The 137,197-nt window shown below is 52.9% G+C and overlaps 7 protein-coding genes and 1 pseudogene across 34 annotated transcripts in view; 4 read left to right on the plus strand and 4 right to left on the minus strand.

Annotated features, from left to right (window-relative positions):
• Nucleotides 1–18,125: 18,125 nt before the first annotated feature.
• On the plus strand, nt 18,126–38,100 carry SLC4A1 (solute carrier family 4 member 1 (Diego blood group)). The gene is made up of 20 exons (XM_008012430.3): nt 18,126–18,242; nt 23,620–23,702; nt 23,829–23,919; nt 24,907–24,968; nt 25,728–25,908; nt 26,004–26,139; nt 26,613–26,727; nt 26,983–27,067; nt 27,220–27,401; nt 27,949–28,159; nt 28,392–28,604; nt 28,783–28,931; nt 29,053–29,247; nt 30,676–30,849; nt 31,222–31,311; nt 31,861–32,027; nt 33,142–33,395; nt 34,921–35,090; nt 35,177–35,350; nt 35,973–38,100. Exons 2-20 carry the CDS (start codon nt 23,688–23,690, stop codon nt 36,051–36,053), a joined length of 2,745 nt encoding a protein of 914 aa, XP_008010621.1. The 5' UTR covers nt 18,126–18,242; nt 23,620–23,687; the 3' UTR covers nt 36,054–38,100.
• Nucleotides 38,101–51,217: 13,117 nt separating this feature from the next.
• On the plus strand, nt 51,218–52,762 carry LOC119622104 (SHC-transforming protein 1-like; annotated as a pseudogene).
• A 7,745-nt stretch (nt 52,763–60,507) lies between these two features.
• Nucleotides 60,508–75,190, plus strand: UBTF (upstream binding transcription factor). 5 transcript variants are annotated; one of them, XM_008012432.3, is made up of 21 exons: nt 60,508–60,611; nt 63,515–63,639; nt 65,105–65,280; nt 65,838–65,921; nt 66,023–66,178; nt 68,553–68,617; nt 68,896–69,016; nt 69,379–69,489; nt 69,825–69,958; nt 70,084–70,225; nt 70,500–70,541; nt 70,634–70,747; nt 70,838–70,993; nt 71,322–71,477; nt 71,559–71,669; nt 72,060–72,148; nt 72,242–72,431; nt 73,865–73,912; nt 74,008–74,079; nt 74,181–74,324; nt 74,413–75,190. In XM_008012432.3, exons 2-21 carry the CDS (start codon nt 63,582–63,584, stop codon nt 74,536–74,538), a joined length of 2,295 nt encoding a protein of 764 aa, XP_008010623.1. In that variant the 5' UTR covers nt 60,508–60,611; nt 63,515–63,581; the 3' UTR covers nt 74,539–75,190. The 5 variants fall into 5 exon arrangements, with proteins under 5 accessions (XP_008010623.1, XP_008010626.1, XP_072861339.1 ...); XM_073005238.1 differs by lacking the exon at nt 60,508–60,611 and adding an exon at nt 60,969–61,076; XM_008012431.3 differs by lacking the exon at nt 60,508–60,611 and adding an exon at nt 62,259–62,366.
• Nucleotides 75,191–82,094: 6,904 nt separating this feature from the next.
• Nucleotides 82,095–90,193, plus strand: ATXN7L3 (ataxin 7 like 3). 10 transcript variants are annotated; one of them, XM_037993262.2, is made up of 13 exons: nt 82,095–82,550; nt 83,920–84,030; nt 84,320–84,452; nt 84,653–84,824; nt 85,001–85,098; nt 85,602–85,624; nt 85,910–85,976; nt 86,125–86,210; nt 86,521–86,589; nt 86,868–86,911; nt 87,157–87,228; nt 87,322–87,479; nt 87,583–90,193. In XM_037993262.2, exons 2-13 carry the CDS (start codon nt 83,980–83,982, stop codon nt 87,729–87,731), a joined length of 1,122 nt encoding a protein of 373 aa, XP_037849190.1. In that variant the 5' UTR covers nt 82,095–82,550; nt 83,920–83,979; the 3' UTR covers nt 87,732–90,193. The 10 variants fall into 10 exon arrangements, with proteins under 10 accessions (XP_037849190.1, XP_037849192.1, XP_037849195.1 ...); XM_037993264.2 differs by having other exon boundaries at nt 82,096–82,550; nt 85,931–85,976; XM_037993267.2 differs by having other exon boundaries at nt 82,097–82,550; nt 86,182–86,210.
• A 71-nt stretch (nt 90,194–90,264) lies between these two features.
• LOC103243332 (uncharacterized) lies at nt 90,265–91,084 on the minus strand. Its single transcript, XM_037993279.2, is given in 4 exon segments — nt 90,265–90,529; nt 90,531–90,675; nt 90,678–90,882; nt 90,982–91,084. Coding segments are annotated over 4 exon segments (618 nt in total). The 5' UTR covers nt 91,015–91,084; the 3' UTR covers nt 90,265–90,294.
• On the minus strand, nt 90,265–95,350 carry TMUB2 (transmembrane and ubiquitin like domain containing 2). Of its 9 annotated transcripts, none has more exons than XM_037993273.2 (4): nt 95,212–95,350; nt 94,309–94,410; nt 92,726–93,292; nt 90,265–91,487 (listed from the first exon to the last, which is right to left on the minus strand). In XM_037993273.2, the coding sequence occupies exons 2-4, from the start codon at nt 94,314–94,316 to the stop codon at nt 91,124–91,126; spliced, it is 939 nt and encodes a 312-aa protein (XP_037849201.2). In that variant the 5' UTR covers nt 94,317–94,410; nt 95,212–95,350; the 3' UTR covers nt 90,265–91,123. The 9 variants fall into 9 exon arrangements, with proteins under 9 accessions (XP_037849201.2, XP_037849204.2, XP_037849199.2 ...); XM_037993276.2 differs by having other exon boundaries at nt 92,726–93,379; XM_037993271.2 differs by lacking the exon at nt 95,212–95,350 and adding an exon at nt 94,577–95,177.
• A 6,880-nt stretch (nt 95,351–102,230) lies between these two features.
• Nucleotides 102,231–116,757, minus strand: ASB16 (ankyrin repeat and SOCS box containing 16). Its single transcript, XM_008012446.3, has 5 exons — nt 113,297–116,757; nt 108,993–109,260; nt 103,564–104,056; nt 103,071–103,184; nt 102,231–102,586 (listed from the first exon to the last, which is right to left on the minus strand). Exons 1-5 carry the CDS (start codon nt 113,595–113,597, stop codon nt 102,401–102,403), a joined length of 1,362 nt encoding a protein of 453 aa, XP_008010637.1. The 5' UTR covers nt 113,598–116,757; the 3' UTR covers nt 102,231–102,400.
• Nucleotides 116,758–120,956: 4,199 nt separating this feature from the next.
• Nucleotides 120,957–137,197, minus strand: part of HROB (homologous recombination factor with OB-fold) — a 25,041-nt gene continuing 8,800 nt past the window's right edge. For 2 of the 7 annotated variants that reach the window (XM_073005240.1, XM_008012454.3), the window contains 7 exons: nt 136,321–136,404; nt 133,777–133,917; nt 131,522–131,630; nt 131,248–131,333; nt 130,775–130,900; nt 126,657–126,765; nt 120,957–121,558 (listed from right to left, as the gene is read on the minus strand). In XM_073005240.1, coding sequence (XP_072861341.1) covers nt 121,497–121,558; nt 126,657–126,765; nt 130,775–130,900; nt 131,248–131,333; nt 131,522–131,630; nt 133,777–133,917; nt 136,321–136,404 — 717 coding nt within the window. In that variant the 3' untranslated portion in view covers nt 120,957–121,496. The other 5 variants (XM_037993936.2, XM_037993937.2, XM_037993938.2 and 2 more) reach the window with 5 other exon arrangements.

The following is a 137,197-nucleotide window of genomic DNA, read 5'->3' on the forward strand; positions in this document are numbered from 1 at the left end:
AGGCACCCGCTACCACACCTACCTAATTTTTGTATTTTTAGTACAGATGGGGTTTCACCATGTTGGCCAGGTTGGTCTCGAACTCCTGACCTCAGGCGATTCACCCACGTCGGCCTCCCAAAGTGCTGGGATTACAGGTATGAGCCACTGCACCCGCCCAATAATTTTTTTTTTTTTTTTTTTTTTTGAGACAGGGCCTCACTCTGTCACCCAGGTGGGAGTGCAGTGGCACAATCACGGGTCACTACAGCCTCGACCTCCCCAGGCTCAAGCAATTCTCCCACCTCAGCTTCCCTGGTAGCTGGGACCACAGGTGCATGCCACCGTGCCCAGCTAATATATTGTATTTTTTGTAGAGATGGGGTTTCGCCATGTTGGCCAGGCTGGTCTCAAATTCCTGGGCTCAGGTGATCCTCCCATCTCGGCCTCCCAAAGTGTTGTGATTACAGGCATGAGCCACAGCACCTGGCCACCCTGAACAATTGACAAAGCATAAACCAATAAAATTATTTGAAACATACTAAATCTGGTTATCTCGAAAACTGAGGGCTTCTTTGTGATGGTAAACTTCCAAACTCTCTTTATTTTTAATTTAATTTAATTTAATTTAATTTAATTTTATTTTATTTTATTTTATCTTGAGACAGGATCTCCCTCTGTCGCCAGGCTGGAGTGCAGTGGTGCGATCTCGACTCACTGCAACCTCCGCCTCCTGGGTTCAAGCAATTCTCCTGCCTCAGCCTCCCGAATAGCTGGGACTATAGGTGCAAGCCACCGCGTCCAGCTAATTTTTGTATTTCTAGTAGATACAGGGTTTCACATGTTGGCCAGGATGGTCTCGATCTCTTGACCTCATGATCCACCGCCTCAGCCTCCCAAAGTGCTGGGATTATAGGCGTGAGCCACCACACCTGGCCACACCAGCTTATTTTTATGTTTTTCATAGAGATGGGTTTTCGCCGTGTTGGCCAGGCTGTTCTTGAACTCCTGGCCTCAAGTGATTCGCCCACCTTGGCCTCTCAAAATGCTGGAATTACAGGCGTGAGCCACTCTACCTGGCCCTAAACTCTCTTTAAAGTAGAGGTGTCTCTTCTGTCCTTGCTTGCTTTTTGCCTTCATCTCATGCCCCATCCCCCCAACTCCGCTGATCCCGCAGAGGCCTGTCCATGATTACAAGCATGTTTTGACCCTCGAGCCCTTCTGTCTGTCTGGCCCTGATGGTTTCCTGGTTTATTTCAGGTTAGCCTAATTCTCTTTGTCTTGCTGATGCTCAAACGATCTCTGCCCAGCAATGGACTTATCAACACTGCCTCTGACATCCTTGAAAGTTTTCTTGCTTCCTGGGATCAACCAGATTTTCAAGTCACATCCTGATTTTCTGGGGTTTTTTTTTTTGTTTTTTTGTCTTAAGACAGGGTCTCACTCTGTTGCCCAGGCTGGAGTGCACTGGTGCAATCATGGCTCACTGCAGCCTCAACTTCCCAGGCTCAATAGAGCCTCCGCTCTCTGCCTTCCAAGTAGCTGACACTACAGCCACACACCATCATGCCTAGCTAATTTTTTTTTTTTTTTTTTTTTGAGACAAAGTCTTGCTCTGTCCCCAGGCTGGAGTGCAGTGACATGATCTTGGCTCACTGCAACCTCCACCTCCCAGGTTCAAGTGATTCTCCTGCCTCAGCCTCCCGAGCAGCTGGGACTACAGGCGTGCACCACCACGCCCAGTTCGTTTTTGTATTTTTAGTAGAGATGGGGTTTCACCACATTGGCCAAGATGGTCTCGATCTCTTGACCTCGTGATTCCCCCCATCTCAGCCTCCCAGAGTGCTGGGATTACAGGCTTGAGCCACTGTGCCTATCCACGCCCAGCTGATTTTTAAATTTTTTGTAGAAACAGTGGCTCACTATGTTGGTCTGGCTGGTCTCAACCTCCTAGGCTCAAGCAATCCTCCCACCTCAGCCTCCCAAAGTGCTGGGATTACAGGCGTGAGCCACTGCACCAGGACCTGACTTTCTTTTTCACACCCCAAGACAGAGAATCCATTATCATCCTAAGAATCTTATTTCCTTTGAGTGGAAATGTATTAGAGATTAACATCTGGATGTGGGGCCACATTTAGTGTGGTCAGTGGCCCCCAGTGGTGAAGAGTCCTGGTGTGAGCAAACACCCCCACAGTGGGGTCCTGCAAATCCAGGGTCTGCTGGGCAGATGAGGCAGAAAGCAGAGGTGTTTATATATCACAGCTACTGTCACTCCTTCGTGGCATCTACCCTCCAGGCCTTCCTGTCTGAGATGAAGAAGGAATGGCAGTAGCCACCAAACTGCTGGCTCATTTCATCATTGACACACCTGTACCAGGCTTCCAGCACGTTTACCTCTCTGCTAAATCACGGGAGGAAATCCCTACTAATTCCTGGGATTTGCTGGCCAAAATGATGTGTAACTTGGTGCATGAGTGGCTCCTATAGGCTCTGGGATGCTGCTTCTCTCTGCACAGACCCAGGATTGGGTGTGTTTACTCTCCCCTAGGCTTGGAGGCTTCCAGTCCCTCAGCTTGGGTTTCAAATTTCTGTATTCCCAGGTGCCAATGCGGTGCCTGACACATGGGTGGTACAGAGTGAGTTCAAAATAAATGTTTGTAGATTGACTACCTGAATGAATAAATTAACCAACTTCCCCCATCTTCCTTAACTGGAGGCTAGGAAACTCCATTCTTCCTATTTCCAAAGGATAAACTGAGGCACAGACTGGAAACTGAGCCCCACCCCAAGGCTGACATCAGAACCAGTATGTTTCCTCCAAAGCAAGATGGGTTAATGTTGGCCCCTCCCGAGTCTCTCAGCTGACAGCACCAGGTTCTGAGATAGGAGCCTGGGCCCCATAGACACCAGTCTCTACTCCCCACCCAACCCCACCCAGGGCTCCTTCAACACCCTGGACCCAGAGCCAGTTGAAATTAACCAGTGCAGAGGCAGGCCTGCGGCTCTGGGTACTGATTGGCTGCTCCAAGGTCTATTCAGAAAGAAATAAGAGGTGGCAGGACACGGGGTTCACACCTGTAATCCCAGCACTTTGTGAGGCCTAGGCAGGTGGATCACTTGAGGTCAGGAGTTCGAGACCAGCAAAAACCCTTCTCTACCAAAAATAAAAAAAAAAAATAGCCAGGCATCATGGCACATGCCTGTAATCCAAGCTACTTGGGAGGTTGAGGCAGGAGAATTACTTGGACCTAGGAGGCAGAGGTTACAGTGAGTGAGATTGCACCACTGCACTCCAGCCTGGATGACAGAGTGAGACTCCGTCTCAAAAAAAAAAAAAACCCAAAAACCAAAAAAAAAAACAAGAGGAGCTTGGGAAAGGTGGCTCACTCTCCTAATCCCAGCACTTTGGTAGGCCAAAGTGAGAGGATCACTTGAGTCCATGAGTTCCAGACCAGCCTATGCTATATTGGGAGACCTGGTCTCAACAACAACAAGAACAATTAGCCCAGCATGGTGGTGTGTGGCTATGGTCCCAGCTACTTGGGAGACTGAGGTGGGAGGATCGCTTGAGCCCAGGAGTTCGAGGCTGCAGTGAGTGTGATCGCACCACTGCACTCCAGCCTGGATGACAGAGCCAGACCAAGTCACTAAAAACAAAAAGAAAGAAAGAAACAAGGAGCCAGAAGGATGGGGGAGCTTGGACTTGGGGGCTCCTTGTCCTTCTACAGGCTCTCGGAGGGACAGCTGAGTCTGAGTGGAGTCAGCTGGGGTTCACTTGACCTCCCACCACAAAGGGAGACTGAGGCACAGAGGAGGAAGAGACATTTCTGGGGTTTTCCCTATGAGGTCTCCCCAGAGCTCAACCTTCCTGCTGGGATTGGGGGTAGGCTTCTCAAGTCCCCTACTTGGGAAAGTCCACAAAGGAGGAGAAGCCAGGGCCAGGGGTTTGGGGCCCAGAGGGGTTTTTGCTCCATCAGCCAGGCCTTTGTGCATCTAACTCCCTGCCCAGAGCATCCTGAAGGTGGCAGAGGTCCCTGGTCTCAGGACCCAGAACAGGGATTGCTCCCACAGCAGCCCCCATGCTGCTTTTAGGAGAAAATGGGGTTTACTCCTAAAAGTGACAATAGCTACTATTTATCAAGCTTAACTGTGTGCATGGAGCTGTGCTAAGGGCTGCCTGTGCAACGTCATCCTACCAGCACATCCTCTCTAGGAGGCTGGGTGTTAAGGATGAAGAATTTTTTTTTTTTTTTTTTTTTTGAGATGGAGTCTCTCTCTGTCGCCTAGGCGGGAGTGCAGTTGTGCAATCTCGGCTCACTGCAACCTCCACCTCCCAGGTTCAAGCAATTCTCCTGCCTCAGTTTCTCAAGTAGCTGGCTTTACAGGCACCCGCCACCACACCCAGCTAATTTTTTGTATTTTTAGTAGAGATGGGGTTTCACCATGTTGGCCAGGCTGGTCTCGAACTCCTGACCTCAGGTGATCCACCCACCTTGGTCTCCCAAAGTGCTGGGATTACAGGCGTGAGCCACCATGCCTGGCCATAAGGATGAGGAACTTGACTTTAGAGACTTCTGGGAACTTATTCAAGGTCGAACAACTAGTAAGACACCAGACCCTCTCAAAGCCATTGGCTTAACTGCTCCCCTACCTGCCCTGCCAAACATACACACAGTGGGGGACACACCCATAGCCCTGGCCCTGTGACAGACCCTGCTATCAGCTGTCAGGTGGAGGCCCCAAACATCTGGCTTAGCAGATAGGAGAGACCAAGAAGGGTTTGAGCTGCTCCCCAAGGGAGGCTTGGCCCTTTTCTGGGGGAACCTTCTGTTCCCTCCTCCAGCACGGACATAGATAGAGTTTTTCCAACAAGGAAGGTGCCCTCATGGGCTCGGATGGGAGGCCAGGACTGACAAGAGGAGCTACCTGCCCTGAGGAAGGTTGGGTCAGCCACCGAGATGACCCAGGAACCATGGGATTCGTAGTGGAGACAAGACAGGAGCAAGCCAGAGGGAAGATGGGAGTTGATCACCTACAATGCCATCCTCACCCCCTTGGGTGCACCAGCCGCTGCCTTGTCATACAGACATGCCCTAGGAAACACAGGCACATTGGCACGAGACAGACTTTCCTTCCTTTTACCTCCACCCACCCCCTGCTCCCCCTTCCTGGCCCAGCCCAGGCCTAGCCAGGAGTGTGAGTGGTCCAGTCACTTGCTGCTGTTTTGGGTTGATGTGGATTCACAGCTGCAGTGATTCTTATTTTATTTATTTATTTGTTTATTTATTTATTTTCAGACGGAGTCTTGCTCTGTCACCCAGGCTGGAGTGCAGTGGTGCCATCTCGGCTCACTGTAATTTTCGCCTCCTGAGTTCAAGCAATTCTCCTGCCTCCACCTCCAGCGTAGCTAGGATTACAGGTGTGTGCCACCACGCCCAGCTAATTTTTTTGTATTTTTAGTAGAGACAGGGTTTCACCTTGTTGGCCAGTCTGGTTTCGAACTCCTGACCTCAAGTGACCCGCCCACCTCGGCTTCCCAAAGTTCCAAGATTACAGGCGTGAGCCACTGCACCTGGCCAGGGGTTCATATTTTAACAGTGTTTGGTTGGCTTTAAATCAAGTGCACAGCAGGGGTGGGGGAACCCCTCCTTAATGCTCAGGTTCCTTTCACACAGCCAATGTCGTCCATGGGAGTCCAAGTGCACCCTTCTAGACACAGCACCTCCCTACCCTGGCTCCAGGCATCAGGGGCCCTCTGATGGCCCCTGGGATGCTGCCTGGGGCTGACCCCTGACCTCTACCTTTACCCCACAGCAGAGGAGGTTGCTCTGTGGTTCTGGGTATTTCAAAGGGTCATGTCTTGCTGGGGGCTGGGGCGGGGCAGAGGCAGCTTCCCCAGCAGTGGCCTCAGGCAGTCAGCCCCCATCACACCTTGTTCTGAGCCACTGTGTGCCTGCTGCCCTGAAAGCAGAGGGTGACTGAGTCACGGGTGGGTCCTCAGGACTTAGAGGAAGGGGAGGCATGCATGGCAGAGGTCTGACGGGTTTCAGGAGAGAGGAGAGGAAAGCCAGTCCTCCACGCCACGTCCAAGTCGAAGAAGGAGTGGAGCTGGACTGCAGAGAGGCCTGAGCTCAATTTTAAAGTGAATGAAGCTAAGGGAGTGTGCAGAGACAGGACCAGTAGGGCAGGCTGGGGATGGAGAGCAAGTTCACAGCACAGGCCAGGTCAGGAGGAGGAATTTGGACTTTATCCTGAGGCCACAGGGAACAGCTGGAAGGGTCAGAAGTGGGAGGGAGCCAGGAGTGCAGGGTCAGGGGAAGGAAGAGGGGGCTGCCGGCCACAGGGCTCCCCAGCATAGATCCCCCCCGAGACATAGGATAGGTACTCTCCCCACGTGCGTCCCACGCCCTGCAGGTTCTCTGCACCTGCATGCAGGCCCTTCCAGGTGCCCCTCTATGTCAGGCCTGTGTCTCTGTCACCTAAACCTGAGTAGACAGAGCTGAGGGCTTCAACCACCGATTCCAATGACGTAGTGAATCAGGGCTGGGAACCAAGGCCGTCCCCGCCCTACCCAGCCAGCCCTACAGGCCAAGGTCAGTCTTAGTCGGCTGTGGTTTCCGGTCTGCTGCAGCCCCGCCAGAGCCTGGCTCCCTCCGGCCAGTTTGACCTCGAAATTTCACCGACTGAGAAGAGCCATTTCCTGGAGAGTTTCCCCTCCCTACCCCCATCCCAAGCTTCAGTGTACAAATCCCCAGTCCCAATCCAGCTCTGCTGCTTATGAGCTGTGTGACCTCAGGGAATTTACTTCACCTCTCTGTACCCTACTTCCTTCAAGTTTTAGGAAGATTGAGTACAAGCTGACAGTAAAGACAGCACCCCTTATTGAGAATGGTCTTTGTGATGAGCCTCTCATCCTGGGCTGGGGCTTTTTCCAAGACTAAACTATCCTTTTTTTTTTTTTTTTTTTTTTTTTTGAGATGGAGTTTCACTCTCGTCGCCCAGGCTGGAGTGCAATGGCGCAATCTTGGCTTACTGCAACCTCTGCCTCCCAGGTTTAAGTGACTCTCCTGCCTCAGTCTCCCGAGTAGCTAGAATTGCAGGTGTCTGCCACCGAGCCTAGCTAATTTTTGTATTTTAGTAGAGATAGGGTTTTGTCATGTTAGCCAGTCTGGTCTCAAACTCCTGACCTCAGGTGATCCACTTGCCTCAGCCTCTCAAAGTGCTGAGATTACAGGCGTGAGCCACAGCGCCCAGGCTCCATTATTTTTTATTTTAATTTTTGTGGGTACATAGTAGGTGTATATATTTATGGGGTACATATATGGGGTACATGAGATGCTTGGATTCAGGCATGCAATATGAAATAAACACATCATGGAGAATGGGATATCCATCCCCTCAAGCATCTAAATGCTCTTTGATGACCCTTGTGTGAGCTGGAGTTTTTGTTTCTGTTTTGAGACAAGGTCTTGCTCTGTCACCCAGGCCAGAGTGCAGTGGCGTGATCATGGCTCACTGCAGCCTCGACTTCCTGGGCCCAGGTGGTCCTCCTGCCTCAGCCTCCTTAGTAGCTGGGACTACAGGTGTGCACCACCACACCTGGCTAATTTTTTTTTTTTTTTTGTAGAAATGGGGTTTCACCATGTTGACCAAGCTGGTCTTAAACTCCTGGGCTCAAGCAATCCACCCGCCTGGGCCTCCCAAAGTGCTGGGCTGGGATTACAGGCATGAGCCACCACCCCTGACCATGTGAGCAGGTGTTGAACGAATAAAGGAATAGTAATTGCTGATTGACTTGCTCATTTTGAACCCCTGGGTCTCTGGAAACTTGTGAGCCATCTGAGGGCAGCTCTATCCACCCATGGGCTGATTTTCACCCATGGGGACAGAAGCTAGACAGTGGGATTAGTAATGGTTAGAGGGTACCTAAAAGGATGGGAAGATGCAGGCCAGAATGGGAATTAGAGGTGACCTGGGAGGTCAGCACTACAGGGTACAGGAATGACGCTGTCAAATTTTCTCCATCAGAGGGTTTCACCCATCCTTCGAGGTGTCTCTTCCTAGAAGCCTTTCCTGACCACCTCATTCTCTTGTTCAATAATTCCTGGGGCATGAGAAGCTACAGTTCAGCCCCTGTGAGCTGAGTGTACCCTGTGACCACATGTGACACGAGCTGACCATCTCTGCAGCATCAAATCATTTCTAAAGAGTTTGCCAATACATTAGCTCACGTAACCCTCTTAACAGCCCTGGGACGGAGGAGTTATGTGTTTATCATCTCGGTTCTAAGGTCCAGGGAAGTTTGAATGTCTCGCTCACAGGAGCATTGGCTTAGACTCAAGTTTAGGCTCCCTGGTTCCAAATCACATACATTCTGTTCATTATAGCACTTTACCTGAGGTTGGGGCTGCCTCTGGGTTCTGCATGCTTACTTAAAATTCTAAGTTTCCTAGCAGCCAAAGTAAAAAGGGAAACCTGATGACTTAGATGGCCCTGCCTTGTCTGAAACAAAGAAACCTATCAGTCATCTGGAGTTTCAGACTGTATCCGGTACTTACTTCCAGCATGATTGATTTTATGGATTCTATGTGACATCCTCACCCGTTGATTGGCAGGAAGGTTACAGAAACTCTTCCCAAACAACAAGGTATTATGTTGATCCCATTAGAGGCTATAGGCATGATATTAGTGAGAACTTGGGGTGGAATTTCCCAGGGAAATCGCACTAAGAGATTCCGGGTGATTGCCTCCTGCCTTCTTCTTTTCCTTTTTTTTTTTTTTTTTAAATAGAGATGGGGTCTCCCTCTATTGTCCAGGTTGGTCTCACACTCCTGAGCTCAAGGAATCCTGCTGCCTCAGCCTCCCAAAGTGCTGGGATTACCGGCATGAGCCACCGCACCGAGCCAAGTTTCCTGGCATCTAACTTGATCCAGGGTGGAGCTGAGACATCAGGGGAGTCAGCATGTGAAGTGGAAAGTGTTGAAGAGTGCTGGAGCCACAGAGAGCAAGGCTCAAATCTTGGCCCTACTGCCAACTGTCCTTAGGCAAGTTACTTAATTTCTTTGAGTCTCATTTTCCCCACGTGTAAGATGGGAACGAGAATGCATTCTCACGTCATTATTGTGGGGAGTCATTCAATCATTCATTCAGTAAAAATGTAGAGCCTGCCTTTGCCAGGCTCTGTGCCTAGGCACTGGCAACATGATGACAGACAAGGATGGCAAAGAACCTGCCCCCATTAAGCTTACGTTCTAGAGACAGCAATAGATCATAATAAACAAATAATTAAATAAGAAACTGTCAGCCGGGCACGGTGGCTCATGCCTGTAATCCCAGCACTTTGGGAGGCCGAGGCGGGTGGATCACAAGGTCAGGAGTTCGAGACCAGCCTGACCAATATGGTGAAACCCCATCTCTACTAAAAATACAAAAATTAGCCAGGCTTGGTGGGGTGTGCCTGTAGTCCCAGCTACTCAAGAGGCTGAGGCAGGAGAATCGCAAAAAAAAGAAAAGAAAAGAAAGGAAAGGAAACTGTCAGCTGATAGGGAAAAGATAATTTAGTAGGTGATATGATGATATCATTCTGGCTGAGATTACTAGGGGCCTTCTAATTTCCATTCTCCTCTTCTTCCAGTGGAATAGAACACAGGACTTCTCAGAATAAAGGCTACATTTCCTAGACCCCCTTGAAGCTAAATGTAGCCATGGAACTGAGTCTGGGCCAATGGGATGTAAGCAGAAGCAACCTCTGGGAAATACCCTTAAAGAAAGGGAACACAGGCTGGATGCAGTGACTCACACCTGTAATCCCAGCACTTTGGGAGGTCAAGGCGGGTGGAACACCTGAGGTCGGGAGTTCAAGACCAACCTGACCAACATGGAGAAACCCCATCTCTACTAAAAATACAAAATTAGGCTGGGCGCAGTGGCTCACGCCTGTAATCCCAGCATTTTGGGAGGTTGAGGCAGGTGGATCACAGGGTCAGGAGTTGGAGACCAGCCTGGCCAACATGGTGAAACCCTGTCTCTACTAAAAATACAAAAATTAGCCAGGTGTGGTGTCGTGTAGCCTGTGGTTCCAGCTACTAAGGAAGCTGAGGCAGGAGAATCGCTTGAACCTGGGAGGCAAAGGTTACAGTGAGCCGAGATCGTGCCACTGCACTCCAGCCTAGGCGACAGAGTGAGACTCCATCTCAAAAAAACAAAACAAACAAACAAAAAAAACTAAACTAAAAAACAAAATTAGCCGGGCATGGTGGCACATGGCTGTAGACGCAACTACTCAGGGGGCTGAGGCAGGAGAATCGCTTGAATCGGGAGGACGAGGTTGCGATGAGCCAAGATTGTGCCATTGCACTCCAGCCTAGGCAACAACAGCGAACTCCATCTCAAAAAATAATAAAATAAAGAAACGGGACACATTCCTATTTACCCCTTCCTGCTACCTGCAGAGCAAGACTCTGTCTCAAAAAAAATAGAGACAGGGTCTTACTATGTTGCCCAAGCTGGTCTCAAACTCCTGACTTCAAGTGATCCGCCTGCCTTGGCCTCCCAAAGTGCTGGGATTGCAGGTGTGAGCCACTGCGCCCAGTCAAGAAATAAACTTCTATCTTGCTTAAGCCACTAAAATTTTGAGTCTTCTCTCGCACACAGCCTGTCTTGATTTTCTTTGCCACAGCGAGAGTGGCTGGGGTTTATGTCCAATTGGGTGATGAAAGAAGGCCTTACAAGGCCTTTTGCAGGGGTAATATTTGACCTGAGACTTGCCTGGTGAGAAGGAGCCAGCCATGGGGAGATCAGGGAGCAGCATCCTGACAGTATGGCACTCATGCAAAGGAGGTGAACAGAGGGCAGGAGTTGCCCGGAGTAGGGAATAGGTGTGGGAAAGTCACAAAGGATTTTACACACAGGATGATATCGTCTGATTTATGTTTCCAAAAGGTCACTCTGGCTGCTGTGTGGTAACTGCATTTTAGGGGGCCTAAGTGAAGCCAGGAGGCCAGGTGGGAGACTCCTGGGGTGATGGAGGAGCATGATGAGGGGTCCGGGGATGGGCAGTGGAGATGGGGCAAAGAGGATGGAAGCATGAAGCTGGATCCAATAGAATGAGCTGTTATTGGATGTGGGGATTGGGAGTGAGGGAAAAATAAGAATCAAGGAAGCAACTGGGTTTGGGGATTTGAGGAAGCAAGTGGATGGAGAGGACTGGAGGAGGCTCAGGGTTTGTTTCTTTGCTTGCTTGTGTTTAGGGAAAAGATTCGAATTAAATAAGACTGTTAATGTATCACTTGTTTGACCTTTCTCAAATACTAGTTTTCTTTTCTTTTTGAGACATGGTCTCGCCCTGTCACCCAGGCTGGAGTGCACTGGCACTATGTCAGTTCATTGCAACCTCCACCTCTCAGGTTTAAGCAATTCTCGTGCCTCAGCCTCCTGAGTAGCTGGGATTACAGATGTGTGCCACCATGCCTGGTTAATTTTTGTATTTTTAGTGGAGATGGGGTTTCACCATATTGACCAGGCTGGTCTCGAACTCCTGACCTCAAGTGATCTGCCTGCCTTGGCCTCCCAAGGTGCTGGGATTATAGGCATGAGCCACTGTGTCCAACCCAAATATTAGTTTTCTCACCTATACTTTTGGCAGTGGGGTAAGGGACATAATTTTTTTTTTAATAGAGACAAGGTTTCACTGTATTGCCCAGGTTGGTCTCAAACTCCCAGTCGCAAGTGATCCTCCTGCCTCAGCCTCCCAAAATGCTGGAATTACAGGCATGTGCCACTGCACCCGGCCAAGGGATGGATTTTTGTAATGATTTCATTCAAGTCAACAAACCCATATAAACTATTAACTACCATCAGAGCCCTGGTCAGGTTTAAGGGCCTGAGTGAGGGTCCTTGTCCTTGGGAACATGATCCGTGGAGGAGACACACAGGACCATGGACCATCCCAGTAGGGAACAGAGAGGGAACAGGTAGGCGCTGAGCTGGGACCTGTCAATCTCCAGGGGGTGGAAGGTGGGTAGAAGAGAAGGAATTCACAGAGTTGGGAATGCAAACAATGAACCTTGAAGGTCAAAGCTTTGGTCCAGCAAGTTTGGAAAGGAAAGGCATCTCAGGACAAGGGAACAGTGCATGGAAAGACCCAGAAGCCAAGACAACAGAGAACATTCAGAGAAGGGCGAGTGTCAAGACTCAGAGAGCTCACAGCCTGCCTTGAGCCCCTCAAGCAGATCCTCCTCCCAGGACACCCCGCACATTGACCTCTCTGCAGAGCCAAACTGATCCCACAGCTCTCCAAACCTGCCCTTTGTTTTTGTTTTTAAAATGATTTTATTTATATATTATTATTTTTTGAGATAGAGTCTTCCTCTGTTCTACAGACTGGAGTGCAGTGGTACGATCTCAGCTCACTGCAACCTGGGCTCTGCCTCCTGGGCTCAAGTGACTGTCGTGCCTCAGCCCTCTGAGGAGCTGGGATTATAGGCATGCGCCACCATACCCAGCTAATTTTTGTATTTTTAGTAGAGACAGGCTTTCACCTTGTTGGCCAGATTGGTCTCGAACTCCTGACCTCAAGTGATCTGCTTGCCTCAGCCTCCTAAAGTTCTGGGATTACAGGTGTAAGCCACCAAAATAGTTATTTACTTTCTTTATTAGAAACAGGGTCTCAGTCACTCAGGCAGGAATGCAGTGGTGCCATCATGGCTCACTGCAGTCTTGAACTCCTCGACTCAAGCGATCTTCCCATCTCAGCCTCCCAGGTAGCTAAGGCCACAGGCCTGTGTCACCACACTTGGCTAAAAAAGTAAAATTTTTTTTTTTTTTTTTTTTTTTTTACTTTTTGTAGAGATGGTGTCTCGCTACGTTGCTCAGGCTGGTCTTGAATTCCTGGCCTCAAGGAATTCTCCCACCTTGGCCTCCCAAAGTGCCAATTACAGGCCTGAGCCGCCACACTGGCCCACACCTGCCCTTTGACCTCCCTCCTCCTCCCATTTGGAGAAACTGCCCCCATCCTTCAAAGTCCTGCTGGAACTCCTGCTTCCCCTCTTTCTCCTCCCTAGCTCTCAGGGGACCCTGCAGAACTCCCAGCGTGTATCTCTGGAAGGATGCTCAGGGTGAGTTATTTTTGCACAAATCTGGCCTGGCTGCCCCCAGACAGTAGAAACCGCCTTCCTCCCAGGACTCCCCAGGGCCCAGCTGAGGGTGCTGGTGATGAGGGTCACGGGGCACAGGGTTCTGAGGGTAGGGGGACTGGACTGGCTCAGCTCTGAGGGCCTTTCCAGTTCCAGCCCCATCCCCCAGCTCTCCCACCCGATTCCCCGCACCTCCCCACTCCCTCACCAGGTGATAAAGGTGACTGGTCCATTCCTAATGTGTGTGCACCCTGCCCCACTTCATCCACCCCCAGTATGCTCAGGGCTTCACCTCACACCTCTGGGCCCTCCACCAGCATGGTATCCCTGGGAACATCTCATACTTCCTGCATTACTTGTCCCTCTGGGCCCATCCTTTGTTTACATCCCTTATCCTCCCTCTGAGGTTTGTATATGCTCCCCACTGGACATGAACTCCTATTGCTGCGTGGCCCCTTCCCTCCTGCCTTGGCACAGGTTGCCTGATACATGAGCCCCATGGCTCCTTCTCCCGTTCACTACTTAGCCCCTTGCCTGGGTCTACAGAAGACTGTTTTCAAGCTGTTTCCCACCTGTCATCCCATGTGGTCACAACAGTCCAGAGAGGAAAAGGAAGTCCAGAGAGAGGATGTGGGGGTGTGGTCAGCTCAAGATCACACAGGGCTCCCAACCCGAGTAGGTCCTCTACAGCCCACATGTCCTGGCCGTGGGACACTTGCCTTTAATGCAAAATTCCAGAGGTCTGAGTCCCTAGTCTATGAGGGCACAGAAAGTATCTTCACCGAGCCATGTACATAGGTCCCTCTAGGCCACCTTGGCTAGACCACATCCCCTCCTCCAGCCTCCTGGCTTCAGCCACCACACCTCCCTTCAAGGGCTCCCCTGTGCCATCTGGATGTCTACTCACCTTAGCTACCACCACAAACCATGGCCTGCTGTACCCCAAACATGGTCTCAGACCGTCCCCTCCATCTGCATGGGGTAGCAGAGGCAGGTGATCCAGTCCAGCAAGCTTTGCTGAGGACTTCAGGATGGCAGTTGAGAATTACTGGCTGGGCGTGGAATTGCAGATGTGAGAGTCTGCTCACATGGAATGGGTCTGCCCTCAGCAGTCACAGGCCAAGCTGACACCTCATTGCCAAGCCCATTGCAAGAGACAGCTCCCTTAACCACTATCGAGCCCCCGTTCTACCTAGTCTCAGCTTCTACTCCTGAGAGTAAGATAGAGAAAGCAACTGGCCCTTCTAAGGCCACTACCAAGTCCTCACTTCTCACTTGAGGGCTGACTGCATCCAGGATGATTGAAAATGAGAAAGTAAGGCCAGGTGCAGTGGCTCACACCTGATATCCCAGCACTTTGAGAGGCCGAGGTGGATCACTTGAGGCCAGGAGTTTGAGAGCAGCCTGGGCAACAGAACAAGTCCCCATCTCTACAAAAAATACAAAACTCACCAGGTATAGTGGTGTGCACCTGTAGTCCCCGCTACTCAGGAACTCAGGAGGCTGAGGTAGGAGGATTACTTGAGCCGGGGAGGCGGAGGCTGCAGTGAGCTGAGATCGCACCACTGCACTCCAGCCTGGGCAACAGAGTGAGATTCTGTCTCAAAAGAAAGGAAAGAAGGAAGGAAGGAAGGAAGGAAGGAAGGAAGGAAGGAAGGAAGGAAGGAAGGAAGGAAGGAAGGAAGGGGAGGAAGGGAGGCAGGGGAGGGAGGGAGGGAGGGAAGGGGGAGGGAGGGAGGGAGGGAGGGGAAAAAAGAAAATGAGAAAATCTTGTCCTTTCAGAAGAACTCCACCCTCTGCCCACAGAGTCTCCCTCTGGGACAACCCATCCCAACCTGTGATACCTCAGCTGCGTGGTCTGAAATAACACTACGGGGTTCGCCCTCAGCTCACTTCGTTCCTGCTGACATCTGCCTGGGCTCCCAATTTTCTCCCAAGCGAGCATAAATTTGAACGAGGATACATATGGACCTTGGGGAGGGGAATCTGATTGCTCCTCCCTTAGTGCTCTAGGAAGTGGTAAAGCAGTAGTGACAAGAGGGACTCCAAGGAAAGAGGAGGATGGGCTGTGAGTGTGTGAAGGGCCACTCAGGGCACAGCTTAAGGCATCTTGGGACTCTGCTGAAGCCCTACAGGTGCCAATCTTTCTGACCATCTCTGTCCAGCCCAGGGCATAGCCAAAGGGAGGTAAGACTCCCTCCTGCCTTGCTTCCCCAGAGGCCAGCCTAGTATCAGGCGCATGGAGGCCTTCAGATGAATCAAACTGACCCAAGTCCAAATTGGAATAAAATGAGTGAGGGTTGGTTGCCCTCACCTCTTCCTGGAAAAGCATAAAGAGAGTAAACGTGGGCCAGGCAAGGTGGCTCACATCTGTAATCCCAGCACTTTGGGAGGCCGAGATAGGCAGATCACTTGAGGTTGGGAATTCAAGATCAGCCTGGCCAACATGGTAAAACTCTACTAAAAATACAAAATTTAGCTGGGCGTGGTGGTGGGCATCTGTAATCCCAGCTACTCAAGAGGCCGAGGCAGGAGAATCACTTGAACCTGGGAGGAGGAGGTTGCAGTGAGCTGAGATTGAGCCACTGCATTCCAGCCTTGGCGACAGAGTGAAACTCCATTTAAAAAAAAAAAAAAAAGAGGCCGGGCGCGGTGGCTCACGCCTGTAATCCCAGCACTATGGGAGGCAGACAAATCATCTGAGGTCAGGAGTTCGAGACCAGCCTGGCCAACATGATGAAACCCCATCTCTACTAAAAATACAAAAAGTAGCTGGGCATGGTGGTGGGCGCCTATAATCCCAGCTACTTTGGAGACTGAAGCAGGAGAATCACTTAAACCCAGGAAGCGGAGGTTGCAGTGAGCCGAGATTACGCCATTGCACTCCAGCCTGGGCAACAAGAGTGAAACACCGCCTCAAAAAAAAAAAAAAAAAAAAAAAGAATAAATGTGACATTGGGCAGAGTTAGAAAAGAAACATCTACATCCAGCCAGGGCAACAGGAATGATCTAGAACATGTGGTGTGAGTGGAAAGAACCAGTGTCCAAGCTGCTATGCCTCTGCCTGGGTGTCTAGTGGGGCTGCCGGGGGTGGTGCCTGCAGAACAGCCAAACAGCTGTCCAGATTCTCCTCCTAAGCCAGACGATGCCATCTGTTGTTCCATCCCCAGCCAGCTGCCAACCCTGCGGTCCCGGGCCCCAGGAGAGATGCGCCATTGCAGCCCCCTGCACTCAGCTGCCTCTGACTCCTACAGTAGACAGAGGGGCAAGGGGACTGGGCACACTGGCTGGGTCATGGAGTCAAGGCCTTCACTTGGCACTCACTGCCACAGGCCATAGGAAGCCAATCCAGTGTGGGCCCAGGGTTTGGGACAGATCCCACCAGCTGGAGCAGGAGAAGGCACCTCCAGCCCCCTTTGGCCAGGGCCAATCTCTGTTCCTGACTGGCACGAAGGCCTGGGTGGTGGGAGGGGCTCAGATCCGGTGGAACACCAGCTGTCCAGGCAGATGACCAGGTTGGAGTGCCCGCTCTGGCTTCACCAGCCCAGAGGCCTTGGGCAAGTCACTTCTCTCCTCTTGCTGCCCTTTCTCTGTGAGAGATGAAAAAACATTGTAAACAGTGTTGTCCTCAGATGGGCTTAGAGAGCTTGGCAAGATAGCGCATGTGAAGCCCCCGCATGGCGTGCTGCACAGGGCGGGTGCTGGTCCATTGGGCATTCCTTTTCCTGGGAAAGCCTCTCTGTGGCTTTGTTTCCGCCTCTGTGAAGTGGGAGGTTTGTAGGAATCCAGCGTGACCACAAGGTGAAGGCCTCAGCATAGTTCCTAGAACTGAGGTCCCCCATAAACAGGATTCTGCCTCAGGGTCTGAGTCCCTGCCCTTTTCTCTCTCCATAGGACTCAGCCCCTGGCAGGCTTGTGGTGGAGACAGTGAATGGTCTTGTAGTGGCGGGATTTGCCCACCTCCGTGTCCCTGTGTTTGAGTCTCTTCTGCTTGAGGCTAAACTTCAGGCTGGTGGCCACAGAACCCAACACTCTCACTTTACAGATGAGAAAATGGAAGCCTGGAGAGGGCCAGTCCATGCCGAAGCTGCGCTAGGACACCCTCCTCTCTGTGCCCAGCGGTGCCACGACACCCCTTTCTGTCTGCTTGAAAACTCTTCATTCTTGCCGATCTGTACTCATCTTTCAGTCTCTGCCTCTTTAGCAACCAGAGCCTATGAAGAGGTGACCAGGCCCTGGTCACTCCCTGGAGCAGAGAAACTGAAGGTGTAGGGGTGGGAACTGAAGGGGAGGGGCAGGGCAGGGGCCGAGAATGTGGCTGCTCTGGCCCGGGGGCCTCAGCCAGGCTGCCTACAGAGAAGTCAGTGTGCCCAGACATTAGGGCTTTGTGAACTGAAGAGTTCGGTGTGGGGATGGTTGTTTTGTTGAGCTGACATTGTTTCAGGTTGACTAAATGTCAGTGTCTTAGTGTCCGGGAGCCAGCTCTTTAGAGCCAGCCAGGGTCTTGGGGAGAATGTGGCTGGGGCATCCTAATCTGGATCAAGGAGGGGAGGGGGCTGCCCATGCCCCGTGAGCACTGAGCAGGTCCTTGAGGAGAAGACTGCAGAGGAGGAGTGAGTCCTAGCGTGGATACCAAGAGAGGCGAGAGGAACAGGCGCCCTTGCACCTTGGGGCCAAAGCAGAAGGGCCTGGCCAGAGTGGAGGATGGACAGAGGCAGGACAGGGACCTCTGGAGGCTGGTGCCTTCCTGCCAGGGCACTGGGAGCCCTGAGGACACAGCGATCAAACCTTCGTCCACAAAGGAAGAGCCAAGAGAACACTGGGGACCAGGAGGGCCCCAGGAGGCCTTGGGGACTGGCCAGGCGGGTGGGGTGGGCCAGACTCACAGCTGTCCAGATGTGGGTAAGAGATAACTCTGTTTACTGGGCACCCAGTGGGAGCAGGGTGGGGGGTGGGAAGGGGCACCCTAGGCCAGTGGGGCGGGCAGATTAGGAGGCGGGGGCATGAGTCAGGGGTTTGCAAGCTGCCCCCGGGGCGCTGGTGCTGTCAGAACGAGTGGGAACGTAGCTGGTTGCAGAGGGCACCAGCGGCTGCAGGACTTCACCGAGGGACCCTGAGGCTCGTGAGCAGGTGGGCAGGGCAGGGAGGGTCTGGGGATGGTCCTTTGGTGCCTGCCCTGAGGGTTTCTGCTGGTGCCCAGCCTGAATCTATGCCCAGGTGGGCAAGGCTCCTGACCTCCAAGGGGATGCAGGTGGGTAAGGTGAGAATGTTACCAGGCGCATGTTGCCCCTAAGGGAACCTGAAAAGAGGAGGGTGGCAGGTGGTCAATGGCAGCAGTGGTGTGTGTGACTCTGGAGTGTGTGTTGCAGGGGGTATCTGGTCCCCTCCAGGTATGGGCCCTTGTCAGCTTGTTGGCTCAGGTCTCATCCACCTCAGACTCCTTCCTTCCTAATAGGGGTCCTCAGGCCACCCCATCTCTCACCTAGAAGGCAGGATGTCAGATGACACAGTCTCCCCTTTGGGACACATCCAGGGGTCCACCTGGGGCACCTGGCTCCATGCCCAGTGTGGTCAGTATTGGAGGGAACTGCAGAGCCTCCTACCACGTGAGAATCTCAAAACGCTTAGCTCAGGCTAATTCCATGGGAACTGAGGGCAAATCAGAGGGGAAATGAAGATGGCAAGTCTGACTATAACCCCAGCAGCAGGGATAATGACAGCAAACATTTTCATAGAGCTCCTTATATGCTAGGCACTATTCTAATGCTTACAACAGGTCTATGAGGTGGGCATCATTATTATCACTCCCATTTTACTCATGAGAAAACTGAGGCACAGAGAGTTGAAGTCACTTGCAGTTAGTAAACGGCAGGGCTGGGCTTTGAACCCAGGCAGTCCGACTGCAGAGTCCGTGACCTTAACCACTAACTCTAAACCAGCTAACAGCTGTTTTGTTGGAAGCAACTCAGCATAGTGCTTAGGGATGTGACTGGAGTCAGGTAGTCCAGGCTGTAACCTGCCTCTGATACCTACCTGCTGGGTGGCTGAAGCAGGTAAATGTCTCTGAACCTCAGGTTTCACATCTGTAGAATGGACTAATGACATTACTCTTCTTCCTCTTAGAATCTCCAAACCACTTCACGAGTGCTTTGGGGATTCTAAGAGTTAAGGCATTAAGGTTCTTTGTGCAGTTCGGGCTGATTACACAAACGTGGTGCCACACCACTAGGAAGCTGTCCCTGTCATCTGGTCAACCCCTTCCCCACTGTGTCTTCCCAGCTGTGCTATACCTTCTAGGTTCAGATGTCCCGCTCACCCTTATCTGGCCTGGCCCTGGCCAGCTAGCTAGCTGGCCAGGTGTTTGGTACACTTCCAAACTTGGAGCAGCGATCTGGGTCCAGGCCCTTATCAGTGCTAGGCAGCACAAGGCCTGCAGCTGGGGGTTGGCCGGGCTGGCAGGTGGCAATCCGGGTCATGGGCGCGCCCTATAAGTCTCCAGCTGAGCTCAAGGCACCCCCTTTTCCCCCTCTTCTTTCTCACTGATGTCTCAAAACCCTGGCAGGAAGGCACTCCCATTGTACAGATGGGGTGACTGAGGCCTACAGGCTAGAAGCTGCCCAAGGCCCTTCAGTCAGTCAGTGGAAGAGAGGCAGCCTGGACCTCTGGATTCTCCAGCTCTGAGGGCCCCTCTGACCGTTCCACTCCTCAGATGGGCAACCAAGGCCACAGTCTCAGCCCCATGGGCGGGGCTTTTAGTACCTAAGGATTAGACACCCTGGAGACCACTCAGGATCTGAGGTCTAAGAAGGTACATGGGCAAGTCCAGAGAAGGAAGAAAGTGAATAAAGATGGAAGAGAAAGAGAGAGGAACTTTGGGAGAAGCAGAGAGGGAGGAGGAAAGAGAGAGAGAGAAGAGGTGGGTGATCAGGGTCCTCAGGAGCAAAGCCAAGCCCTGCAATAGGGACTACCCCATCCTCAGGTCCAGGACCCCTCCCCTGCACCCCGTCACTTGCCCCACCTGCTAAGGCAGGGGCCTCTCCCGTACTCCAGTCTGGTGAGACCCAGTAATCCCCTCCCTAGCCCCAGGACTGCAGGGTCACCCATTCCTCAGAAAGAAGGGTCTCTGCACATTCCTTTCCTTCTTTTCCCTTTTATTTCTTTGAGACGGAGTCACGATCTCAGCTCACTGCAACCTCTGCCTCCCTGGTTCGAGGGATTCTCCTGCCTCAGCCTCCCAAGTAGCTGGTATTACAGGCATGTGCCACTACACCTGGCTAATTTTTGTTTTCAGTAGAGACGGGGTTCACCATGTTGGCCAGGCTCCCTACCCCATGCCCTCACATGGCATTTTCCCACCTTGCTCAGCCCACCTGTGCAGCTCCATCCAGCCATGCCCCGCACCTGGGCTCCCAGACCTTCAAACCTCACTTGTGCTTTTAGGCCACACCGGTGACCCCTCCTCCAGTGACTCCAGCCACCGGGTGCCGCAAATGCATCCTGCTCTTCCTCCTGCCATACAGATCCTTGGCACTCAGCACATTCGGCCCCTGGGGTCCACATCACCTCAGAAGCACTGAGGCTGCCCTGTGTTCCCGTTTGCCTCCTTATCAGGGCTAGGAGCTTCCCCAGTGTAGAGATAGGCCTTGTTCAGCTCAGCACTCCCTCCCACCAGCCCCCAGTGCTCAGCACTCCCTCCCACCAGCCCCCAGTGCTCAGCACCTGCTCCCACCAGCCCCCAGTGCTCAGCACTCCCTCCCACCAGCCCCCAGTGCTCAGCACCCGCTCCCACCAGCCCCCAGTGCTCAGCACTCACTCCCACCAGCCCCCAGTGCTCAGCACCCGCTCCCACAGCCCCCAGTGCTCAGCACTCCCTCCCACCAGCCCCCAGTGCTCAGCACCCGCTCCCACAGCCCCCAGTGCTCAGCACCCGCTCCCACAGCCCCCAGTGCTCAGCACTCCCTCCCACCAGCCCCCAGTGCTCAGCACCCGCTCCCACAGCCCCCAGTGCTCAGCACTCCCTCCCACCAGCCCCCAGTGCTCAGCACTCCCTCCCACCAGCCCCCAGTGCTCAGCACCCGCTCCCACAGCCCCCAGTGCTCAGCACTCCCTCCCACCAGCCCCCAGTGCTCAGCACAATGCCAGGCACGGACTGGGAAACTTTGTTGAACCGACCCAATTCCCTGTCACCACAATGCCTTGTGCTGTAGTGGGTGAGGGGGGAAAGGAGTCCCCTCCACACCCAGTCTGGGGCCACCTTAGGTGCCCCCTTTCTTCCCCTTGGACCTGCCCTCACATTCCTGGGGAGGGCACACCTTTCTCTCTGCTAGGGACACAACTGAGAAAACTGAGACCCTGAGCTCGGAGGCCTCTTGCCTGGGACCTAGTCATCCTGGCTCCCCAGTCCGAGAGCCCCAACCCTGCAATAGGGAGCCATTCTTACAGGCATTCGATAAATGTTTATTGAGCACCTACTATGTGACAGCCACTCTGCTAGGAGCAGGGAATTTTGTAGTGATTGAGACATACAGGGTCTTTGCACTCAGGTGGCTTCCCTTCTAAAAGCATTGTCAGACACTATGAACACAAATCAATCAAGAAACCATGTATTGGTTTTTTTGTTTTGTTTTGTTTTGTTTTTCTTCTGAGAGACTCTCACTCTGTCATCTAGGCTGAAGTGCAGTAGTGCCATCTCGGCTCACTGCAACCTCTGCCTCCCAGGCTTAGGCAATCCTCCCACCTCAGCCTCTCAAGTAGCTGGGACTACAGGTATACATCACCACACTCAGCTAATTTTTGTATTTTTGTAGACACGTGGTTTCACTATGTTGCCCAATTGGTCTCAGACTCCTGAGCTCAAGCAATCTGCCCACCTCAGCCTCCCAAAATATTAGGATTACAGGTGTGAGCCACCACGCCCAACCAATAAACCATTTAAAAATTAGTCAGGATGGTGGTGTGTGCCTGTGGTCCCAGCTACTCTGGTGACTGAGGTGGGAGGATCACTTAAGTCCAGGAGTTTGAGGCTGCTGTGAGCTGTAATCGTGCCACTGAATTCCAGCCTGGGTAACAGGGGGAGACCCGCTCTCAAAAAAAGAAAAAAGAGGAAAGAAATCAGCAGCCCAGACTGAGATAGTGAGACCCTGTTTTACACACAATTTTTTTTTTTAATTAGCTGGGCACTGTGGCATGCCTATAATTCCAGTTACTCGGGAGGCTGAGTCAGGAGGATCCCCTGGGCCCAGGAGTTCAAGGTTGCAGTGAACTATGATCATAGCACTGCATTCTAAGCCTGGGTGACAGTGAGACTCTGCCTCAAAAAAGAAAAGAGAGAGAGACAGAGAGAAAGGAAGGAGGGAGGGAGGGAGGGAGGGAGGGAGGGAGGAAGGAAGGAAGGAAGGAAGGAAGGAAGGAAGGAAGGAAGGAAGGAAGGAAGGAAGGAAGGAAAAGAAACCAGAAGATGACAGATTGGGGGCCAGACGCCGTGGCTCACACCTGTAATCCCAGCACTTTGGGAGGCCGAGGCGGGCTGATCACGAGGTCAGGAGATCAAGACCATCCTGGCTAACATGGTGAAACCCCATCTCTACTAAAAATACAAAAAAATTAACCGGGCATGGTGGCGGGTGCCTGTAGCCCCAGCTACTTGGGAGGCTGAGGCAGGAGAAAGGCGTGAACCTGGGAGGTGGAGCTTGCAGTGAGCCAAGATCACGCCAGTGCATTCCAGCCTGAGCAACAGAGCGAGACTGTCTCAAAAAAAAAAAAAAAGGTGACAGAGTGACAGATTGGGTCAAGGTGGTGGTCAGGGAGGGCCTCTGAAGGGGAGACATTTGAGCTGAGATGTGAGAAGGGCTGAAGTGTTGTGGGGAGGATGTCCGGGATATGGACAGCTGGATGTGCAAAGGCCCTGGGACAGGAAAGGGCTTAGTGAGTTCTAGGAACCACAGGAGGCCAATAGGCTAGGTGGGGAGAGAGCAAGAGAGACGGAGTGCAAGATGGGGTCAGGGAAAGAAGCAGGACCACATCGTCCAGACCTGCGGACCACTCCCAAGGATGCTGCAGCCCATGCCCGGTGAGCAGCAGCTATTTCTGAGAGAAGAGCATGTGTTTAGAGCCCCTCAGGGGAGCTAAGCCCCCTGAAGAAGGGACTGGCATGTCCCCTGGCATTGGCTGAGTCCCAGGGATGAGTAAGAAAAGAAGCCACGTGAAGACTAGAGAATGAAGGAGGGAGATGGACCTGAGGGTCACCTGCCCATCTTCCCCAAACATCGTTCACTGGTGCCAGCCAGACTTACCTCTTCCCTGCACTGCCCCTCTCTCCTGGCCCCTGCTCACCTACCCTCACACCTGTAAATCCAGCTCTTTCACCTGTTCCCTCCACACTTCCTTCCTCTGACCCTACCACCTCCAACACATGGATCCCCTCCACCGACATGTGGCCTCCTCTGGAGGAGGACCAGGAGATCCTGGGATGCCCTGTGCCCCACTCAGCCTGTGCCCTCTGCTGCAGGGACCCGCGGTGCGGGTTATGCTGGGGGCTCGGATCACCGTGGACAACTGGACACTCAGGACCACGCCATGGAGGAGCTGCAGGTGGGTGTTCCCTGGCATCAGCAGCGCTCCCACCTGGAGGCTCTGGGGACCCCGGCCCTAGACTCCTATTTTCGTTGGGGGTGGAAGAGCCCCTCACAGCCCAGCCTCAATGGCCACTTCCCACAGGATGATTATGAAGACGTGTTGGAGGAGAATCTGGAGCTGGAGGAATATGAAGACCCAGGCGTCCTCAAGCCCCAGGTGGAGGAGCCAGCAGGTAAGCCCCTCTCCCTCCCTCTGCTGGGAGCCCTAGACAGGGACAGGAGGGGCACTTGTCCTCTCCCCTTCTCCACAGTCCTCCTTCCAAGCCCCATGGGCCATTCTCCCCTCAATTCTGGCTGATTGAAGGATAAACAGAGTTTTGTTTAAAATGATCACAGGAGGTGACTGGGAGAGCAGGGGCAGTCACCCATCCAGTGCTCCTGCAATGTGAGAAGGGCGGGCAGCCCGTTTAGGACAAGGGCGTGAGCCCACATGCCATCTGTGCCCATCCAATGCCAGATTCCAGGCAAGAAACTGGGCTTGTTCTTGGGGAAAGAGGTCCTGAGAAATGAGGGGTTTGTGGGGACCCTCCTAGGTGGAAAGACACCAGGAACCACCCTGCCTTCCCTGATCTGTCCAAGGTTTTAGGTGGGGAGACCCAAGCAGGGCCTGTTTACTATCAACAGGATTTAAGTGCTGGAGATTGGGATTAAAGTTAAGAGGCCCCTCTGGGAAATGAGGGCTGGGGGTGGGAGGGGCAGGAATATAAGGGGCTGACCCACCCTGGTGCCTGAGCTCAGTGAGACACTGCACTGATGCTGATGGGCTCACTGAGGCAGGTGGGAAAAGAGACTGGCCTCAGAGGTGGAAGGGGAGGGAGGAGGTCCTAGGAGGATCCTGAAAATTGCCACTCAGGGCTCTGCAGTCACCTTGGAAAGGTCCCTTCACTTCATCACTGCGGAGGGGCTAGGCCTTCCTGGCTGAGTCCCAGGGGTCCTCGACAAGGCTCAGATGGGGACCCCAAGGCTAGGCCCAGCACAGGTGTGGGGAGCCCCATTCTGCTAAGTGGCCAGTGTGGGATGGGGCACCAGAGGCCCAGCCCAGGGGCATTGGGAAGGAGGAGGCATCTGCCCATGCCTGGGTCTCTGAGGCTCACGGTGGATCATGAAGAGCCTCAGGTGGAGGACGGGCAGGTCAATACTAACCGACCTCCGGTTTTCAGCTCACGACACCGAGGCGACAGCCACAGACTACCACACCACATCGCACCCGGGTACCCATGAGGTGAGGACCCCAGCCTCCCCCGTTCTCTCCCATGCTGCCTTTGGGGTCCACCATTTGACCTGGGAAGAGAGGAGCAAGGGGATAGAGGCAGCTTCAGACTAGGGGAGACCCTGCAGCCGATAGAGGAGTGATGGTCCCAGGAAATAGGTGGGAGGGATGCCCCACTGAGAGGGAGGCCTGGGCCCCCTTCCAGGAGCACCCTGGGCAGGGATAACCTGATTGACAAGGGCTGAGTCCCCAGGCCCTCAGGCCCTGACTGGGCTGTCGGGCCTCACTGGGGAAGCACAGAATTAAAGACTTGCTCTCCTCTGCCCAGGCCCCTCAGGTCTCCACTGAGCACCGAACTGTCTAGCTGGTTAGGAATTTGGGCCGGCCCTCAGCTATGGCCCTTGGAGCAACCACCTGGCCCCAAGGACATGTTGAGGCACAACCACGAACAATCTTAGAGGCTGAAGACTGACTCAATGACTCCAAAGTCCCCTTTAGCCTCAGCCCGCCAGGCCTCAGCTTCCCACTCCTTTCCCTCCCCAGTGGCCTCTCCAGCATCCCTTTGGGTCAGAGTTCTCCAAATGCCTTTTGAAATGGGGTGAGGGCCTGGCCAGGAAGTTGGGAGATAGGGGAATGGTGTAAGCCATATCTACGGACCCTTGAGCACAGGGATCCAAGCCTCACAAGCACAAGCCTCTCTCGAGAGCGGCTGAGCACCCACTATGCCCTGGACTATGCCTGACGGACTAACTCAGACGCATGGGGCCACAGGTCTATGTGGAGCTACAGGAGCTGGTGATGGATGAAAAGAACCAGGAACTGAGATGGATGGAGGCGGCGCGCTGGGTGCGACTGGAGGAGAACCTGGGGGAGAACGGGGCCTGGGGCCGCCCGCACCTCTCTCACCTCACCTTCTGGAGCCTTCTACAGTTGCACAAAGTCTTCACCAAGGGTGAGCCTCCTGGGTCCTTCTGGGCCCCCTGCAGGTGAGACTTGTTGTGTGGGGCTATGGCCCAGCCTCCCAGCTCACTTCTCCACTGCCTGCAGGTACTGTCCTCCTGGACCTGCAAGAGACCTCCCTGGCTGGAGTGGCCAATCAACTGCTAGACAGGTTTATCTTTGAGGACCAGATCCGGCCTCAGGACCGAGAGGAGCTGCTCCGGGTCCTGCTGCTCAAACACAGGTGCCCCTGCCTGCCAGGGCCTAGATTCCATATTCAGCGGGCCCACTTCCCCAGCCCACTTGCCCCAAGTTCTCCCCAGGGATCCAGGTGGCCCTACCCTCACCAGGCAAGGGCTCACTTTCCTCCACTATGGCTCCCATCTCTGATACCTTGAAAGGGGTGGCCATGTCCTATGCTCAGAGTTGGGGACTGCTGGTCCCCAGGAGGGCAGACCTGCAAAGCCCTTTTCTCTAGCCACTCTTTTGATCCTGCCTCGTCATTCCAGAGGCCACCCACTTACATCTACAAGGTACTTGAAGAGGAGGCTCTGATTCTCCTTCCTTCCCAGGGTCTCTCTGGTCTGGTCTGGGAAGTCCCAGATGTCTACCCTTGATGTCTACCCCAGTTCCTTGATGTTGGCCCTTGATCCCTCCCACCACTGATAGCTCGACCTGAACAGCTTACTCAGCCCGTGTCCCCTGTACATCCTGCAGCCATGCCGGAGAGCTGGAGGCCCTGGGGGGTGTGAAGCCTGCGGTCCTGACGCGCTCTGGGGAGCCTCTGCTCTCTCAACACTCCTCACTGGAGACACAGCTCTTCTGTGAGCAGGTGCGTCAGTCACACGGTCAGGGCCAGGGTGGGGCACGGAGAGAGCTTCCTCAAACGCCAGCAGGGGTCCTGAAAAACCCACCACAAGCAGGGGACCAGAAGCACTCCTGCAACCGGGGTGTGCCAGGAGAGTTGGGAAGCCCCCAACCTGAACATGGTGGGAAGTGAGAATGGGAAGGGGAGGAAAGGGTGGATGCTCAGGTCTCTCCGGTCAGAGTGGCCCGAGGACTCCTGTCACCACCCTCCTTCCCACAGGGAGATGGGGGCACAGAAGGACACTCACCATCTGGAATTCTGGAAAAGATTCCCCCGGATTCAGAGGCCACGCTGGTGCTAGTAGGTAAGAACAGGCGTCTCTACCCTCAGCCCTCCACACCCCTTGTGTCCTGGTTCAGCCTGTCTTTCCCTCAGCCTGGACCCCCGCAGCCCCACCTCTTCAGCACACCCACCCTGGGCTCCTCAGCCTGGCCTGATCTTCTGGTCCCCTAACAGGCCGAGCCGCCTTCCTGGAGCAGCCAGTGCTGGGCTTCGTGAGGCTGCAGGAGGCAGCGGAGCTGGAGGCAGTGGAGCAGCCCGTGCCTGTGCGCTTCCTCTTTGTATTGCTGGGACCTGACGACCCCCACATGGACTGCACGCAGCTCGGCCGGGCCGCTGCCACCCTCATGTCAGAGAGGGTGAGGAAGGGCTGGAGAGGGCTGGGCTGGAGGAGTTTGGGAGCGGGGTGGTAGCTGAGGCCCACTCTCCATCCTGGCCTGGGTTACTTTAGGTTCACTTGTTTGACCCATTCAGCCTAATCCAGCTGCTGCTGTGCTACCTGATGGGGGCAGTCGGGTGTGTGCAGTCTGGCCCAGCTCTGCCTGCTCTGGCCTGGTCTCATCTGGTTGGCTTTGGCCTGGGTTAGTCTAGTCCAGCCCGCTCTGACCTGGTTCCACCTGGTCAGGTCTGGCTTGGTCGGGCTTAGTTAGCTCTAGTTTCGTCTAGTCTGCTTAACCCACCAGGTTAGCTTTAGTTCCTTCTCCTTTCCCCACCCGGGGCCCATGTCTGTCTCCCCAGAGCCCTTCCTTAGTAGAGAGAAGGGGTGGGAGTGGGCAGGAAAAGCAGTTCCTGGCAATGGGAGCTGCTGCCTGAGGGGGTTCTGGTCCCTGGAGGCCCTGACTTCAGACTCCTGGGTCCTTTCCCTCCGCAGGTCCAGACAGCCCTGACCCTGTCTCCTACCCCTAGGTGTTCCGTATACATGCCTACATGGCTCAGAGCCAAGAGGAGCTGCTGCACTCCCTGAAGGGCTTCCTGGACTGCAGCCTAGTGCTGCCTCCCACTGATGCCCCCTCTGAGCAGGCACTGCTCAGTCTGGTACCTGTGCAGAGGGAGCTGCTTCGAAGACGCTACCAGCCCAGCCCTGCCAAGCCAGACTCCAGCTTCTACAAGGGCCTAGGTACCTGCCCTTCCCAGCCAAGGCTTTTTGTGCCCCCACCGACTCCCAGACACCTCAGCGTAGCCTCTGTCTCCCATCACATGTCCCCCTCTCACTGCTCCCTATGCCCACATTTCCCAGCCTTCTTGGCCACCTCATTCCCATTACACAATCTCCCCTACACCCTCCAGTCCCCTTTCCCCTCGCCTCCTCCAGCTGCTCCTTCTGACCATGCTCTTATCCTCCACCACAGACTTAAATGGGGGCCTAGGGGGCCCCGGGGGCCCAGACGATCCTCTGCAGCAGACAGGCCAGCTTTTCGGGGGCCTGGTGCGTGACATCCGGCGCCGCTACCCCTATTACCTGAGTGACATCACAGATGCGTTCAGCCCCCAGGTCCTGGCTGCCGTCATCTTCATCTACTTTGCTGCCCTGTCACCCGCCATCACATTCGGTGGCCTCCTGGGTCAGTGCCAATACCTGTCTCCCTAACTCTTGCCTCTGATCCTCTGGCCTCTGTCTTAGCCCCAACTTCTGACTCTTTCTGACCCTCCAGACCCCTGCATCAGCCTGCCCATGACTTGCTCTATGGGCCCCTGGAAATGATCTTCTGACCTTGAGCCCACTGTGACCTCTACCCACAGGAGAAAAGACCGGGAACCAGATGGGAGTGTCGGAGCTGCTGATCTCCACAGCAGTGCAGGGCATTCTCTTCGCCCTGCTGGGGGCTCAGCCGCTGCTTGTGGTTGGCTTCTCAGGACCCCTGCTGGTGTTTGAAGAAGCCTTCTTCTCGGTAGCTCTGTCCTTGCCCCACTGACCTGACCCTGTCATGTCCCCCGCCCCACCTGCCTGATGCACAGTGCCTTGCCCCAAGACCCTCTTTGTCTGACCGAATTCTTCTGACCACTGTGCAGTTCTGTGAGAGCAACGGTCTAGAGTACATCGTGGGCCGTGTGTGGATCGGCTTCTGGCTCATCCTGCTGGTGGTGCTGGTGGTGGCCTTCGAGGGTAGCTTCCTGGTCCGCTTCATCTCCCGCTATACCCAGGAGATCTTCTCCTTCCTCATCTCCCTCATCTTCATCTATGAGACCTTCTCCAAGCTGATCAAGGTGGGGGCCTATGGGGATATTAATGCACACGGGAGGTTGTGTATAAGACCGAGACCCTGACCGGGCACGAGGGTTCACGCCTATAATCCCAGAACTTTGGGAGGCTGAGGTGGGTGGATCACCCGAGGGCAGGAGTTCGAGACCAGCCTGGCCAACATAGTGAAACCCCATCTCTATTAAAAATACAAAAATCAGCCAGGTGTGGTGGCATGCACCTGTAATCCCAGCTACTCGGGAGGCTGAGGCAGGAGAATCGCTTGAACCCGGGAGGTGGACGTTGCAGCGAGCCGAGATTGGGCCACTGCACTCCAGCCTGGGCAACAAAGCAAAACTCTGTCTCAAAAAAAAAAAAAAAAAAAAGACTGAGCTATTGTGTCCTCGCACATGTGTCTGTGCAGCATTTGTGTGGCTTTGCTTTCACCTGTGTACACAACCATGTGACTGTGCATATGACTGCGGCAACATATGTGTCTGTGCCTGTGTAGTCACACATCTGCGGACTGTGCAGCTGTGTTGACTGTGACCACGTATGTGTTGGCACCTGCTGCTGCCTGTGGCAAGCATTCTTGCTGAGGCATGAGAGGGTGCCTCTGTGTGCACATGTCCAGTTCATGACCACACATGATGTGAGCAATGGGTAAGTATGGGCGTGACACTGAGCATGTGAAAGTGCATGCACAGTGAGAACAGGGGGCACTCTGGAGCCTCTGAAGTCCCCCACTCCCTCCCCTGCACTTGTCCTCAAGAGCTGCAGGGCTTGTGGATAGAGTGCCCATCCACCTTGGCTTGCCTCCTGTCATCTTAAGCTCTGCTTGCATCTGCACCTGCATTTTATATGGAAGAAAGGTGGGCCCTATGTGTTGTCCCCTGATTCTGTCGGATGGAGGGTCTTTCTGTGTCCAGGTCTTTTAACCCCTTGTTGGAAACTTCCCTGACCCTTGTTTCCTGACCTCTAGCCTTCTCATGTCTCCCAGGTCCTGGGTGTGCATGTGTGCTCACACATACATGCATTGCCTTCCATGGCCCTCCCTGCCCAAACCTGGGCATCTTCATTCCTGAAAACCAAGCTGTAGAATCCCATTTATCCTCTGTTTCCATGTCAATTGAGGAAGAAGATAGATGGATGGATGGATGAATAGATGGATAATGGATGGATGCATGGATGAATGGATGGATAAATGGGTGGATGGATAGATGATAGGTAGGTGGATGGATGGGTAGATGGATAATGAATGGATGGATGAATAATCAATGGAAGATCAATGAATAATGGATGGATGAATGATGAATGGGTGGATAAATGGATGGATGATGAATTAATAGATGACTGGATGCATAGATGGTAGTGCCGGGTAGAGTTAGCTGGTGGTACTTTCCAGTCCAAGCCAAGGCTGGGAGGGAAAAGAATGCCTTTGTTTTCTGCTGCAGATCTTCCAGGACCACCCACTGCAGAAGACTTATGACCACAATGTGCCCATGGTGCCCAAACCTCAGGGCCCCCTGCCCAACACAGCCCTCCTCTCCCTTGTGCTCATGGCTGGTACTTTCTTCTTTGCCGTGATGCTGCGCAAGTTCAAGAACAGCTCCTACTTCCCTGGCAAGGTCAGCACACCCTCCTCACCTGTCCTTACCAACACTGCCCTATCCCAGCCCAAAGCCCCCCACTCCAAATTCCCCAGTGCCCTTAGCTTCCCTTCTTTTTCAGATTCCCATTCCCAATTCCAACCTCCCCTGACCCCATCCTTACCTAGGGTTTCGCTGAGGGCAAGCCCCTCCCACTTTTGTGGCATGCCCAGCCTGAGAACTGCTGAGGGAAAAAGAAAGGAGGCAGACATAGCTGAGGTGCAGGACAGGGCATTAGATGCTGATGGATCCCCTGGAAGAGTAGGCCCCCTGGGTGAATATAGGGCAGGAGGGTGGCAGGAGGTGGGGAGTGATTGGGCACTGACCACTGGTCCTTTCACCTGTCCCCAGCTTCGTCGGGTCATCGGGGACTTTGGGGTCCCCATCTCCATCCTGATCATGGTCCTGGTGGATTTCTTCATTGAGGAAACCTACACCCAGGTGACCCCTCCTCCCACCCCTCAGACCATGATACCCCCCAGGTCCTCATTTCCACCCCCTAGCATGCCCCTTCCCTAGAATAGCTTTCCCCAACCTGAAGCCAGCTGGGACTACCTCTATCCCATCCATGCCTCCTCTGGGAGTCCCTTGTGCTTCTCACAGCCCCAGAGGACCCCTGTGGCCAAAGCAAGGGGCTGGGCCAGGTTTCTACCTTCATTCCTTAACCCAGAGCAGTAGGAATAGGTATTCTTTGGAGTCAAGCAGATCTAGGCATGAATCCCAGCTCTGCCATCAAATAGCTGTGTGATGTGGGGCAAGCTACATAACCTCTCTGATTCTCTTTCCTCATGGATAAAGTGGGGAACGAGCAGATGGATGTAAAGGGATTAGTGTAATGATTAGGTACAGAACAAGTGCTCAATATAAGTAAGTTCCCGAGTGCTGCCAACCTAACTGCCCGACCCCCAGGACCCGACCCTGGCTCCTCCTGCTCCCACCCTTCCCCATCCTCCTGCCCTTGGCATTCCTACCTGCTACCCCCTCCCACAGAAACTCTCAGTGCCTGATGGCTTCAAGGTGTCCAACTCCTCAGCCCGGGGCTGGATCATCCACCCACTGGGCTTGTATTCCCGCTTTCCCATCTGGATGATGTTTGCCTCCGCCCTGCCTGCTCTGCTGGTCTTCATCCTCATATTCCTGGAGTCTCAGATCACCACGTGAGAGACAGGGTGGGGGATGGGCCTGGGAGGGTGGGGGGCAGGGACCTTTCCCTGGCATTCTCCCAGGCAGGCAAGAGACCCAGGACTGCAAGCTAGTCCCTGTGGGTGTGTGGCCCTCCCGACTAGCAGGAATAGTGAAAAGCCAGGGGCAGTTCCAGGTTTTGTGGGACCTGAGGTTGTATAATTTGGAGAGCTCCTTTTAAGAAAAAAAAAAAAAATGTGGCCGGGCACAGTGGCTCACGCCTGTAATCCCAGCACTTTGGGAGGTCGAGGTGGGCGGATCACCTGAGGTCAAGAGTTTGAGACCAGCTTGGCTAACACGGTGAAACCCTGTTTCTACTAAAAATACAAAAAAATTAGCCAGGCATAAGCCTATAATCCCAGCTACTCGGGAGGCTGAGGCAGGAGAATTGCTTGAACCCGGGAGGCAGAGGTTGCTGTGAGCCAAGATCTCACCATTGCACTCCAACTTGGGCAACGAGAGTGAAACTTCATCTCAAAAAAAAAACAAAAAACGCTAGGCGAAGTGGCTCACATCTATAATCGTAGCACTTTGGGAGGCCAAGACAGGGGGATCACGAAGTTAGTAGTTTGAGACCAGCCTGGCTAATGTGGTGAAACCCCATTTCTACTAAAAATACAAAAATTAGCTGGGTGTGGTGGTACGCGCCTGTAGTCCCAGCACCTCGGGAGGCTGAAACAGGAGAATCATTTGAACCCGGGAGGCGGAGGTTGCAGTGAGCCAAGATCGCACCACTGCACTCCAGCCTGGGTGACAGAGCAAGACTCTAGAAAAAGAAAGAAAAAGAAAAAAAATGCAAAATGACAACTATAAAGTTAGGTGCTGGATCTTGGAGAGGCGAGTACAAGCAAAGCTCCCTGAAGCTGAAGCTTCATTGCCTGCGAATCAGCCTTGAATGTTGTGAAGACATTTCTGCTCTTAAGAGTCTGGATTCTCAAGATGGGGCGGGAGGGAGGGGAGCAAGAAACTCAGAGAGGGAGGGGCACAGAAGACAAAACTGAGCTACAAGGACACCAAATATGGAGAAGGAAGGGTAGGTGGAGGAGGCAGGGGAGAACCGTGCTTACCCCTCGCCTTCCCCTACCGCAGGCTGATTGTCAGCAAACCCGAGCGCAAGATGGTCAAGGGCTCCGGCTTCCACCTGGACCTGCTGCTGGTAGTGGGCATGGGCGGGGTGGCTGCCCTCTTTGGGATGCCCTGGCTCAGTGCCACCACTGTGCGTTCTGTCACCCATGCCAACGCCCTCACTGTCATGGGCAAAGCCAGCACCCCAGGGGCTGCAGCCCAGATCCAGGAAGTCAAAGAGCAGCGGATCAGTGGACTCCTGGTCTCTGTGCTCGTGGGTGAGTGAAAGCTGGGTCGGGTCTCCACCATCCTGCCCCCACCCCTGGCCCCTTCCCCTACTCCTTCAGACCCAGCACCTCCTCCAGCCTCTCCCATCCTGCACCACTTCCCCACATCTCCCCAGCGTCCCCTACTCACACGAGGGGATCCTGGAGGAAAGGCCAAGGCACTGGGCTGGGCGTCTGAGCAGGGAGGAAGGGGGCTTCACTCCCGAGGCCTTCTCCAGACCAGACCCCAACTTCTGACTTATCCAACAGAAGTCCAGTGAACCATGGGTTCTAGCCCTGCCCTGCTGCTAACTCAGTGTTCCTCCTTGTCTCTGGGTCTCAGTTTCCCTGTCTGCACAGTTGGAGGGTTCATCAGATGTCCCCAAGTTCTCTTCCAGCTCAGCTGCTCCATGACTGATACAAGGGGCGGTGCTCCAGGCATAGTCTAGGGATGTAGGGGGGAAGAAAGAAGGGTCACTGGGGTTGATTTCAGTTCTGGAGCAGCCAAGAGTCGAGCTGGCTTCAGTGCGGGCAGTGCCATGGTTGCAGATGGAGAGGTCAGGGAAAATTCTTAAAGGAGGCAAAGTTGATGGTACTGTGGACTGGGGTGAGGAGAAAGGTGTGTGTCTTTGACCTCTGTGACCCTCGTTAGGTTAAGGGAGCGGGCTTAAGTCAGGCAGGCAGGACTTTGACTGCCTGCCAGCTGTGTGGCCTTAGGCAGGTTGTTTACCTCTCTGAGCCTGTTTCCTCATCTGTAAAATTGGGGTAATACTTACAAAAAGGACTGATAGAGGCTGGGGGTGGTGGCTCACGCCTGTAATCCCAGCACTTTCAGAGGCTGAGGCAGGTGGGTCACCTGAGGTCAGGAGTTGGAGACCACCCTGTCTAACATGGTGAAACCATGTCTCTACTAAAATTACAAAATTAGCTAGGTGTGGTGGTGCACGCTTGTAATCCCAGCTACTTGGGAGGCTGAGGCAGGAGAATTGCTTGAACCAGGGAGGCGGAGGTTGGAGTGAGCTGAGATTGCGCCACTGCACTCCAGCCTGGGCGACAGAACCAGACTCCGTCTAAAAAAAAAAGACTCATAGGAATGGTTCCAGGCCAGGCGTGGGATCCCAACACTTTGGGAGGCCAAGGCAGGACAATCACTTGAGCCCAGGAGTTCAAGACTAGCCTGGGCAACATAGTGAGACCTTGTCTCTACTAAAAATTTAAAAAAAAAAAAAAAAAAAAATGAGCCAGGTGTGGTAGTATGTGTCTGTAGTCCCAGCAACTAGGGAGACTGAGGTGGGAGGATCACTTGAGACCAAGTGAGGTCAAGTCTGTTGTGAGCCGAGATCACACCACTGTACTCCGACCTGGATGACAGAGCAAGACCCTGTCTCAAAAAAAAAAAAAAAAGAAAAGAAAAGAAAAGAAAAAAAACGGCTCCATATGGTGCCTGTGTTTTATTCCCAGCCCCAGATAGGGCCCTGACCCCCACTGGTGCCAGGCCTTGGGCAACCTGGGCTGAGAGTATGCGGCTCCCCCACAGGCCTGTCCATCCTCATGGAGCCCATCCTGTCCCGCATCCCCCTGGCTGTACTGTTTGGCATCTTCCTCTACATGGGGGTCACATCGCTCAGCGGCATCCAGCTTTTTGACCGCATCTTGCTTCTGCTCAAGCCACCCAAGTACCACCCAGATGTGCCCTACGTCAAGCGGGTACAAGACCCTTTTCTGGCTGCCCAGCCTGGGGTGGTGGAGGGTGCTGGGGCATGATAGGCACTGACCCCAGCCTCCCCCTGCAGGTGAAGACCTGGCGCATGCACTTGTTCACGGGCATCCAGATCATCTGCCTGGCAGCACTGTGGGTGGTGAAGTCCACGCCGGCCTCCCTGGCCCTGCCCTTCGTCCTCATCCTCACTGTGCCGCTGCGGCGCGTCCTGCTGCCGCTCATCTTCAGGAACCTGGAGCTTCAGTGTGTGAGTGGCTGCCTGGGCCTGGGGCACAAGAGCTGGGAGCATGCAAAGGTGCATCTCAGAACTAGGGCAGGCAGGACAGCATCATGGGTAAAGTCTGGGGCTAGGGCTGGTGTCCAGGTTCTGGCCTGCCATGTCCTAGTATATGATCTGAGGTACAAGGCCTCGTTTCTCTGTGCCTTCATTTTGCTCACCTGTAAAGCGCGGGGGAATGATGGTACGGCTGGGGAGAGTGTCAAGGGGCAGACAGGGTGTGCTGGGTGTGAGCTGGACCCCTGAGCAGCAAGTCCTGCTGTCTTCCAAGTCATTTGGGACAGAGCCACTCCTCTAATAGGATTTTTCCACAGTGTGACTCAGGTCACTGTGGGGCTGCCCTGGTGAAGGGGTCCCCTGCTCATCCTCTGCAGGCCCTCCCCTGCCAGGGTCCACATCCCCAGCGTTGCCTCCCACTTTGACAACTACTCATTTAGGCCAGTCCTAGTGGCTGGGGTGATAAAACAGGACTGGCCCAAGGTTCAAGACAGCCAGACACTCTCCTAACTCCAGAGATGCCTCTCGTGCCTGGGGAGGGCTCTTCTGGACCCAGAGTCTCTCACCCTGTCTCTGTCCTGTCCCTCCCCTCCAGCTGGATGCTGATGATGCCAAGGCAACCTTTGATGAGGAGGAAGGTCGGGATGTATACGATGAAGTGGCGATGCCTGTGTGAGGGGCGGGCCCAGGCCCTAGACCCTCCCCCACCATTCCACGTCCCCACTTTCCCAGGAAAAGCAGAAGTTCATGGGCACCTCATGGACTCCAGGCTCCTCCTGGAGCAGCAGCTGAGGTCCCAGGGCTGTGGGTGGGGAAGGAAGGGGTGTGCAGGAGACCTTCCACAAAGGGTAGCCTGGCTTTTCTGGCTGGAGACGGCCAACAGGGCCCACATTAGGGGGTTTGCTCCACAGTCCTTCTGTTGCCACACTTTCACTGGGGACCCTGTGCTGGAAGACTTAGATCTCAGCCCTCCCTCTTCCCAGCTCAGGCAGGGGTAGAAGCAAAGGCAGGAGGTGGGTAGGCGGGTGGAGTGCTTGCTGTGTGACCTTGGGCAAGTCCCTTGACCTTTCCGGCCTATACTTCCTTTTCTGTAAAATGGGTATATAGATGATAATACCCACATTACAGGATGGTTATTGAGGACTAAAGATACATGTAAAATAGGGCTTTGTAAACTCCACAAGGACTGTTCTACAGCAGTCATCATTTGTCTTTGAACATACCCAAGGTCCCATAGCTGGGATTTGAACTGGGCCGTGCAGCTGGAATTTGAACCAGGCCTTCTGACTTCGAGGTCTGAGCTCTGTCCTCTGTCAGTCATGTGTCCACCTTCCGTTCCCCTGTGACTCCTCCCTTCCCCACTCTGCTCCCAGCCCCTACCTTGAAACCCTCTTCTCTGGGCCCACAGAGAGGCATCCTGGCAAGGGCAAGGTACAGGTGAGGATGATCCAGGGATCGGGCCTGGGACTCAGGTCCCCTGTGTTTGGTTCCTCCCTCCAAACACTCATGAGTTCACTCATTCATTCATTCCACCACATTTACTGAGGGCCCCGGAGTCAGTGGACTCCAAGGGGACTGAGACAAGCCCTGCCCTGGGGTGGGGGTGGGAGGCATGGTACAGTCAATACTAGATTTGGATAGGGAGTTGGGGAGGGTGGGAAGGTAGAGGTGGGACAGGGAGGGGGTTTGTAATTTATTAATTGTGTATTTTCTAAGAGTTTTCATCCTACTTTGGCTTCACACACAGCTCCAGGCCCCTCATTTGAGACCCACTATCCCCAACCCCATCTAGATTGAATCTTGGGGAGAACCCAGATCTGACCAATTGGGGTAGGAGACAGCAGGCTCTCCAGAACATGGGCAAATTTATTTTTTTATAAAACAAAAAGATAAAAAGAGTTGAAACACGTGGAAGTGGTGAGAGGGGGGGAAACAGAATCACGGAGTGGTAGAAAAGAGAGGAGGTAGACTGGCGCAGTGGCTCATGTTTATAATCCCAGCACTTTGGGAGGCCAAGGTGGGTGGATCGTTTGAAGTCAGGAGTTCCAGACCAGCCTGGCCAACATGGTGAAACCCCATTTCTATTAAAAATACAAAAAATAGCCAGGTGTCATGACAGGCACCTGTAATCCCAGCTACTCGGGAGGCTGAGGCAAGAGAATCACCTGAACCCAGGAGGCAGAGGTTGCAGTGAGCCAAGATTGCACCACTGCACTCCAGCCTGGGCAACAGAGCAAGACCTTGTCTCAGAAAAAAAAAAACAGAAGGAAACATCAGCCTTCAGCCTTGGGGCCACAGACTCAACGTGTGTGTGGTGGGGCTCTAGCCCGACATAGGGGATCATTATTTATGCCTCCCAGGCTAGCTCAATCCATGGGGGGCTCTCCAGGTGTCCCTGAAAGCTGACACCCACCTTTCACCACTTCACCATGCTACAGTTCAGTTTTGTCATCTGTAAAGTGGGGATGATAATGGTGCCTACCTTGCAGGGTTGTTATAAGGATTAAAGGAGATAGTGCAAGAAAAGGCTTTGGTTGGTGAAGAGCCCAACCTCGGAGGGGAGCTGCTGGGATCTTTATCTTGATTGGGATGTCCCTGTCTCTCCCTCCCCTTGCTCCTTGAACATGACCAAGGAAAGTGAAAAACAGAAATTATTCACTCGGCTGCACCCTTCCCCTTGATGCCTGGGAGTAGGTTTTGCCAATAAATGTATCTGGGTTGGAGTGGCTGCCTTGCCTGAATTTCCCTTCCCAGAGGCGGGGGTTCCGGGGGTCTTGGCTGAACTCGGTGGGCATGGTGTGTGTGGCACAGGCCTGGCACAGGGCTGCATCTGTGTGGCAAGGGGAGCCAGGCTGAAGTGTGACCCTGAGCCCTAGGGTGGGAGGCCAGCCCCCATAGAGTGGCTAGGGATCAAGAGATGAGATTATGCTCTGAGACTCCTTCCTCTCTCAAATAAGCAAGACCTGTGGGGGTGGGAGGAGGGGCTGTAAGGGGACTTTGCCTCTGCCCATTGTACTTGTGAGCCCCCAATTCCCTTTAGAACAGTGGGCCCCTTACCAGGAAGCTGGACAACCCCTTTGACAGGGATGACCAGAGAAGGAAACGGGGCCCAGAGAGGGCACATGGCCACACAGGCACAGGGTCTCCTGGCCAGCTTTCTGCTTACCCTCACCCTGGTCCCCTACCCCCAATCACTTCCAGCAATTCTAGGGTGCTGTTGGGCTAGATGTCCCTCACTCTGGGAGAGGAGGGTGCCGGGACTGGATATCTGCCCTCCCCAGACTTCCAGTGAGAGGTCAGTGCAGGGCTGGGCCACCTGGCTTCCTGCCCTGGATCTATATTTACTGCCTATCCCCAGCTGACCCCTCCCAGGCTGGCCAGGGCAGCTGCCAAAGGGCCAGAGAGCTAACTCTGCCAGCGGAGAGCCGTCCCAGCGTCCACCTCCCACGCATAGCAGCTGCAGATCCCCACAGCACTGGCCCTGTCCCCAGGGCTCGCCAGACCCCCCATTCCCCACCTGCATGTACCCAGAAGTCAGGCTATGAGACAAGCTTGAGAGAGCTCAGGCCTCAGACATCCCCAGGCCTCTTCCACAGGCTGGCTGTGCAGCCTGGGACAAGCCAGTCCCCACTCTGGGCCTCCGTTTTCTGCTGGGCTAATTCATTCTGGCAGATCCTTTCCATCGCCTGGAGAAGGATCCTTTCCATCCTTTTCCAGTTCATCATATCTGGACTTTGGGAAATAAACGCTGCCTCAATTTGGAAGACCACTTCCTGCTCCTGCCAAGGGTTAAGCATGTTTTTAATTGCAATTCTGAAACAGTACCTGGGACCCTGGCCAGAATCCATAGGGCATTGCTACTCAGTGGGGCTCTGGGACCAGCAGCAGTGCCATTTCTAGGGAGCTTGCCAGTAATCCAGGAGCTCAGGCCCTGCCCCAGATTTGAGAAATAAGAATCTGCATTTTAACCAGATCCCCAGGTGATGTCCAGCACGGGAAGCTGGGCCTTAAGAACAGATAGCCAGGGAGCAGGGCGAGGGTGTGCAGACCTCATGCTTCTGCTTGTCCATCCCACTCCTCCGACCCTTAGAGAAGATTCGGAGGCCTTCTTGAGGGAGTAGAGGGGCCTGGGGTGGGGGCGGGGTATCAGGGCAAAGAGAGCGCGGCTGGATCACAGTCTGCCTAATCCCCCTTGTACTGCACCTCAGACCCCAAACAGCTTGGGCCAGGAAGGCGTTAGGGAAATGTGGGGGACACAGGAATCTCCCCAGACTGACTTCCTGCCTGGCTGGAGGCCTCACACTACCCCAATTTCCTGTACCTCACATGATCTCCCATCCCCCAACACACACACACACAGACATGCGCACACACACACACACACACACACACATACACACAGTCTCTGGGTTTTTAGGGGAGTTTTTTTTTGTTTTTGTTTTGTTTTGTTTTGTTTTGAGATGGAGTTTCGCTCTTGTGGCCCAGGCTGGAGTGCAGCGGCATGATCTCAGCTCACTGCAACCTCCACCTCCCGGGTTCAAGCAATTCTCCTGCCTCAGCCTCCCGAGTAGCTGGGATTACAGGCATGAGCCACCACCCTGGCTAACTTTTGTATTTTTACTAGAGACGGGGTTTCACCACGATAGCCAGGCTGGCCCCGAACTAACGTGATCCTAATGTCCTCACGTGATCCACCTACCTCGGCCTCCCAAAGTGCTGGGATTACAGGTGTGAGCCACTGCATCTTGCCCAACTCTGGGTTTTAACTCCTGCTTGCCCATTCAACTCTTTTGTGAAAACCATGTCAACGAGAATGAACTACTGTAATGAGGTCAACATTTGTGTGTGAACACAAAGGAACTCCACCCTGATAAGGAAGTAATTCAACAGGCTCAAAAAGCTCTGGACCCGAAGATAATTTATAGGACTATCTATGTGAGCAGAAAGCTAGAAAGAGCCCAAATACTGAGAAATAGGACAGCAGTTAGTAAATTACAGTAAATTACCCTCCATCGATACAATGGACCACTAGGCAGACCTTAATAAGAATAATTCTGAGGAAGCTATTGGATCAACTTAATGGCATCACATGACCCTGGGCCTTTGAGGCCAAGGTGTTTGGAATACCAGCTTTGTGATTTACTTTTTCATTTTGTTTTGTATAGATGGGGTCTCATTATGTTGCCTAGGCTGGTTTTTAATTCCTGGCCTCAAGCAATCATCCCACCTTGGCCTCCCAAAGTGCCAGCTTTGTAATTTATTAATAGTAGAAGTTGGATGAATAACCTGATCTCTGAGGTTAAATGCATCTGTAAAATAGAGCTAATGATACTCACCTTACAATGTTGTTAAGCAGATAAAATGATATCATATATCCAGAAGTTCTGGCCCAGTGCTAGCAGTTTCATAGGCAAAAATTCAGAGTGATGTGTTCCTCACGGTGACGGCCACATAGAAATATATAGTAGGGTGCACAGGAGTGAGGGTTCGAGGCTTAGACAGAAAAAGTTAAAATGCCACCATGACAGAGTTATAGGATATATCATTTTCTTTTTCTCCTTGTGGACTTTAGGTGCAGAGGGTTAAATTAGTCATCCTCCTGAGGTCAGGGCAGGTTATCATCAACTGTTCTTGTTTCCTTTCCTTCTTCCTTTTCTCATTCCATTTCTTCTTTTCTTCATCCATCTTTTTTTTTTTTTTTTTTTGAGACGGAGTCTTGCTCTGTTGCCCAGGCTGGAGTGCAGTGGCTCCATCTTGGCTCACTGCAAGCTCCACCTCCCGGGTTCACGCCATTCTCCTGCCTTAGCCTCCCGAGTAGCTGGGACTACAGGTGCCCGCCACCACGCCCAGCTAATTTTTTATATTTTTAGTAGAGACGGGGGTTTCACCGTGTTAGCCAGGATGGTCTCAATCTCCTGACCTCGTGATCTGCCCGCCTCGGCCTCCCAAAGTGCTGGGATTACAGGCGTGAGCCACCACGCCCAGACCTCTTTTTTTTTTTTTGAGACAGAGTCTTGCTCTGTCACCCAGGCTGGAGTTCAGTGGCACGATCTTGGCTCACTGCAATCTCTGCCTCCTGGGTTTAAGTGCTTCTCCTGCCTCAGCCTCCTGAGAAGCTGGGATTACAGGCGCCCACCACCATGCCTAGCTAAATTTTGTATTTTTTAGTACAGATGGGTTTTCACCATGTTGCCTAGGCTGGCCTCGAACTCCTGACTGACCTCAAGTGATCGTCCTGCCTCGGTCTCCCAAAGTGCCTGGATTACAGGCATGAGCCACCACACCTGGCCTGCTTCTCTTTTGTCCTCATTCCCTACTCCTATTTTATTCCCCCTCCACAGCAACCATTTTAACTTGCTTAATTTGTTTCTTTTTATACGAATGGGTTCTTGAAAACATGCGTCATTGTTGTTTTTTTAAATTTTATTACGAAAAATTTTTTTTTTTTTTTTTGAGACGGAGTCTCGCTCTGCCGCCCAGGCTGGAGTACAGTAGCCGGATCTCAGCTCACTGCAAGCTCTGCCTCCCGGGTTCACGCCATTCTCCTGCCTCAGCCTCCCGAGTAGCTGGGACTACAGGCGCCCGCCACCGCGCCCGGCTAATTTTTTGTATTTTTTTTTTTTTAGTAGAGACGGGGTTTCACCATGATAGCCAGGATGGTCTTGATCTCCTGACCTCGTGATCCGCCCGTCTCGGCCTCCCAAAGTGCTGGGATTACAGGCTTGAGCCACCGTGCCCGGCCACGAAAATTTTTATACACAAAAGTAGAGAATGAATCCTAATATACTCATCTGTCAAATTCAGAAATTATCATCTGGGTGTGGTGGCTAATGTCTGTAATCCCAGCACCATGGGAGGCTGAGGAGGGAGGATTGCTTGAGCCCAGGAGTTCAAGGCTGCAGTGAGCTAAGATCATGCCACTGCATGCCAGCCTGGACAACAGAGCCAAACTTATTCTCTTAAAAAAATAATAAAATAGGTCGGGCGCAGTGGCTCACACTGTAATCCCAGCACTTTAGGAGGCTGAGGCAGGAGGATCACTTGAGGTTAGGAATTCAAGACCAGCCTGGCCAAAATGGCAAAACCCCGTCACTACTAAAAAATACAAAAATTAGGCTTGGCGCGGTGGCTCACGCCTGTAATCCCAGCACTTTGGGAGGCCGAGGCAGGCGGATCACGAGGTCAAGAGATCGAGACCATCTGGCCAGCATGGTGAAACCCCTTCTCTACTAAAAATACAAAAATTAGCTCAGGTGGTGGTGCATGCCTGTAGTTCCAGCTACTCGGGAGGCTGAGGCAGGAGAATCACTTGAACCCAGAAGGCGGAGGTTGCAGTGAGCCGAGATTGCGCCACTGCACTCCAGCCTGGAGACAGAGCAAGACATCGTCTCAAAAACAAACAAAAAAAATTAGTTGGGCATGGTTGCATGTGCCTGTAATCCCAGCTACTCAGGATGCTGAGACAGGAGAATCGCTTGAACCCAGGAGGCAGAGGTTGCAGTGAACCTAGATGGCATCACTGCACTCCATCCTGGGTGACAGAGCAAGATTCTGTCAAAATAATAATAATAATGATGATGATAAAATAAAAACAAAAATTATCAAAATTGTGCCTTGAAATCTTGCTTAAATATTTGCCTAAAACACATTTGCTTTATCTTCCTCTTTTTTCCCTTTGCCGAAATACTTTAAATCCCAGACTTCATGCCATCTCACCCCTATATTCTTTAGCTATGCATGCCCCCATCATTGAACCTAACCACAATGCTATCACACCCAACAAAATTAGCAGTAATACCTTCATATCATCTCATATCTAATCCGTAACCAACATTTTTAAATTGTCTCAAAATGTACCTTTACACTTGGTTTGTTTTATGTGTATTTCTATACATAATCAGCATTAGATTCTAGATCTTGATCTGCTGTTTCCTCTTTTGTTTTTTCTTCGTTTCTTTTTTTTTTTTTTTTCTTTTGAGACAGGATCTCACTCTCACCCTGGCTGGAGTACACTGGCACAATCACAGCTCATTACAGCCCCCACCTCCCAGGCTCAAGGGATCCTCCCGCCTTAGCCTCCCGGGAAGCTGGGACCACAGGCACTTGCCACCATGCCCAACTAAATTTGTTTTGTAGAGACAGGGTCTTGCCACGTTGCCCAGGCTGGTCTCCAACTCCTTGGCTCAAGCGATCCTCCCACCTCGGCCTCCCAAAGTGTTGGAATTACAGACTTGAGCCACCACGCCTGGCCCTTCTTTTCTTACAAAGCCACCAGTTCCCCTCCCATGACAACTCACTAATCCATTAACCCATTAATTCATTAATCCATGAATGGATTAGTCCATTCATGAAGGCAGAGCCTTCATGACCCAATCATCTCTTAGAGTCTTACCTCTTGGCCGGCGCAGTGGCTCACACCTGTAATCCAGCACTTTGGGCGGCCGAGGTGGGCAAATCACCTGAGGTCGGGAGTTCAAGACCAGCCTGACCAACATGGAGAAACCCTATCTCTACTAAAAATACAAAATTAGCTGGGCATGGTGGCGCATGCCTGTAATCCCAGTTATTCAGGAGGCTGAGGCAGGAGAATCGCTTGAACCAGGGAGGTGGAGGTTGCAGTGAGCCGAGATTGCACCATTGCACTCCAGCCTGGGCAACAAGAGCAAAACTCCCGCCCCCACCAAAAAAAAAAAAAAAAAAAAAAAAGCACTACCTCTCTCGGGGTGCGGTGGCTCACACCTGTAATCCCAGCACTTTGGGAGGCCAAGACGGGCAGATCACAAGGTCAGGAACTCGAGACCAGCCTGGCCAATATAGTGAAACCCCGTCTCTACTAAAAATACATAAATTAGCTGGGTGTGGTGGCGGTCGCCTGTAATCCCAGCTACTCAGGAGGCTGAGTACGGAGAATCTATTCAGGAGGCTGAAGCAGGAGAATCGCTTGAACTCGGGAGGCAGAGATTGCAGTGAGCCAAGATCACACCACTGCACTCCAGCTTGGGCTACAAGAGCAAAACTCCGTCTAAAAAAAAAAAAAAGATCTCATATATAGGGTCCTGTCTCTGTCCTCTCCATTGTGTTTCTTCAGACTATTTCACGGCTCTTTTTTATTACCAAAGTTTTAGAGAAGTCCTTAATATCTGGACTTAATACAAGTCCTCCTTGTATTAAGATAGGGTAGATCATCTTGTGGTGATAACCTCAAATCTCAGTGGCTTAATCCATGAATGTTTATCTCCCACTTACACAAGATCCACTGCATTTGTCCATGGCACCTTCCTTCATATGGGGCCCGTGGATCCAAGCTGACTATATCTGTGGTGAAACTGAAATATATGACTTCCAGGTCACTTTGGCAGAAGAAGAAAGGGCTGGAGGATGCACACAAGCTCTTAAATGCCTGAGCTGGGCAATGATGAAGTCACTGTGCTTACAGCCCTTTGACCAGAACTAGTCATGTGGCCCTGCCTAACTTCAAAGAGGCCCCAAAACGGGAAGAGCCCAGCGATATTCAAAGCAGACTAAAATGTTTCCAACCAAACGCCTCTTCATTCTTTTTCATAAAGATAATTTAGCTATAATGAGGGCCTTTATTCTTACTCTTATTGTAGTCTTCCAAAACATTCAATTGGAAATCTGATTGAGATCGCATAAATGTTTTTAATGTTGTTGGCATATCTTTTTTTTTTTTTTTTAATTTGAAACGGAGTTTCGCTCTGTCGCCCAGGCTGGAGTGCAGTGGTGCGATCTCAGCTCATTGCAACCTCCACCTCCCGGGTTCAAGCAGTTCTCATGCCTCAGCCTCCCAAGTAGCTGTGAACCTGGCTAATTTTTGTATTTTTTTAGGAGAGACAGGTTTTCACCATGTTGGCCAGGCTGGTCATGAATGCCTGACCTCAAGTGATCCGCCCACCTTGGCCTCCCAAAGTGCTGGGATTACAGGCATGAGCCACCCTGCCTGGTCTTATTTTAATGAGAAAGACCATCTACCCTAACAAGTCCAAAGGCTGAGGCTGGAATGCTACCCTTTCCTTTATCCTTTATGTCCCCGAAGGCTCCCACTACTGGGCTTCCAAGCCCTAGGTTTATATTTATTTTTTTTTTATTTTTATTTTTTTTGAAAGGATCTCACTCTGTCGCTCTCTTGCCCAGGCCAGAATGCAATGGTGTCATCTTGGCTCACTGCAACCTCCACCTCCCAGGCTAAAGGGATCCTCCCACTTCAGCCTCCTGAGTAACTGGGACTATAGGCACACACCACCATACCTGGCTAAGTTTTGTTTGTTTGTTTGTTTGTTTGTTTGAGACGGAGTCTTGCTCTGCCTCCCAGGCTGGAGTGTAGTGGCTGGATCTCAGCTCACTGCAAGCTCCATCTCCTGGGTTCACGCCATTCTCCTGCCTCAGTCTCCCGAGTAGCTGGGACTACAGGCGCCCACCACCACACCCGGCTAGTTTTTTGTATTTTTTTTAGTAGAGACGGGGTTTCACCGTTTTAGACAGGATGGTCTCGATCTCCTGACCTCGTGATCCGCCTGTCTTGGCCTCCCAAAGTGCTGGGGTTACAGGCCACCATGCCCAGCCTAAGTTTTGTATTTTTTATAGAGATGGAGTCTCGCCATGTTGCCCAGGCTGATCTCAAACTCCTGAGCTCAAGCGATCCTCCCACCTCAGCCTCCCAAAGTTCTGGAACTACAGGAGTGAGCCACCATGCAGGCCTATATTTATTCTTACAGTTGTGCAGCACTCTCCATTTTGATTTTTGTTGCTTATGCATGTCCCAATTGAGTGGAAGATCCTAGAAGCGGGGACTTTAGGTTGAGCATTTCTTTCCTCCTCCCACCTACACCCCAACCCCTGTTCCTAGCACAGTTTATGGGAAGACTGCACCCTAAGTCCAGTGTTGAGGCCAGGGTGGGGTTGGAAACTTGGGAGAGGTCTTGAAGGCTAAGAACCAGGGATAGGAACCCCACTCCTCTTTGTTGGAGAGAGGCAGAGCCTGGAACTTGGAAACTCTCTCTGGTGCCCTGTGGCCATGCAGGGCATCACATCACATGGTCAGGGGGCTGAGCTTGCTGATATGCTAATTCAGGTTTCTCTTCTTATAAAGCTACCAGTTCCCCTCTAATTCATTCATTAATTATGAATGAATTAGTTCATTCATGAGGGCAGCCCTCAAGATCCCTATCATCTCTCGCTCTGTCACCCAGGCTGGAGTGCAGTGGTGCTATCTTGGCTCACTGCAACCTCCACCTCCCAGGTTCAAGCAATTCTCCTGCCTCAGCCTCCTGAGTAGCTGGGATTACAGGCGCCCGCCACCACGCCCAGCTAAATTTTGTATTTTTAGTAGAGATGGGGTTTCACCGTATTGGCCAGGCTGGTCTTGAACTCCTGACCTTGTGATCCGCCCACCTTGGCCTGCCAAAGTGCTGGGATTACAGACGTGAGCCACCGCACCTGGCTCCCATCATCTAAAGGTCTCATCTTTCTCATTTTTTGTTTTTTGTTTTTTGTTTTTTTGACGGAGTTTGGCTCTTGTCGACCAGGCTGGAGTGCAACAGCATGGTGGCATGGTCTCAGCTCACCACAACCTCCGCCTCCCAGGTTCAAGCGATTCTCTTGCCTCAGCCTCCCAAGAAACTGAAAATACAGGCACCCGCCACCATGCTGTACTAATTCTTGTATTTTTAGTAGAGATAGGGTTTCACCATGTTGGCCAGGCTGGCGAACTCCTGACCTCAGGTGATCTGCCAGCCTGGACCTCCCAAAGTGCTGGGATTACAGGCATGAGCCACCGCGCCTGGCCAGCCTCACCTTTCTCTTCTGCTCTCAATCTTCTAGGCCCCTTCCCTCTTTGGGCCCTATCAAGTTGTTGAGAGTTGTTGGGTGGGGGATGGTGTCACTCCCAGGCTGGGTAATAAACCCTTTTCTCTTCTGATCACTGCTAACAAGGTGTGTCATATTTGGGAGGTTTGTTTCTGTCTCTTTGTAAATGGGGGGTCTGGGTTCTCAGTTTTGCTGATCAAATGGAACAGTTCTAGGGCTGTGTGACAGGATGTGACCCAGGGTTGACAGGCTGCAGGATATGAGCTGTGGAAATTGAGAGGGCAGAGAGCAGAATGAGCTGAAGAAGTAGCTTTTAGTATTTATTGAGCACATACTATGTGCTAGGCACAGTTCCAGGTGCTTTCCGTGTTCTTGCTCTTTTCCTTCTCACAATAACTCTGTGAGGTCAGTTCTAGCCCCATTTTAGTGATAAAGAAACTGAAGCACAGAGAAGATAAGGAACTCACCATAGGTCATATGGCTTCTAAGAGGCAGGGTGGGATTCAGACGCACGGCTGTTTGACCAAGGGCCTGTTGTCCTTCTACACCTCTATGCCATCAAGCTCATGGAGTCCAGAGACAGAAGGCTTCTGGAGAAGAGGAACTAGACTTTGGACACTGGATAGAACTCAAGTTGGGGGCACGCACAGTGGCTCACACCTGTAATCCCAGCACTTTGGGAGGCTGAGGTGGGCGGATCACCTGAGGTCAGGAGTTCAAGACCAGCCTGACCAACATGGCAAAACTCTGTCTCTACTAAAAATACAAAAATAGCTGGGTGTGGGGGCATGCACCTGTAATCCCAGCTACTTGGGAGGCTGAGGCAGGACAATCGCTTGAACCTGGGAGGTGGAGGTTGCAGTGAGTGGAGATGAGATCGTGCCACTGCACTCCAGCCTGGGTGACAAGAGCAAAACTCCGTCTCAAAAAAAAAGAAAAGGGAATTCAAGTTGGTCTCTAAGGTCAGGGATAATGGAGGGTGGGGCACCTCCCAGGTAGGTAGGGGAGTGGTTTGACCAAGGGCAGGGAGGTAGGAATGGTGTGTGGACAGCACAGGGAAGGCTTGACTGCAGAGGTAGGTCCTTCCAGAACAGGTTCATATAAGATGGGGAAAGCAAGGTCAGGTTTGAAGAATCCTAACTGCCAAGAAGGGTTTGGGCTTGATTCAGGAGGCACTAGGGAGTCTTGCAGGTTCTTGGGCTGGGAAGTGACATGATTAAAGTGATTCGCCTGGAAGTGAATTCATACAGGAGGAATTCACTGCAAGGAAGCAAATTGGGAATCTGTGCATGTCAGTGAGTCAGTAGCAGAGGCAGGTGGACATAGCCCATGCTGTCATAGGGCCTGCAGTCAGTATGGGAGCCTGACATTCAGCAAGAGTGAGCACTGGCTGGTCATGGTGCTCACGCCTGTAAACCCAGCACCTTGGGAGGGGCTGAGGTGGGCAGATGCCTTGAGCCCAGGAGTTTGAGACCAGCCTGGGCAACTTGGCAAAACCCTGCCTCCAAAAAAAAAAAAAAATAGTCGGGCTTGGTGGCACGCACCTATAGTCAGTATTCGAGAGACTGCGGTGGGAGGATCACTTGAGTCCAGGAGGTCAAGGCTACAGTGAGCCGTGATCGCACCACTGCACCCCAGCCTGGGTGACAGAGTGAGACCTTGTCTCAAAAACAAAACAAAAGAAAACACTAGTATTGTGCAGGGAGTGGCAGCAGCAGAGGGAGCTGGAGTTAGGCAGGGCTTCTTAGAGGCAGAGACATTTGATCTGACTCCCGAAGGACAAGCAGTAACTGTCCCAGTGATGAGAGAGGTGGAATATCTTGAAGGAATAGAGTCTAGGAAATGGAATATATGTGAGAAGTAGCCTGAAGAGAAATGGGTGAAATTTGCTCAGCAAAGTGAAGTGACATCATGGAAAGCCTACTGGGTTGGCAGACCACATGGTGACCTCAGAAGGTTATTTCTTCCCCATGTACCTGGGCCCAAAGCCAGCTGACAGGAGGTGAGGAAGGAAGGGCCGGGTGAGGAAGCAGAAGCAGGAGGTGTGGGTTGTGGTCTGAGGGTCCAGCAGGAGTGCTCAGCTGACTTTTTCCCAAGATGGACCAGAAAATGCTTTGCAGGCTGGGGGGACACATTCACACTCGCACACATCAAATCGTCTCTCTCTTTCCTTTAAAACATATCTTTGTATTTTCAGATTTCAAAAATAATACATGTATAAAATACCTACAGAATGATCTAACATACAGAATAAAAATCTCTAGTAATTTGGCCAAGTGTGGTGGTTCATGCCTGTAATCCCAGTACTTTGGGAGGCCAAGGCAGGAGGATCACTTGAGGTCAGGAGTTCAAGACCAGCCTGGGCAACATGGTGAGACTTTGTGTCTACTAAAAATTTAAAAATTAGCCAGGTGTAGTGGTGCTCACTTGTAGTCCCAGCTACTCAAGAGGCTAAGGTGGGAGGATCACTTGAGCCCCGGACTCTGAGGCTGCAGTGAGCTATGATGGCACCGCTGCCCTCCAGCAGAGTAAGGCAGAGTGGGAGGCTGTCTCTAAAAAAACAAACAAAAAAAACCTCCAGTAACCACTGTTAATAATTTAGAGTATATTCCTCCAGATTTATTATATGTGAACACTAATTTACATACATATTTTTCTTTCTTTCTTCTTTTTTTTTTTTTTTTTTTTCGAGACAGGGTCTCGCTCTGTCTCCCAGGCTGGAGTGCAGTGGCACGATCTGGGCTCACTGCAACCTCCACCTCCTGGGCTCAAGTGATTTTCCCACCTCAGCCTCCCTAGTAGCTGGGACTACAAGTGTGTTCTACCACGCCCAGCTAATTTTTTTTATTTTTGGTAGAGGTGGGTTTTCATCATGTTGCCCAAGCTGGTCTTGAACTCTTGGACTCAAGTGATTTCACCCACCTCAGGCTTCCAAAGTGCTGGGATTAACAGGTGTGAGCCACCGCGCCCAGCCTACCTTACATATATTTTTAAATAGAGCATGTCTGTATGCGTGTGTGTATTTTTTTTCTTTAATTTTAGAGTGTCTCACTCTGTCACGTAGGCTGGAGTACAGTGGCTCAATCACGGCTCACTGCAGCCTCAACCCCCCAGGCTGAAGTAATCCTCCTACCTCAGTCTCTGGAGTAGCAAGGACAATAGGCACCCATCACCACACCCAGTCAATTAAAAAATAAAATTTGGTAGATACAAGGTCTTCCTATGTTGCGTAGGCTGGTCTCAAACTCCTGGGCCCAAGCGATCCCCTCAAACTCCCAAAGTGCTGGAATTATAGGCATGAGTCGTTCCACCTGGCCCTTATATAATTTTTTTATTTTTATTTTTATTTTTATTTTTGAGACGGAGTCTAACTCTGTCGCCCGGGCTGGAGTGCGGTGGCCGGATCTCAGCTCACTGCAAGCTCCGCCTCCCGGGTTCACGCCATTCTCCTGCCTCAGCCTCCCGAGTAGCTGGGACTACAGGCGCCTGCCACCTCGCCTGGCTAGTTTTTTGTATTTTTTAGTAGAGACGGGGTTTCACCGTGTTAGCCAGGATGGTCTCGATCTCCTGACCTCGTGATCCACCCGTCTCGGCCTCCCAAAGTGTCAGGATTACAGGCATGAGCCATGATGCCCAGCCTGAGAATCACAGTTTATGGGAGCAGAAACTCACAAGCAGCAACCTCCACAGGAACCAGTGCCACTGTAGGAAAACCTGAAGTGTAATTGACAAATTGCTGTAGGCTCAATGTGAGCAACTCTGAAAGTTAAAAACCCCAGGGGGCGAGGGCCAGGGGTTATTGAGGCCGGAAGTGAGTATAATAAAGTTTCTATAGGGAGGCAGGGCCAGAGGAGAAAGTTGGAGTGGTGACCTAAGCAGGCAGTGGTGGGATCTGGAACCAAATCGGCCCGCAGTGCAATGCGGAGACTCCATGAGGCCCTGCTTTGCTCTTCCTCTTGGCCCTGCTCTGCATCCACTGAGACCACTTCCTTCCCATCCTCATTTTGCTAGCTCCAATCCACAGCTGTTGTAGCAGAGGATGCTAATGGCCCAGGCTCACTTCCACAGGCTATATGGAGGTCCTGCAATCAATGCGTGCCCTCGACTTCAACACCCAACTCAGGTCACTCAGGGAGGCAGGCCATCAGTCTGGTGTGTGATGCTGTGCCCGGTGCTAAGAGGATGACAAGGAAGAGAAAGCCCTGTAGCTGCCTGCTCAGCTCTATCCTGGGAAGGAGTAACCTGAAATTTGCTAGAACGCCAATCACTCTCACGGTTTCCACCAGTAGCCTCAACTTCATGGCCGAAGACTGCCAACAGGACACAACTGAGGATGTTGCCTACATTGCCAAAGACCCTGTGAATCAGAGAGCCTGCCACATTCTGGAGTGTCCCAAAGGCCTTCCCAGGATGTCATCAGCACCATTGACCAGGCCTTTGAGTTGTGCTTCAAACAATACCTCAGGAACCCACCCCAATGGGTCACCCCCATGACAGGATGGCGGGCTTTGATGGATCAGCTTGGGATGAGGAGGAGGAGGAAGAGCCACCTGACCATTAGCACTACAATGACATCCCAGGGAAGGAACCTCCTCTTGGGGAGTTGGTAGACATGAGGCTTCGGGAAGGAGCTGCTTCAGAGGCTGCTTGACCCACTCCACCCAGTGTCTGGTCCCCCAGCCACTTGGGAGTTACACTGCCTGTGGGACAGCCTGCTGGGGGAGATCCAGAAGTCCACAAACAGATGCTACCTCCACCACCCTGTCCAGCAGGCAGAGAGATCTCCAGTGATCCCTCCTGTGTCAACATCCAGAACCTAGACAAGGCCCAGCAAGAAGAAGGTGGTACTGGGCCCCCCATCCTGCCGTCAGTGGCAGCGCACCCTGGGACCTCTTTGACATGAAGCCCTTTAAAGATGCTCTTTGGGTGCCTCCCCCTCCCCAGCAGTGTCTGTGGCTGAGCAACTCCAAGGGGAGCCCTGGTTCCATGGGAAGCTGAGCCAGCAAGAGGCTGAGGCATTGCCACAGCTCCATGGGGACTTCCTGGTGCAGGAGAGCACGACCAAGGCCAGTATGTGCTTACTGGCTTGCAGAGTGGGCAGCCCAAGCGTCTGCTACTGGTGGACCCTGAAGGACTGGTTTGGACAAAGGATCACTGCTTTGAAAGTGTCAGTCCTAGCACTTTGGGAGGCCAAGGCAGGTGGATCACGAGGTCAGGAGATCGAGACCATCCTGGCTAACACCGTGGAACCCTGTCTCTACTAAAAATACAAAAAAATTAGCTGGGCGTGGTGGCAGGCACCTGTAGTCCCAGCTACTCAGGAGGCTGAGGCAGGAGAATGGCGTAAACCCAGGAGGCGGAGCTTGCAGTGAACCGAGATAGTGCCATTGCACTCCAGCCTGGGCAAGAGAGAGAGACTCTGTCTCAAAAAAATAAAAATAAAAATAAATAAAAAGAGAGAGTGTCAGTCACCTCATCAGCTACCACATGGACAATCACTGGCCCATCATCTCTGCAGGCAGTGAACTGTATCTATAGCAACCTGTGGAGCCGAAACTGTGATCTGCCCCAGCAGTCTCTTCCAGAAGATTCCACCCTATTCCCTAACTCTGGGGACCCCATTTGGGAGTGTTTTGTGGGTTTGGCCTTATGTCAGAGCTGAGAGTAGTGTGGACACCGGGTTTAGTATCCAGCTAAGTGAGAGAGTTTGAGTCAGAAGCCTGGGAGAGAATCCTGCTTCTCCCCAAACATTAATCACCGAAGTATTAATGGACAGAGTGGCCCCTTACCTAGGCCTTCACTGTGCCAATCTGATGCCCCTTCCCCGTGCCAACCTGATGCCCCTTCCCCAAGAAGGTGAGTGCTTGTCATAGAAAATGTCCTGTGGTGATAGGCCCAGTGGAGCAGTCACCCTTCTGGGCGAGGGGGAACAAATCACACCCCTGAGCTCTGTGTTGTACCCCCCTCCACAACTCCCACCCCATGTTTAAACTTTGTGCCTTTGACCATCTCCTAGGTCTGAAGACATTTTATGCAAACAGTTCATGCCACATGTGGCGGCTCACGCTGTAATCTCAGCACTTTGGGAGGCCAAGGCGGGTGGATCACTTCAGGTCAGGAGTTCAAGGCCAGTCTGGCCAACATGGTGAAACCCCGCCTCTACTAAAAATACAAAATTAGCTGGGTATGGCGGTGTGCACCTATAATCCTAGTTACTAAGGAGGCTGAGGCAGGAGAATCCCTTGAACCCGAGAGGTGGAGGGTGCAGTGAGCCAATATTGTATCATTGCACTCCCGCCTGGGCGACAGAGCAAGATTCCATCTCAAAATAAAAAGAGTTCATGGGTCCCTGAGTTCAATGACAGGGATGCTGACACCTTCTTGGCTTCTGGGACCCTGTTTTCTCCTTGCTCAGCACCCTCTCTGGTTTGGGTTGGGAGAACAGAGGCAGGAGTGGCAGCTATCCCCTCTCCCTGGGGATATGCAACCCTTAGAGATTGCCCCAGAGCCCCGCTCCCAGCCAGGGGGAAGATGGATCCCTCCCTTGCTCAGTGCCTCCTGGCCGGGGCCCCTCAATCCAAGGAGTCTGTATACACATTTCATAAACCCCACCCTCCCATGATGCATGCCTATTGTACTCTGCAGCCAAAACGTAGCCCTTCCTCCTGGAGCCTCTGCCCTGCCTCCCTTTCTGAGAAAGGAGGGGTGGGGTGACTGAATTTGGGCTTCCTGTGCAGTAAACTCTCCCAGGTGGGTTTTGTGGAGGTGGGAAAAGGGGCATTGAGACTCTAAAGCAGTAGACCATGCCTGAATACCATCTGCAAGAACTGCATTCTTTTAAAATTCTATATGCATATATTTTAGGGATATGGACTTACTTTCCTAATTTTGTTTTCCATGGCTTATTCTTGAGCACAAAATGATAATCAATTATTACATTTATACATCACCTTTTTGAATTTTCCAAGACCTTTTACAGCTCTCAGCATTTTCGTTGCCAGGCCTGTGAGATAACAGGGATGAGCAGCATTATTATCTATATCAGAGACCTGAGGCAGATGAAATTGATTTCCAGCTAGGACTAGAAAAACTTGGGCCTCTTACAACGAGGCTGGGAGGCAGAAGTTTGCGGGAATGCACGTTCGTTTCACAAAGGGGAAATGCAAAACCTGCAGTTCCTGAGTACCTTCTACAGGTCCAGCCCTGCCTAGGCCTGGAGTGGCCGCACAACAGCAAGCCAGGCTTTCTCTTTAGCCCTTGTGGATAAAGGCCTCCTTTTATTGTTGTTGGGATGTTTCCATGGGTCTCACTTGTACCAAAGGGAAAACTCTTCATTAAAGTCCATATTTCTTCTAAAAACTAAAAATTAAAAAATTAAAAATTAAAATTGCAGGTGGACTAGGTCAGAGGGGGCCCTACATTTTTGTGAGTTTTACCTCCAAGAGCTCTACTCAGTTACCCTTTCCTTCATATCCTGCCATCCCCTCACACCATGTACCCCAAATCACCACACTCTATTCTTTCTTTCTTTTTTTTTTTTTTTTTTTGAGACAGAGTCTTGCTGTGTCGCCCAGGCTAGAGTACAGTGGTGGGATCTCAACTCACTGCAACCTCCGCCTCCCGGGTTCAAGTGATTCTCTTGCCTCAGCCTGCCGAGTAGCTGGGATTACAGGTGCTTGCCACCACGCCAGGCTAATTTTTGTATTTTCAGTAGAGACGGGGTTTCACCATGTTGGCCAGGCTGATCTCGAACTCCTGACCTCTGGTGATCCACCCGCCTCAGTCTCCCAAAGTACTGGGATTACAGGCGTGAACCACTGCACCCGGCCTAGAAAATGTTCTATATCTCTACTATCCAGTAAGATAGCCACTAGACACATACAGCCATGGAGCACTTGATATATGGCAAATGTGACTGAGGAACTGAATTTTCCATTTTATTTAATTTTAATTAATTTGAACTTATGGTCGGGTGCGGTGGCTTACGCCTGTAATCCTAGCAGTTTGGGAGGTGGAGGCAGGCGGATTGCCTGAGCTCAGGAGTTCAAGACCAGCCTGGGTAACATGATGAAATCCAGTCTCTACTAAAATACAAAACATTGGCCAGGCATGGTGGTGCAGGCGTGTAGTCCCAGCCACTTGGGAGGCTGAGGCATGAGAATGGCTTGAGCCTGGGAGGTGGAGGTTACAGTGAGCCGAGATCACACCACTGTACTACAGCCTGGGTGACAGAGCGAGACTCTGTCTCAAGAAAAAAACAAGTCCGGGCACAGTGGCTCACGCCCATAATCCCAGCACTTTGGGAGGCTGAGGCGGGCAGATCACCTGAGGTCAGGAGTTCAAGACCAGCCTGACCAACATGGAGAAACCCCGTCTCTACTCAAAATACAAAATTAGCCAAGTGCGGTGGCTCATGCCTGTAATCCCAGCTACTTGGGAGGCTGAGGCAGGAGAATCGCTTGAACCCGGGAGGCAGAGGTTGCAGTGAGCCAAGATCATGCCATTGCACTCCAGCTTGGACAACAAGAGGAAAACTTTGTCTCAAAAAAAAACACAAAAAACAAAAAACCAGGAGTTCAAGAGTTCAAGACCAGCCAGGGCAACATAGCAAGACTTCATCTTTAAAATAAACAAATAAATGTAGAATGGATAAATTGTGGTATATTTATACAATGGAAATACTACAAAAACAGGCAAAACTTATCTATGGTGATAATGGTGATAGAGCTCAGAACAGTGATGACATTTGGAGGGGAATACTGACTGAGTAAACTTGCTAAATGCACTAGGCGCGGTGGCTCACGCCTATAATCCCAGCACTTTGGGAGGCCGAGGTGGGCAGATCACGAGGTCAGGAGATCAAGACCATCCTGGCTATAACATGGTGAAACCCCATCTCTACTAAAAATACAAAAAAAAAAAAAAGAAAGAAAAAATTAACCAGTCATGGTGGCGGGCGCCTGTAGTCCCAGCTACTCGGGAGGCTAAGGTAGGAGAATGGTGTGATCTCGGGAGGTGGAGCTTGCAATGAGCTGAGATGGCACCACTGCACTCCTGCCTGAGTGACAGAGCGAGACTCCATCTCAAAAAAAAACTTGCGAAGTACTAGAAATATTTGATATTTTGACCTGGGTGCTGGTTACATGGTATGCATATATGTAATATGATACTAAATACACATACCTAAAAGTTCATCAAGCTGTATACTTAGGCTGGTTTGGGTGGCTCCTGCCTGTAATCCCAGCACTTTAGGAGGCTGATACAGGCAGATCACCTGAGGTGAGGGGTTCGAAATCAGTCTGGCCAACATGACGAAACTCGATCTTTACTAAAAATACAAAAATTAGCCAGGCATTGTGGTGGTCGCGTGTAGTCCCAGCTACTCAGGAGGCTGAGTCAGGAGAATCGCCTGAACCTGGAGGCAGAGGTTGCAGTGGTCTGAGATCGTGCCACTGCACTCCAGCCTGGGTAACAGAGTGAGACTCAATCTCAAAAAAATAAATAAAAATAGAATAAAATAAATAAAAATACAAAAAAAATTAGCTGGGTGTGGTGGTGCATGCCTCTAATCCCAGCTACTCAGGAGGCTGAGGCAGAATTGCTGCAACCAGGGAGGTAGAGGTTGCAGTGGGCCAAGATCGTGCCATTGCACTCCAGTCTGGGTGACAAGAGCAAAGCTCAATCTCAAAAAAGAAAAAAAAAAGTTGTATACTTAAAGTGTGTGTACTTTACTATCTCTAATTTACACAGCAATAAAAAAAATAACAAGGGGGCCGGGCGCGGTGGCTCACGCCTGTAATCCTAGCACTTTGGGAGGCCGAGGCGGGCGGATCACGAGGTCAGGAGATCGAGATCATCCTGGCTAACACAGTGAAACCCTGTCTCTACTAAAAATACAAAAAATTAGCCGGGTGTGGTGGCGGGCGCCTGTAGTCCCAGCTACTTGGGAGGCTGAGGCAGAATGGCGCGAACCCAGGAGGCGGAGCTTGTAGTGAGCCGAGATTGCGCCACTGCACTCCAGCCTGGGCAACAGAACGAGACTCAAAAAAAAAAAGGGACAGGCCGGGCACAGTCTTCTGTAATCCCAGCACATTGGGAGGCCAAGGCGGGCAGATCCCCTGAGGTCGGGAGTTCGAGACCAGCCTGACCAACATGGAGAAACCCCATCTCTACTAAAACTACAAAATTAGCCAGGTGTGGTGGTGCATGCCTGTAATTCCAGCTACTCGGGAGGCGGAGGCAGGAGAATCGCTTGAACCCAGGAGGCGGGAGTTGCGGTAAGTCAAATTCTATCTCAAAAAAAAAAAAAAAGGTAACAAGGGACAGTAACATTCTTGGCCCAAACACGTGTGTCTTTCTACCATCTTAAATAAATATTTAAAAACAGAACATTTCCAATACACATTAAAATATATAAATCTGAAAATATTGGTATACCATCTAAAATGACTCCCTGTAGACCAGGAATTTAAGTACCACACTTTGGTTAACGCATTCCAGGCACTCTGGGGGGTTTTATATAAGCTGGTGCTTGGATGCTGGCAACCTGGGGAAATGCTGAGGCCAAGTGGAAATTGTGTAGCTAGGATCCTGCTTTGTCACCAGCCTGGGCTGGGGTTATTGAATGCCAGCGCTCTGCTTCAAGGCACATGCCAGAAGGCTGGAGGGTGGGGAGGGAGATGAACTAGGAAAGGGGGCAAAGAAAAAGGGACAAGGGCAGATTCCCTCATACTCTGGCCCTTAGCCCAAGTCTTGGACTCCTGACCTCACCACAGACGAAATAGATGTAAAACAAGCCAATTGGTTTCCAAGTGGGAAGGGTGCCAGCCATAGTTTTTGCTGCCCAAGGAATCAATAAATACTCATTCTTATGATTCATGTTCAACCTGTTTTATTCCAAAGCATTTTACCAAAAAGCCCCTTGGTCCAGCCAAAAAGTTCAGGGCCAGGAGCCAGGACACCTGGACTCCAGATTTGCTTGTGGAAGATTTGGAACGTTGTCGGTGCGGGGGGGCGGTCTCAGGTTCTCTCACTGTAATGTGGCAAGTGCCATCTGTGGAGGACTTTTACATACATCATCTCATTTGACCTTCTGATCCCTGGTGAGAGAAGCAAAGTAAATAGGATTGCTATTCTAACTTTACAGATATGGAAACTGGGACCAGGGAAAGTTAATAAGACACTCAGATTCACACACTATTAAGAAGGTGGGGAAGCTGAAACTTTGGATTCCAAACCCTTTGCTCTTTCCTAGTCAACACAATAGTCAGTTCTATGCCTCACTTTTCCTTTTTTTTTTTTTTTTAACGTATTATAATAGGGTGTATGTGTGTTTGTAGAGGCAGGGTCTTGCTATGTTGTCTAAGCTGATCTCGAACTCCTGGGCTTAATCACTTAAGACCTCCTGTCTCCGTCTCCCAAAGTGCTGGGATTACAGGTGTGAGCCAGTACGCCTAGCCCACCATGCCTCACTTTTAGTGCAGTGTGATCCTACACAAATTGCCCTGTGTATATTCCAAGGGCCAATCTGGGTTTGTAAGGCCAGAAACATGTGCAATTGCGGGGTGAGGAGTAGGTGGTCGGTGGCTCTTTTGACAAAAAAAAAAAAAAAAAAAAAAAGATGATGAAAACAAAATTAAGTTCAGGGTCTTAGGCAGGTCCTGAAAGTTAGGGGCCTAGAAGCTGAAATTAATCTACGAGTGGTAAATCCGCCTCTCCTACATGCCAGTGCCCCCAAAAACAAACAAACAAAAACAGGACACACCAGATCTTGATAGGGCTTCCTCCCTGTTTGTGAAACGTGACAGAAGTGGGATCTGGAAGTCCTGGGAAAACAATCTCATTTCTCCCAGGAGACAAGAGGAATTACAGCAGCAAAGAGGCAGGCCGAGTGGAGGAGAAGGCTGCATGCCAGGGGGGAGTCAAAAGGGGCTGGGTGATCCAGCTGGCCGAGATGCGGGCAGTAGAGCCTCGGTGTGGGAGACTGGCAGCCTGAGAGCCAGGAGCAATGGCGCTGCCCCAGAAGCGGTGGCTGGAGGCTGGGCCTGCTGGAAGCAGGCTTCCTTCAGATGGTCTTCTGGCTCCCTGCGTCCTGTCCTGATAACCTTTCCTCTGAAAAGGGGAGGCAAAGACAGACAACCACAGCCATGGTAGTGGGAGGGTGGGTGGTGGACCCCGTCCAGGCCTTTCATCCCCGGCCTGCAGGATAGTGAACCGGGAGACGTCTCGTCGGAGGCTGCTCCGCTGCCGCCCGGAGCAGCGAGAACCGGGTGCTGGGCTCCCCTCGCGGCTGCCCGCCGCCGCCGGGGGGCAGCGCCTGCGGCCTGCTTTCCCAGGGCCGGCCGAGGCTTTTTGACAAGCTGATTGCGTGGCGGGGATTGGCTGGTCCGGGCGTGACGCCGGTAACAACAAAGGTGGAGTTGGAAGAAATTAGATTAAAGGAGAGAAAAAAAATTAAAGGGGGAGCTGGCAGAAGACAGGAGGTATAGACCGAGGGGGAGATGCGCCAAGTGGTGTCTCCGGGTTCCGACTCCCCTCCCACGCCCCGACCCCAGAAGATCCCTCGCGCAAACCCACTGGGATTTTGCTCTTTCCCCTACCCCCGCCCAGTGACCGACGCCGGGGTAGGAAGGATAGCTGCTGCTTCTTGAAAAATCCCCGCAACTCCCACCCTGACACCCCTCACTACGACCCAGGGGGAGAACTTTTTGCTCGGACTCCTCGGATCCTAAACCCAGCGAAGAGGGGGACATTGATAAGCTCGTCCTTTTAAAACCCGGAAGGCCCTCGCGGAGCGTGGAGATCGGATAAGGCGGGGTGCTCCCTCGGTTTTCCGATGTGTTGCAAATCTAAGAGCTTCTTTCTCGCTTTTTTTTTTTCCCTGTAACTACCCCCCCTCCCTTTTGCTTCAGGGTTGCAAAAGCAAAGAGCAATAAAAAAAAAAAAAAAAAAAAAAAAAAAAAAAAAAAAACCGCGCACACACTCAGACACACACCAGTGGCGACAGGGGAGAGTTGGAAAGACGCAGGAGAGAAGCAGGAGGCAGGAGGCAGCGGGGATGGAGCAATGGGAGCGGGAAGCAGGCAGGTTTCCTTGCAAATCCCCCTCCGGCCTCACGCCGCCTCGCCGGCCCCGGCAGGGGAGCGAGGACGCCGGCGAACAGATGGAGGAGTGGAGCTCGCTCTAGGCAGCTGGGCTTGGCCGGAGAATGGAGGAGCCACCAAGCGACCGGCTGATTGGAAGAGAAACGCAGAGCGATGGAGGCGGGGGTAGGAGGACGATTTCTCTGCGGGGACTGGCGGCGGCGTACACGCCCGGGTCGGGCGCTGCAGAGCTTGGCTGGCTTTCAACCCGCGCTCGCCGGCTCCAGCCCCGCGCGCCCCCACCCCTAGCCCTCCCGGCGGCTCCGCAGGTGAGTGCGAGCTGCGGGCAGAAAGATCCAAAAGTCTCAACACGCCCGCCCTGCAAAAAAGGAAAAAAGAAAAAAAGGAAGAAAACCATTTTACTTTAAAAAAAATTTTTTTGTGTGCAACCCCTAAAGCAGTGGGAGGGAAGGGGTGAGGCTGAGCCGCCCGGAGGAGGCGGAGGGGCCAGGCGAGGCCGGGGCGGCCCGGGAGGCGGCGGCGCCGAGGCGGCTCTGACGGGCAAGCGCTCGGAGCGGCGCTGCGCTGCGCCGAGGCGGGCGGGCGGGCGGGCGGAGCGGGGCGGGCGGAGCGCGGCGCGTGGGGCTCGCCATTAGCCGTCGCTCCGCTTCGCCATCTCGGGCTTTGTCTGGCGACTCGCTGCCCCGGCGTCGGCTGCAGCGGAGCTGCGGCTCGGCTGTTCCGCCCGCCGTGCTCCCAGGTGCCCCTGGCCTGCGCTCCCATCCACACGCTCGGTAAGTGAGCCCGGGCGCCGCGGATTTCGGGGGAGAGGGGTTGCTACGAGTGGCGGCGGCACCGATCTCCATGCGCCCGGGCAGGCCTGGGGAGCCATGCCGGGCTGGATTGAACCGGCTCCCACAGCGGCCCCTCCGCCGGAGCCCGTCGTTCCCTCGCCGTTTCCGGGGTGTAAAGAGCAACGGGGATTTTTTTTTTTTTTTTAATGCAGAGATTTTCGGTTTTGGGTTTTTTTTAAGTTTCCTATGTACCGTTCGGCAATGAGAGGACCGCGAGGTAGGCGCCGAAGCTGGACGCCGCGATCAGCGTGCGTGCGCCCCAAACCAGTGGCCACGCTCCGGGGGATGAGGGTGGGCGCGGACCGCTCGCTCCGGGAGGCGGGAGAGAGCTGGCCTGGAAGCCCCAGTCGGAGCTGGGAGGACTTGGGGGAGAGCTCCGGAGCAGGGCTGTGGGCGCCCCCCAAGCCTTCCTGGCCGCCGGGGGCCCCTCCGGGCACCCTCTCCGCGGCCGCGCCTCGGCCCTCCCTCCCGCGCCGGCAAAGCCTGCTAGTTCCCCCGCGAGTCTGGCGAGGTCGCTCTCGGCGCCCGCCCGCCCCGGCTCCGAGCCCCGCCGCCATCCGGGCGGCTGCGTGTCTCCCTGCCCCGGCCCCCCCCCTTCCCCGGCGGCGGCGGCAGCAGCAGCAGCAGCCGCCGCCGCCACCAGCACCAGCACCACCACCACCCCCCTCCCCTCCTTCCTTCCCTCCGCCTCGGCCGCCCGGGTCCCCCCAGCTCCCGCCCCTCCTCCCAGCTGCCCCCCGCGGAGCCCGCCCGGGCAGGCTGTGGGAGGGAGCGGAGCCGGCGAGGCGGGCGGGCTGGCGCTCGCTCCCCGGGGGTCGGTGTGCGCTCTACGGGGAAGGACGCGCTCGCTGCCCCGCTTCTCCCGCCCCCCCTCCCGCTCCTCCTCCTCCCTTCTCCCTCCTCCTCCCCGCTCCGGCGGCTGAGGCTGCGGCGGCGGCGGGGGGTGTGCGAGCTGAGGCCGGGGCCGGCGGCGGGCGGGCTGCCTGCAGGCGGAGGGCGCTGTGCTTTGTGCTTTTCGCCGCGAGGAGCAGCAGGCAGCAGCCACAGCCGCCGCCGCCGCCACAGCAGCAGCAGCCGCCGCCCCAGCGCCGCCGCCTCGCCCGGAGGAGGAGCCGCTGCCGCCGCGGGAGGGAGCTGCGGCTGTGCCCGGCCGAGCGGGGGAGGGCGCCGCCACTCAGAGCCGGGGAGGGAGCCGCCGGAGCGGGAAGCCCGGAGGCCGCGCTGCGCCGGGTAACCGAGGCGGCTGAGGACGCGCGCTGGGTTCGGGGCCGGACAGCAGGGAGCGAACCGCGGGGTGCGGTGGGCGCCCAGCAGGGACCCGGAGCGACCACCGAGCAGGGGACCGGGCGCGAGCAGACCAGGGCACTTGGGAGGACGCCGAGAGCCGGGGGAGGGGAAGGCAGGAAGCGAGGCCTGAGCCGAGCCACGGCCGCTGGCGGAGGAGCCCGCGCTTCTCGGATCCGGCAGGCGCAGTTCTCCCCGGCCGCCGGAGGGGGCGGCGGGGCCGGTGAGGGCTGCGCCCCCGCCTCCCGGCCGCCGTCCTCCCGCCCTCTCCTTGGCTCGGATCCCCGGAGGCCGGGGCGGGGGCGCCGGCGGGGCTGGGCCGCAGGCTCGGGGGAGGAGGCGGCGGTTCCCGCCGCGGTCGCGCCTCTGTGCCGGGCTCCTCCGTGCGCGTCGGGGTGGCTGGGTGGTGGCGGCGCCTCTGGCCGGGGTGGGTGGCTCGGGGGCGGGGGGCAGGCTAGGCCGCTTCTCTCCGGCTGCTCGCCCGCCTGTGCGGGCGGGGACGGCGAAGGGAGCCCGGGAGGGGGGAGCGGCGGGAATCCGGATCCGGTCCCCGGGGGCGGTGCGGCCGCTGCGCTCCGGGGCTGGCGGCGGCTGCGCTGCGTCCGGGTCCCCGCCGGGTTGCGGAGGCGGGGGGAACCGGCTGGGGGGAGGCGGGAGGAGGAGACTGGGGCGCGTGCCCGCTTCCGTGGCCGCGCGCGCCCTTTACCCGCCCTTCCTCTTCCCCCGCCCTCCAGCCTGGGGCCTCCCCGGGGCGGGCGCTCAGAGGAGGAGGAGTTTTTTTTTTTTTTTTTTTTTGGCTGGGGTTGGGGAAGGGGGGCGGAGGGCGGGCGCTCGCTGCACGCGGGAGCTGGAAGCAGGCCCTCGCGTGGGCAGGGGAGGGCGCGCGCTGCGGAGCCGGGCCGCAGGGGCTGGGGGAGGGGGGTCAGGAAGAAGAGGAGGGGCGTACTCTCCCTCCCAGAGACCCTTTAAGTCTGATAAGGTTATGGCTGGGTCTCTGAGAGCGTGGACCTGCCCACCTTTACTCTGGGCTGGGAGGGTTAGAAAGTCGTTCACTTCTCAGCCTTCCTGAGTGGGAACTTGTATGTCTTCCAAAGGGTGAGGTGGCTTTGACCCCGGGTTGCCCGGCCAGCACGACCGAGGAGGTGGCTGGACAGCTGGAGGATGAACGGAGAAGCCGACTGCCCCACAGACCTGGAAATGGCCGCCCCCAAAGGCCAAGGTAGGGGCATCCACTCCCAGCCCTCTGAAACTTAAACCCTCTTTGCCTCGTGGCTGTGGGGCACACTGCCTTCTTCAAGGGCTTTTCCAGTCTGCATACACTGAATTGGGGGAGAAAGTGCCTTGAGTACTTATGAATCAAGCATCTCCCACACTTGATTGGTTTGGCTGAATCCAAATTTTTTGGCCTGGAGTGGCTTACCTCCCCTCTCTCCCTGTCCCTCACACCCTGTGTTAGAGGAGGCCTGCCTTCTGGAGTTTGCATTCAGCCTTAAGTGTGTCCCAGCCCAGTGTCCTGGAATGGGAGGAATGATGACTGTAGAGGAAGGGTCAGGAAGCGGTTAGGGAAGGCTTCTCAGGCTTTTTAGGAAGACCATGAGGCTTTTGTAGAGGCAGGTGGAGAAGAGGGCTGTTGTGGTGGTTTGAGGCCCCAAGCCATGGGATATATGTACTCAACTAGATCTCTGCCTCATTCAGCAGTGATCCAGTCTGGATGGGGGTGGAGGGTAGGATGGAGCTGGGCAGCTGGCCATGCTTGTGGGACATTGAGGGGAGAGGGGATTATGGGTCCTTGTGGCCCATTCTGCAGAATCCCTGGCCCAGGTTATGAGATGCAAATGAAAATGGAGAGCCCTTTTGACTTCTGGCCTTGGGTGACTATTCTCCCAGCCCATCCACAGAGGCCTAGAGCTCTCTGGGGCTGCATTTCAGTGGCTGAAAATAACTGGTCCAGACCTGGTCTTGCTTCCCTGGGGAGTTGGGCTGACAAGACAGCTTGTAATTCTGGGGGTTCTCCCTGGATCAGGGCCCTGAGAGCTTTTGTGCACCTGCCTACTTTGCCTCAGAGTTGCCCCGCATCCTGCTTCTGTTTCTGTTTCTTTTTTCTTATTTGCCAGAAATTCTCCCTTGATCTGCCTTGAGGGGCTAGGGGATAGTGGGTATCTCTAACATTGGTTTCCAGCTGTGCAGGAGAGACATCTGCATGAATTTTCCTTACTGCCCACACCCCATCCTCAGTCCTTGCACATTTAGAATATCCACTCAGAACTTGAACTTGGCAGCACATTTAGATACATTGCCTCCTTGCTTCCCTCCTCTGACAAGCTATCTCATTTCCCACAAAGTCCTGAATCACTGTGCCTTCATTTCCACCCCTCTTCCCCTTACAGCAAATAGCTGCCTGTTGCAGCTTGGCACAGTAGAAATGATAATAGCTTTGAAGCAAGCCAGACTTGAGTTTGAGCCTGGCTTTCTAGGTATAGCATGGTCTGGACTGGAGTCCCTGCCCTCATCCAGTATGGCTACAGTTTCCTTAGGGCTGAGCCATATCTTGTCTCTGCCTTCAGATGGGAAGCAGCCAGGGGCTGGGATGCCCTAGGGAGGAAGAGTTGAGCACTCAAGAACTGGGGAACAGATTTGGGGGATAGCATGAGCCAGGCATGATGGCCTCTGTTACCCTTCACCAGACCGTTGGTCCCAGGAAGACATGCTGACTTTGCTGGAATGCATGAAGAACAACCTTCCATCCAACGACAGCTCCAAATTTAAAACCACCGAATCACATATGGACTGGGAAAAAGTTGCATTTAAGGACTTTTCTGGAGACATGTGCAAGCTCAAATGGGTGGAGATTTCTAACGAGGTAACTGATCCCCCCTTTCTGACACACACACACATACACATACAAACATTACCCCCTCCTCAGCCGTGGTAGGGGAAGTGAAACAGGCTGTAAACAGGAAGGAAAGAGACCAGGAGAGGCGTTCATGTGGTCGCCCGTTAGCTCTCTACCTGCCCCTTTGCATTTTGGGAGGTGGCACGGTTGACAGCACTGGCTTAAAGTTATGCCACTTTCTATCTGGGTGGTCTTGAGCCTAACAGCCTGAGCTGTGCTGAGATTGACAGAGGTGCTAACATGCTGAGATTGAAGGAGGTGCTGGCATGGACAACCAGGTTGAGGTCAGGTAGTCCCCTTGTTGCTGGCCTTTGGTGTGTACTGACTGCCTGGGCCCCTGTGGTAGGCATGGGCCAGTGGCTGGGTGTCAGGGTGCCTGCTTCATTTGGCTGTTGGCCTCTGCTCTTCTTTGGTAAATTTAGTCTAGTAAAGAGTAGAAGAGACCCGTTATAAGATGGGGGTATGCTACTGTGTGGCATTTTCCTTTTCCCAACTTCCCCTTCCTCCCGCCCCTCTTCTTCCAGGTGAGGAAGTTCCGTACATTGACAGAATTGATCCTCGATGCTCAGGAACATGTTAAAAATCCTTACAAAGGCAAAAAACTGAAGGTGAGTTACTAGGAGGAGGAGCATGAGGGGTAGGGGAGGAAAGATCCAAAGAACGGATGGTATTTGACCTCCATTGTGTCCTTGTTCCTTGTCCCTTCCAGAAACACCCAGACTTCCCAAAGAAGCCCCTGACCCCTTATTTCCGCTTCTTCATGGAGAAGCGGGCCAAGTATGCGAAACTCCACCCTGAGATGAGCAACCTGGACCTAACCAAGATTCTGTCCAAGAAATACAAGGAGCTTCCGGAGAAGAAGAAGGTGGGGGGAGGAGAGTTAAGGTGGGAGGAGGGGAGAGGCTGGGAGCAGCTGGTGTGGTGTGGGTCGGTTGGAGGTAGGCCTTGGAGAGACCTGGCATCAGGGACGAGGGTGAGTCAGCACAGCAGAGTAGGTCCTGGGCAGGCACACCTGATCGCCCCTTCCTCGGCCCACACGTGTTCAGGCACAGGCACCACCACAGATGCTCAGACAGCAGATGCTCAGACCAACCTTTCCCCCTACAGAAAACCCACAGCATTCTGTTTCATCAGCCTCTCTCCCCCATACACCCATCCTCACTGTTAGGCTGCGCAGCACTTTTTCACTCTCTATGACGTTTCTCGTCATGGTCTCATCTGATACTTGCGATGTCTTCATAAAGGTAACCCCAGGAAAAGGTTATCCCAGTTTTGTGGGCAAGGAACTGAGGTGCAGGAGGGTTAAGTGTCCCGGGTGACACAACTATTGATACTAGAGCAGGATTTAGCGCCCCAGAGTCCCAGTGAAGTGCTGTTACTGCCATGTCCACCTGTGAAGTGCACTTCCTTCTCCACACACACATGTTCACTTAAGGACACACATTGTCCCTCCTGGCCTCATACTGTTCCTTGCAGAGGTCGGGCACTGTCCCAGACCATCAAAGCATTAACCCTGGTTGGAGGGTTGCCCAAGCCTCCCAGGCAGGACTGCAGTCATGCACAGAGCTCAGGAGGTCCCTCCCAGAGAAAGGCAGCAAAACATTGGAGGAGCCCTGCAGATGGGACATGAGGAAGATGGGATGGGGACAGGGGACACAAGAGACACTGGACAAGGAGACAGAGCCAGGGATAGATGGGGAAGGGCAGCAGGAAAGACAAGGAGCACATCGGCTTGGAGAGGAAACAAAGCCATACACAGCCGGTTCTCAAAAGGTGGCACTAGCCGTCGCTATGCTATTAGTAGCCCTTTTTCCTGGTTGGCATACCCTGGCTGCAGACTGACATGCCCTTGGTGCTGTACCCAAAAAAGCCAGCTGTCTGCAACCACTGCCCAAGCAGAGCAGGGGTATGGATTGCTGGAACTGTTGTTGACTCTTTTGATAAGGATGTTGGACAGTTGACTGCACACACTCAAACACTCATGGGATGGGAGGGAGAGGCCAAGCTCTAGAGTCAGAGTCAGGGAAGGCCAGAAGAAACTGGTAGAGTGGATGAGGTGCTGTCCTGGGGGGCACAAGACTTGGGCCTGTTGTCCTGGCTCTGCCACTGAATCGCTGTGTATGGGGCCTTTGGTGAGTCATTTTACTTCTCTGGGCCTGGTCCTTACATGAGGTGAGCCAGGTCTGTGTGGTGTTCTCCAGCTCTGAAACTGTTTTGTCTGAGGAGGACTGAGATTGGGGAAGAGGAGGCTGAGCTCTGCTTCTGGTTTTCTGTGGGAACTATGGGAAAGGAGCGCTGCCTCTCTATGTCTGGTGCTTCTGTAAGAGGCGGGTTGGGCTCAATTGCCATGAGCTCCTGGCACCTGCCAGTGCCACTCTCGTGAGCCTGCGAGGACGAAAGAAGAGATGGACATTGCGTGGCGGCCAAGAGAGGAGGTTGATGAAGAGAAAGAGACACATTGGAAAGGAGGAACAAGAGGGAGACTTTGCAGAAGTGGGGAAAGATGCAGGGAGGGAGTGAGGTGAGGGTGGGAAGGCAGTGGGGAGGCCAAAAAGGGGGTGTTGAAGGGAAGGGAAGCCAAGTGGTGGGAGAGAATGAGTGGGCTGAGGGAGGGAGGGCTGGAGGGGACAGATAGCTGGGATCCTAGAGAAAGGGAAGAAGGTAATGGTGTCAGAAATGGGCGGGAAGGTGCAGGGCAGCTGGCTGTGACTTGTATTGGAAGAACTTACTCTGGGTTCCCCTCCACACAATCTCCCCTCATGCCTTGGAAATAGGACTCAGCCCAGCCCTGGCCCTATGTAGAGGCCACCTCCAAGGGGCCAGACCAATGTCAGCTGCCTCAGACAGTGAGAAGAGGGAGCAAGGCCTGCACCCGACTCCACTGTGAGAGTTCTGTGGTATTGGAGAAACGAGTGGGGGAGCCTCAGCGCTGCCACCGTGCACTGTGTGACCGTGGGTAATGCCATGGCCCCCTTCTGGGACTCTCGCTCAGAAGGAGAGAATAGGATATAGGATTCAGTGTCTGGGCAGCCCCTGCAGCTCCCACACCATCTGTGGTAGAAGCCAGCAGGTCTGCTCTGTGGTGAGTCCCACCGGGAGGCGGGCAGGGCGCCAGCCTCCACTCCCTGCATCACAGCATGTGAGGCAGAAGAGCCAGCGAGGAGGGGCCTGGGTAGCCTTCATAGCTCAGGGCAAGATACCCTTGGGTCCTGGGTGACCCTATCCCCTCCTCCCCCCAGATGAAATATATTCAGGACTTCCAGAGAGAGAAACAGGAGTTCGAGCGAAACCTGGCCCGATTCAGGTAAGGCAGTGGAGCCCAGAGGAGGGCTATGGGGAACTGGGGGCAGCAGAATAGGCTAACCCTGGCCAGAGCCTGGAGTTTGCCATCTCTGAGGCATGGAAGAGGATGGGTCACATGTGAGCCCTAGTGTGTCATGCTCAGGGGCAGGGTCAGGCAGGCAGCCACTGTCCCACTGAGCCCCAGCTGAAAGGCCCAGGAGGCTTGGTGGGTGGGGCAGCTAACTTGGGTCTGCCCTGGCAGCGTCCCCTGCTGATCCTTGCTCCCCATGTCCTGGCTAGGGAGGATCACCCCGACCTAATCCAGAATGCCAAGAAATCGGACATCCCAGAGAAGCCCAAAACCCCCCAGCAGCTGTGGTACACCCACGAGAAGAAGGTGTATCTCAAAGTGCGGCCAGATGTGAGTGTCCGGCCAAGGGCTGGGGGTAGAGGATGCACGGCGGTGGCCAGGGGGGAGCCGCACCAGGTCGGCCGGGCACGGTGCAGGGGAGCAGGAGAGGAGGCCCCTCCCCAGGGGTGGGCTGCATGGACAGGGCCCGGGCCAGCTGGCGTGCGAGCGAGCGTGTGCGTGCGTGCGTGTATGAGCCAGTCCCCTTGCACCCAGGCGGGATCGCCGCCTCTCGCCTTCCCCTCCTGGCCTGTGGGGGACACTGATGTGACCTCCCATGGCCTGAGGGGGCGGGGGCCTCTGTGCCCCCTTCCCCCCTCCCCCTCCCCCTGCCCCTGGCTGCCTGTGCGTGTCTGACGGCTTTTGGTTTGCAGGCCACTACGAAGGAGGTGAAGGACTCCCTGGGGAAGCAGTGGTCTCAGCTCTCGGACAAAAAGAGGCTGAAATGGATTCATAAGGCCCTGGAGCAGCGGAAGGAGTACGAGGTTAGGCTTCCGCTGCGCTCCTCCCTGTCCGGCTCTTCACGAGCCTCTGCCCTTCGACTCCGTGGCCACCACACTCTGCGGGAGGTGTCACTCCCCATCCTCTGTTGAGGGAGGGGCCTTCTGGGCCCCTCACCTCTGCCCCTACCTTCCCCACCCCCCACCCCTATGAGATCTCAGGCTAGGGCAGGGCAGGGCACCATGTCTCATGTGACACCATTGACGCACAGCCATCCCCAGCTTTGCTCCTGCCTGCCCTCCCCAGCGGCTCTCCCTGTGCCCCTGCCGCAGCTAACCCCACACCCCATTGCCCTCCATCCCCCCACCTGGCTCTGCAGGAGATCATGAGAGACTATATCCAGAAGCACCCAGAACTGAACATCAGTGAGGAGGGTATCACCAAGTCCACCCTCACCAAAGCTGAACGCCAGCTCAAGGACAAGTTTGATGGGCGACCCACTAAGCCACCTCCGTGAGTGCTGCCCTGGGGTGGGTGGGCGAGTGGGCAGCTGGGAAGTTGGGCTGGGCTCTACGGGTGAGGAGGCCTGCTGTCCTGCTGGCTCACGGGCTGCGCCTCTCTCCCCATGGCTCTGATAGGAACAGCTACTCGCTGTACTGCGCAGAGCTCATGGCCAACATGAAGGACGTGCCCAGCACGGAGCGCATGGTGCTGTGCAGCCAGCAGTGGAAGCTGCTGTCCCAGAAGGAGAAGGACGCCTATCACAAGAAGTGTGACCAGGTGAGCTGTGGCAGGGGCCACCCTGCCTTGGGGTTTTGAAGCATGAGGTCTGATCCCATCTTGGGCTAGTCAGTCCCTGGTGGCGTGTGCCTTGGGTACTTGCCTCCAATTCGGTGTGGGGCTGGGCTGGGCTTAGCAACTGAGCCCATCCAGGCAGGGAGTCCAGCCCACACCCAGGCTCTGGAGGCCCACTGAAGGTCACTGTCCTCCGAGTACTGCAGGGTCTCTGGTGACGCTGTCACCAGAATGATCCTGACTCCACTCACTTTCTCAGAAAAAGAAAGATTACGAGGTGGAGCTGCTCCGTTTCCTCGAGGTAAGTGTTCTTCCGGTAGGGCAGTGGGCAGAGAGGACTGGGGCTTGGCAGGCAGAGCCCTCGTGAGCCCTGTGCCCCTCTTTCCTCTCCAGAGCCTGCCTGAGGAGGAGCAGCAGCGGGTCCTGGGGGAGGAGAAGATGCTGAACATCAACAAGAAGCAGGCCACCAGCCCCGCCTCCAAGAAGCCAGCCCAGGAAGGGGGCAAGGTGGGCAGAGGGTGCGGCCGCGCAGGCGGGGGTGGGCAAGACTGGGCTTCCTGGCAGCACCACGGACCCCGACCCTCTGCACCTGGACAGGGCGGCTCCGAAAAGCCCAAGCGGCCCGTGTCGGCCATGTTCATCTTCTCGGAGGAGAAGCGGCGGCAGCTGCAGGAGGAGCGGCCTGAGCTCTCCGAGAGCGAGCTGACCCGCCTGCTGGCCCGAATGTGGAACGACCTGTCTGAGAAGAAGAAGGTCAGGCTGCCTGGCGGAGCGCCGTGCCCTCAGCGGGGCTGCCAGGGCCCCCTCCTCCCCTTGGCGGGCCGCGCCACCTCGCCCCTGGCCGCCTCAGCCAGCCTGAGCCACGCGGTGCCTGGGCTGGGACGTGGGGCCGGCGCCCAGCAGCCGGAAGGCGGGAAGCTGTCAGCTGAGCGCTGTGGGCCAGGCGGGGGCGAGCCCCAGGCGGGAGACATCTGCACCAGCCCACGCCTCTGCCTGCTGGCGGGTGCGCCTGAGCTGCTGCGCGGGGAGCGCGCGCCCCCTGGGGGTGGGTGGAAGGCTGACGCCCGGGCCATCCCCGCAGGCCAAGTACAAGGCCCGGGAGGCAGCGCTCAAGGCTCAGTCGGAGAGGAAGCCCGGCGGGGAGCGCGAGGAACGGGGCAAGCTGCCTGAGTCCCCCAAGAGAGCTGAGGAGATCTGGCAACAGAGTGTCATCGGCGACTACCTGGCCCGCTTCAAGGTGACGGGTGGGAAGAGGTAGTACTGCAGCCTCCAGCCCCGGGTGACCCCTCCCAGGGCTGATACCCTTATTGGTCCCCAGAATGACCGGGTGAAGGCCTTGAAAGCCATGGAAATGACCTGGAATAACATGGAAAAGAAGGAGAAACTGATGTGGATTAAGAAGGCAGCCGAAGACCAAAAGAGATACGAGGTAGGAATGGGGCTGGGGCCACCCCATTTGTTGAAAGCTCGAGCACTCCCCTTTGGGTGAGCCTCTCTGAGCAAGAAGGCCCAGTCTTGGTCTGTGACACTCAGCAAGCCTCAGCTTCCTTCTCTGAACCCCTGTCTCATCAGTAAGGTGGGGGTGACATTGTTAGCCTCCAGGCTGACTCGGGGGACACGAGCAGTTGTGAAAGCACTTGTAAACTGTGGTGCCTGCTACAGATGTGAGCTGTTAGGAGGTTGCTCACTAGCTCTACCTGTTTCTCCTCCTCCCCAGCACAGAAAAAGACAGCCCGCTAAGGTGCTGATGGCATGGGGCAGAAGGCAGCAGTATTTTGGGGGTGGGACTGGGGGGTGAGTGTGACCTTTCTCCCTCCAGAGAGAGCTGAGTGAGATGCGGGCACCTCCAGCTGCTACAAATTCTTCCAAGAAGATGAAATTCCAGGGAGAACCCAAGAAGCCTCCCATGTGAGCCTGGGGCCCTGGAGGTGGGGGAGGGTCAGGGCTGGAGGGCTGCTTTGTTGGGGTCCTGACCCTCCTTGTACCACCCCCACCTTCCAGGAACGGTTACCAGAAGTTCTCCCAGGAGCTGCTGTCCAATGGGGAGCTGAACCACCTGCCGCTGAAGGAGCGCATGGTGGAAATAGGCAGCCGCTGGCAGCGCATCTCCCAGAGCCAGAAGGAGCACTACAAAAAGCTGGCCGAGGAGCAGCAAAAGCAGTACAAGGTGCATCTGGACCTCTGGGTCAAGGTGAGAGTGCAAAAGGCCCTTGAAAGGAACAGGGAGGCATCAGACTAAGCCAGCACCAGCCCAGCCTGGCCCACCCACCCACTTGTGCTGGCTGGTCTCATTCATGATTTCATTCCATGCCCTTGCAGTCCTGCAGGATAACGGTTACTATCACCCTTTTATTTTTATATTTTGAGACAGAGTCTTGCTCTCTTGCCCAGGCTGGAGTACAGTGGTGTGATCTCGGCTCACTGCAACCTCCACCTCCCAGGTTCAAGCGATCCTCCTTCCACAGCTCCAGAGTCGCTGGGGCTACAGACATGCACCACACCACCACACCTGGCTAATTTTTGTATTTTTAGTAGAGATGGGGTTTCACCATATGTTGGGCAGGCTGGTCTTGAACTCCTGACCTCATGTGATCCGCCGACTTTGGCCTCCCAAAGCACTAGGATTACAGGCTTGAGCCACTGTCCCCAGCCACTATCACCCTTCTAAAAATAAGGAAACCAGGTTAAGTAACTTGTCCAAGGTCACACAGTAAGTTGAAGAATCCAAATCAGACTGCCTTTTCCTCCCCTATCTGGGACCATGGGACCTCTTCTAGACTGCTGGCCTTTGTGCTTCCCCTCTGTGCTTTGGGTGAGTAGTCAGATCTGAAAAGTGGAGGGAATCACCTGTGTCCTTCCCACTCACCAAGGCAGATTGGCCAAGGACCCAGGAAGATTGTGGGGATTTGCTGTTTCAGGAGCTTGGCGAGCCCCACGGCCTCATCAGTGGCTCAAGGGTTTGATGTTGGGGTGTGGTTGATGATGCCAGGCTGACTCATCACAGGGGCACTTCTTTGGAGTGAGGTAGACTCTGATAGGAGCTTCCATTTGTGTCGAGCAATAGGGTGAATGTGAAAACCAACAGTCTTAGTGGTTTATAGAAGGACTCTGGGCATCAGAAGCAGAAATACTAGAGCTTGGGCCAGTGCAGTGGCTCGCGCCTGTAATCCTAGCACTTTGGGAGCCCAGGGTGTGAAGGATCACTTGAGGCCAGGAGTTCAAGACCATCCTGGGCAACATAGTGAGACTGCTGTCTCTACAAAAAAGAATATAAGGTAGCATGGTGTGGTGGCACACACCTGTAGTCCCAGCTACTCTGGAGGCTGAGTTGGAAGGCTCACTTGAGCCTGAGAAGGCCAAGTCTGCAGTGAGCTGAGATTGTGCCACTGCACTCCAGCCTGGGTGACACAGGACACAGAGCAAGACCCTGTTTCAAAAAAAAATTGGAGCCGTGTTCTCAGATCACAGGGACTCTCTGCAGAGACCTAAAATCTAGGGAGCCTGGGAGGGATAAGATGGGGTGATGATATATAAATGCTCAGCCCACTGCCTAGCACTGGGCCAGCATGCTTAGTCAGCAGTAGTTGGCTATATTCCAACCCTTGCCACCTCTGTCTCCCCCAGAGCCTGTCTCCCCAGGACCGTGCAGCATATAAAGAATACATCTCCAACGTGAGTCTGGGAGCAGAGCAGCAGTGGGGTAGGGATGGGGGGATTCAGGGGTGTCTGGAACTCATGGCTGCCACCTTCGTGTCCCCATCCTGCAGAAACGTAAGAGCATGACCAAGCTGCGAGGCCCAAACCCCAAATCCAGCCGGACTACTCTGCAGTCCAAGTCGGTAAGGAGCCCCTCCCAGATGCAGGGGCGTGGGGCGGGTGAGACTGCCTGGAATGGCTGGGCAGAGACCAGAGACCACTGATGTGCCTCTGTCCCTCCAAGGAGTCCGAGGAGGATGATGAAGAGGATGAGGATGATGAGGATGAGGATGAAGAAGAGGAAGATGATGAGAATGGGGACTCCTCTGAAGATGGCGGTGACTCCTCCGAGTCCAGCAGCGAGGACGAGAGCGAGGATGGGGATGAGGTGGGGCAGACAGGGCACAGTGGGAGGGGAGGGGATTCCTGCCAGGATGGTCACCTGATGACTCTCCACATCCTTTCTCACCCCCCAGAATGAAGAGGATGATGAGGACGAAGATGATGACGAGGATGACGATGAGGATGAAGACAACGAGTCCGAGGGCAGCAGCTCCAGCTCCTCCTCCTCAGGGGACTCCTCAGACTCTGACTCCAACTGAGGCTCAGCCCCACCCCAGGGCAGCCAGGGAGAGCCCAGGAGCTCCCCTCCCCAACTGACCACCTTTGTTTCTCCCCCATGTTTTGTCCCCTGCCCCCCTGGCATCCCCCACTTTCTTTCTTTCTTTTTTAAAAAAAAAAAAAATACGGTGGGGGTAGGGGGCTGGAGGAGCCCAGGCCAGGACTCTGCAGCCTCAGAGACATCAGCCCTTGGGGGTCCTCCTCCAGGGACAGCAACTATCAGACTAAGCCAGCACCGGACCAGCCTGGCCCACCCCACCGACTTCTCTGCACTTGCAGTTCGGCATGGACAGTGTACCGGAGAGTGGGGGTGGGGGGGTCCCAAAGAGTTCGATGAGGCCCTCCACACCTGCGGCCCAATCCAAGGTGGGGTGGAAGCTTGGGGAAGACGCATTCCTTCCCAGAGGGGCCTGCCACCTGGACCCCTGCATTGGAACTGGAGGCAGGGAATGTGGGGAGAGGAGGGCTGGTGCCTTCGAGAAAACAGGCGCTGCCCTGGTGGCCCTCTCCCCTGCCCCCTGCAGGAAGGAGCTGCCTGGACCCATTCATGGGGGAGGGGGCAGAAGTGTTTTTTATATATGTGTATATATTTTTTTTTAAGCTCTGAGCTGTCAACGAGACGTTTCCTACCGATCTCGGCTGCCGTCTCTGTTGTCATTTCTGGGAGAGGGAGGGTTTAGGGGTAGGTTTGGAACCTTTTAAAAATGGTCTTGATGTGTGTGGAAGAGAGAATGTGTATGTGTGTTCCTGTACATAGCATGGGTGCAGCTGTGGATGTGTGCAAAAGAGAGTGTGTGTGTGTGTGTGTAAGGGGGTCTGTCCTAGAGCCCACATCAGTTTGTTGTGAATCTGGAAAAAGGGTCGGTGAGAGCCGGGAGATGTTGACTCTGGTGGGAGCGGACTGAGGCTACCCCATTCTCCACATCCTCTGTTTTGCCCAGTCTCTGATTCCATTGGGGGAGTGTGCTGAAGCCACTCTAGGATGCTTCCCAGACCAGGCTCCCTCCGCCAGGGTCACATGCATCTGAGCTGCTGGTCTCCATTGTCCAGCAGGAAGGCTTCTGGAAAGCCAGGCAAGATGGTGTGAAGCTTAAAGCTTGTATTTGGTGGAAAAGGCCTTCCCTGCTCATCTGAGGGGCCAAGCCTGGCCACCCTAGGCTCAGAACCTGGGCTTCAAGAAATGTGCTGGGAGGTCCTATCTTACACATCCCTCCAGCTTTCCTTAAATCCTCCCACCACCCCCTATTTCCTTTAATTTCTCAGGTCTGCTCCCTCCTCCCCCAACCCCACAGCTGGGCAAGAAGTCTGCAAAAGCTGCTTCTCAGCTGTCTCTAACTCTTCCCAGCCATTTCCCAAATTTTTTGGTACCTTATTCCTCTTAATAAGCCAAGTCACCTTATATCTGTAGCTCTTACTTTTTTGTTGACTAAATTTGGAGGGTTCTTTCTTTTTATGATCATGTCAATGACCTATTAAATTGGGGCTTGGTGCTTTTCCACCTTCCCCCTCTGAATGAAAGCCAAGGAATGGGGGAAGAGCGGGAACTTTGCCGCAGAAGTGGGGCAGGAATGGTGAAAGGCCCTGGCCCCAGAGAGGCTGGTGGGTCCCTCTCCCAAAGGCAGGCAGACAGTCTCTGCTTCGCCTTGGACCTTGGTGCTGGGGGTGGGGAGGTCTTGGGGGTTACTCCCCACTCCCATTCCCCTTCCTTTGTCCTAATCCTGGAATTAAGTAAAGGGGTTTATAGGTTCTATTTCTTCCCAAGAGCCCTGCAAAGAACCCCAGTCTCCTATTTGGCTGCCCTACACTGTTGTGTTTCAGTGGAATGTATTTTCATTTAAAAACAACTTTCAATGGGGCCCTTTTTTTTTTTCCTGTTTTAAAAATTGAACAATTCTTACAGTACAAACAGGACTGTCAGGGTGGGGGTGTTGGTGCTGTAAGAGGTCACTCTTGAGTGCATTTTGGCACTGGGATGGGATGGCTGGGGTGGGAAGACCCCCGTCCCCGCCCCCAACTTTTTTTCTAATATTTAAAGAGTGTTTTGTAGGATTCAACAACAACTACAACTTGAATTTGTATCATGGGAGGTGGGAGGCAGTGGCTTAGAGGTGTCTGCCTATGCTTAAAGCCAACTGTGGAAGTTTTGTTTTCCCTTTTTTGTATAATAAAGTGAAAAACAAAGGTTTGACTGCTGTCTGGTCACTGGAATCAATGAAGGTGATGTAGTTCACAGGGGTGACCCAACAGGTTTGATCTATAAAAATGCTTGAAGTCAATTTGCCTTTTTTCCCTAGAACTATCTTCCTCTTCCCTGAAGATTCCATAGGTAACCTACATTCACATTGTTCTGTGCTACTGTTCTTGCCCTTTTCTCAATTCCATTTGTTCACCTCGGGTTGTCAGACCACTAAAGACTCTGAGAAGTTGGAGAACAAATGCATTTTCATCCAGAGTACGTGGTCTTGGGGAATTGGAGGTGATGAGCTATTAGGGTCAAGGGTTTGCCCTGGACATGCAACCCTTCCTAGTGTAGGGCTTATCGTGCGGAGTTGAGGGAGCACTCTCCCACTCTGAGCCTTCAGCTCCACCCCGGGTTAAAGGTTAACGGTTAAGGATGACTTTCCTAAGACCATCTAGACCTCTGATGGGAAGCAGGCTGGGCTGGGCTGAGACGACTTGCTCTCTGAGATTAAGGAAGACACCATTCCCCGTGCAGGCCTTGGCTGGGTTCCTGGAACCTCAAAGGGCTGCAGAGCCAGGTCCCGTCCAAGAACTCTCTCCCAGCCCTCACCCCTATCCTATACTGGCCAAACTTCTAAAAAGCTTGTTGCGCCTCTTGGCCTCCAACTTACCAACATCCCTTGAGGCTCCTTGCTAAGGTCACCAACATGTTCATTACATCTGGTGAACACTTGTCTGTCTTTCGCCTTCTTGATCTACTCTGCTGGTGTCAGCTCTTCCTCATTTTATCCCAGGTGTTCATGTCTCTCCCTTCAACCTCCCATTATCGCCAATATGCAACCATTCTGAAGGGTGGTGCCGACAGAGACTGCTCTTCCAAGCTGCAGACCTGTGTAGACACCCTTGCATCCTCTGGGATATCTTGCAGGCATCTCATACCTCAAGACCCGAAATGATTACCAAACGCTTAGTCGTTCAACCTAGAAAGCAGAATATTGGCCTTGACTTCTCTCTCCCTTTCACCTCCAGGTTCAATCACCTAGACCTCTCCATTCCACTTCCTAAAGCTGTCTCAAATCTGTCCACCCCTCCCACAGGGTGACTCCCACAGCTGCCACGCCCATCCTATTTAAGGCCACCATTATTGTTCAACTTCTGCAAAGACCTCCTAAAGCTGATCTTCCTGCTTGCACTCTCGCCCCCTACAGCCCACTCTTCACATGGCAGCCAAAGTTATCTCAGAAATAAATCTGATTATTTCTGTACTGAAAATTTACCATGTCTTACCATGGCCTTACAAGGTTTGGCCCCTGCATTCCTTCTCTTATCTTCGCTCACCCTGCTCTTCCTAACCACTCACAGTGATCCAGCCAAGTGATCTCTTTTGTTCCTCAAACACGCCTACCCGTGGGATCTTGGCACCTGTTCTCTCTGCCCAGAATGGCTATTCCTCCAACTCTACACATACCTGATGTTTTTTTCATCCTTTAGGCCTCAACTCACATGTCCTCTCTCAGCGAAGCCTTTCCCAACCACCTGCTCTAGAGAGGCATCCTCCATCTTCTTGTTTATGTATTATCTATCTCACCAAGTAGAAGACACCTTATCTGCTTGTTCATTAATCTCAGCACCTGAAACTGCCTGATATACATTCGACACCCAAGAAAGATTTGTTTTTTGTTTTGTTTTGTTTTGAGACAGAGTCTCGCTCTGTTGCCCAGGCTGGAGTGCAGTGGCCGGATCTCAGCTCACTGCAAGCTCCGTCTCCCAGGTTCACGCCATTCTCCTGCCTCAGCCTCCCGAGTAGCTGGGACTACAGGCGCCCGCCACCTCGCCTGGCTAGTTTTTCGTATTTTTTAGTAGAGATGGGGTTTCACCGTGTCAGCCAGGATGGTCTCGATCTCCTGACCTCACGATCCACCCGTCTCGGCCTCCCAAAGTGCTGGGATTACAGGCTTGAGCCACTGCGCCTGACCGAAAGATTTGTTGAGTGGGTGAATAAGTCTGGCCCACAAGGCCCTAGGGGATCTGCTGCCCCTGTTAGTCCTGCCCTGGCTCTAGCCACACTGGCCATTCATGTCTCGAACATAACATGCTCTGTCCCAGGGTCTATGTGTTCTCTCTGCCTAGTTAATTCAGGGCTCCACTTAAAAGACCACTTCCTTCCCTGAGCTCCTGAGAAAAAGGGTCTCCACACTATATGTTTCTTCAGCAGCCTGAATGCCTTCACACTCAGGCCTTATTTCCTTCCCATCAGGCCTTGCTAGGCTGTAAGCCACGCTAGGACAAGGTTTGTGTGTCTCTCTTGCTTGCTGCTATAACCCCAGGGTCTCACCCAGAGTCAGGACCAGCTCAGGCCTTAGTGTTTATGAACTGGTGCTAACAGTGAAGACTGGTACGTGCCCAAAGAGGTCTCCACCACAGAGCAGCCCAGGCGAAGCACAGAATGAACAGTACAGTCTAGTTGTACAGAAGTTTGGTATGAGGATGGCCACGGGTGCGGATATGAGGAAAGATTTAGGTCAACAGGGAGAAGCCAGGAGGATTTTCTGGCCATGGCGCAAATTCCTTAGGGCAGAATGTACTGGGCATATTTAGGTAAGAAACAGATCAGCACCACTGGCGGGAAGAATTCCTGAAAAGGAGGTGGGAGATAAGAGAAAAAGAAGGCTGAGGCTATGTTGCTGAAGTTCCTGAAAACCTAGCTTACTTCTCTGTGCCAGATCTAAGTTCAATCACCTTTCGGGTCTCCATCAGCTGATCCCACAGAAACCTCAATATATCCCAGAGTGAAGTCATCCTGTGTCCTCCCATGTCCTCCCCTGAGTTCCCCATCCTAGTTAAAGGTGTTTTTGAGACCTCCCTCTCCTTTCCTCCACACACCCCAATCAGTAACAAAAACCTACTGCTTTTGGCGAAGCCCAGTGGCTCATGCCGGTAATCCCAGCATTCGGGAGGCTGAGGCAGGTGGATTTCCTAAGGTCAGAAGTTCGAGACCAGCCTGGACAACATGGTGAAACCCTGTCTCTACTAAAAATATAAAACAAAAATTAGCTGAGCAAGGTGGCATGTGCCCGTAATCCCAGCTATTAGGGAGGCTGAGGCATGAGAATCACTTGAACCCGGGAGGCAGAAGTTGCAGTGTGCTGAGATCACACCACTGCACTCCAGCCTGAGTGACAGAGCAAAACGCTAAAAAAACAAAACAAAACAAAACAAAAAAACCTACTGCTTCTAAGTTATTCTCCAGACCAAACTCCAGCATGATCTACTAAATATATAAGTCTGGTGAATGATTCCCCTTGAGGATTCCTTGTGGCTTACAGGTGAAACTTTCAACACCTACTTGCTTTGTCCTGTATGATCCAGCCTGCTCACCTCCAGCTATTCTGCCACCCAGTCCTCTGTTCCAACTTGATCCAGGCTTCTGAAGCTTCCGGTTGGGGATATCCAATGCTTTCTTAGCCTACCTTCACCTGGTTCATCTCCCCCTACAAGAAGTTTTTCTTTTTCTTCTTTTTTTGTTTTGTTTTGTTTTGTTTTGAGACAGCGTCTCGCTCTGTCACCCAGGCTGGAGTGTAGTGGTGCAATCTCAGCTCACTGCAACCTCCGCCTCCCGGGTTCAAGCAATTCTCCTGCCTCAGCCTCCTGAGTAGCTGGGATTACAGGAGCACGCCACCACACTCAGCTAATTTTTGCATTTTTGCAGGCTGGTCTTAAGCTCCTGGCCTCCCAAAGTGCTGGAATTACAGGCCTGGGCCACCCCGCCCGACCCAAGATTTTCTTGACCAACTCTCTTATATTATTTGATGTCTCCTTCTGGCTACCTCTGTTCTCTATCTCTCTGCTGTTTTCGTCACACTCTTTTGCAATTATTATCCTACCTTTCTATCCCACAAGACAGTGAACTTCTTGAATAAGCACAACTGTCTTATATCATCTTTTGGCCCAGCACCTGGAGCACCGTAAGAATAACAGCTAAGATTTACCAAGCACTTACACAGAGCTAAGAGTTTCACATGCACTGACTTGTTAATCACTACAGCAACGCAATGAGATAGGACTATCATTATGCCCACTGACAACAGAGGAAACTGAGGCAGAGGAAACTCATTTGCTAGGTCCAACGATTTAAATTCAAATCAGACGCCTGATCTTAACTACTCTGGAATATCGCCTCAATAAATGTTTGCTGTTTCTCAGGAGAAATCGGTGAGAATAAAATAAATATTTGCGGAAAACTAAAAACCAAAGATGGCTCCAAGTATGTGATTTCAGACTATCCTCCTTTTTAATCTTATCTCTTGAGGGGAGAGGGCTGTCACACAACCGTTCCAGGACAGCAGACACAGAGTAACCGAGATCAAAGCGCCAATCCAGCCATCCACCGCGGCTGGGAAAAGGCCCGCTCCTTCCTAAAGAGGGACTGAGAGCGTGAGCATAGGGACACTCTGCACCCAGGAGAAAAGCACTGGGTCGGGGGAAGGATCTGGCCAGTGCCAGGCAGGCTGTCTTGAGGGGTGGGGGGTCCAGCGTGGGTTCCGGAAGCAGGAAAGGCGAGCAGGTGTGGGATCTAAATTAGGATGAGGGGCGGGGAGGGCGCTCCGCGCAGAAGGGCGCAGCTTGGCCTCCGACCTCAGCAGCGGACCCTCATCTCGGCCGCTTGTTGGTCCGCAGGCCTGGCGTGGGCTGAGACCCGCCCAGAAACCAGGAGAACTGAGGCGCGGGCGAGCCCCTTCGGTTCTACGGGCTTTCCGCCCCGAGGTCCTAACTGCGCCCCACTTCAAGTCTGGCCTCTTCACAGAAGTGGCTGCACGGCTCGGGGTAAAGGGGGGAGCGGAGGGTGGGAGGGACAGAGCGGGGAGCCCCGCGGGAAGGGCGGGGAAGCCTGGGCCGGAAGGCGTCCCAGGATCGGCTGGGAGCCGGCGCTCTCTTTCGACGCCACCCGCTGCCCCCGCCCCCGAGCCGGCCGGGACGGCACAATGTCTCCGCCCCCAGCGCACCGCGCACCTCACCTTGAACGCCGCCCCACCCACCCCCATCTTATTGGGCCTCCCGGGCCGAGGCCTCTCGGCGATTGGTCGGGGAGATCCGCGAAGGCCCCGCCCATTTCCCCGCCCCCGTCCCCGTCCGCCGGTACTTTGGACGGCGGCGTGGCGCCCCTCCTCCCCTCCCGGTCCCCGCCCCCTGGAGCAAATGCTGCCGAGCTGCGGCCGCGGGGCAGATGCACGCGCTCGGGCCCTTCTAGCAGGCGCGAGCAGTCGCTGGGCGCGCGAAAGCGAAAGAAGGAAGAGGAAGGGAGGGGGAGGGCGGGGTGTTGGGGAGGGGCGGGAGGAGGAAGAGGAGGAGGTTGGAGCGCGCTCGCGCTTGGCCTCGCGCCCGCGCGGAGGGAGGGGGAGAGGGGCGCGCGCGCGCACGCTCGCGTTCTCGCTCGCTCCATCCATCCATCCTCCGGTCGCGGCACACGCGCGCGCGCTCCGGGCTCGCGCCGCACCCCCCGCCCGGGAGAGGCGGGCTGGAGTGGGGGGCGGGGGGAGGGGCGCGCGGACGGCGCGCGGACTGCGCGCGGGCGGGGTGAGGTGAGGAGGAGGAGGCGGCGACGGGACAAGAAGGGAGGGGAAGGGGCCATGGCCGCCCGGTGAGGCGGCGAGGCGGGGGGGCGGCCCGACCCCCCGGCCCCGGGCCCTGGGCCCCGGGGAGAGGCGAGGACGGACCGACGGACATGGGGCTCCGGAGCAGCCGCCGCCGCCGCCGCCGCCGGAGGACGCGGCCCTGAGAGGCCGCCGGGCCCCGGCGCGGCCCCCCGGGCGGGGTGAGTACGGGACGGAGACGGGGACGGGGGAGGGGCCTGCGGGGGGCGGGGGGCGGGGCCCGAGGCGGGGCTTGGGCCCCCTCCCCCCAGGTCTGGGTCAGCGCCCCTTCCCCTCCCCCCGGGCCGACGCGGAAACGCCCGGCTTCCCCCAGCTTCCCGGCCGGGCCGGGGCCCCCAGCTCTCCCCCGTCTGGGTCCCCCTTGGGCGGGGCAGGGCCGGCCGGGGAGGGGGCGCGGGGCCTTTGTTAGGGAGCCAGGCCCCAGCCCCCGGGACAATAGAGACACCCTCCTGGACTCCTCTCCCCGGCCGGCCGGGGCTGCTGGCGGGCGGGGAAGGAGAGGGGCCGGGACGCGTCCCACTCTGTCCACTCTCTGGGGGTCGGTCTGTCCCGGCCCGGTGCCGGCCCCGGCGGCTCGGCTCTCCTCCCCCCAGTCGGTATGATGCAGCAGCAGTGCCGCAGGGACGGGGGAAGAGCCGAGGCCCGGCCTCCTACCCTTCCCAGTGCCCCCGGCTCATTCGTCAGTCCCCACCCCACTCTAGGCCGGCGGCTCCTGAAACTCGTACCCACCGTTCCGAGGGGCCCTGGGCTGTGGGTGCTGTGTCTCAATCCTTGGGTGGGGGTTCCTGGACTTTGGGGCTCTTGGAGAGACTTCCGGGCTGGTCCTGAGGGAGGGCGGGTGGTTATTTAAAGGAAGAACAGGTAAGGGGAGTGCCCGTTCCTGGCGTGCCACCCCACCGGGCACCCCCACCCCCCCGCCCCGCCGCTCCTGCTCATGGTGGCTAGAAATGTCCCTTAGCTCTAGGCTCCTGTGAGCTCTGCTTCCCTCGTGGAGTGGCAGGCTGATTTCAAGGGAAGGCAGAGTGGGGTGAAGGTTGTAGGGTCCTAGGGCCATTTCTACTTCTGGTAGCAGTACCCCCCCAAGTGGACATCCTGGCTGAAAGCAGAGGTGACTCTGAGGAGAGTCTTTAGGGAAGGCGGGGGGGTGTATTTAGGAGTCTGTGCAGTTCTTTGCCACACCCTGTGGGTTTGCTTTGAGGCCTTGGAGTTCCTTCTCCTCCCCCTGCTGCATTGCACCATGGGTATCAAAGAGGGGTTTGAGTTTTGGGGACCTAGGGTGAGCTGCTGCCTCCTATAGACCCAGACTCTGATTGGCAGTGGAGTCCAGGGCCTGAGCTCAGGCCTGGGAAAGACTAGGCCCCCTTTAGGTTTCAGGCCCTGAAGGACCATCCAGACTTAGTGAGCCTGGGCCTTGGGGAGGGAGAGACCCTGATGCCAGGACTGAGCTCTGGGCAGCGAAGTGGGAGGGAAGGTGGCCGCCTTCAGAGGTGCCTTGGACTCACAACAACACCCCCACCCCCGTGTGTGCAGCCGTGTTGCCGCCCGCTGTGCTATGAGCAGTCAGAGCGCCGTCTCCACAAGAGTTTACAAATGAAAATGGAGGAAATGTCTTTGTCTGGCCTGGATAACAGCAAACTAGAGGTGAGGGCTCCCCCACGTGTGCCTCCAGTTCTTTCTCTTGATGTCTCTACGTCGCTATATCTGGCATCCACACCAAAGAGGAATTTGGGTAGTCAGCCTTGTTCCTTAAAGGGAATAGCCAGCTGAAAAGGCCAAGGATCCAGGAAGAAGAAGGAACACGAAGTCAAGATGGGGAAAATGGCAAAGAAAGCGTGATTTTTGGCTGGGGCCAGTTGGCAGCAGATTTGGTTGGTGAGAGTCCAGGGGGCTGTGACTCTTGTGACCGTAGATGTTCTCCCCTGGGGCCCAGGCCATCGCTCAGGAGATATATGCGGACCTGGTCGAGGATTCTTGTTTGGGATTCTGCTTTGAGGTACACCGGGCTGTCAAGTGTGGCTACTTCTTCCTGGACGACACGGACCCTGATAGCATGAAGGATTTTGGTGAGCTTCAGGGTGAAGGAGCAGCAGTCCAGCCCTTCCCTGGGACCGTTTGGAGTTTCCTTCTCTGGAAACTGTGCTAGATGTAGCATCTGGAGCTCCTGTGAGCCGGGGGAGGGATTGAAGAGGCCATGGGACCCCAGGTGGGAACAAGAGGAGAGGGTCCCCTGCCCACCCTGATCGCCAGCCTCTCCTGTCCCCAGAGATCGTGGACCAGCCGGGGTTGGACATCTTTGGACAGGTTTTCAACCAGTGGAAGAGCAAGGAGTGTGTTTGCCCCAATTGCAGTCGCAGCATTGCCGCCTCCCGCTTTGCTCCCCATCTGGAGAAGTGCCTGGGAATGGGTCGGAACAGCAGCCGAATCGCCAACCGCCGGTGAGAGAACCAGAGCTGCCCATTCTCTGCAGCCTGTGCCATGGTGTAGTACCCCGGGGGCATTAGGAGGGTACAGAGAGTGGGTTTTACTTGGCCCCAGATACCCCACGTGTCTCTGAAGTTGGGGGCAGAGCGGGGTGACCCCCTTGACCCTTTCTCTTCCCTCCCTTTGGCAGGATTGCCAATAGCAACAACATGAATAAGTCTGAGAGTGACCAAGAGGATAATGATGACATCAATGACAACGACTGGTCTTATGGCTCGGAAAAGAAAGGTGCTTGGGGATCTGGGGAAACTTGGGGAGCATTGGGATGAGGTGGGAAGCAGAAATTGGGTATAAAGTGGTCACAAGTTGTTGTCTTGAATGATGAAGAGAGAGTATAGTTGTGCGGTTTCCCTTTTTCTTTTTTTTTTTTTGAGACGGAATCTCGCTCTGTTGCCCAGGATGGGGTGCAGTGGCGCAATCTTGGCTCACTGCAACCTCTGTCTCCCGGGTTCAAGTGATTCTCCTGTCTCAGCCTCCTGAGTAGCCAGGATTACAGGTGTGCGCTACCACGGCCAGCTAATTTTTTTGTTTTTAGTAGAGATGGGGTTACACCATATTGGCCAGGATGGTCTTAATCTCCTGACCTCATGATCCGCCTGCCCGGGCCTCCCAAAGTGCTGGGATTATAGGCGTGAGCCACCGCGCCCAGCCTATTGTACAGTTTTCTTGAGATGCTTTTAGATTGAGTACCTAACGGAAACCCTGCTCTTTATGCTTTTGTTCCCCCTCAGCCAAGAAGAGGAAATCAGACAAGGTGAGAGCCGGGGCAAGCATTGGGGAATTAATGGGCAAAGGACAGATACCCTCCCCTTTGGGCAGGGAGTCCTCAAGTGTCTTGACTCAAGGCTGAGGTCATTGGGGGCTTGAGGGTGTCTGTGGTGGGCGGGTGGGGTGTGGGAATGGAGGGTGGGGGAGGGCACATGGGTAGACAGGCCTCCTACTGGGGAGGAAGAGTAGGAATTTGAGGATGCTGCTTTGTCAAATCTTTTTTCCTTCCCTGGGTTCTCGGCTCCCCCTTATCGTTACCCTTTCCCCAAAGCTATGGTATCTCCCATTCCAGAACCCCAATTCCCCTCGAAGATCCAAGTCTTTAAAACACAAAAATGGTAAGTGGGGCCGGAGCAATGGGAACGCTTCTAGCTGCATCTTCTGGGACTCATTGCCGGGGGGTGGAGGTGGGGCCCGGGGATAGGGGAATTGAGGGAGGGCCTGTGATCCTTCTGTCACCCCCACTTCCTCTCTGGTTATTTTCAGGGTTCTCTGTCTGTACCTCTGCATCAAACACCCTTCCCCTTCTTTTTTCTTCTTCAGGGGAACTTAGCAATTCGGATCCTTTTAAGGTGAGTATGGGCCGCCCCTCGCGCTTGCTCTCGTCCTGGTTGTGAGGTGGTAGGGATTTGGACAAGTAGGGATCAGAATGCTGACAGCCAGAGGCACTGATGAGCTATTTGGATCTTATATATTTATGTTCTTTCTGAGTCCCACCCCTTATCCATAGGCAGGTGAGATGAGAGAAATCACTTGGAAAACGGCAGGGTTGTCCTAAAGCCTCTCACTTAGAAAGGCACCAGAGGGACTGATTCTCGCTTCCCCCCGGCCCCTGTCTCTTCTCTGCCCCATCTCTAACCTGTACCTCTGGTTCTCCTGCAGTATAACAATTCAACTGGGATCAGCTATGAGACCCTGGGGCCAGAGGAGCTTCGCAGCCTGCTAACCACGGTGAGGGGGACCGGCAAGGGAGAAGGCCCTTGGGAGTGGGCTGGAGCCATAGGCAGTGGTCAAGGCCCGGGAGGAAGCTGGTGACATAGCAGTCAGGGCCGTATTTGTTCTCTCTCTCTGGAATTAGGTTTCCTGGCCCATAGTGTCCTGGGACTGTCTGCTCTGGACACCTTGGGGCCATCTCTGCTTGTGCTTTCTAGCATTTATACAGAAGGGAACATCTAGCATCTAGAGTAGGTTCCCTCCATCCCTCCTTTCAGCTTATATTCCTCTTCCAGCAATGTGGGGTGATTTCTGAACACACCAAGAAGATGTGCACAAGGTGAGCACAGAACCTAGAAAGGGGGCCAGGGGCCTCCTGCACACTCACCATGGGCATGGGTCGGACTTGAGCAATGGGGCTTCTGCCCTTCCCCTTCCCTCTTCTAATGATCAGGCCTACGGCCACAGTCTGGGGACGAATCTGCTCTCATCCCTTCCCTGTCTGTGCCTGTGGCTCCTGCCTTGCCGAGGGGAGGGGCTTTACCTGAGTTCCTCAGACCCCTCCTTGCCTTGCCTCACCACCAGGTCCCTACGCTGCCCACAGCACACAGATGAGCAGAGGCGAACCGTGCGGATTTATTTCCTCGGGCCCTCGGCGTAAGTGGCCCTACAGGAGGGGTGGGGGGTTATGACCAGTTAGGGCAATGATCGCTATCTCTAAAGCCCTTCTTTGGCTCATCCCCTTTCTAGCGTCCTTCCAGAGGTCGAGAGCTCCCTGGATAATGACAGCTTTGACATGACTGACAGCCAGGCCCTGATCAGCCGGCTTCAGTGGGATGGCTCCTCTGACCTCTCACCCTCTGATTCAGGCTCCTCCAAGACGAGTGAAAATCAGGGATGGGGTCTAGGTATGTGATACAGTTGGGCCCCAGGGGCTGTGCCCGAAGCCGTGGGAGTGCCACCTCTCCTGCCACAACCCTACTCTCATCCTTTGTGTCTCTTTCTCTACAGGTACCAACAGCTCTGAGTCACGGAAAACCAAGAAAAAGAAATCCCATCTGAGCCTGGTAGGGACTGCCTCCGGCCTAGGTTCCAACAAGAAGAAGAAGCCAAAGCCACCGGCACCCCCGACGCCCAGCATCTATGATGACATCAACTGACTTGGGTGCAAGGGATAGCCTTTGGCTGAGCAGAGCCCTCTCTCCTGACCCCCACCCAGGTGGCATAGCCTGGCAAATGGACGGCTGCTGGGGGTTGGGGCTTGGGAAGCTTGGTGGGCCAGGCAGGCAGAGGATCCAATTATGCGCCCCTGGGGGGTGTCAAAGTCCTCTGCAATGGAGCACGACTCCTCAGCGTGCAGGACTCAGACCTGGACATATTATGCCTTGGACATAAGTTTGGTGGGGAGGCGGTTTTCCTATTTATTCTGTGAGTTACTGGATGTCCAGCTAGGCCAGGGGCCTGACCTGGGCACTGTGCCAGGGCACTGCCTGCCCCCCACCCCAGGAACTGGACTAAGCCCTGCTGAGGGGCAATGTGGCGACCCGGGAGGCTGTGGGTTGGAAGCTGAGCCTGGAGGGGGCCTGCCTTGGCCGCCCTCAGCAATGTGAATGGGTCCGGTGCTTGGAGCTGAGGGGCAAGGCTGGGCATGTCCTGTCTGTGTGCAGAATCCTATCAAATGCCCCCAGTCCCAGGGGTAGGCAGGCACAGAGTGCTGTCTGCTGAGGTGGGCGTCCAGAACTGCCGCCACCTTCCCTGCCCCTCACAGGGGCAGCCCTTTCCCCTCAGTCCCCATGGGCCTCCTTGGCAGCAGGAGCTGTCCTTTTGTTGTTGGGTGCCAGGAAAGGGCCTCCAGCCTCTACAGCTTCAAGGAATGGGAAAGGGAGGGTAGGAAGAGGGAGAAGTGTCAGAATTCCTCCCCCTGTCTCTCCTCCCTGACCCAGGGCTGGTGAGGAGTGGGGCCCCAAGGTGAGAGGGAACGGTGCTGCTTTATTTGAAATGTTTTCTTACCTCATTCCCTGCCCCAGGAAGGGACCCAGCCTCACCCTCCTGGGGTGGCCCCGTGTTCCTCCTGCCCATCCTGCCCCACTGCCCTACCGGGGCAGCCCAGGTTCCCAACTGCTGCTTCCACCCCCTTCACCTTGACCGGCTTCAGTTTCTCGGCGCTCCTGCCTCCAAAGCCTGCCCTGTTTCCCTTCCTTAGCGCTTTTAAGTTATTTATTCTGTACTTGTGGTTTGGGGCTCTGAGGAAAATCCTAATCTCGTGCCTCTCCCCCTTTGCTAGGAGTCGGGTGGGAAGAGAGGGTGGCCTCTGTGCTCCGGGTTGTCAGTGGAGGGGAAGGGGTGTCATTGCCCCTCTCTGGGACTGTCATGCCAGTGTGCCCACCTGCCTGGTCTACATCCTGAAGAGATGTACTGTCCCCCCTCCATGCGGGCACCACCACTCCCAGGAGCCAAGCTGGAGGACTGCGACCTGGGCTGGGAGCAGAGCTGACTGACACGGGTGGAGGTGACCCTGAGCCAAGTTCTCTGGCACTTCCTGGACATGTCCCCTGCCCTCTTCCCAAGAGGAGCCATCCCACATTTGGGTAGCTAGTACCCAGGACTGGTTGGACTGATCGGGTTAGGGACCCTAGAGGGTTAAGGGAACAAGAGATGGGGCTGCAGTGCCCTGTCTGGAACTCCGCTCTCCCCCTGGGGTGGTTCTGATTGTGGCTCATGCCTGGTTGCAAATTGGTTTTTAACCCACAAATTGTGATTATTTTTTAAAAAGCCAAACATTTTGGCAGGAGTTAGAATAAATCCTGGGGCCTGGGCTCCTCCGTTCTTGGCCCTCCGTAGCCTTCTCCCTCCGAGGGGAGGCCGGAGGGAGAGGAGGATCTCAGCAGGCCTCCAGCCGCTTCCAGATGCAGTCTGGGGAGTGGGCTGAAGGTGAAGGGAGGAAGGCTGTGGGCCACTCTCCCTTCTGAGAGGCAGCTGCAGCTCAGGCCCTAATACACTCTTTGCCCTGTGGCTTCTCCCTTTTTCCCCCTTCTGGTTGGAGGAGGGAGAAGTGGGAAGTAGTTTGGGAACTGGTTTGTCCACATAAACTTCCCCATTGTTCCTTGGCCCGCCCTCAGGGCAGAGCCCCCTGCCCAGGCTGGGTAAGAGATGGGCTTGGTCCAGCAGGGACCCTGAGGGAACAAACCCTTTTCCTTCTGGGGAGAGAGTGCCCCCCTACCATGTAGTTGAACAGGGGCTAGGAGCTCCCCACTCCCCTCCCTTTAACAGCAGGCTGTGTGGGTTTCAATTCCCATCCTTCCCACCCCGGCTAGGTGTCGTCCGCCCTGTATCCTATCATGTGTCTGAGTGTGTGTGGGGGGGTTCTGTACTAATTTCCATGGCCGGTGGCTTTTCCTTCCATGCATCACTCCCCCCCGCATGCCCAGGGGCCACCCGCCTGGCATTACCGCATGCTGGGGTCATTGGGGGAGGGGGGTGGGGCTCACGCTGTCCTGTGGTCTTGAGATTTTTATTTTTGCATATGTAATCCATTCTGTACAGGTAGCTAACTTTGTAAACGCTGTGTATTCCCTCTGCCCCCATGGCTGCTGGTGTAAATAAACTGCATCTCCCGTTGGTAGCCCCGGCCTACCTACCCTCATTACCATGTTGCTGGGGGCAGTGCAGTCATTCTCTGTCACAGAAAGAGGCTCCAGGACCACAAAAGGGAACTTTATTCAGTCACAGACACTGACCCTCCAATAGCCCCAGAAGCAGGAGCCTAGGGCCCAGCGATCCATACCCAGTCCTTGGAATTGGGAAGGGTAGGACGCTGGCCAAGGGCCAGTACTGTCTCTTGCTTACAGCCTGAGGCCTACAGGAGCGGCAGCTGTGGCCTGGCCGCTCCCAATGCTGGGGGCTTGGCTTGGTGTCCTGTCCCCTTCCTGACTGAGCTCTATGAAGGACTCTTAAAAAAATAAAATGCAAGCAAAGTGCTTTGAAAGAAGGGAGGACACCCTATTCCTGCCAAGGGGTAGAGGGAGAAGGTGAAGGCAGCTAGGTGCCCTTAAGAGAAGGCTGGCGCAATCTTCATTCCCGCCTGTGTGATTTCAGTCTCAAAAGGTATTTGGCTGAGAAATGGAAGGATACTCCAGGATTCCTATGGAGGTGTGCTGGGGCCATGCTGAGCTGCCCAGGCAGGCAGCCCTGGGTGCTGGGGGCAGACATGCAGGACACTGGGAAGAGCGAGGACCACAGGTGGGAGGGAATCTCAGAGCCCAGGCTCCCCACTGAGCTTGGCCAGCAGCTTTGAACTCCTTCAGGAGGACCCTAAAAGTGAAGGAAGATGACATCCTCATTTCTACCTGAGTTGTGCTTGCACAGAAGGGACGTCTGTACTCCTATGGACGAGAAGGGGAGGCCCCGTACCTGCCTCCTGTGTCCTATGGAGGAGATTTCCATCACATCCTTTCCACCCCTCCCTCCCAGGCCCTTGGGCCCAGCTCTGGCCAGGAAAAGGGGGGAGGCCGTAAAGGAGGAAGACCATGCCTTTCATTTTCTTCCTATGTCCTTATCGTCCATACATCCCAAATACTAGGAAGCTGAAAAAGACGGTGACTCCCACCAGGGAGACAGTGGCAGGTGCTGTGAAGAATTGGCGGTAATTGATTCGGAAGTACCAGACCACACCCAATAGCACCACAAAGACAGGCACCATGAGGCTGCCCACATTGACACCAAGGCTGGGTGGCTCAGTGGCTGAGGGGGCCAAGGAGGCTGAGGGGCCTGGAACAGCTGACCCTGGGGGTGAGCGGTGGCAGTGAATCACACAGTTGTCAGTAATGTTCAGAGAACGCAGTGTGCAGGCTGGGTCCTGTAGCAGGCGGCCCTGGTAGATCAGTTTCATGTGGCTTTCTTGTCCAGGGAAGTATTTGCTGTAAGGATGAAAGGCATGGAAGGAAAGACAGAGGGTGAGGAATAAGAAAGCAAACAGGCCTGGACCAACAAAGGGGAGTGGGGAAAAATGAGAGGGTGGATTTTTTCTTCCCTCATCTTAATTTTATTTTTATTTATTTATTTATTTATTTATTTATTTATTTATTTATTTATTTATTTTGAGACAGAATCTTGCTCTGTCGCCCAGGCTGGAGTGCAGTGGCCGGATCTCAGCTCACTGCAAGCTCCGCCTCCCGGGTTCACGCCATTCTCCTGCCTCAGCCTCCCGAGTAGCTGGGACTACAGGTGCCCGCCACCTCGCCCGGCTAGTTTTTTTGTATTTTTTTAGTAGAGACGGGGTTTCACCGTGTTAGCCAGGATGGTCTCGATCTCCTGACCTCGTGATCCACCCGTCTCGGCCTCCCAAAGTGCTGGGATTACAGGCTTGAGCCACCGCGCCCGGCCTATTTTTATTTTTTTTTGAGACGGAGTCTCGCTCTGTTGCCAGGCTGGAGTGCAGTGGCGTGATCTTGGCTCACTACAACCTCCGCCTCCTGGGTTCAAGCAATTCTCCTGCTTCAGCCTCCCAAGTAGCTGGGACTACAGGAATGCGCCACCGCGCCCAGCTAATTTTTGTTTTTTGTTTTTTTTTTTTAGTAGAGACGGGGTTTCACCATTTTGGCCAGGATGGTCTTGATGTCTTGACCTTGTGATCTGCCCAAAGTGCTGGGATTACAGGCGTGAGCCACTGTGCCCAGCCTCCCTCATCTTTATCTGTAACTAATGAAGAGTGTATTTGTTTTGTTTTGTTTTTTGAGACTGAGTCTCACTCTGTCACCCAGGCTGGTGTGCAATGGTGCTATCTCAGCTCACTACAACCTCTGCCTCCCAGGTTCAAGCAATTCTCCTGCCTTAGCCTCCTGAGTAGCTGGGATTACAGGTGTGTGCCACCACGCCCAGCTAATTTTTTTACTATTAGTAGAGATGGGGTTTCACCATATTGGTCAGGCTGGTCTCAAACTCCTAACCTTGTGATGCACCCACCTCGGCCTCCCAAAGTGCTGGGAGCCACCGCACCCGGCCTGAGGGGTGTATTTCTAAGAAAGTATCTACCTGCCCTTAGTAGGGGCTGGATCTTATACTTTCCTGTAGCTCCTACGTCTGCAGCAGCCTCCTTAGAGGCAACCAAGGGCTGGGGGATGAGCACAAGCAGCTTCCCACTTCCCAGGCCACTCACCTCTTCAGGGCACCCACGGTATCCTCTGGCCTAGCCACAGCCAGCTCCTCGGTATCATTGAGGAATTTGAGCCGTACAGTGATGAGGCCAGGGCTGGGAGGGAGGCAGGTGCTATCCTCAGATCTCAGGGGGGCCTCTGGACTGCTGCTGTCTGCACCTGCTTGTCTTTTGGGCAGGCCTTGGATGTCAAGGAGATGCTCAAGGCTGGGTTCAATACCACCCCCAGCTCCAGCTTCCCCTGTGGAGTCTCCCCGACCTTCACCAGCCTCTTCAGACTTCTCATCATTACCCTCTGATGGATGGGGGAGTTCAGTTGGCTCAGGGTTGCCTTGGCCTGCCACCAGGTGGTCCACATGCCCCAGGTGGAGGACGGATGTGTCACCTGCTGACACAATGGCGCCCAGGAGCTGGTTGCTACCGCTGTCTGCTACGTAGGTAGAGAGCCAAGCTAGGACCAAGGCTAGAATCAGCACCACCACACCTGCCACCACCATCACCTCATTACCCACACCCTCAATGAGGGTGACATCAGAGAGCTCCATGGCCTGGCTGCCGGCAGGGTCCACGCTGCAGGAACAAAGGGGGACAGCATCAGCAGAGCCTGAGGGGTTGCAACCAGGTCTCTAGTTTGTTTAGGTTCTAACTGACCCAGCCCTGAAAAAAAAAAAGGAGTTCAGTGTTCTGTAGAAGGGGGCACAAACCTTCCTAATTCTGGCACCCCAATGCAAAGCTAAAGACCTATCGTACCCTTTGCCTCTATTGTGAAACTTTTCCTTTCAGGTTCTGTGACCTTCCTCTCTCACACTCCAACTTCCCAATGAGCGTGGATCAGCAGGAAAAGCCCACAGCCTTGCTGCTGCTGCTGCTGCTACTGTTGTTGCTTTTTTGGCGAATGAGGAAAAACCTTTGCTAAGGCCTGAGTTTCTCTAGGATTTCTATCACTTGGTCAAACAAATATGTCTCCTAAGCAGCCTCCAAAGTGGCTTCAGAGAGACCCAAGAGTCTGGAATCTTTTACTGCGGGGCCTGCTTAGAGGCACTGTTTAGCCAGCCCTGCCGGACTGTCTCATTTCAGCCTATTTCATTCCTGGTCACAGATCCAGGCTGCCAGATGTCAAGAGTCAAAGAAAACTGACCTACCATCAAAAGCAGAGTCAGACAACCTCAAACGAGCAACTCTGTAGGGGTCACGAGCAGACACTATGCAGCAGACATTATATGCCACCTCTGAAACTTCTGGCAAGCCCCGGGGAGCAACATGGGACAGACACCAGAAGCACCACCCTCCTGGGTCACCATGGGCCCACTCCTGCAATGACCACTCCCCACGTGGAAGTGATTTGAAAAAGATTCCATAACAACTCTCACAATCCATATCTCAGTCTCTCTTCTTTCACTGTGAAGGTTCTGCTGCTGCAGTTTCTTAGAAAGGCAGGAAGGGTCCCTGCTTGATCCCTGGAATACCTACTATGTCCTTTGGAGAATCTGCTGCTTTCACAGCTGTCCCTGGGCAAATCTAGTCTGGTGATTATCATTATCAGACTATTCTTACAGCACCTATAAAACTTCATTATACTTATCTACCTCTCCATCTCTCTATTAGACTCCTGGTAGACAAGGATCGTATGTATTTCTCTTGGTACTGAAGTGTCCAATATAATGCTCCAGTAGTTGCTCAAAGAATATCTGTGGAACACATCAACATCCTTATTTAATATACTGGCCCTGGAGTTACAAAAACAACAACTAATTATAACCCCAGTCTCGCGTCTTACTAGCTATATCACCTCAGACAACTTTCTCAGAGTCTCAGCTTTCTCATCAGTAAAATGGGGTTAAAAACAGTACCTACCTCATGAGGTTGTTTTGAAGATGACGTGAAATCATCGAAGCAAAATACTTAGCACAGTGCCTGGCACAGTGCAAATTGCAATTGCTCAATAAATGGTAGCAATTATTTATCACACCCACAACTAACCCCTGATGGCAAGAAGGTTAATGTCATGAACCATGATTTACAGAAAAGGAAACTGCGGCGAAGAAAGACGAAAACGGCTGGCACAGACACAGGGAACTCTCGTGGGGAGGGGCCCAGCAGGACCCCAGGTGTCCGGTCTGAGAGGTCTTTACTCTGTCCCTCAGCCTGTGATCTACCCTGTCCGTACCGTGACCCCACGGTGAGGAGGGGTCCCGCACCCTTTTTCTGAGGCGAAGGTTTCGCGTTTGGATGGTCCTATTCCCGCGGCGTTGGACTGGGGTCCATGGGCCCACCTGAACCGAAGGGCTGCCTGGCCCTGGCCTCCGTGATAAGCCCAGCTCTCCCGGCCCGTGAGGGGTAGGGTCGGCTAAGGGGGTCACAAACCGTCCACACCCCTCAAACTTCGGGGCGGGGCTGGGGAACTGGGGGCGGGGCTTGAGGACGCGCGGAGTCATGGGAAATTAAAGGGGGATTTGACCGGCACTGTGCCTGGATGGGGAAGTCCTCACCTGAAAAGGCCAGACTAAATGTTTTGACCTCGCCAGGACGGCCCCTGGACTCGTCTTTCCGTAGGGGTCGGGAAAAGGGCTGGCAATCTGCGATTCTGTTCAGGGTCCGGTCTCTTCCGGCTTCTCCCGGAAGCTGTTATACCAGGGACAGGAAGTCCCGCCTCCGCGCCTTGCACTGATGACGCAAAGCTACGTAAGGCGGGCTGACGTAAAAGGTATTCTTTAAATAAAAGGGACAGGTTTCTCAGCGGAAGGAGGGGCGGAGTCATTGTTGGCGGGATTGCGGTCCTCCCAGAGCGGGGCCACGCCTGGTGGGCGGGGACTTAGACAATCCGTGTGAGAGGCTGGGCCAGGGGGAGGAGTTAGCGGGGAGGTACTTGGGGAAAGGGGTGTGGCTTCGCGTCTGTGTAAGGTTGCCCGGGCTGGCGCCGCTGGGCAACGTTTCCCTTTCCAGCCTTGTTCTTCCGTCCTTGCTGTCTGCCTCCCGGGCTGATTGGATTTGTTACTGCTTTGCAACGCGCACCGAACTACAGGTTAGCGGGATTAGTAAGAACTCAGCTCTGGGCCATTCGGGAAGACAGATAAGGAGACGAGTTAGTCAACATCCAGTGCTTGAAGAGTGCGGCCCCAGGTAGCGTGGGACCCGGAGAAAGAAGGCGGGAAAGCATTTCAAAGAAGGCACAGATTCAGCGCAGGCCTAGGGCACAAAAAAGGGGAAAAGTCCAGCTTTCAAGAACTTATTCGGATTTTTGCAATTAAAATTTTTTCTTTTTTCTTTTTTGAGACGGAGTTCCGCTCTTGTTGCCCAGGCTGGAGTGCAATGGCGCGATCCCGGCTCACTGCAACCACCGCCCCCCGGGTTCAAGCGACTGTACTGCCTCAGCCTGCCGAGTAGCTGGGGTTATAGGCATGGACCACTACGCCCCGCTAATTTTGTATTTTTAGTAGAGACGGGGTTTCTTCCTGTTGGTCAGGTCAGGCTGGTCTCGAACTCCTTACCTCAGGTGATCCGCCCCCATCTTGGCCTCCCAAAGTGCTGGGATTACAGGCGTGAGCCACCGCGCTCGGCCGCAATTAAAATTTTTTCCCACCGCTTTGGGAGACAGAGATGGGAGGATCGCTTGAGCCCAGGAGTTCGAGGCTGCAGTGAGCTATGATCTGAGCCACTGCACTCCACCCGACAGCGAGGCCTTGTCTCAAAAAAAAGAAAAAAAAAAAAGCGCTGGAGTTTGAGGGTTTTGGAGAACTAATGATTAAAAGATAAATAATGCATACAGGGGCAAACATAAGCAAAAAGCTCGGTGGCTTGTACCAACTGAACACTGGCAGAAGTAACACTTAGATCAAGAAATAGATAATTAGGCCTGGCGCGGTGGCTTACACCTGTAATCCCAGCACTTTAGGAGGCCAAGGCAGGCTGATCATAAGGTCAGGAGTTCAACATGGTGAAATCTCTATAAAAATACAAAAATTAGCCGGGCGTGGTGGCGCACGCCTGTAATCGTAGCTACTCAGAAGCCTGAGGCAGGAGAATGGCTTGAACCTGGGAGGCGGAGGTTGCAGTGAGCTGAGATGGAGCCACTGCACTCCAGCCTGGGTGACAGAGCGAGACTGCATTTCAGGAAAAAAAAAAAAAAAAAAGAAAGAAAGAAATAGATAATTACCCCAGAACCTCCCCCTTCATACATTCTTCTAGCCATTAACCTCCAAAGAGTAGTCACTGTTCTGATGTCTGTCACCAGATATTAGTTTTTCTTGTTTTTGTACTTGCTATAAAAGGAATCCAACTGTGTATTCTCTTCAGTGTCTAGCTTCTTTTTTGTAAGTCCTTTCATTGTGGTAAAACAAACATAGCTGCTGGGCCCAGTGGCTCACGCCTGTAATCCCAGCAATTTGGGAGGCCGAGATGGGCGGATCATGAGGTCAAGAGATCGAGACCATCCTGGCTAACACGGTGAAACCCCGTCTCTACTAAAAATACAAAAAATAAGCCAGGCGTGGTGGTGGGCGCCTGTAGTCCCAGCTACTTGGGAGCTTGAGGCAGGAGAATGGCGTGAACCCGGGAGGCAGAACTTGCAGTGAGCTGAGATCGTGCCACTGCATTCCAGCCTGGGCGACAGAGTGACTCCATCTCAATAAATAAATAAATAAGTAAATAAATAAATAAACAAACATAGCTAGGCACGGTGGCATGCACCTGTAGTCCCAGCTACTCTGAAGGCTGACTCAGCAGGGTCACTTGAGCCCAGGAGTTAAAGGCCAGCCTGGGCAACACAGGGAGACCTCTATTTCTAAAGGTAAATATATACATATACATAATATAAAATGTACCATTTTAACTATTTTTAAGTTTACAATTCAGTGGCATTAAGTGCATTCACAAAGCCGGGCACAGTGGCTCATACTTGTAATCCCAGCACCTTGGGAGGCCGAGGCAGGAGGATCCCTTGAGCCAGGAGTTCAAGACCAGACTGGGCAATATGGTGAGACCCACATCTCTAAAAAAAAAAGTAATTAGCTGGGCATGGTGGCGTGTGCCTGTAGTCCCAGCGACTCAGGAGGCTGAAGTGGGATGATTGACCCTAAGAGGTTAAGGCTGCAGTGAGCCATAAGCCAGCTACTCAGGAGGCTGAGGTGGGAGGATTGCTTGACCCTAGGGTCAAGATTGCAGAGAGCTGTGATCGTGGCACTGTGCTCCAGCCTGGGAGATGGAGTGAGACTCCATCTCAAAATAAAAAAGGTAAAGGAAAATAGCTGAGCATGGTGGCTCAAAACTGTAATTCTAACACTTTGGGAGGCTGAGGTGGGAGGATCACTTGAGCCCAGGAATTTGAAACCAGCATAGGCAACATTGCGAGATGCTGTCTCTACAAAAAATTTAAAAATTAGCCAGGCCTGGTGGTGTGTGCCTGTAGCCCCAGCTACTTGGGAGGCTGAGGTGGAAGAATCATTGGAGCATAGGAGGTCAAGGCTACAGTGAGCTGTGATTGCGTCATTGCACTCCAGCCTGGCATAAAGACCCCGTTTCAATCAATCAATAAAAAGCACTCTAGGAGATCTTCCCAAGGCAGTACACATGCTGGTCACTTGGAATCCCTCCCTAGTTCTTTCCTGCCATGGGTAATATGGATTTGTCTAACCACTCCGACATGAGTTGTTGCAAGCAGTGCTGAGAGGAATATTCCCGTATGTAGCCTGCTTTTGTGTAACTGGGAACAGTGTTTAAGGAAGTGGCCAAATTGTCCCCAAAGAGGTGATTTGCCCACCAACAGGATTTGCACACCTGGCCTTGTACCCTGAATTTTTTTTTTTTTTTTTTTTTTGTGACAGAGTTTTACTCTGTCACCCAGGCTGGAGTGCAGTAGGAGATCACGGCTCACTGCAACCTCCGCCTCCCAGGTTCAGGTGATTCTCCTGCCTCAACCTACTGAATAGCTGGGACTACATGTGTGCACCACCACACCTGGCTAATTTTGTAGGGACAGGGTTTCACCATGTCGGCCAGGCTGGCCTCAGGTGATCCACCTGCCTCGGCCTCCAAAAGTGCTGGGATTATAGGCGTGAGCTACCATGCCTGTCCTAATTTTTGTATTTTTAGTAGAGAAGGGGTTTCACCATGTCAGCCAGGCTGGTCTTGAACTCCTGACCTCAGGCGATCCACCCGCCTCTGCCTCCCCAAGTGCTGGGATTATAGGCGTGAGCCACCGCACCCAAGTATTTTTCTTTTTTAACCGTATCTTTTGTAGTTGTAAATATATCAGAAAAGGCTGAGCTGGCTGTGGTCCGTCTGCTGTAAAGGGGTAGAAAGTTCAGCATTGCCTCTGAGAGTGAGGCTCCCAGCCTCCCTCTCTAGGGAGGAGTTCTTTTTCTTCTGTCAGGCCTTTTGGCTCTGTAAAACTAAAGCACAAATTTCATCCAGAAACGGGGTGTTGCATTCTACATAGCAAGGTAAAAAAAACTATCTTTGTGTTGATGAAATGGAATCCCACAGATAACAATTCTCCTGGAGGAGGGAAGGTTGGGCAACTGCAGCAGGAGGCTGACCCCAGGACTTTACATCCCTGTCTCCACTGTGTAACTCCAACTGGTAATGGGACTGGAGACCCCAGGATCCCTCAGCAAAAAAGACTGCTGACTAAGGAGAAGACTGCTGGGAGCCCCTCCCCAGTTCCCTCCTGTGATAGGTACTATAGATTCTGGGTCTGTGAGGGGATTTGTGTTTCTGTTATTTTTATTTATTTATTTATTTTGAGATGGGGTCTCACTCTGTCGCCCAGGCTGGAGTGCAGTGGCACAATCTCAGCTTGCTGTGACCTCAGCTCTCTGCGACCTCTGCTTCCTGGGCTCATGTGATCCTCCCACCTCAGCCTCCTGAGTAGCTGGGACCACCATCTGCACCACCACACCTGGCTAAGTATTTTGTGTTTTCTTTTTTTTTAATTTCTAGAGACAGGATCTTGTTATGTTGCCCAGGCTGGTCTCAAACTCTTGGACTCAAGTGATCTGCCCCGCCTTGGCCTCCCAAAGTGCTGGGATTACAGGCATGAGCCACCATGCTGGGCCTTTTTTTTTTCCCTCAGCCTCAGCAACATAGTGAGACCCGTGATGGTGCATGCCTGTAGTCCCAGCTACTTGGGAGGCTGAGTTGGGAGTATTGCTTGAGTGTAGGAGGTTGAGGCTGCAGTGAGCGGTGATCAAGCCACCACACTCCATCCTGGGCAACAGAGAGAGGCCCTGTCTCAAAAAAAAAAAAAAATTGTTTTCAGGACAGTGTCTCAATGTGTTGCCCAGGCTGGTCTCGAACTCCTGGGGTCCAGTGATCCTCCTGCCTCAGCCTCCCTTGTAGCTGGGACTACACAGCACCTGGCCCTTGTGTTTTTCTTGTAACATTTGCTCAATGCAGAAAACCTGAAAACCACAGAAGAGCACCGGGGGTGGGGAATGAATATGGAATGATGGGGACCTCTGTCACATTTAAACCAAACAATATCCGTACTTTCATTTCATGCACTAATCATTTATTTGCACTCATAAAAACTGGCTTGCTTTGAAAAGCTTCTTCCAAAAGCTGTATTGTGGTACTTTTGACTCTGGGACAAGAGGAAGAAGTTGGGGGATTCGGGCAGTTGGTGGCTGGGCCCTCAGAGACCATATGTGGTGACCACTGTTTAAGACACCATTCATCACTTGGGGACGGAGGGAGCACATAGATGGACCCCAGGCTCATGGATGTTCCTCCTTCCACAATCATTTACCAAAATACCCGTTCAAGAAATACAGTTCCAATCTCAGCCTAGTTGAGACAGACACAGGCACTTAAATAAGTACAAAGGAGGGCTCTGCAGAGACAGTGCTATTGGAACTGAGTCCTGAGGGCCAAATCAGCCTTGACCAGACCAGAAAATGTGGAAGAGTATTTCAAGCGGTGGGAATAACGCATGCAAAACCTGAAAGCAAAGAGGAGCAGGTCACATCCAGCAACTGGTGACTTGTTTACTAAGGCTGGAGATGAACCTTGGAAGGAAGAAGGGAAGTCAGAAGGCTAGATAATTTGGCAGAGGCTAGAGGCTCTGTTTTACTGAGTTGTTTTTGTTTTGTTTTGTTTTGTTTTGTTTTGTTTTTTGAGACGGCATTTCGCTCTTGTTGCCCAGGCTGGAATGCAATAGCGTGGTCTCGGCTTACTGCAACCTCCACCTCCCGGGTTCAAGCAATTCTCCTGTCTCAGCCTACTAAGTAGCTGGGACTACAGGGATGTGCCACCACGCCTGGCTAATTTTTTTTTTTTAATTTTTTTTTTTAATTTTATTTATTTATTTTTTTTGAGACGGAGTCTCGCTCTATCGCCCAGGCTGGAGTGCAGAGGCCGGATCTCAGCTCACTGCAAGCTCCACCTCCCGGGTTCATGCCATTCTCCTGCCTCAGCCTCCCGAGTAGCTGGGACTACAGGCGCCCGCCACCACGCCTGGCTAGTTTTTTTGTATTTTTTTAGTAGAGACGGGGTTTCACCGTGTTAGCCAGGATGGTCTCCATCTCCTGACCTCGTGATCCGCCCGTCTCGGCCTCCCAAAGCGCTGGGATAACAGGCTTGAGCCACCGTGCCCAGCCTTTTTTTTTTTTTTTTTTTTAAGACCGAGTCCCACTCTGTTGCCCAGGCTGGAGTACAGTAATGCGATCTTGGCTCACTGCAACCTCCGCCTCCCAGGTTCAAGTGATTCTCCTGCCTCAGCCTCCTGAGTAGCTGGAATTACAGGCGTCTGCCACCATGCCCGGCTAATTTTTGTATTTTTAGTAGAGACAGGGTTTCACCATGTTGGCCAGGCTGGTCAACACAGGAGGAGGAGGGAGGTAAAGGCCGAGTCTGGGAACAGGCCAGAGTCTGCAGCCCTTCCTGCTGGAGAGAGGGTCTGAAGCTCAGGTCCGGTTAGAGGTCAGCAGGTGTCTCAAGAAGCCCATGGAGGGATGAGGTGGACCAGGACAGCACGTGGAGTACAGAAAAGAGGGGCAGGTGGCTGGCCGCGGTGGCTCATGCCTGTTATCCCAACACTTTGGGAGGCCAGGGCAGGTGGATCACCTGAGGTCAGTGCGAGAACAGCCTGGCCAACATGGTGAGACCCTGTCTCTACTGAAAATACAAAAATTAGGCTGGGCGCAGTGGATCACGACTGTAATCCCAGCACTTTGGGAGGCCAAAGTGGGCGGATCTCGAGGTCAGGAGATCGAGACCATCCTGGCAAACACTGTGAAACCCCATCTCTACTAAATATACAAAATAATTAGCCAGGCGTGGTGGTGATCGCCTGTAGTCCCAGCTACTCGGGAGGCTGAGGCAGGAGAATGGCGTGAACCCGGGGGGCGGAGCTTACAGTGAGCGAAGATCATGTCACTGCACTCCAGCCTGGACAACATCGAGACTTTGTCTCAAAAAAAAGCCAGGTGTGGTGACTCACGCCTGTAGTCCCAGCTACTTGGAAGGCTGGGGCACAAGAATCGCTTGAACCTAGGTGGCGGAGGTTGCAGTGAGCCGAGATAGCCCCACTGCACTCCAGCCTGGGCGACAGAGCGAGACTCTGTCTCAAAAAAAAAAGAAAAAGAAAAAAAAGAAAAGAGGGCCAGGAACTGGTCCTCTGGGGTTGGAGGCGGGGACAGGTGGGAAGGGCAGAACACACCATGGGACAGCCTGACATGGGGCTCACTGGATGCGCCCCTCCACACGCAACAGCAGGTAGTCCCTGAGGAGCGGGGGCAGTGGCAGCTGGGTGGCACCCTGCCGGCAGCGGCTTCCCAACCGAGCGCGCACAGCTAGTCGGGCCAGGTGCTGCAGCCGCCTTGGCTGGTTCACCATGCACAGGGCCGAGCTGTAGAAGGCTTCGTGCTCCTAGGCCAGGAGTAAAAGAGGGTCAGATGACCCTTGCCCTACCATCTGGGGGCAACCCAGTGGTGAGGGTCCTGGGATTTTGCAGCATGCACCCACCTGGGTGTTTCGTGTGTCTCAAAGGACTCAGATTCAGAACCATAGAGGCCCTGCAGTGATAATGGGGGCTAGGGCTCCACTTCAGGGAAGGGTCTTCACTATGTTTGCACCCACTCCCACCCCAGAGAGGCTAGCACAGTGCCCACCAAGTTAGAGATGCCAGATAAATGTCTGTGCTGATGCAAGTGAGGGAGGCAGGAGAGGTGTGTGGAGTTAGGGGGTCAGCCTGGGGTACCAGGGGGAGGGGGAACCCTGAAACTCAGGGGTGCCACTCTACCCATCCTCTCTACCCAGGGACCCTCCTGCTGCTCCCTCCATGACGCTGATCCTGAAGGAATAGACCTGTGGCTCATCCCTCCTCCCCATCTCGGCCCTGAGGCAGACATACCTTCCACAGTTCTGGGAGCACCGCCTCCACCCAGGTCTCACAGGATGGGACACAAGGATAGGCATTAAGCAGGACTTCCAGGGCCCGAGGGAAGTTGGCACAGTGTTTCAGCATCTAGGGGTTAAAAGAGGGTATTGGGCACATGCCTCCCCCAGCCGAGGGCAGACCCAAGTCTCACCTAACCCACATGGCCAATCCTAGCCTAATCTGGGGGGCTAAGATCTGAGTCTCTCTTCCCTTTTCTGTGCCTCTGTCTACTCCACCCTCAAGTGCTCAAACCTTTTAGCCCCAGTTTTCCTCTGGGGCTCTTCCTTCCTTTGGACTCTCTCCCGGAATCCTCTCTCCCCCTCCCAAGCTGGGGACAACCCCCTGGCCACTGAGGGCGGGCTTTCAGTCTCTTGGACCCTCTCTCTTCCCCAGAGGCTGAGTAGTTCCAGCCGTGGGCTCCCCTACACAGGAGCTTCCTATCTCAGAGTCTCCCAGCGCACCTCACCTCAGGGCGCACAGGCTGGGCCCCGTAGTCCAGCAGTGCGGCGAAGAGGACCTCGGGCTCCCAGTTGGGGGCGTCCTGGACGGCCTGCAGCGCACAGTCCATGGGCGTGTGGCCCGCCCCATTGGGGACCTCAGCCTGGGCCCCATGGCGCAGCAGCAGCTCGGCCAGGCCCCCGCAGCCGTTGGCACAGGCGTTGTGCAGCGGCGTGTGGCGCTTGCGCCCGGCCGCCCGGGCATCAGCTCCAGCTTCCAGGAGCCGGCGCGCCGCAACCTGGTGCCGCCTGCAGCTGCCGGGGCCCTCGGCCCCAGCGCATGCCGCGTTCAGTGCCGTCTCGCCCTGGCTGGTGCGCAGGCCCACGTCGGCGCCATGCTCCAGGTACAGAGCCACATGCTGCTCCAGGCCGCGCGCCGCCGCCACATGCAGGGGCGTCTCCTGGCTCTCGCCTGCCGCCAGGTTCACCGTCGCTCCCGCTTCCAGCAGCAACTTGGCGCACCTGGGGACAAGAGAGCAAGGTCCCGGGGAAAATCCTGAAGGCCTGGGACCCCTTCAGCTTGCTGTCACCCTCCCTTCTCTTTCCACCCCTCACCTTGAGGTCCTACCTGGTGTCCTCCATGAATCACACAAGCCCCGCTATAGACAACAGAACTGAAAGGTGCTGAGAGCTACCAGAAGCATCTTCAGTTTTCATATGAAAACTTAAGCCCAGAAGTGATTTGTGCAGCCGAGGACACAGCAAGTTAGTGGCTGCACCAGAAATAGTGCTCACTGCCTCAGACAGTCCCTCCCAGAGTCTACTCCGTCTCAGTTGTCAGTTGTCTCCTTTTTTTTTTTTTTTTTTTTTTGGAGACAGGGTCCCTCTCTGTCGCCCAGGCTGAAGTGCAGTGGTGCAATTACATATAGCTCATGTAGCCTGGACCTCCCAAGCTCAAGCAGTCCTCCTGCCTCTGCCTCCCAAGTAGCTGGGACCACAGGTGGGCACCATCACACCTGGCTAATGTTTAAAATTATTTTTTGTAGAGACAGGGTCTCACCATTTGCCCCAGCTGGTCTCAAACTCCTGGGCTCAAGCAATCCTCCTGCCTTGGCCTCCCAAACTGCTGGGATTACAGGTGTGAGCCACCACACCAGGCCTTATCTCCTAACATTTTGATAGCACAAAATTTGGAAAACCCACTTCTGTGTACGTTATAAAACACAGAAAATTAGAAAGTATGCACCAAAACAAAAATACAAGTTATAATATTTTATTTCTGCCCTCACACTTAAAAGACCACTCTTCTAAACCAGGCCACAATCATTCAAGCAAAGGCAGGCATTTGGGGCCACCCTCCTCCACTTTCCCCTAGAGAAAACAAAACCAAAGGAAAAACAGCAACAAAAACAGGTTTTAGAGAGCACATGTTTCCCAGTTCCAAGGAAAATTATAGACCAGAACACTGTGGCAGCAAACATGCATCCTTCCTTACTGCAGGGTAAACCAAACATGCAAAAAACTAAATTAATAATGATGAAACCAAACTAACAGTAACTTATAACTAAAAAGCCAAAACTGCAGCTTCTGGAAACTCAGGAGCAGATCCACCATCCTCAGTGAAACCCTGATAACCAAATACCCTTTCCCAAAATGGCCAAAATTCTTTTTTTTTTTTTTTTTGAGACGGAGTCTCGCTCTGTTGCCCAGGCTGGAGTGCAGTGGCGCGATCTCGGCTCACTGCAAGTTCCGCCTCCTGAGTAGCTAGGACTACAGGCGCCGCCACCATGCCCGGCTAGTTTTTTGTATTTTTTAGTAGAGACGGGGTTTCACCATGTTAACCAGGATGGTCTTGATCTCCTGACCTCCTGATCCGCCCGTCTTGGCCTCCCAAAGTGCTGGGATTACAGGCTTGAGCCACCGCGCCCGGCCTAATGGCCAAAATTCTTGCTCATATATTCCATGTAGGTGTCTTGCTCTGTAGCCAGGATGTGAGTAGCAGCCAGTCTTCCATGAGCTACTGAATTATCTCCTTGGTAAATTCTAATCATAGGCTAATTTTTGTTTCCGAATACTAAATTTTTTTTTGAGGCGGAGTCTCGCTCTGTCGCCCAGGCTGGAGTGCAGTGGTGTGATCTCAGCTCACTGCATGCTCTGCCTCCCAGGTTCATACCATTCTCCTGCCTCAGCCTCCTGGGTAGCTGGGACTACAGGCACCCACCACCACACCCAGCTAATTTTTTCGTTTTTTTTTAGCAGAGATGGGGTTTCACCGCGTGTTAGCCAGGATGGTCTCAATCTCCTGACCTCATGATCCACCTGCCTTGGCCTCCCAAAGTGCTGGGATTACAGGCATGAGCCAAGTCTTGCTCTGTCGCCCAGGCTGGAATGCAGTGGCGCCATCTTGGCTCACTGCAGTCTCTGCCTCCCGGGTTCAAGCCATTCTTCTGCCTCGGCCTCCCAAGTAGCTGGGACTACAGGCATGCACTACCATGCCTGGCTAATTTTTGTATTTTTAGTAGAAACAGGGTTTCACCATGTTGGCCAGGATGGTCTTGATCTCCTGACCTCGTGATCCCCCTGCTTTGGCCTACCAAAGTGCTGGAATTACAGGTGTTAGTCACCACACCCGGCCTTCAAATACTAAATTTAAGTAACACTCCAAAGCTCGCTCGGTAGGGTTCCAGTAAGTGGGCATTCTCACGTTACTTAGAAAGATGAAGTCTGTTGGAAGGCACACCAAATGCCTGTAAGAACCCAAGAAAGGGCTGGCAAATGTGGACCACTTCTTGGACATCATCTAGATGTAGTGGAGAGAGGTCCCCAGCTTGTGGGCAGTGGAGAGTCTTCCAGGAGCCCTTGGATCCTTACCTGCCACCCTGTCTGTTGACCTGATTGTATTTTTTTTTTTTTTTTTTTGAGACGGAGTCTCGCTCTGTCACCCACGCTGGAGTGCAGTGGCACGATCTCAGCTCACTGCAAGCTCTACCTCCCGGGTTCATGCCATTCTCCTGCCTCAGCCTCCCGAGTAGCTGAGACTACAGGCGCCCGCCACCGCGCCGGCTAATTTTTTGTATTTTTAGTAGAGACGGGGTTTCACCATGTTAGCCAGGATGGTCTTGATCTCCTGACCTCGTGATCCGCCTGCCTCGGCCTTCCAAAGTGCTGGGATTACAGGCGTGAGCCTCCGCACCCGGTGACCTGATTGTAAAAGTGCAAATACCCTCATGCAGGGACTCCAAGAAACTGCCAACCTTAAAAAAAGTGGCAGGGTTGGTATATTGGTTCATGTCTGTAATTCCAATACTTTGGGAGGCCAAGGCAGGAGAATTGCCTGAGCTCAGGAGTCAGAGACCAGCCTGGGCTACATAGAGACACTATGTCTCTACTAAAAATAATAATTTTTTTAAAAATAGCCAGGTATGGTAGCACTGTCCTGTAATCCCAACTTCCCTGGAAGCTGAGGCAGGAGGATTGTTTGAGCCCAGGAGATTGCGGCTACGAGTGAGTCATGATTGTGCCACTGCACTCCAGCCTGGATAACAGAGTGAGACCCTGTCTCCAAAAACAAAAAATCTAGCCTTGTGTTGCCTAACGTTGGTGTGAGGTACCCCCATACCTCTCCTCCCACTTTTTTTTTTTTTTTTTAAGACAGGGTCCTGCCCTGTTGTCCAGGCTGGAGTATAGTGGCAGCATGATCATAGCTTACTGAAGCCTAGACCTCTTGGGCTCAAGTGCTTTTCCTGAGTAGCTGAGACTACAGATGCACGCCACCATGCCCGGCTAATTTTATGTTTTATAGAGACAGGGTGTCACTATGTTGCCCAGTCTGGTCTTGAACTTCTGGGCTCAAGAGATCATCCTGCCTCAGCCTCCCAAGTAGCTGGGACTAGAGGCTCATGCCACCATGCCTGCCTAGTTTTTATTTTTTATTTTTAGTAGAGACAAAATCTCACTTATGTTGCCCAAGCTGTTCTCAAACTCCTGGACTCAACCAATCCTCCTGCCTCTGCCTCCAAAAGTGTAGTTATTACAGGCGTGAACCACTGCACCTGGCCTGTAGATCTTTCTTATTTTTTTCTTTTTTTGACAGTCTCACATTGTCGCAGGGGCTGGTGTGCAGTGGCACAGTCTCGGCTCACTGCAATCTCCGCCTCCTGGGTTCAAGTGATTCTCCTGCCTCAGCCTCCTGAGTAGCTAGGATTACAGGCGCCCGCCACCACGCCCGCCCCAGCTAATTTTTTGTATTTCTAATAGAGACAGGGTTTCACTATGTTGGCCAGGCTGGTCCTGAACTGCTGACCTCATGATCCACCCGCCTCAGCCTCCCAAAGTGCTGGGATTATAGGCATGAGCCACTGCGCCCAGTTTTTTTTTTTTTTTTTTTTTTTTTAGACAGAGTGTCGCTGGAGTGCAGTGGCAGAATCTCGGCTCATTGCAACCTCCACCTCCCAGGTTCAAGCGATTCTTGTGTCTCAACCTCCTAGTAGCTGGAGTTACAGGTGTGAGCCACCACACCTGGCCAGATATTTCTTAATACCTCAAAACAACTAGGAATTTGGACTGGGCATGGTGGCTCATGCCTGTAATCCCAGCACTTTGGGAGGCCAAGGCGGGTGGATCACTTGAGGTCGGGAGTTCAAGACCAGCCTGGCCAACATGGCAAAACCCCATCTCCACTAGAAATACAAAACCTAACTGGGCGTGGAGGCAGAGGTTGCAGTGAGCCGAGATCACGCCACTGCACTACAGCCTGGGCGACAAAACAAGACTCGGTCTCAAAAACACAAAAATCAGGGCTGGGCGCGGTGGCTCAAGCCTGTAATCCCAGCACTTGGGAGACCTAGATGGGCGGATCACGAGGTCAGGAGCTCGAGACCATCCTGGCTAACACGGTAAAACCCCGTCTCTACTAAAAAAAAATACACAAAAAAAAACTAGCTGGGCGAGGTGGCGGGCACCTGTAGTCCCAGCTACTCGGGAGGCTGAGGCAGGAGAATGGCGTAAACCCAGGACGCGGAGCTTGCGGTGAGCCGAGAGCCGGTCACTGCACTCCAGCCTGGGCGACAGAGCGAGACTCCACCTCAAAAAAAAAAAAAGGAAAAAAAAAGAAAAAACACAAAAAACAAACAAACAAAAAAAACAGCTAGGTTTGGCTACAAAGGATTCACAGGGAATTGGAGACCGCAGTTGGAACAGAGTTTTCCCAAAAAGCAACAGGGCTTCTGCCTCCTGGACTTAGCAGATGTGACCTTGGACAAGTTACTAAACCTTTCTGAGCTTCATTTTTCTCATCTGTAGAATGAGGCCTGTCTCCAGGTTATTGTGAAGATGTGTATATGAGATGCTTTATGAACCACAAAGCTGCATGTAGTTGTCAGCTTCCCTCTTCTGGCCTGTGAGCTGGAGACACACACACACATTCCTCCCCAAACGGTCTCAGCCCTCAGGCACCTACTGCAAGGACTCGGGAATCGTGCAGAGGTGCAAGGGAGTCATGCCCTCCTCAGTCAGCACGTTAGCCTTGGCTCCGAAGGTCAGCAGCAGCCGCACACAGTCGAGCTGGGCCCGGGCACAGGCCTCGTGCAAGGCAGTGCGACCCCCGACGCGGGCATCCAGCTCAGCTCCCTGCCGGATCAGGTGGCGAGCACAGTCTGTGTAGCCTCGGGCTGTGGCGATGGCGAGGGGTGCCGTCTGCTTGGTCTTGGGGGTCAGCACCCAGAACCCTGGGAAGAGCAAATAGTTTTGGGGCGTGGTGCATAAGACAGGGCAGGGCAGGGAGTGGGGATGCTGGTTCCAGCCGACAGCTGACCCTGGCCTTCCCTCTGCATGGTCTGCTGAGAACAAACACTGTGCCAGGCTGTACCTGTGGAAAGGGGCTTATTCAAGTCCTGAATTGGAAGAATAAATTGGAACAGCCTTTTAGAACAGCTTATCAATCTGTAATAAAACATAGTATGTATCATAAAAAATTAATTGCTGTATGAAACCACAGGGGCCAACTAAGTAGAGTGACTCCCATTAAGGAAACCTCAGTGTCTTTGAATGGCTAATAGTGTCAATGGCTTTTTTTGTTCACCTTGGGGCCTAGTGTGGTGGCTCACACCTGTAATCCTAGCACTTCGGGAGGCTGAGGTGGGATGATCACTTGACCTCAGGAGTTTGAGACCAGTCTGGGCAACATAGTGAGTCCTTGTCTCTATTTTTTAATTTTAATTTTAATTTTTTTGAGACGGGGTCTTGCTCTGTTGCCCAGGCTGGAATGTAGTGGTGCAATCTTGGCTCACTGCAAGCTCCGCCTCCCGGGTTTAAGCGATTCTCCTGCCTCAACCTCCTAAGTAGCTGGGATTACAGGTGCGTGCCACCATGCCTGGCTAATTTTTATATTTTTAGTAGAGATGGGGTTTCACCATGTTGGTCAGGCTGGTCTCGAACTTCTGACCTCGTGATCTGCCCGCCTTGGCCTCCCAAAGTGCTGGGATTATAGGTGTGAGCCACCATGCCTGGCTATTTTTTAAAAAAATTTAAAAAGAAAAAAAATATTTAGGGCTGGGTGCAGTGGCTCGTACCTGTAATCCCAGCACTTTGGGAGGCCGAGGTGGGTGAATCACAAGGTCAGGCGTTCTAGACCAGCCTGGCCAACATGGTGAAACCCCGTCTCTACTAAAGATACAAAAAATTAGCTGGGCATGGTGGTGAGTGCCTGTAATCCCAGCTACTCGGGAGGCTGAGGCAGGAGAATTGCTTGAACCCGGGAGACAGAGGTTGCAGTGAGCCAAGATCGTGCCATTTGTACTCCAGCCTGGGCAACAGGGCGAGACTCCATCTCAAAAAAAAAATTTTTTTTTAAAGAAAAAATGTTCACCTTGGTCTTGGGTGAACAAAAAAGGGGAGTGGGTGTTACACACAAGCAGGTCTGGAGCTGAGTTTGGGAGTGGCCAAAGAGCAGAACTGAGTTCTGGGATACTCCTGGGGCAAGGAGGGTTGGATGGAAATTGTGGGGAAAAGAAAGATCAGACTGTTACTGTATCTATGTAGAAAGAAGTAGACATAAGAGACTCCATGTTGTTCTGTATTTGAGATGCTGTTAATCTGTGACTCTACCCCCAACCTTGTCCTTGCAATAGACATGTGCTGTGGTGACTCAAGGTTTAACAGATTTTGGGCTGTGCAGGGTGTGATTTGTTAAACAAATGCCTGAAGGAAGTATGCTTGTGAAAAGTCATCACCATTCTCTTAATCTCAAGTACCCAGGGACACGTACACTACCAAAGGTCGCAGGGACCTCTGCCTAGGAAAGCTAGGTATTGTCCAAGGTTTCTCCCCATGTGATAGTCTGAAAGATAACCTCATGGGAAGGGAAAGACCTGATCGTCCCCCAGCTTGACATCGTGAAGGGTCTGTGCTGAGGAGGACTAGTATAAGAGGAAAGAAGGCCTCTTGGCAGTTGAGATAGAGAAAAGCATCTGTCTCCTGCCCGTCCCTGGACAATGGAACATCTCGGTGTAAAACCCAATTGATTGTATGTTCTGTTTACTGAGAAAGGAGAAAACCGCCTTAGGGTTGAAGGTGGGACTTGCTAGCAATGCTGCTCTTTATGCACTAAAAAGGTTTATGGAGATGTTTACATATGCATATCAAGGCACAGCACTTTTCCTTAAACTTATGTCACAGAGATCTTTATTCATATGTCTTACTGCTGACCTTCTCCCTACTATGATCCTATTATCCTGCCACTTCCCTTTTTCTAAGATGGTAAAGATAATGATCAATAAATACTGAGGGAACTCAGAGACCGGTGCCAGCGCGGGTCCCCTGGGCCCACTTTTTCTTTCTCTATACTTTGTCTCTGTGTCTCATTTCTTTTCTCAAGTGTCTCATTCCACCTAACAAGAAACGCCCACAGGTGTGGAGGGGCAGGCCACCCCTTCAGAAATAGGGGGAAGGGAGAAGGGGGAGAATAAGAGGTGGGGATGGGAAAAGAATGAGGAGAGGGTAATCGTGGGACTAGTGTTGGATTTGAATGGTGGCAGTGGTCAGGGACTTGTTTAAAAGGCATAGATGCCTCATATCAAACTAGAAGTTGTTTGCATGGCAGCACAGTCTGTCCCTGGCTTTTCTAAATCTTGAGTAAAGCATGTTTTGTTTCTTAGTAGACTTGAAATTAAGGCTGAGTTCCATCGTGGGGATTCTGGACAAGCTGCAGGACAAGACCAGGATGCCCTGGTGGGGTCACAGCCAAGCAGGAATTTGGAACCTGTAGTAACCGAGGGAGCTCATGCTCTCCCAAGGATTCAAGCCCCAGATCCATGGGTGGGGTTTAAGCAATCTCCTGTCAATCCTGAGATCGTGGTGATCTCAGCTAAGGTATTTAGTTAACCTGGACAGACCCGCTAGCCAGAATATATATATATATATATATATATATTTTTTTTTTTTTTTTTTTTTGAGACAGAGTCTCATTCTCTTCCCAGGCTGGAATGTAATGGCACAATCTCAGCTCACTGCAACCTCCGCCTCCCAGGTTCAAACGATTCTCCTGCCTCAGCCTCCCAAGTAGCTGGGACTACAGGTGCCACATGGCCAGCTAATTTTTGTATTTTTAATAGAGATGGGATTTCACCATGTTGGCCAGGATGGTCTCGATCTCTTGACCTCCTGATCTGCCCGCCTTGGCCTCCCAAAGTGCTGGGATTACAGGTGTGAGCCACCGCACCAGGCCCTTTTTTTGTTGTTTTTGAGACAGTCTCACTCTGTTGCCAGGCTGGAGTGCAATTCTCCTGCCTCAGCTTCCCAAGTAGCTGGGACTACAGGCTCGCGCCACCACGCCCAGCTAACTTTTGTATTTTTAGTAGAGTCAGGGTTTCACCATGTTAGCATGGTCTCAATCTCCTGACCTCGTGATCCGTCCGCCTTGGCCTCCCAAAGTGCTGGGATTACAGGCATGAGCCACTGCGCCCAGCCTAGCCAGAATATATTCTAAGGATATCATCTGGCAAGTACATAAAGATGTTCATCATACTGCTATTTAAAATAGTTTTTAAAAAAATCTACCCAATTGACTTGGGGGCTAGTTACAAAATTCATGGCAGATGATGCCTCTACAGTAGAATTTATGCACATATATATACATATGGTTTTTTTTTTCCCCTGTGGAAATAGGGTCTTCTGTGTTGCTCAAGCTGGTCTAAAGCAGTAGTCCCGCCTTGGCCTCTCAAAGTGCTGGGATTACAGCCATGAGCCACCGTGCCCAGGCCAAGAATATAACTTTTACCTGCTTTTTTTTTTTTTTTGAGACAGAGTCTCATGCTGTCGCTTGGGCTGGAGTGCAGTGGGACAATCTTGGATCACTGCAACCTCCGCCTCCCGAGTCCAAGCGATTCTCCTGCCTCAGCCTCCTGAGTAGCTGGGATTACAGATGCGCGCCACCATGCTAATGTTTTATATTTTTAGTAGAGACAAGGTTTCACCATGTTGTCCAGGCTGGTCTCGAACTCCTGACCTCGTGATTCACCCGCCTTGTTCTCCCAAAGTGCTGGGATTACAGGCGTGAGCCACTGCGCCCGGCCAACTTTTAATTCTTAAAAGACATACAGACTGCTAACTCTGCCTCATCTCTGTTTAGGAGGGAGCTAGGATGGGTGGTGGAAAGGGCTGCTATAGTCTGTGGTCTGCAGAGAAGGGGGGCCCTAGACTCTCCCCCCTCCCCACCCACTCCCCTTCTTTCTCCCTCCTCTTCTGCCCTCTTCTGGTGCCCCCTACCCTGTTCAGCTGACCAGGCCAGCTGGTTGCTCACAGTCTCCACAATCATGTTGGCGGCCTCTTCATCTTGGAACAGGGCTTGGACCTGCTGCAGGTCGCCGGAGAACAGGGCATGGTGGACAGCTGGGTCTCGGCAGGAACGGTGAGGCCTAGTGAGTCGGGCCCGGGGACTTGACGGGCACCTTCGGCTCCGGCATTGCTGGGCAGCTGCCCGCCGCCGGTCCTCCCATTCCAGCCACTCCCGCTGCAGGCGGAGAGAGCGCAGCGTGGAAGAGGTGAAAGGGAAGGTCTCCCTTGCCATGGATGGGGCCCAGGGTTTGGAGCAGTGGCACCTGGGCAGAGCCAGGTTCCCTCAACCCGACTACCTCCCTTGCTCTGAGAAGCCACCCTGCCCCCTCCACCGTGAGCCAGAGAAAGCAGCAGCTGAGGCTATAAATAGGTCCTTCTCTGCTCTGGTAAACACAGTTTGCTCAGAGTCATGATCCTGGTGCTGAGAAGCTGCTGGCCCAACCCCCAGCCCAGGGTGAGGGCCAGCCCCTGCCCCTACTGATACCCTTTGGTTGGTCAGCAGGCCCTCAGCTGAGGCCACCCCTGAACCCCAGCATCTGCATCCACCTTCATCCCTAGAGTGAGCATCTTGGGTTAGCAAGGTCCAGGGTGCGCGAAAAGGTCAGTCATGGAGATGGGCAGGGCTGGGAGGAAGACAAGGTGCCTCCAGCCTCTCTGATGTTGGCTGGAGGGCAGAAGCCACCACTGGCCCACACGGAGGAGATAGGGCTGATCTCAGTACAGGAGGTAAGGGGAGGTCAAGGCATAGTTACTGAGTAGGTGAGCAGCTCTTCCCAGCATCTGCAGTAACAGCAATAACTCTGTACATGTGCACAGAGTTTTACAGTGTTTAAATCACATTCATATCCACCTTCACCCAGAGGACCATACTTCCTAGCCTACCCAGTAATTAGTAAACTTGGTTTGGACAATAAATGAAATTTTCACAGTTGAATGCCTCTGAGATGGGTGGTCTTATCTCTGTTTTACAGATGAGGAATTTAAGGCTTAACAAAGTAATCTACTGGCTCAGGGTCACAGTTTGTGATAGGCAGAGCCAGAACCCCACATAGATGTTGTGCTCTGGGCCAAGAATGGTGGCTCATGCCTGTAAGCCTAGCACTTTGGGAGGCCGAAACAGGAGGATCGCTTGAGCGTAGGAGTTTGAGACCATCCTGGGCAACATCCTGAGACCTACATCTTTTTTTTTTTTTTTTTTTTTTTGAGACAGTCTCACTCTGTTGCCCAGGCTAGAGTGCAGTGGTACAATCTTGGCTCACTGCAGCCTCTGCCTCCTGGGTTCAAACGATTCTCTTGCCTCAGCCTCCTGAGTAACTGGGATTACAGGCACCCCCCACCATGCCCAGCTATTTTTTGTATTTTTAGTAGAGACAGGGTTTCACCATGTTGGCCAGGCTGGTCTCGAACTCCTGACTTCGTGATCTGCCCGCCTCGGCCTCCCAAAGTACTGGGATTACAGGCATGAGCCACCGCCCCCACCTCTCCATCTCTTTAAAAAAAAAAAAAAAAAGATGGTGCACTTTTTGGCTTCAGCTGCTGCAGCCACCTGGCAGCCTCCCCCATTCTCTAAGCAGGACAGACTGGTCTCTAGAAACTGCCTTCAATCATCCTTTTTTTTTTTTTTTTTCTCTCACTGTGTCGCCCAGGCTGGAGTGCAGTGGCGTGATCTCAGCTCACTGCAACCTCCGTTTCCTGGGGTTCAAGCGATTCTCCTGCCTTAGCCTTCTGAGTAGCTAGGATTATAGGCACACGCCACCACACCCAGCTGATTTTTGTATTTTTAGTAGTAGTTTTTGCCATGTTGGCCAGGCTGGTCTGAAACTCCTGACCTCAGGCGATCTGCCCGCCTCAGCCTCCCAAAGTGTTGGTATTATAGGCGTGAGCCACAGTTCCCGGCCCCTTCAATCGTTCTTGATTTATTTTTTTAACCCAACTGCTAAGGGGGCTACATGGCTGGCCTGAGAAGAGCCAAGGGGTTGAGCTGGAAACTCTGGGAATTGACCTGAGATGTTCAAGCCACAGACCTGTTCACTCTTAAGAAAAAGCAGCTGTGCTTCCAGGAGCCTCTAGGGGGAGGAATGAAGCCATGAAACCACACAAGCTGGTGTGCCTGCCAAGCTGGGGAAGGGGAGGGCACTGCCTCAAAAGCTCTGCTCGCCCTGAGCTCACTCAGTGCACAGCGGCCTGCAGGCAGGGCTGGTCTGTCCCCTCTGCGTCTGGGGCTCCTCCTGATACCTGTCCCGCCTCCTGGCCCTGCAGCAGCGCCTTGCCCAGTGGTCTTTTATTTCTTCCTCTCCCTAGGCCCTTCCCACAAGCAAGTTCTAGCTCCCAGCCTCACATTTTCAGGCGCCTCAATGCAATGCCTTAAACCTGAATCAACTCAGCCTCTCACCCGGTGTTTCTTCCTCTGGCCATATCCCTTCTGCCCTGCTGCCGGAATGATCTAAAATGGTTAATTCCCTTGCTTTAAAACTTCTGCTGACTTCCAATACCTATTCTTTCCTTTTATTTTTTTATTTTATTTATTTATTTATTTATTTATTTATTTTTTGAGACAGAGTTTCGTTCTTTTTGCCCAGGCTGGAGTGCAATGGCGCGATCTCGGCTCACCGCAACCTCCGCCTCCCGGGTTCAAGCGATTCTCCTGCCTCAGCCTCCCGAGTAGCTGGGATTACAGGCATGTGCCACCACCCCGGCTAATTTTGTATTTTTAGTAGAGACGGGGTTTCTCCATGTTGGTCAGGCTTGTCTTGAACTCCCGACCTCAGGTGATCCACCTGCCTCGGCCTCCCAAAGTGCTGGGATTACAAGTGTGAGCCACCGCGCCCGGCCCTTTTATTTTTTTAAATAGGGCTCCAAATCCTGGCCTCAAGCAGTCCTCCAAAGTTGGCCTCCTGAATTGCTGGGATTACAGGTGTGAGCCACTGCACCCGGCCTGCCTTTTTCAACTAAGCCCCCAATTCCTTGGTTTGACCCCATGCCACTCACGTAGGATAGGCATCCTCATCACACACGGCTCCCCACAACCATTCCCTGTCAGGCCATTCACTTACCTCAGAACTCCCTCAACCCCTTCCTGAAGATCTACCCCTAAGGTCACCTGCTCTGAGGTCTCTTCGGCAACTCGTTGCCCGACCCGTATAGTTGCAGCCACTGCCCAGTTTGCACTCCTGAAGGAATCAGGGGCACACTGTAAAACACCTATCCGTGCTGTTGATGTGGGTCTGCCATGCTGGATGTGGGCTCCAGAGCAGGCCCTGGCACAGTCCGAGCACTTGGCTCATGGCACGCGGGCCTCTTATGTGTAGCGCATTGAACGAAGGTCCCTATTCTCTGCCAGAGCAAACACTTGTCCATCCACCTGCCTGCCCAAGTGGGTGGCAGCAGTCTGGGCTTTTTCCGGCACTGCCCTTACCCCCCTGTTCACCCATTCTCTGCCTAGCCCCAGCCTCTTGGTGGCATTCCAGGGTGGGGGATTCCAGAAGAGGAATGAGATCATACAAAGCAAAGCTTGGAGGTTCTCAGAGAACGGCACCTCTATAAATGCAGCCATGATTAACCCTGTTGGCACCCATTCGGTGTGTTAATTGTCCCGCCAACGACCTGGCTGGGCACCCACAGCTGGGTTCCCAGGCTTGAGAATCTGGCAAGGCTGGGTGGGACCAAGAGGGACCAAGGCAGGTGGGCGTCTGCTTCCTCCCTGAGGCACACAACAGTCATAGCCTAGCCTCTCCCCTGCCTTCTTGCCACACAGGCCTGAAGGAGCTAGGTACCCTAACAGCTCAGTCCCGAGATACCACTGTATTCAGTCCCCTTGTCTGTAGCGTTAGCTTCCTGAGGGCAGAGAAAGGAGGCCTTGACTTCAACCTGGAGGGAAAAGGGCCAGGTGATCAGATGCCCAGCCTGCCTTCTGGGAGCTCAGAGCCTGTGGGGTGGTGAAGCACACCAGAAGCCAGGAGGTGAGCGTGGGATTGATCAGGACTGAGCAGGGAGACAGGGGCTCATGGGTGTCGAGAATGGGGAACAGGCCCAAGGCACAGGGGGGCTTTTATTTTTTTAGAGATGAGATCTCCCTATGTTGTCCAGGCTGGTCTCAACCTTCTAGGCTCGCTCCAGTGATTCTCGCACCTCAGCCTCCCAAGTGGCTGGGACTACAGGTGCATGCCGCCACTCCTAGCTGTGGGGGTTTAGGTGCAGGAAGATCCCATTGTAGATGGGGAGTTAGCAGGGAGTGAAAGGTGGGAGAGAAAGTGCATGGTAGGTTCAGGTAGAAAGACCCAATGGGAATGTGAAGGGACCAGGGAGCATGGGAATTAGCCTCCTCTTGCCCTGGCCTTGTGGCACAGAAGCCTTCTAGAACAGGGCCCTGCTGTAATCAGCAGGTAAGTGAACATGGAGTTCTCAAAGCACTTACTCACTTCAGCCTTAAGACTGGGATCCAGTGGGGTGCTGTGGCTCACACCTGTAATCCTAGCACTTTGGGAGGCTGAGGTGGGAAGGATCATTTGAGCCTGGGAGTTCAAGACCAGTCTGGACAACACAGCAAGACCCATCTCTACAGAAAAATTTTGTTAATTAGCTGGGCGTGGTGGCACGCACCAGTAGTCCATTACTTGGGAGGCTGAGATAGGAGGATTGCTTGAACCTAGGAGATCGAGACTGCAGTGAGCCATGATCACACCACTGCACTGCACTCCAGTTTGGTGAAAGAGTGAGACCACGTCTCTAAAAACAACAAAAAACTGGAATCCATGGGATCAGCCTCTTTGGGAAAAGGAGATTAACGCTTTCCCCGCAGAGGAGTGCCAAGCCCATGCCCATGGAAGGCCTCTGTCTCCTAGCTGCTTAGTGCAGGCTGAGCCTAAGACAGGAGGGGCTGGCAGTCACACAGGGCTATTTATTTTTTTTATTTTTATTCTTTGAGGCAGTCTCACTCTGTCACCCAGGCTGGAGTGCAGTGGCACGATCTCGGCTCACTGCAACCTCCGCCTCCCGGGTTCACGCCATTCTCCCGCCTCAGCCTCCCAAGTAGCTGGGACTACAGGTGCCCACCACCATGCCTGGCTAATTTTTTTGTATTTTTAGTATTTTTGTATTTTCACCATGTTAACCAGGATGTCTCTATCTCCTGACCTCGTGATCCTCCCATCTCAGCCTCCCAAAGTGCTGGGATTACAGGCATGAGCCACCGCGCCCGGCCTGCTATTATTTATTTACTTATTCAAGAGACAGCATCTCACCACCTTGCCCAGGCTGGGCTTGAACTCCTGGGCTCAAGTGATCCTCCCACCTTGGCCTCCCAAAGTGCTGGGATTATAGGCGTGAGTCTCCATGCCTGGCCCAAACTGGGCTCTTTAACCTGCCTCCTATTGCCCATGAGTTGGGAGAGGTTTCCCAACTCTCCTTCCAGAAAGGAAAACAAGGTTGGCAACTTGGTATAATTAGACCTTTTACACCCCACCCATGCCCCTTGTCCACCTCTAGTCTGAAAAGTGGTACAGAGAAGCCACAGCAACGAAGAGTTGCTTGGCAACAAAATTAAGTAGTTTGAGATTATATGCCGAAGTGTAAAATAAATACCTGTGAGTCCATGCTGATATAAATGGATGAATGAATAAATGAGGGAGAACAGGCAAATCTCCCACGCCGAAGAATTCCAAATAAACTGTATAGATATTCTGCCCTTAAGGAGGTAGAACATAATTCCCCAATTCTTAAATGTGGGCTGCACACAGAGACTTCCTTCCAAAGGGTCCAGTACAGAAAGAAGAAAAAGGAGCAACTTTACAGTGGAGAAACCTGGCAAAGCTTACCTCAGTCAGGTGATCAAAGTCAGCATGAACCATTGATAAGATGTGGCAAGAATGGCACCTGACCTCTGGTCTTCCTCTCCAAAACCCAGAACCCCAGTCTAATCATGAGGAAACATCAGACAAATCCTGAGAGAGGGGCATCCTACCATATGCCTGCCCGGTACTCCCCAAAACTGTTAATTAAGGTCATTAAAAACAGGGAAGGTCTGAGAAACATCACATCCAAGAGTCAGGATAATTGTGAAATGGGATTCTGAAGAGAAAAGGACATTAGGGGGAAACTGAGTAAATCTGAATAAAGTATGGAGCTTAGTTAATAATGTATCAATAATGGTTCATTAACTGTAACAAATGTACCATACTAACATAAGGTATCAATAATAGGGGAGACCACACCTGTAATCCCAGCCCTTTGGGAGGCCAAGGCAGGAGGATCACAGGAGTTTGAGACCAGCTTGGGCAACAACAGTGAGACCTTGTCTCTACAAAAAATTTAAAAATTTGCCAGCCACAGTGGTGCTGCCTGTAGTCCCAGCTACTTGGAAAGTTAAGGCAGGAGGATTGCTTGAGCCCATTAAAGTCAAGGCTGCAGTAAGCTATGACTGTGCCACTGCACTCCAGCCTGGGTGACAGAGAGAAACCCTGTCTCAAAAAAATTGCTGGGCACGGTGGCTCACGCTTGTAATCCCAGCACTTTGGGAGGCTGAGGTGGGTGAATCACCTGAAGTCAGGAGTGTCAGACCAGCCTGGCCAACATGGTAAAACCTCATCTCTACTAAAAATACAAAGATTAGGCTGGGCGCAGTAGCTCACGTCTGTAATCCCAGCACTTTGGGAGGCTGAGGCAGGCGGATCACCTGAGGTCAGGAGTTAAAGCCCAGCCTTGCCAACATGGTGAAACCCTGTCTCTACTAAATATACAAAAATTAGCTGGGCGTGGTGGCAGGCGCCTGTAATTCCAGCTACTTGGGAGGCTGAGGCAGGAGAATCGCTTGAACTCAGGAAGCAGAAGTCACAGTGAGCCAAGATCACACCATTGCACTCCAGCCTGGGTGACAAAAGTGAAACTCCATCTCAAAAAAAAAAAAAATTTTAGCCGGCATGGTGGCGGGTTGCCTGTAATCTTAGCTTTGGGACGCTGAGGCAGGAGAATTTTTTTTTTTTTTTTTTTTTTTTTGAGACGGAGTCTTGCCCTGTCACCCAGCGCCCAGGCTGGAGTGCAGTGGCGTGATCTCGGCTCACTGCAACCTCCGCCTCCCGGGTTCAAGCAATTATCCTGCCTCAGCCTCTTAGTACCTGGGATTACAGGTGCGTGCCATCATGCCCAGCTAATTTTTGTATTTTTAGTAGAGATGGGGTTTCACTATGTTGGCCAGGCTGGTCTCGAACTCCTGACCTCGTGATCTGCCCGCCTCGGTCACCCAAAGTGCTGGGATTACAGGTGTGAGCCACCACGCCCAGCTGGCAGGAAAATCCCTTGAACCTGGGAGGTGGAGGTTGCAGTGAGCGGAGATGGCGCCATTGCACTCCAGCCTGGGCAACAGAGTGGGACTCCATCTCAAAAATAAATAAATAAAATAATAACTGGGAAACTGGGTGTGGGGTATGTGGGAACTCTCTGTACTCTCTTTGCAATAATTCTATAAATTTATAAGTCTAAAACTATATAAAAAAGAAAAAAAAAAGAGAGAAACCGTTGCCTGAGCCCTTCTATGGCCACACAGCACTGGCAGGGCAGGCAGGAAGCAGCAAGGGGTGGAAAGGAAAGGGAGGCAGAAGAAGCAGGAGCTGCTTTATTTCAGAACAAGGTACAATAGGCCACACCTCTGTCCTGCACCTGGGAACCTTGGGCACGGATGAGCAGAGCAACTACAGGTCTGAAGAGACAAAGCAGAGGAGGCTGAGCATGCTCCTCCCCTGTGCGGAGGGGCAGGCCACCATTGCTGTGGTGTGGCTTCTTTCAGCTCCTTAGCTGTCCAGGGACTAGGGTATGAAGGGACAAGAAAACCAGGCCCAATATCCTCTAAAGTTAAGCTGAGGCAGGAGAGGGACACCCAAGGCGAGGGTGACATGCCTTTCCTGTTGGCTGGAGAGCCAGTCTCGGGCCAGATTCTGGGGCCAACAGCAAAGGAAGGCCCAAAGTGAGGGCAGCACAGAGATGAGGGGGCTCTCAGGGAAAACACCCAGGGTGGGAGCAACCACAGAAGCCCCCCGCTGTGTCCACTCTCCAATCATGCTGGCCTTCTTCTCCCCCTTGGACGTGACCAGACACGCCCAGAGCTGCCTGCTCACGGTGCCTGTCCTGTGTTGGGGCAGTCTCAACTACTGGTCCCACAGAAGAATTCCTCAGGAAGCTCACTCAGGAGTCCATCCAGGTCATCTAGAGAGAGGGGAATGATGGGTAGCCTTAGTGACAACATCAGGGTTCTGTATGACTCAGGTCCAAAGTTTCTGCCCTTCAGGAGGGCCTGGGCCTGGTTGTATAGCTGGACAGGCAGCTCCTCCAGGCAGTGGTACCCATGCCAATGGGCCTGAGGCTGGCCTGACTTCAATCTTCCCTCTGCTCCCCCTGTACCCATATATGACAAAAGGCAGGGGCGTAATCCCTGGGCCATTCTGATGAGAAAGAGAATTCCCCTGGGACTCACTGATTCCTCTCCTTCCATCCAGTCATAGTGCCAAACAGGAAGGCTTCAGAGGTCACCTAGTGCAACCCTCATTGGCTGAGGGAGAAAGAGGGCTGGGAAAAGCCATTAGATGTGTTCAGAGTTGTACAGTTCCTTAATTAGCTTCTCATCTGACAGTGGAAAGTACCACCCCCTTCCTTAAAGTGCCTGTGTTAGACTACAGTTCTCAGATGTGGTACTTATGTCCGAGAACTTGGACACAGCTGACCTCAATAATCCCTAGCAATATTGTTTACTAGCAGCAGCTAATACTGACTGAGTGCTTGCTGTGTGCCTCAATAACCATTCATAGGTAGGGGATCTCCGGGTAGCTCTTGTTATCAACCCCACTTTACCTGAAACAAGCTTTTAAGAGGTAAAACAGGCCGGGCGCGGTGGCTCAAGCCTGTAATCCCAGCACTTTGGGTGGCCGAGACGGGCAGATCACGAGGTCAGGAGATCGAGACCATCCTGGCTAACACAGTGAAACCCCGTCTCTACTAAAAAATACAAAAAACTAGCTGGGCGCGGTGGCGGGCGCCTGTAGTCCCAGCTACTCGGGAGGCTGAGGCAGGAGAATGGCGTAAACCCGGGAGGCGGAGCTTGCAGTGAGCCGAGATCTGGCCACTGCACTCCAGCCTGGATGACAGAGCGAGACTCCGCCTCAAAAAAAAAAAAAAAAAAAAGAGGTAAAACAACTTGCCCAAGGTGAGCATACTCAAGCTCCATCTGACACCAGAGCCACTGCTGCCAACTAGAAAACTCCTGCCTACTGGATGGGATCAGAAAACCCTGGGAGTAACTTAGACGTCTGTAAGCTACACCCAAGAGCCTAGCTCTTCATCTGGCAAGAGCACTCAGTAAATATCACTGCTGGAAGGAAGGACAAAAGTTAGTTTGGGGAGCATTCACAATTTCATTATGGCGACTGGCACTGTACCCAGGGAGGTAGGACTGGAATTTGCTTATAACAAAAAAAGTTCCCCTGCATTAACTACACCGTGACTGTCTAGAGAAACACTGTATGAAATGAAGGGGAATGGCAATCAGCTTGGGCTAGGAAACTAGGAATCAGGGTAAGAATCAAGAATCAGTATTTGGGCCGTGTGCAATGGCTCACGCCTATAATTGCAGCACTTTGGGAGGCTGAGGCAGGTGGATCACAAGGTCAGGAGATTGAGACCAGCCTGGCCAACACGGTGAAACCCTGTCCCTACTAAAAACACAAAAATTAGCCAGGTGTGGTGGCACGTGCCTGTAATCCCAGCTACTATGAGGCTGAGGCAGAAGAACTGCTTGAACCAGGGAGGCAGAGGTTGCAGTGATCTGAGATCGCACCACTGCATTCTAGCCTGGGCGACAGGGCAAGACTCCGTCTAAAAAAAAAAAAAAAGAATAAGTATTTGTCTTCAGCACTGTTGGGCCACCATTAGTAGCTTCCTGCTCAAAGGTCTGTCCCTACACTGAAGATGTGACACTAGCCCATATATATATATATATATATATTTTTTTTTTTTTTTTGAGACGGAGTCTCACTCTGTCGCCCGGGCTGGAGTGCAGTGGCCGGATCTCAGCTCACTGCAAGCTCCGCCTCCTGGGTTTAAGCCATTCTCCTGCCTCAGCCTCCAGAGTAGCTGGGACTACAGGCGCCCGCCACATCGCCCAGCTAGTTTTTTGTATTTTTTTGTAGAGACGGGGTTTCCCCATGTTAGCCAGGATGGTCTCGATCTCCTGACCTCGTGATCCACCCGTCTCGGCCTCCCAAAGTGCTGGGATTACAGGCTTGAGCCACTGCGCCCGGCCATTTTTTTTTTTTTTTTGAGACGGGGTGGCACTCTGTCACCCAGGCTGGAGTGCAGTGGTGTGATCTCGGCTCACTGCAAGCTCCGCCTCCTGGGTTCACACCAGTCTCCTGCCTCAGCCTCCCGAGTAGCTGGGACTACAGGTGCCCACCACCATGCCCGGCTAATTTTTTATATTTTTAGTAGAGACAGGGTTTCACTGTGTTAGCCAGGATGGTCTCGATATCCTGACCTCATGATCTGCTTGCCTCGGCCTCCCAAAGTGCTGGGATTACAGGCGTGAGCCACTGCACCCAGCCCACCAGCCCTAATATTCTATAGTCAATTCTCTGTGACTACCAGCAACCTTCTGGCATTCTGGTGATGCCTTGGCTTGTCTCATAAAGAAAGAGTGCAGGCTCCCAGGCAATGCAAGATTCTAGGATAAGGGACATATGCTTTTTCACAAGATATAATGGCCTTTGTGGTTCATCCATTGGTATACTGTGAATTAGGTAGTGTGAGAACACCTATCTATAATTGTGGGTGGAAACCTACCCAGGGGCCGGGGCAAGACACTGAAGGGCACAAACTGTTCCAGTATAATAAAGAAAATAGTTACAATAAGAAAAGTTATACTAGAAATAGAACATAGAGATGACTGTATATGGATATTACCAATCATTAGTTTTTAGTACTAATCTCTGCATTATCATTGTAACCGAGAAAAAAACCAGCCAGTACAGAGTCAGGAGCTGAAGGGACATTGTAAGAAGTGAGCAGAAAACAAGAGTGAAAGTCCTCTGTCACACCCTGATAAGGGCCGCTTGAGGACACCTTGGTCTAGCAATAGCTCCAGTGCCTGGGAAAGCACCCGTTACTTAGCAGACCTCAGTCTTGCGGTAGCACCAGTGCCTGGGAAGGCACCCGTTACTCAGTAGACCCCGGTCTTGCGGTAGCACCAGTGCCTGGGAAGGCACCCGTTACTCAGTAGACCCCGGTCTTCCAGTAGCACCAGTGCCTGGGAAGGCACCCGTTACTTAGTAGACCCCGGTCTTCCGGTAGCACCAGTGCCTGGGAAGGCACCCGTTACTTAGTAGACCTCGGTCTTGCGGTAGCACCAGTGCCTGGGAAGGCACCCGTTACTTAGTAGACCTCGGTCTTGCGGTAGCACCAGTGCCTGGGAAGGCACCCGTTACTTAGCAGACCTCGGTCTTGTGGTAGCGCCAATGCCTGGGAAGGCACCTGTTACTTAGCAGACTGGGAAAGGGAGTCTCCCTTTCCTTAGGGGAGTTAGAGAACACTCTGCTCCACCAGCTTTTGTGGGAGGCCTGACATTAGCCAGGCCTGCCCGCAGTCATCCAGAGGCTTAAACTTCTTGTGGTGCTGTGCTTCAGTGGGCACACTCCTTGTCCACTTTATGTTCCGCCTGCAAACCTGGTTCTTCTTTTTTTTTTTTTTTTTTTTTTTTGAGACGGGAGTCTCGCTCTGTTGCCCAGGCTGGAGTGCAGTGGCCGGATCTCAGCTCACTGCAAGCTCCGCCTCCCAGGTTTACGCCATTCTCCTGCCTCAGCCTCCCAAGTAGCTAGGACTACAGGAGCCCGCCACCTCGCCTGGCTAGTTTTTTGTATTTTTTAGTAGAGACGGGGTTTCACCATGTTAGCCAGGATGGTCTCGATCTCCTGACCTCGTGATCCGCCCGTCTCGGCCTCCCAAAGTGCCGGGATTACAGGCTTGAGCCACCGCGCCCAGCCCCTGGTTCTTCTTTTAAGTTCTTGGAAGATAGCAGTAGCGAATCAGTGAAGTATTAAAGTCTTTAGGCTGGGACCCTACATCTTGCACCCAACTCTTGTCTTCTGGTCACTTCTCACAATGTCTCTTCAGCTCCTGACTCTGTATTGGCTGGTCCTTTTCTCGGTTACAATGATAATGCAGAGATTAGTACTAAAAACTAATGATTGGTAATATCCATATATAATCATCTCTATATCCTATTTCTAGTATAACTTTTCTTATTCTATTTTCTTTATTATACTGGAACAGTTTGTGCCTTCAGTCTCTTGCCTTGGGACCTGGGTAGGTTTCTGCCCACAAATAATCCTGTAAACTTTGGGGCCAGACAGGATTGAATTTTTGGAATTGAAAAGCTAAAGACCAGGCTGGGCGTGGTAGGTCATGCCTCTAATCCCAGTACCTTGGCAGAGACAGAAGGATCACTTGAGCCCCAGGAGTTCGAGACCAGCCTCGGCAACATGGCAAAACTGTCTCTACAAAAAATTTAAAAATTGCTGGGCATAGTGGCACATGCCTGTAGTCCCAGCTACTTGGGAGGCTAAGATGGGAGGGCTGCTTGAGCCTGCGAGGCTGAGGCTACAGTGAGCCGTGTTCATAACACTGCACTCCAGCCTGGGCAACAGAATGAGACCTGTCTCAAAAATTAAAATTAAAATAAAAAAAGCTAAAACTAGATCGTGAATGGTGTTAGTTTCACCTGGGTGATGTTGCCTCCTGAGGAAGCAGCTGGCCCAACCACAAGGGGTCTGCATTTGGGCCTCTCTGGTTTGTAGCCTGGTTCTCCCAAAAACCACGTGGACGTCTGACTCCTTAGCACTCCTCTAAGGTTAGTCAGGATGGGAAATCTGCCTCTGTGGTCCGGTCGTCAGCCCACGGAGGACTCAGAGTGTGGCACAAAGATAGCACCTGTCCATCTGGACAGGGGATGGTGATGTTTCCTCCTTGTGGCTGATGGCACATAACCTGAAAATGGGGGAAACCTGTGGATGACGCTTTGTTTTATGCGGCCCCATCACACTGTTAATGAGTTTGTGGCCTGCAGCCTTGTCAAACAAGACACTGTATCTGATTTCTGTAAGATTATATAAGATCCAAAGATTCATGGAAAGAGGAACAAGATTCCGTCTCCAAAAAAAAAAAAAAAAAAGAGGAACAAGATGTAGCCAGGAAGATTCTGGTTCAGCTATTCAACAGGAAATTGAACCTCTCTTGCTCCCAGTTGGGCTGACTGCCTTACCTGCTTCTGGGAGTTCTTCCTCAGGGGACGCCTCTGCCTCTAGTTTCTGTGCTGTTCTGAAGACTTCCTTGGGCTCTGCAGACACATCATGCTGGAAGCTCCCTGAATCCTGGGGACAGAGGATCTGGTTACCAATGCCTGTGTCCCTGAAATCCCTTCAGGTGGCATCATCTCTACCCAGACAACCTCAAAGGAACAGTGGGGGGCTCAGGAAAGAAACATGATGGGGCCAGGTGTGGTGGCTCACACCTGTAATCCCAGCACTTTGGGAGGCCAAGGCCAGTGAATCATTTGAGGTCAGGAGCTCGAGACCAGCCTGGCCAACATGGTGAAACCACGTCTCTACTGAAAATACAAGGCCGGGCACGGTGGCTCAAGCCTGTAATCCCAGCACTTTGGGAGGCCGAGACGGGCGGATCACGAGGTCAGGAGATCGAGACCATCCTGGCTAACACGGTGAAACCCCGTCTCTACTAAAAAAATACAAAAATTAGCCAGGTGCAGTGGCAGGCGCCTGTAGTCCCAGCTACTCAGGAGGCTGAGGCAGGAGAATGGCGTGAACCCGGGAGGCAGAGCTTGCAGTGAGCTGAGATCCGGCCACTGCACTCCAGCCTGGGGGACAGAGTGAGACTCCGTCTCAAAAAAAAAAAAAAAAAAAAGAAAATACAAAAACAGAGCCGGGCATAGTGGTGCGCGCCTGTAATCCTAGCTACTCGGGAAGCTGAGGCATGAGAATCGCTTGAATCCAGGAGGCAGAGGTTGCAGTGAACCGATATCGCGTCACTGCACTCCAAACTGGGTAACGGTGAGACCCTCTCTGCAAAAAAAAAAAAAGAAAGAAAGAGGCCGGGCGCGGTGGCTCAAGCCTGTAATCCCAGCACTTTGGGAGGCCGAGGCGGGTGGATCACGAGGTCAGGAGATCGAGACCATCCTGGCTAACATGGTGAAACCCCGTCTCTACTAAAAATACAAAAAACTAGCCGGGCGTGGTGGCGGGCGCCTGTAGTCCCAGCTACTTGGAAGCTGAGGCAGGAGAATGGCGTGAACCCGGGAGGCGGAGCTTGCAGTGAGCCGAGATCGCGCCACTGCACTCCAGCCTGGGTGACACAGCGAGACTCCGTCTCAAAAAAAAAAAAAAAAAAAAAAAAAAAAGAAGAAAGAAATATGATGGAAGAGTATATGATGGAAGAGTATGGCAGGGGCCAGCCACCCAGGCCCATGCTGAAGGGAGGGAGCTGAAACACCAAACACCCAAAGCAGCACATAATAAAACAAAACAAAAAACAAACCTCTTTTGGCTGATTTTCTTTTCTAGTTTTGTTGGTATCTGATGTTTTAGGGATTCTATATAACTAGAGCAGACAGTGAAGAGGTCATTCAGAAATACATTGAGGAGTTAACTTGAGATTTAAAATTAGCTGTTAACAATCCCCAAAGGAATATATAGCTAATATATGGGCAGGTAAGTAAAACTGATAATTAAGGCCAGGCACGGTGGCTGATACCTGTAATCCCAGCACTTTGGGAGGCCAAGGCAGGAGGATCGCTTGAGGTTGGGAGTTTGAGAGTAGCCTGGCCAATATGGTGAAACCCCATCTCTACTAAAAATACAAAAACTAGGCCAGGCGTGGTGGCTTACGCCTGTAATCCCAACACTTTGAGAGGCCAAGGCAGGTGGATCACAAGGTCAGGAGTTCGAGACCAGCCTGACCAACATAGTGAAATCCGTCTCTACTAAAAATACAAAAATTAGCCAGGTGTGGTGGCGTGCACCTGTAATCCCAGCTACTCAGGAGGCTGAGGCAGGAGAATCACTAGAACCCAGGAGGTGAAGTTGCAGTGAGCTGAGAACACACCACTGCACTCCAGCCTGGGTGACAGAGTGAGACTCCATCTCAAAAAACTAAACAAATACTGGTAATTAAATGGTTAACCATGCTTAGCCCTAGGAAATAGGAGTGGGGAAGGCTGGGATCCATTTTTCGCTTATTCTGTGCTATTTTCATTTATTTCTTCTTTTTTTTTTTTTTTTATTTATTATTATTATACTTTAAGTTGTAGGGTACATGTGCATAACGTGCAGGTCTGTTACATATGTATACTTGTGCCATGTTGGTGTGCTGCACCCATCAACTCGTCATTTACATCAGGTATAACTCCCAATGCAATCCCTCCATCTTTTTTTTTTTTTTTTGAGACACGGTCTCGCTCTGTCGCCCAGGCTGGAGTGCAGTGGCACGATCTCGGCTCACTGCAAGCTCCGCCTCCCGAGTTCAGGCCATTCTCCTACCTCAGCCTCCCAAGTAGCTGGGACTACAGGTGCACACCACCATGCCCACCCAGCTAATTTGTTTGTATTTTTAGTAGAGACAGGGTTTCACCATGTTAGCCAGGATGGTCTCGATCTCCTGACCTTGTGATCCACCTGCCTCGGTCTCCCAAAGTGTTGAGATTACAGGCGTGAGCCACCACGCCCAGCCTATTTTGATTTATTTCAATGAGTATAGATAATTTGAAATTTAAAAGAAAAATAGGCCGAGCACAGTGGCTTATGCCTATAATCCCAGCACTTTGGGAGGCCGAGGCAGGCCGATCAACTGAGGTCAGGAGTTCAGGACCAATCTGGCCAATATGACGAAACTGTCTCTACTAAAAATATAAAAACAATTAGCTAGGCATGGTGGCATGTGCCTGTAGTCCTAGCTGTTTGGGAGGCTGAGTTGGGAGAATCACTTGAATCTGGAAGGCAGGGGTTGCAGTGAGCCAAGGTCACGCCGCTGCACCCTGGCCTGGGTGACAGAGCAAAACTCTGTCTCAAAAAAAAAAAAGGCCGGGTGCGGTGGCTCAAGCCTGTAATCCCAGCACTTTGGGAGGCCGAGACGGGTGGATCACGAGGTCAGGAGATCGAGACCATCCTGGCTAACACAGTGAAATCCCATCTCTACTAAAAAATACAAAAAACTAGCCGGGCGAGGTGGCGGGCGCCTGTAGTCCCGGCTACTCGGGAGGCTGAGGCAGGAGAATGGCGTAAAAACCCGGGAGGCGGAGCTTGCAGTGAGCTGAGATCCGGCCACTGCACTCCAGCCTGGGCGATACAGCGAGACTCTGTCTCAAAAAAAAAAAAAAAGAATACAAAAAACTAGCCGGGTGAGTTGGCAGGCGCCTGTAATCCCAGCTACTCGGGAGGCTGAGGCAGGAGAATGGCGTAAACCCGGGAGGCGGAGCTTGCAGTGAGCTGAGATCCGGCCACTGCACTCCAGCCCGGGCGACAGGGCGAGACTCCGTCTCAAAAAAACAAAACAAAACAAAACAAAACAAAAAAGAAAAAGAAAGGGTTTGGAAGTGGGGTGATTTAGAGAAAATGGAGGGGCTAAGGGGAAAGATGAGGAAAATGGAAGTGGAAAGTTGGAGCTTAGACGAAAACCTCTAAGGTGACTAGAGGTCATCAAGTAAATGTACCACAGATGAAGCAACAGCAAGGGAGGCAACAGGACTTGCCCAAGGTCACAGTACACGTTTTCAGTACACAAGATCCCAGGAAGGTGGTGGGGGCGGGGCATGTCAAGCCCAGACTCTGCACTCTTACCCTGGAGTGCATTTGCCTGGAAGCTCATGCTCGCCTCCCATAAATGCCAAATGCTTGTCTCAGTTCCTAAAGAGGATGTCCCCACCAGTGTTCTGTGCAGCTTTCCCCTAACTTAGCAGAGGCACACGCCAAGAGGGGAGACACAGAGCAGGTGCTGGCTCACCTGACAGGCCACTTGTAGCTCACTGTTCTCCACACTGCCACCTGTAGCAGATCTGATCCTCAGTCATTTACTGCCGCCACCCCCTGGGGGGCCCTCCACTTGGTTAGTTCTCAAGTGACTCCTATCCTCTCAGATGTTCAAGCCTGCCATCAGATGCTCAGGGATCACCAAGAAGCCAGCTGCTCCTCTAGGTACTGTTACTGAGCCATCTGCCAGGCGGCTGGATGAGGGATAGGAGATGGTCCTGTCCCCAAAGATACCTTTTCACCTCAGAGCACCTGCTCCCCAGGGTGGAAGAGAGGAAGAAATCAGAAGATCCAGGCAGAAGGAGGGCCCTACCAGTCCCCTGTTCCATCCTGCTCCTCTTACCTTGGGAAAGGGCTGAGATGGCTTGAGGAAGCTCCCATCCCCAGAATCCAGGCTGTAAATATGGACCAGGTTGTTGGGTGTCACGTTGAGGTAGTGATTTCGAAGTGAAGGAGAAAACACTCCAATCTAGAGTCAAGGAAAGGGAAGGTCAGTGTCCTGATGGAGCACTGGGAGCTGCCAGATGGCCACCTGGCTCCCACCTGCTTTTCACTTGGTGTCCTCTGCCTAGCCTTGGTGCCAGAGAACCATTTGCCACACTCTCCCCTCAACACAACCCTCCATCCCCATCCACCTTGAAGAATGGGAGCCAGCTCAAGGGCTGCAGGCCTTCCCTCAGCTCCTCAAGCCAGGGCCTAGCAATAGTTCAGCCACTCCATGCCTGGTGTTGTAGAGGAAGGCAGTCAGACAGGTAAGGAGACAGACACTGGGGGCTCTATCCAGGTGGCAGTGGTGTAGACAGCTGCTCCCCATACCTGCTTCAGCAGCAGCACTGAGCCAGGCTTCAGCTCATTCTGGCGAGTCTCCAGCAGCAACCTGTGCACTGTCCCCTGCATCTCTCCTGCAAATACCACATGGCTCATCAGTCTCGGGGTCAAGGGCAGCACAGCAACTGGTATGGGCCCTGGCTGGGAAGTGGGCTGCTCGCTGCCTCAGTTTTCCTGTCTGCAAAGGGAGAGGGTGATTCCTCCTCATTTCCTGTCCTCAATGGAGCCCACTCATCAGACAATCTAGGACCTAATTCCTTACCCGTGGGGTCTTTGAAAACCACACTGGCGTCCATTGTGCTCCGAGTCAGGGACTTGATCATCACCGCCATATTGGGAACCTTGTTCCTAGGAAGCTGCTTCAGGGCTGCCTGTTTACAAGGAGAGGCATATGCTGAGCCTTCCATGGCCCACCTGTGACTTCCCAGGTCTCCAAGTATGCCAGGGAAACCGGGGGTAGGAGGGGCCAGAGTATAGTTATAGTGATGATCTTCTTGTGGAGGACAAAGAGGTATCCCATCTCTCTTTCTGGCAGACCTAGAGCTGGGAGGGCCTTCATTTCTCTCCCCTGCCTCCTTTCTTTTTTATTTGGGTTTTTTATTTTTATTTATTTTATTTATTTTTAAATTTTGGGGTTTTTTTTCTTTTGAGACGGAGTTTCGCTCTTTTGCCCAGGCTGGAGTGCAGTGGCGCAATCTCGGCTCACCACAACCTCCGTCTTCTGGTTTCAAGTGATTCTCCTGCCTCAGGCTCCCGAGTAGCTGGGATTACAGGTGCCCGCCACCACGCTCAGCTGATTTTATTTTTAGTAGAGATGGGGTTTTACCATGTTGGCCAGGCTTGTCTTGAACTCCTGACCTCGTGATCCACCCACCTCGGCCTCCCAAAGTGCTGAGATTACAGGCATGAGCCACTGCACCCAGCCTATTTTTTTATTTTTGAGATGAAGTCTTGCTCTGTCGCCCAGGCTGGAGTACAGTGGTACGACCTTGGCTCACTGCAACCTCCGCCTCCGGGTTCAAGTGATTCTCCAGCCTCAGCCTCCCGAATAGCTGGAATTACAGGCTTGTGCCACCATGCCTGGCTAATTTTTGTATTTTCAGTAGAGACGGGGTTTCACCATGTTGGCCAGGCTGGTCTCGAACTCCTGACCTCAACTGATCTACCTGCCTCACCCTCCCAAAGTGCTGGGATTACAGGCATGAGCCACCACGCCCGGCTTATTTTTTTATTTTTGAGATGGAGTCTTGCTCTGTCGCCCAGGCTGGAGTACCGTGGTGCAACCTTGGCTCACTATAACCTCCGCCTCTGGGTTCAAGCTATTCTCCAGCCTCAGCCTCCCGAGTAGCTGGAATTACAGGCGTGTGCCACCAAGCCTGGCTAATTTTTGTATTTTCAGTAGAGATGGGGTTTCACCATGTTGGCCAGGCTGGTCTCGAACTCCTGACCTCAAGTAATCCGCCCGCCTCAGCCTCCCAAAGTGCTGGGATTACAGGCGTGACCCAACCCGCCTGGCCTGTTATTTGTTTTTGTTTTTTTTTTTGAGACGGAGTTTCACTCTTGTTGCCCAGGCTGGAGTGCAATGGTGCATCTTGGCTCACTGCAACCTCTGCCTTCCAGGTTCAAGCAATTCTCCTGCATCAGCCTCCCGAGTAGCTGGGATTACAGGCATGTGCCAACATGCCCGGCTAATTTTGTATTTTTAGTAGAGACAGAGTTTCTCCAGGTTGGTCAGGCTGGTCTTGAACTCCTGACCTCAGGTGATCCGTCCACCTTGACCTCCTAAGATTATAGGTGTGAGCCACCATGCCCAGCCTTGGGTTTTTTTTTTTAAAGGAGACCAGGTCTCGCTCTATTGCCCAGGCTGGAGTACAGTGGCATGATCATAGTTCACTGTAGCCTAAACCTCCTAAGATCAAGTGATCCTCTGGCCTCAGCCTCCCTAGTAGCTGAGACTATAAGGCATGTGCCACCACATCCAGCTAATTCTTTTTTTTTTTTTTTTTTTGTATTTTTTTGTAGAGACAGGGTCTTGCTTTGTTGCCCAGGCTGGTTTCAAACTCCTGACCTTTGTGATCCTTCCACCTCGGCCTCCCAAAATGCTGGGATTACAGGTGTGAGCCACTGCATCCAGCACTTTCGTTTATATATGTTTACACAGTGTTCCATCATAGCAGTCACAGGCAGGGATATGTTGGCACAAGTACTGGCATGTCTCTGCACAACCCTTAACCACTAGGGAGATTTGAGGGTGGCAGTGTGCTCACACCACCCCAGCCAGGGCCTGGAAGTGTAGAAGCATGCCATAACCCAGTCTCTCCTTCCACCTGGGCCCAATCCTATGGATGACAGTGAAAAGGTAGGTAAGTGGAAGATACAACAAAAGGGACTTTGTGCTGCTGCTCGTATAGGGTACGAGGGAGCAAACAGCCTCTTCCTAAGGTGGAGTATGGCAGTAGGTCAGATACAGGGATAAAAACGGTCTTTCCTATGGGTCTCAGCACCCAGAATCCTTACCTTGCGCAGCACCATGACAATGCTGTAGGTACAGAGGAAGCAGTTAGGGTCTCTCTCATCCAGGCCTAGCGCAGATTTCATGGTCAGCCAGGGCCCTCGCCCAAAATCCTCCTCCACGGATGCCTGGGAACTAGCAACAATCTGGTACCACAGAGCAGAGGGGGAGCCTGTATGAATAGGTCTACCTTGCTACAGACTGTTGATTGAAACAGGGTGGAAGGGTGAGAGAGGAAAGGCAAATCCCCTCGGAAAAACTGTAGTACAATGGCCACAGTCTCTCCTCTCATTTATCTCCAAGGCCAGAAAATGGCATGTGAAATCTTTTTTTTTTTTTTTTTTTTGAGACAGAGTCTGGCTGGCTCTGTCGCCCAGGCTGGAGTGCAGTGGCCGGATCTCAGCTCACTGCAAGTTCTGCCTCCCGAGCTTACACCATTCTCCTACCTCAGCCTCCGGAGTAGCTAGGACTACAGGCGCCCGCCACATCACCCGGCTAATTTTTTGTATTTTTTTTTAGTAGAGACGGGGTTTCAACGTGTTAGCCAGGATGGTCTCGATCTCCTGACCTCATTATCCGCCCATCTCGGCCTCCCAAAGTGCTGGGATTACAGGCTTGAGCCACCGCGCCCGGCCTTTTTTTTTTTTTGAGACGAAGTCTCACTCTGTCACCCAGGCTGGAGTGCTCACTGCAACCTCCGCCTCCCAGGTTCACGCCATTCTCCCTCCTCAGCCTCCCAAGTAGCTCGAACTACAGGCGCCTGCCACCATGCCTGGCTAATTTTTTGTATTTTTAGTAGAGATGGGATTTCACCATTCACAGGATGGTCTCGATCTCCTGACCTTGTGATCCACCTGCCTCGGCCTCCCAAAGTGATGGGATTACAGGCATGAGTCACCGCACCCGGCCTCTTTATTTTTTCTTTTTCTTTTTTTTCTGATTGCTTTGGCATTTGAAGCATGTGAAAATCTTGTTGCATATCACAGCTTTCATTCAGCAGATACTCTTTTTTTTTCCTTTTTAAAATCAGGTCCTATCTGCAAGACTAGGTATGAAAAACAAATTTTTAATAAAATCAGCTCCTGGGCCAGGCACAGTGGCTCACACCTGTTATCCCAGCACTTTGGGAGGCCGAGGCGGGTGGATCACCTGAAAACAAGAGTTCGAGACCAGCCTAGCCAACATGGTGAAACCTCCTCTCTACTAAAAATACAAAAATTGGCTGGGCACAGTGGCTAACACCTGTAATCCCAGCACTTTGGGAGGCTGAGGCGGGCAGATCACGAGGTCAGGAGATGGAGACTATCCTAGCTAACACGGTAAAACCCCGTCTCTACTAAAAATACAAAAGTTAGCCGGGCATGGTGACACGCGCCTGTAGTCCCAGTTACTCGGGAGGCTGAGGCAGGAGAATAGCTTGCACCCAGGAGGCGGAGGTTGCAGTGAGCCGAAATCACGCCACTGCACTCCAGCCTGGGCGACAGCGCGAGAATCTGTCTCAAAAAAATTAAAATAACGGGCCGGGCGCGGTGGCTCAAGCCTGTAATCCCAGCACTTTGGGAGGCCAAGACGGGCGGATCACAAAGTCAGGAGATCGAGACCATCCTGGCTAACATGGTGAAACCCCGTCTCCACGAAAAAATACAAAAAAACCAGCCTGGGTGACAGAGCAAAGACTCCGTCTCAAAAAAAATAAATAAATAAAATAAAATAACATAAAATAAATAAATAAATAAAATAAAATATAAAATAAAAATAAAAAATAAAATAAAATAAATAAAATAAAATAAAATCAGTTCCTGACTTTAACTTCATTGAAGCAGAAAGCTATCCAAGCTTATTTTTTGTAACAGACTCAAAAAGTCTTAGGGATAGGGATCCACCGCATATATTTATAGGCTTCCAGAGTGGCTTAGCCATTTTGAAACCAGTCATATTTTATTTGGGATGCTTCTAGCTTTAACAATTAACCTTCTTACATTAATACATGCTTCGAATCCAGAGAGTATTTGCTGCTTTGGATCTGAAATGGACTGGCGGATCTCTGGAGCTACAGCAGAGAAAAAATACTGGGGAGAATTAAAAGCAAAACTGGGTTCGAGGGCAGAGCACGTCAACCAGAACCCCAAGGAGGAGGGAAGCTGGGTCTCACCCACCAAAGAGAACCCAGCAAAGGCAAGAGAAGGCAGATCCCTCCTAGCTCGGTTGTCAGAAACCTGAGAGGAAGGGCTCCTGAGACACAATCTCATACTACTTATCACAGTCTCCTCCCCTAGGGGAAGCTGGAGCTAGCTGGGCCTTTATTTCTTAGATGGGAAAGAAGGCTGGACCCATGGCACCAGATAATACCTACCTGGCACCAGGACAGGCTTCGCTTAATGCCAGTAAAATTGCTGCCTCCCCCAACTGCCTGCCTCAAATGCCTTTTAGTGTGTGACACCAGCAAACAGGCCTAGCAGCATCAGCTCTTGATGTTTAACTCCTGAAACACACGGGGATGCCCCTCACTCTCAAATCACACCCAGAAAGTTAACACTTGCATAAGTTACCTCTGTCTGGAATTTAGCCAGAGCACCATGGGTCGGAGTTTGGGGTGTGGAAACCATGATGTCCTCCAGACTTCTCCCACTCTGCTAAGAGGGGAGAGAAGGAGAAGGTGAGAGCAAGCTCAGCAACTGTTATTTACAAGTACAGCTTTTTGTCTGGATTACATAATGAGTTCAGGAAATGATCAGAGACAATTAACACATATTACATCTCTCCTAACAAAGTCTCAGGAGCCTCTTTGGCAGCTAAAAAAGATACTTTGGGGATTGGTTTGGAAACGTGAGGAAGCTGGAGCTAGCCCAGGTGCGAAAACCAGGGCTGCCTGAAGGGGGCAGTGACCCAAATAGAGAGGCCTGGCCGGGCGCCCGGTGGCTCATGCCTGTAATCCCAGCACTTTGGGAGGCTGAGGTAGGTGGATCACCTGAGGTCAGGAGTTCGAGACCAGACTGGCCAACATGGAGAAACCCTGTCTCTACCAAAAATACAAAAATTAGCCAGACGTGGTGGCGCATGCCTGTAATTCCAGCTACTCGGGAGGCTGAGGCAAGAGAATCACCTGAAGCCGGGGAGCAGAGGTTGCAGTGAGCCAAGATTATGCCACTGCACTCCAGCCTGGGTGACAGAGCAAGACTCTGTCTCAAAAAGAAAAAGAAAAATTGAGAAGCCTGTGATGAGCAAAGGGGCAGCTTACCCCAGTCCTAACCCTTTCCTCCAGGAAGATCCAGCCCAGGAGGAACATAGACGGCCTCTTTGGACGTCTGCTAACGTGCTAGGGAAGAGCAAGTAACAGGCAGAAATTGTTTCAAACGCCCTTAAAATGGGAGGAAGAGGGCATACCTATCACAACCAGTCCAGATCCTCAGAGTCCAATTATCTGGG

Source organism: Chlorocebus sabaeus, chromosome 16 (assembly GCF_047675955.1).
Source record: "Chlorocebus sabaeus isolate Y175 chromosome 16, mChlSab1.0.hap1, whole genome shotgun sequence".
NCBI lineage: Eukaryota > Metazoa > Chordata > Mammalia > Primates > Cercopithecidae > Chlorocebus > Chlorocebus sabaeus.

Coding starts and splice junctions, on each gene's coding strand:
- SLC4A1 (XM_008012430.3), top strand. Junction 26,728..26,982: donor CACAGCTCTTCTGTGAGCAG/GTGCGTCAGTCA, acceptor TCCTTCCCACAG/GGAGATGGGGGCACAGAAGG. Junction 31,312..31,860: donor TTGAGGAAACCTACACCCAG/GTGACCCCTCCT, acceptor CCCCTCCCACAG/AAACTCTCAGTGCCTGATGG.
- UBTF (XM_008012432.3), top strand. CDS start 63,582: ATGAACGGAGAAGCCGACTGCCCCACAGACCTGGAAATGGCCGCCCCC. Junction 65,281..65,837: donor GGGTGGAGATTTCTAACGAG/GTAACTGATCCC, acceptor CTCTTCTTCCAG/GTGAGGAAGTTCCGTACATT. Junction 65,922..66,022: donor ACAAAGGCAAAAAACTGAAG/GTGAGTTACTAG, acceptor TGTCCCTTCCAG/AAACACCCAGACTTCCCAAA.
- ATXN7L3 (XM_008012437.3), top strand. CDS start 83,821: ATGCCAGGACTGAGCTCTGGGCAGCGAAGTGGGAGGGAAGGTGGCCGC. Junction 85,099..85,601: donor TTATGGCTCGGAAAAGAAAG/GTGCTTGGGGAT, acceptor GTTCCCCCTCAG/CCAAGAAGAGGAAATCAGAC. Junction 85,977..86,124: donor GTCTTTAAAACACAAAAATG/GTAAGTGGGGCC, acceptor GGTTATTTTCAG/GGTTCTCTGTCTGTACCTCT.
- TMUB2 (XM_037993271.2), bottom strand. CDS start 94,611: ATGATTTCACGTCATCTTCAAAACAACCTCATGAG. Junction 94,411..94,576: donor CTTCAAAACAACCTCATGAG/GTAGGTACTGTT, acceptor TGTGTTCCACAG/ATATTCTTTGAGCAACTACT. Junction 91,488..92,725: donor ACCGTGGGTGCCCTGAAGAG/GTGAGTGGCCTG, acceptor TCATCCTTACAG/CAAATACTTCCCTGGACAAG.
- ASB16 (XM_008012446.3), bottom strand. CDS start 113,597: ATGGCAAGGGAGACCTTCCCTTTCACCTCTTCCACGCTGCGCTCTCTC. Junction 109,261..113,296: donor GGCCTGGTCAGCTGAACAGG/GTAGGGGGCACC, acceptor TGCTCTTCCCAG/GGTTCTGGGTGCTGACCCCC. Junction 102,587..103,070: donor TGCTCCCAGAACTGTGGAAG/GTATGTCTGCCT, acceptor CTCCTGGCCTAG/GAGCACGAAGCCTTCTACAG.